This window comes from Eptesicus fuscus, chromosome 7, assembly GCF_027574615.1.
Source record: "Eptesicus fuscus isolate TK198812 chromosome 7, DD_ASM_mEF_20220401, whole genome shotgun sequence".
NCBI classification, from domain to species: Eukaryota; Metazoa; Chordata; class Mammalia; order Chiroptera; family Vespertilionidae; genus Eptesicus; species Eptesicus fuscus.
The window spans coordinates 101,020,510-101,157,236 of NC_072479.1; the positions used below are offsets into that span (position 1 = coordinate 101,020,510).

Below are 136,727 nucleotides of genomic sequence, written 5' to 3' on the forward strand. Positions count from 1 at the left end.
ATGGCAGCCAAGAGAAACAGGCTGCTGCTCGCCTGGGGAACCTGCCCTGCTGTCCTGGTGCCCCTGCCCCCAGCCGCCGTGGGCCTCCTGGCCAGGGCACAGGCGAACCAGGCAGGTGACAGGGGCCAGCCCTAGGCCTGGCGCCAAACTAGACCTGAGCATGCAACCTCTCCCTTAGTCCTCATAGCTGCCCTGTGAAATGGGAAACTGAGGCTCAGGGAATGAATAAAGGCCACCTGTCGTCATGTACTTCATTTAGCACATCCTCCAGGGACATTGGTGTCCCCATTTAGAGCCTACACACCTCTGTCAGCTGCTGTCCTCTGCGGCTGGGGTGAAGGTGCAGGCTCTCTCGGGCCATCAAGGTTGTGCTGGAGGCCTTGTGCCCCAGCCCCACCCCAGCGTTTCCTGGGAAGTCCTTTCAACTGGAGCAGGAGGCGAGGACGTTTTTGGAGCCCCAGCAATCATACCACATGCCTCGCTGCTCCGGGTGGAAGCCTCCACTCGGAGGGCAGCACTGATATGCCAAACAAGCCATATGGCGAAGTGTCTAAAACGAGAGATGCTTGCTCAGTCCTGCGGCCCCACAGCTGACCCCTGCTACCACCACTGCACTGCCCCAGCCACTCGCCTCCCTGCCCACATCCTGCCCTAGCTTCACAGCAGACACTTCCCAGGCTGTCACACCTCAGCCTGTACTGAGGCCCCTGGGCTCAAAGCAGCCACGGGGATTCCGGTGGCGGCAGGGACCAGCATTTCTGGGTCTTCAGGCGGTGCCCTCTGGCACAGCAGGAGAGCGCATGGGGGCTTTGGAGAGCTGGTGTCAGGTCTGCTTTCTAACTTGGTCTCTGCCACTTAACCAACTAGGAACCTCGGGACAAGAACCTCAGTCGGCTCACCTGTAAAATGGGGGCAATACCAACCTCACTGGAGGATGGGCTAAAGTACATGACAGTAAGTGCCATTGTCCCAAGGCAGCAGGACACATTTAGGGGGCAACTGAGGCAGGTAAAGGTCTTTGCATTCCTGACTTTGCAGGCTGAATGAGAAAGGGCCAGGCACTGTCCTAAGCACTTTACATATTAACTCTTTCCATCCTCAGCAGGTAGCTGCTATTATAAGTCCCACTTTACCGAGGACACTGAGGCTCAGAGAGGTGAACTACCTCACCCAAGGTCACCCTGCTAGTGAGAGGCCGAGCCCAGCCAACTGGCTCCATCCACACCCTTAAGTTCACGCCCTTGTTGTCTTTTGGGTTGGAAATAAGTTCATTGATGCAGGATCTTCATTTGTGATTTGAGTCAGCTGTGTGTTTTTGTTTTGTTTTTTTTAATATATATTTTATTGATTTTTTACAGAGAGAAAGGGAGAGGGATAGAGAGTTAGAAACATCGATGAGAGAGAAACATCGATCAGCCGCCTCCTGCACACCCCCCACCGGGGATGCGCCCGCAACCAAGGTACATGCCCCTGACTGGAATCGAACCCGGGACCCTTCAGTCCGCAGGCCAACGCTCTATCCACTGAGCCAAACCAGTTTCGGCTCAGCTGTGTTTTTGAGCACATTGCGGAGGCTTCAGCATGAGCCCGACAGGACTCGGGCCCTCCTGGAGAGGAGACCCAGCAAGGTCAACAAACCCCTGCAGCCCTAGCTGGTTTGGCTCAGTGGATAGAGCATTGGCCCGAGGACTGAAAGGTACAGGGTTTGATTCGGGTCAAGGACACATACCGTAGTTGCAAGCTGATCCCCGGCCTTGGTCGGGGCATGTGCGGGAGGCAACCAATCTGTGTCCTCTCACATCAATGTTTCTCTCTCTGCCTCTCCCCCTCCCTTCCACTCTCTAAAAGTCAATGGAAAAATATCCTCAGGTGAGGATTAACAGAAACCCTTGCAGTGCAATGTGAAGGTCTGGTGATTGGAATAAGGGTTGGCTGGTGACCTCCAAGGTCCCCTTCTGCATCTGCAGTTCTAAAACTACAACTTCAACACCCACTGATGGAAACTTCTGAGTCCCAAAATCTCTGGTTACAACATCCTTTGAAGGAACAGCCTATGATCCTTCAACTTGTGGGGCTGCCAAGCTTTTATGATTCAACATCCAAGTGTGCTTGAACTTAAATATACCCTAAAATGTACCCCTCGCCTAGCCAAAAGGCACGGCACCCCACCCAGGCTGCGCAGAAGAGCCAAGTGCCTTTCCTGTGGAGCCTGGGTGGGAGGGAAGCCTGGAGCGCACGTGGCCTGATTATACACGGCTCAGGGTGTTTCCCCAGCAGCTGCTGCTACAGCCCATGGCCTGGCTGCTCCCCAGGCTGGAGCTGGGGCTCAGGCCGGGGCAGGTCTAGGAGGGACAGAAGTAGAAGCCAGGCCTTCTCCTCAGGGACCCCAGTGTGGTCCAGGCTGCAGGTGGGGCTGAAACAGGGTGGGGACGCCAGGTAGCCTGTAGATCTGCCACATGGCAGGACAGTGGTAACCTGGTGTCAAGCTGGCTCGGGAGTCCGTTTGCTAATTCTGCACACAGTAGGTTGTGCCTGCTGCAGAGACAGGGGAAACTGAGCCACCACAAAGTTCCGGTTCTGGCCAGTGAGGAAGGTGGAGAGGACAGGACTAGAACCCAGACATTGCAACCCAGCCCCACATTTTAAGAAGCCAGGTCTACACTGGACTCGTGTCTCCCTTCATGGAGGCATTCTTCAAGCCCTGCTCCCTTTCCAGGATCCCCTCCAGGGGCTTCCAGTTGGGGCAGGGCAGGTGGGATCTCCTCATCCTGGCCTGAGCCTTTGACCCAGGGGCCTCCAGCTTCTCCCACTCAGGTGGGAGCCTCTGGTTCAAGCAGCAACAGCTGAGGGTTCCCCTCTCCACCCCCCTGGGGCCTGCCTGGCTCTCCCTCTGAGGACTGGAGAGGCAGCCAGAGTCCAGCAAGTGCCCACTGTGAGCCAGGCCCCGTGCTGGCACTGAAACACTGAGATGCCTGAGGCCGAGGTCCTGCCCTAGAGAAGTGCCCAGTCTGCCCACTCGCACAAGTAGGTGCTCAAGTAATCCTCAAACTGAACTGAAACTCCAGCAAATCACCGTGCAGGGCTCTCCCCTGCGCCTTTCCCCCTGCCCCACCCGGGGCTCCTGGTGTCTAAGGGGTGCAGGGGCTCTGAGGAAGGAGGGCCCCGTTTCCCAAAGGCTCTCATCTTGTATTAGAGGTATCTTGTCTGCTCTTTGAGCCAGACAGGGCCAGGACAGCTGGCTCATCAGGCCACCAGAGACATCAAGGCCAGTGTTCCAGGGACTTATCCAAGGGCACGCAGCAGCAGGATGACCCCAACCAATTGCCCGGCAGGGAAGCATCGCTGGTCGTCGGATGAGGGGAGGGGCAGTCAGGGCCACAGATCCTGGGGGAGGGGAGGAGACAGTCCTGGTGCTGGGAGGTCCTTGGGGAGGGAGTCCAGGGCAGCAGCATCCTTCGGCAGGTCCAGCCACACCAGAGGTCCGAGAGGCCTGTCCCTGGCCTCTGTCTCCCAAGCATGGAACCCTTTTTCCCTTTGAGTGGGGTGCAAAGGTTATTTAACCCAAGGCGGGCAGGCCGGTGGGTGGGGCAGGAACCTGGGGCAGGCGCGGTGGCAGGAGCGGGTTTACCTGCTTCCCGCCACCGGGACTGGGTGAGGCGGACGAGGAGGAGCCGCGCACACACCTGTGGACGCCCGGGCGGACGGCCGACCGACACTCTCCGGGACGGCCAGGGGCCGTGGGGAGCCCGGAAGACGGGGAGAGCGAGAACCCAAACTTGCAGAGAGGAGTGACCTGGGGGCCGAGGGCGGAGCCGCGAGCGGGGAGGCGGGAGCGAGCGGAGCGGGAGCGCGCTGGCCCAGGAAGCGGAGAGCGCCGCCCACCCAGCCCGGCGAGAGCGCTGCGGGCACAGGCAGCTGGGCCGGGGGCTGCCGGCCCTCGACCCCCACAGTGACCCCGCCGCCGCCAGCCCGCCCCCAAGATGATGAAGAGGCAGCTGCACCGCATGCGGCAGCTGGCCCACACGGGCAGTTTGGGACGGTGAGTGCCCACCCTTCCCCTCCAGCCCCGCGCTCACCCCCGCTTGACCCAAGGGGAGGTGGAGGAGCGGGGGAGGCAGCTGGACCTCTGAGTAACCAGAGCCCTCCACTCCCCCGCCCCTCTGAACTCACCCACCGCCCAGCTAGAGCGAGAGGGAAAGGCGCTGGCTTTTGAGGGAAGGAGCACCCTATCAGCCCCCCCCCCCCATTAGAGAGGGGTGCAGGGAGGATCGAAGATGCTGAGTCTCCTCTGCTTCCATGGGCCTCAGAGTGAACGCTCCTCCCTGGTCTCACTTGTCCCCTCTGTGCAATGGGGACAGCCATCGTTGGTTGTCTGGTGGGGGAGGGGCGGTCAGGGCCCCAGACCTTGGGGGAGGGGAGGAGACTGGGCCCTGGCTGGTGGGAAGAGCCTGTTCCTGTCCCGCTGTGTGCCCCACTCCCCCAGCCCGGAGGCCCGCTTCTCTGTCCTGCTTCTGCTTCCCCAGCCTCAGGTGGAAACAGCGCCGGCCTCCCTGTTCCCACCCCAGCCCCCGAGCTGGTGGAGTGGAGGCCGGAAGTTTGGGGAGCTCCCCTGGCCTGTCTTCTCTCCTCTTCCCCCTGCATTGGGTGTTTCTCATCTCTGGGCCCAGGGGAGGGGACGGGTGCCCAGAGACCTGGTTCCAGTCTCACACAACACAGATGCCTGTGTGGCCTGGGCAGCCAGGCCACCTGGTGCTGGGCCTGTGTCCCCGCGTGTCCCGGGCAGGGGCCCAGGGCCTGCCCACCACTACAGTCCAGAGTCCTGTGTGACTGACAGCCCAAGAGCCCGCGCTCACACACTTCCCGTTCTTGGGGCCGGCCCAGGCCTCCTCTCCTCAGGTCAGCAGAAGAGAGAGGCTGGGCTCTGGGTGGCTCCCCAGTCTCCCCTTTGGTTTCATCCGCCCTCTCTCGGGACTCAGCCCTGGGCGGAGGAGGAAAAGCCATGTATCCTATTGCTATCCCCATGGAATGTGCTCTGACTGGGATAAGGCAGGCGGGCCACCCAGGGCGGGCCCCAACTGGGAGGGGTACTGGAAGCACCTGGGGTTCAGGTGCTCTGTTGGGGGGCCAGGGGGGTCCTAATCTGGGCCAGCTCAGCAGAAGCTCTTTACCACCCCACCCCCCCCCCGCCCCGCTCCATCAGCACCCCGGAGACGGAGACTGCCGAGTTCCTGGGTGAGGACCTCCAGCAGGTACATGCCTGGGCCAGCTGCGGGTGGCAAGGCAGGTCCATGCAGGCTGTCAACAGAGGGCTGGGCAGGGACACCAGTTGGGGGCCTCGGTTGAGTCATTCCCCAAGCTGTGGGCCATAGGGTCCCCAGGAGGAGGGAAGAGGAAAGTGGTTCCTGCTCTGGGAAAGAACAGGGCAGTGGGGAGGGGGGCAGTAACCTCCCAGGATCCATAACCCCCGTGCCCCTCCCAGGTGGAGCAGCGGCTGGAGCCAGCCAAGCGAGCGGCCCACAATGTCCACAAGCGACTGCAGGCCTGTCTGCAGGGCCAGAGCGGGTCGGATATGGACAAGCGGGTGGTGAGTGGGGGTCTCAGGGAGGAGGGGGCCTCGTTGAGACACCTCTGTCCAATGGGGGAGTGATGTTGGGGCTGGGGTCTCCCTGCCAGTCTGAGCCTCTGGCCCCAAGCGGGTGAAGACTGCTCTTTCCCAAGGCCCCGGGGCACCCCACTCATGAGGCCCTATGTCTTCCCCATCCCTTCCTGACCCCGCCCCCCTCTGCACCAATCCCCTGAGCCAGGGCCAGACTTCTGACTGCACCTGAACTTCCTTGTCCAATCAGGCCCTCTCAACTGGGGCAATCTGTGAGGGCTTCCTGAAGGAAGTGGCATTTGAGCTGGATTTTGAGTGATACTCACTGGAATTCATCAACAGCAGCATTTATGGACTGTTTACTGTTAGTGTGTTGCTAAGATGTGTCAGTGCAATGCCTTGCTCAATGCTGACGATGGTAGGTGGAGGCTGCTAACAAAAGCTCTTGTGTAGATGAGGAAATGGAGACTTACAGAGGTAAAGAGGCTCACGCAAGGTCACCCAAGCTAGTAAGTGGCCAAACTAAGGTTTGAACCCTGACCCTCGTGACCAAGGCTGGTGCTGTCTGTAACTCCAGGTGGGAATGGGTCGGGCATGTTTTGGAATCAGTCAACAGTTCAGTGCAGCCAGAGCTCTGGCGAAAGGGGCGCCAGAGGAGCGTGGAGGGTTTGCGCTTCACCGTGGCTGTAGCAGCCGCCTGTGCCCGGGGCAGGGCGAGCCCACTGGGGGCCTGTCCCAGCTCCCCCACTCTCCCTCCCGCTGTGTGACCTTGGCAAACCCATGGCCTCTGCTCTTAGTTTTCTCGTCTGTAATGGGGTTTGGTCCTTCCCTCCACCCCCATCACGTGGCTTCTGAGAATGGGAAAGGGGACCCCATGGGAGAGGAGCTCTTCACATGGTCCCAAGGAGAGGTCACCCCCACCAGGCCTTGTCATCACCCTGTGACTGTGGCCCTCCTGGCTTCCCTCCTCCCACTTCCAAGCCCAGTGCCTCGGTGGGGTTCTGCCCCCCAGGGACACACTGAGGGGGGGAAGGGAGGCCCGGCAGGCAGCACGGGCACGCGTGCTCACAGCGCCCTGCCCCTCCCTGCAGAAGAAGCTTCCCCTCATGGCTCTGTCCACCACGATGGCCGAGAGCTTCAAGGAGCTGGACCCCGATTCCAGCATGGGGTGAGCATGGACAGAGGCCTCAGCTCTCACCTGGAGAGGCCAAGGAGGGATCTGGGCTGGGAGGGGGTCCGGGGCAGGGAGGGCAGCCACAGTGGAAGGATGACTAGGTAGGGGGAGTGTCTGGGCTGAGGACAGAGTCCAGGTCAGTGAGGGCGGCCAGGCCTGGGAGGGTGTTGGACTGAAGGATGAAGAAGAGAGAGAAGGGGCAGGAGGTGATGGGGAGGAAAAGTCCAACTGAGTCTTTCTAGATTGGGGTGGGGGGCTCTGGGAGCCTGGGCCCACTGGGTGCTGTGTCCACAGGAAGGCCTTGGAGATGAGCTGTGCCATTCAGAACCAGCTGGCTCGCATCCTGGCCGAGTTTGAGATGACCTTGGAGAGGGATGTCCTGCAGCCACTCAACAGGCTGAGTGAGGTGACCCCTACCCCTGCCCGCAGCTTCCCCAGTCTCTACCTCCCACCTCCCCAGCCCACTCATCGCTCCCTCCCCATGCCTGCCCTAGGAGGAGCTGCCAGCCATCCTCAAGCACAAGAAAAGCCTGCAGAAGCTGGTGTCCGACTGGAATACCCTCAAGAGCAGGTGGGAGCCACAGCGTCTGGGTGGGGTCCATGCCTAGGTCGGCCCACAGAGGTGGCCACAGGGCTCCGAGGCCCTTCCCATACTAGGAGGACAATACAGGGCCCCTGGGTACAGGGTGTGTACTGGTATACATGTCTGGTCCTAGGAACACATATGTGAGGGTACATGTAAGGGTGTCTCTGTGCATGTGTGTGTGCATGTGCTTATGCCAGCTGCAGTGACCCCAAAGCCCAAGATAGCCATAAACAATCCTCCCGGATCCCTGGATGGCGGACGGGCCCCAACCTTCTACTCTGGAGTTGGATGGTTGTGACCACCAAGCCTACCACCAGGTGGCGCCCCCAAGCACTCATGGCCCAGGCCCAGTGGAGCTCTGGGATTTGTACCTATAAATCCCAAAATCCTGTGGTCACGCACATGAAAGGGACATGCAATGGGGACCGTGACCACTCCACCTTGGGATCATCCCCAGGCTCAGCCAGGCAGCTAAGAACTCAGGCAGCGGTCAGGGCCTGGGTGGAGGCCCAGGCAGTTACAGCCACAACGCCACGGCCAACAAGGTGGAGACGCTGAAGGAGGAGGAGGAGGAGCTGAAGAGGAAGGTGGAGCAGTGCAAGGTGAGGGGGCACTTGCGGTTCCCTGGATGGGTGGGGGTGGCGGGGTGGGCACTGTTCCCATTTCATAGATGAGGAAACAAGCTGGGGTTCACCCAGGTCTTGGTGTATTTGCTAAGTGAGTGAATGAAGGAAGGTGAATGAATGAATGGTGCATGACACAAGGCACTGTGCTAAGTGTATGGGGACTCAGAGGCGAGGACTGGAAGCTGCAAAAGCCCCTCGGGGGTTCAAAGAGTTTTCTGGGGGCTGTCCCCAATGCAGACCTTGGCAGAGAGAGGAGAGCTGGCTGGACCCTCCGCACACAGCTTGAGCAAGTTACTAGCCCCTCTGAGCCCCACCTCACCCCGGGGCCCAGCCTCACTGATAGAAGCCCTCCCCTCTCTGTCTCCAAGGACGAGTACTTGGCCGACCTGTACCACTTTGCCACCAAGGAGGACTCATATGCCAACTACTTCATAAACGTGAGTCCAAGACTGGGCTCCAGCCGCCCAGAGCTCTGGTCGACGCCAGAGCCAGAGGCCACTGAGGCCCCCTGTGAGCCGGTGGGCGAGAAGGGTCTACCCTCGCGGAGGGAGGCTCGGCTTCCCTCACTCTCCCCTGTCCCCACAGCTCATGGAGATTCAGGCCGATTACCATCGCAAGTCTCTGAGCTCGCTGGACACAGCCCTGGCGGAGCTGAAGGAGAACCACAGCCAAGCAGGTGAGGACATAGACAGGCCCTGGCCCCACGCTCCTGACCCCCACGTGCTCAGGCGTGTTCAGAAGCTTGCACTCTATCCCTGAAAGGCAATAGGGAGCCACAGATGGTTCTGAGGAGGGGAGGGCGCGATTCGATTTGTGGTGGAGAGATTGCTGTGCGGAGGGTGGAGGGGGTGGGGCGGTGGAGTGGGGAGCCAGGAGACCTGTTAAGAGGCAGAAGGGAAGTGATGGTGCCTGGACTGGCATGGAAGCAGTGGACGTGGGCAGATTCGAGAGATGTGTTGGATGGTTTCAGGGTGTGTGGCATGGGTGGTTGGGTGGTACCGTTAGCCAAAGCAGCAGTCACTTAAGGATGTGTGGGGGGGTGCTCCTGGCTACCCGTGGGTGGAAGGACCCTGGGCCGCTGATCCATCTTGTCCCCGCAGACCCCTCCCCTTCGATGACGGCCGCCCCCTTCTCCAGGGTGTATGGGGTGTCCCTGGGAGCTCACCTGCAAGAGCTGGGCCGGGACATCGCCCTGCCCATCGAGGCCTGCGTGCTGATGCTGCTCTCTGAGGGCGTGAAGGAAGAGGTGGGACCCCCTGGGGCAGGTGGGGCGGGAGCAGCGGGGCCCCCAGCCTATCCCATGCTGTGCCCGTAATCTGCCCTTAGAGCAGGTCCTGGGAGAAGGCATGGCCTCCTGGTGCTGAAGTGATGCCTCCCGCTTAGTGATGCTCATGTGGTCCAGGCTGTAAGCCTTTTGCACTGAGGGTTCATTATCCCAGTAACCCTTGAAGGAGGCTCAGGGGCTGCATTTTACAAGGGGAGACGGAGATCAAGAGGTGGAGGTGCCCAGTCGCACGTGAGCAGGGGGCAGTGAAGTCCTCGCTGCACATGCCCTCTCCGTCCTTGGCCCTCAGGGTTGCTAGTCCATCAGCTCTTTCCCGAGGACAGACCCTTAGGAGGCGGAACTACTCAAAGACAGGCTTCCGCTCATCCTGCGGGGCCTCCTTGCTCCCTTCCTCCCCTAACCAGACGCCTTGCCCCAGCCCCTCCCAGACTCCCCCTTTGCTCAGAACCCAAGACCTGCGTGCTGAGAGGATCCAAGGACCCTGGTGTCCACTCTGCCTGCCAGACCAGGGGGGACACAGGGCCAGCGAGGGCCAGCCATCTGCCCCAAGCCATGAGTGACGCGGGGCCTTGCAGCCAGGGTGTCCCGTCCACCACCCTCCGTGACCCTAACCTGGTCCCTCTCACACCAGGGCCTCTTCCGTCTCGCCGCTGGGGCCTCGGTGCTGAAGCGCCTCAAGCAGACGATGGCCTCGGACCCCCGCAGCCTGCAGGAGTTCTGCTCTGACCCCCACGCCGTAGCGGGTACCTGCTCCGAGGAGCCCTGGGTGGGCCCGTTCCCCAGACCCCTTCACCACCGCTGCCTGACGTGATCCCACGATAGTTTGCTTTGAGGCCTGATAATCTGCCCAGAAAGCATAGCGGGCCTTAAAGCGGGGTTTGCGATGAACCCCCTGAAGTGTATGTACGCTTTTCTGAGAACAAGATCACTAGCCTTCATCATTTTCTCTAAACGGCCCCAGAAACGATAGACCTAGACATGCTAGTATGAACAAGGACCAGAGGCCCCTAACAGATGGAGAGAGCTGGGTATGGGGTGAAGGTGGAGGCTTGGGCTGCCTCTGAGCTCACACCACCACTTCAGGTGCCCTCAAGTCCTATCTGCGGGAGCTCCCCGAGCCCCTGATGACCTTTGACCTCTATGACGATTGGATGAAGGCAGCCAGGTGAGGTTGGGGGTTGTGGGGAGAGGAGGCTGTAGAGGTGCCACCCCGGGCTGGCTCACCAGGGCTGTTCCCCTCCGCAGCCTGAAGGAGCCCAGAGCCCGGCTGGAGGCCCTTCAGGAGGTGTGCAGCCGCCTGCCCCCAGAGAACTTCAGTAACCTCAGGTGAGCCCACGCCGAGCCCGGCCCCCTCGAAGCCAGGCCCTGCGGGGACTCCGGGGCCTGGGTTTGAGTCCTACCTCCTTGTTCTAAGCAATATTTCTGAAAACACAGCTTAGATGTCCTAGTCATATTTTTATTATTTTATTTCATGTTTTAAATAAGGAACACTTCACGAATTTGCGTGTCATCCTTGCACAGGGGCCATGCTAATCTCTGCACTGTTCCAGTTTTAGCATATGTGCTGTGGAAGCAAGCACTGTACTAGTCATGTTTTTTAAGATATATATATTTTTTTAATTGATTTCAGAGAGGAAGGGAGAGGGAGAGAGGGACAGAAGCATCAATGACGAGAGAGAATCATTGATCACTGCCTTCTACATGCCCCCTACTGGGGATGAGCCCCCAACCGGGGCGCCAGGAATCAGACCGCTGGGGCCTCGGTGCTGAAGTGCCTCAGCAGACGATGGCCTACGACCCCCGCAGCCAGCCTGATTCATAGGTTGGCACTCGGTCACTGAGCAGCACCAGCCGGGCTGCACTAATCGTATTTTTGATACCAGACATTGAACTAAACACATACTTTGAACCTTTGAAGCCACACCCCCTGGCTTCAAGTCCCACCTCTGTGACTGTGTGGCCCTGAGCAGGCAAAACCACCCCATAGATTCCTCAACTTAGCTCAGCGCCTGACACGTAGGTGGCACTCAGTAGGTCAGCTAATTTAACTATCAAAAAGTTTTAAACCAGCCGAAACCGGTTTGGCTCAGTGGATAGAGCGTCGGCCTGCAGACTGAAGGGTCCCAGGTTCAATTCCGGTCAAGGGCATGTACCTTGGTTGCGGGCACATCCCCAGTAGGGGGTGTGCAAGAGGCAGCTGATCGATGTTTCTCTCTCATCGATGTTTCTAACTCTCTATCCCTCTCTCTTCCTCTCTGTAAAAAATCAATAAAATACATTAAAAAAAAAAAAAAGTTTTAAACCAGCCTGTGTGCTGTCCTGGCCACACTCTGGGAACCCCAGGCTCGGAAAGGCTCCCTCTCGGGGGACGTTGATGGGTGTGGGTAGCCCAGGCCCCCGCCCCGGGCCCAAGCCCACCTCCTGTCTCCCCAGGTACCTGATGAAGTTCCTGGCACGTCTGGCCGAGGATCAGGAGGTGAACAAGATGACACCCAGCAACATCGCCATCGTCCTGGGGCCCAACCTGCTGTGGCCCCCCGAGAAGGAAGGGTGAGGGGCCGTGGGAGGGGAAGGTGGCAGTCCCCACCCCAGCTACCTGCTGCCTGGCCTTCCTCCTGGGCCTCGGTTTCCTCCTCCTTGGAATGGGTTGAGCAGCTCTTATTCTCAAGGCTCCATGGAGAGCAGCCCAAAGGGATCCTGGACCCTCGGGGCTTTGGAGATAGCATTCTGGGTAATGGCAGCAATGGGGTGCTGGGAAGGCTGGGAGCCCGAGATCTGGTTCTAGCCCCTCCTCCACCTTCCCGCGATGGGCCTTAGTAAGTCCCTCTCTCGACCTCCATTTCCTCATCAGTATATTAGAAATTACACAAAGTCCGAGGACTTTTGCTGTGGGGACTCAGTGAGGTACTGAGTGGAGGAATGCCGTATAAACTGTAAGTGCTCTTGTGTGAGAGGTCATGACTGGTCACCTGGCCGTGGAGGGGAAAGGGTGCCGCTCATTTGCTGAATGCAGCTCCTTGTCGAGGCTGCCTCGATCCAAGAAGTGCGGAAAGCTGCCGTGACTGAGGCGACGCCTGTCGTGTGTGAAGGACGGGAAGTTGGGTGTGTGAGCGACACGTTTGCCATCCACAGTGTCTGTGAGCTTTTGAGAACAGGGACTGGATGTGACGGATTGGTCCTGTGTTCCCAGTGGCCAGCACAGGCCAGAGTTGGGGCCACTGAGACTTGGCTAAGTGATGGCTCACTTCACCCCCTTTTGTCCCAGGGACCAGGCCCAGCTGGATGCCGCCTCAGTGTCGTCCATCCAGGTGGTGGGCGTGGTGGAAGCTCTGATACAAAACGCAGACACCCTCTTCCCTGGAGGTGAAGCCCCTGCCCGTGTGCACGTGCCCCTTCGTGCCCTCGGTGCCCAACTCGGTGCCCTCCAGACCAGCTCCGGTCCCGGCAGCCCCATGCACTCCCCACGAGGCCTGTAGGAAGTTGCTTCTCCGCTCTGAGCCTCAGTTTCTCATCTGTAAAATGGGGATGATCCCGCCTGCTTCCTAGTGTCGTGAGGCTCCGGTGGGAGTGGGAAGGCGAATCATGGTCCAGACAATCTCCGGGAAAAGGGAACGTGGCCCCGGCACTGGCTGCGCGGGGGAGGCTGGTGGAGACCCTGAAAGCCAAGGCCGGCTCCTTCTGTCTGCAGACATCAACTTCAACGTGTCCGGCCTGTTCCCAGCCCCCACCCCCCAGGACCAGGTCAGCGATAGGCCGGCCTCTGAGGAGCTTCCAGCCATTGCCGTGCCGGCCCCGGCCCCGGCCCCGGCCCCAGCTCCTACCCTGGCCCCAGTGCCTACCAAGGAAAGGTAAGGACTCACAGGTATGAATGGCCCCTGTCCCAAGGCACCATCTCTCATGGCTTCCAGCAGCGTTTTAGGAAATGTCATTGTTGAATTTTTATCCCAGGTGCCAGGTTTCCCGGTTTGGAGTGGGTGGATGGAGGCTCTGAGATAATATTCCTCTCGGCCTCTGACATGTTTCCTTGTTCGTCATATGGCTATTTACTGAGCACCTACTGTGTGCCAGGCACTGTTTCGGGCCATGCGGATGTAGGGAACTAGAGAGCTGGTCCCTGTGGAATGTGCTCTGATCCCCGATATCTGAAAGGCCGCGTGTGCCCCGCTGCCTCCCTGCCCAGCAGGGATCGTGCGGCTGTCAGACTGTTGGGCCCAAACTGTGAATTTCCTCCCGTGAGCAAGACAGACAAAGCTGCCCTTAGAGCTGTGCTCCGGGGGCGGAGAGAAAATCAGCAAGTACACCCGGGAAAGGTCAACAAGGTCAGGCAGGGCTGCGTGCGGCACCGGAGAACAGAGCAGGAGAGGGGACCGAGGGGGAACGGCTGCAGCCCCGGGGTCAGGAAGGGCCTGAGGAGGAGCCGACTGAGCAGAGACCTGGAGGCAGGCAGGAGACCTCCCTTCTGCTCTTGTCCCCTCTCTGGCTCCCAGGGGCCAGAACATCCGAAAGATCAAAAAGAGGCCCAGCTGCCGTGGCTCAGCCACTGAGCCGAACTATGAACCAGGAGGTCACGATTTGATTCCCGGTCAAGGCGCATGCCCAGGTTGCAGGCTCGATCCCCAGTGTGGGGTGTGCAGGAGGCAGCCGGTCAATGATTCTCTCTCATCATTGATGTTTGTATCGCTCCCTCTTCCTTCCTCTTTGAAATCAACAAAAATATAGATTTAAAAATATATCACAAGGAGGCTGAGAGCTGAAGCAGAGGGGAGGCCCTGCTTTATCTCCCGTCCTGGCCCCATAGGGGACCACGGACACGGCGCAGAGTCACCCAGCAGCCAGGGACTCTGGATGCAAACCCTGACCAACGCCAGAAGTGTTTTGGGGCCGGGGGCAGGGGCAGCCTGGGGACAGGTCCCGGCCCTGCCACAGGTGGAGGGCCCAAACTCGACCTGTTGGCTGGGAGTCCCTGAGATTCAGGAGACATCTGGGAAATGGCCCAGCCTGAGCCTGACCTTCCTCTTCCTCACAGGACGGAGTCTGAGGCTCCCCCCAGACCGGCCTCCCCCAAGGTCAGCAGGAGCCCCCCAGAGGCAGCAGCCCCAGCGGAGGACATGGCTCGGAGGAGTGAGTTGGCTGTGGGAGGAGAAGGGATCAGAGGGTGGCCAAGGGTGGGCAATCCAGACCGTCCCATGTTTTCAGGCATCCAGGGGAGGCCAGGTGGCTAAGAGCCAGTCTGTTGCCTAACACGCCGGGGTCAGAGTCCAGCTCGGTGACCTTGAGCAGGTGACTCCAGCTCCCTGCGCCTCAGTGGACAATAACTGCCCCTACCTTGTAGGGCTGTTGGGGGAATTAAATGCTGCTGCCTGGCTCATGCAGTAAATGCTCCATAAAGATCGGCCATCGTGAGCATGGGGGGCAGTGGGGTCCTGGGGAAGCCCAAAGTCACAGAGTGAAGACGGAGAACAGTCTTCAGCGCAGTGAGGAGGGAGGGGTGCTGGTGGGGGAGGAGACCTCCTTCTGAGCCCTTTGGGACATGCACCTGTTGAGTTGGCCGAAAGCCAGGCAGGTGAGGTTCAGGTGCAGAGTCTTGTGAGGCCCTGCCCAGCCCAGGAGGTTCTAGAGTTTTCCACGGGGTACAGTGTAGAGCCGGGAGTAGGTGGAGCAGCTGCAGAGCCTCCAGACCAGCAGGAGCGGCGGGTCACACAGGATCCTCCCTGCAGGAGGCGGGTGTGTGGGCACCCTTCCTGGATGCGGGGCCATGAGACTTGCTCACTGGAGCACAAGCCGAAGGACAGTCAGCATCACTGAGCTGGTCCTCACGTCAGCCCCTGGCTGAGCAATCATCCCATCTTACCGATGAGAAAACTGAGGCCCCAGGGGCAAGTGATTTGTGGGTGGAGGCAGAGCTAGGACCAGAGTCCAGACCTCCTGGCCCATCCAGTCCTGTGACTGCCTTGGGGCGTCAGGCCTGTGCAGTGGGGTCTGTGCGCTGGGTGGGGGAGTTCTGGTGGGCTTCTGAGAGGAGGTGAGCAAGAGCCAAGTGTCGGGGGACAGGCAGCATTTCCTTATTCGACAGGATCGTGCTGGACACCTGCTCTGCCCAGCACTGTGCTAGGCAGCCATACATCAGATGCCGCACGTAGTTTACGTTCTATTGAGGGAAGCAAGCAATATTCAAGTAAAACAAAAAACAGAGTAGAAAGCCCTGTGAAGAAAACAGAACTGGAAAATGTGACGGGGGGCGGGGGGGAGTTCTCTAGCTGAGGGGGTGAAGGGACATGTAGAGAGGCTTGTGATGAGGAGCCAGCATGCACACAGTGTTCCCGCAGAAGGAGCAGCAGATGCAAAGGTCCTGAGGTGGGATCGAGCTTGGGGGTTTTGCCACAGGCGATACAGACACCTTACTGCCCCTTTCCTTCCTCCACAGCCAAACGCCCGGCACCAGCCCGGCCCACCATGCCCCCGCCCCAGGTCTCCAGCAGCCGCTCCTCCCCTCCAGCCCCATCCCTGTCCCCTGCCTCTGGCAGTCCTGTGATCCCCCGGGCTCTGCCTCGCCGTCTGGTTGGCAGCAGCCTCCGGGCCCCCACAGTGCCACCCCCACTGCCCCCCATGCCCCCCCAGCCTGTCCGGCGCCAGAGCCGGCGTTCACCAGCCTCCCCCAGCCAAACCTCCCCAGGTCCAGCCTCCCCCAGCCCGGTCTCTCTGAGCATGCCTGCCCAGGTGGACCTGGGAGAGGCCACAGAGGATGGGGGCGGCCCTGAGGCTGTAGACAGCACCCCCACTCCCACAGCTGTGCCCCCTCAGCCTCGGCCCAGGAGCCTTGCCTCAGAGACCGACTGAATGAGTGGCCCTCCCCAAGAGCCCTCGGTGTCCCCTCTCTTCCAACTTGTCCTCCCAGGACACAGCCCTCACCCCTCCCAAGAGGTGGGGGCCTCTAGCCTTTGCCTACAAGTGCCTCGGTGCCCGCTGGGTCGGCCCCCACGGCAAGGAGGGCTCAGGACAGTCCTCCACTTCCATTCCTTCTCCTCTTGGATCCACCTTGGGCTTGGGGGGCTCATCCCACCCCCCACTCTCTGGCAAGGTCCCAGGGGAGCCACCAGGAGGAAGGAGAGCTTGCCTGCTCCTACTAGGACTTTGATTTTTCTCTTGACAACATATTTTTTTGTAAGGCAGGTAAATAAATTATTTTGGACAAAACTGGAGCAGCTGCCCAAAAGATAGCTTTATTTTCTGTACTCGCAATAAAGAAGCCACTTTCATAACGGGGAAAATTCAGCTATTCTTTGCCTCCTCTCCTTCTTCCTGTCTGAAAGGCTCGCAGCCGGAGCTTTGCGGCACTTACTCTGGGCTGCACACTGCTTTTCTGTGCATGATTTCCATTTAACCCTCTCCCTGGACAGTAGACCCCATGACCTCTTACAGGTGAGGAGACAGGCTGAGAACATGACCTGCCGAGTTCACACGGTGCGTGAGGCATGGACCTGGGATTAGGACCCAGGTCTGACTGATTCCAGAGCCTGGACCTGCCCCTCACATCCTGGGCAACGTACTTAATTTCTCAGTTTTCGTCTGGGAAACGGGTGACAGCTCCCACCGCAGAAGTGTTGTGTCGGTGATTAAATGAGAGACTCCTGTAAAGACCTAAGCACCACCTTCCCCTTGATGCCGGGTCCCCCAATCTCCAGTGTCCCTAGGGAAGGCAGGAGAGGTTTCCTCCAGGAGCAGGGATGGATCTGTCTGCCAGCCTTCCCACAGGCTGCCCTGCCAGACCTGGGCGAGGTCCCTGACACGGCCCTGGTTGCTCCTGGGAACAGACAGGCAGAACTGATGACTAGAATCAAGTGTTATGACACTGGAGCCCACATTGGCCTAATTGGGCACAAGCCATCTAACCCGGACCAGTGTGTGTCTGCAGGGTGGGAGGTCACGGAAAGCTTCCTAGAGGAAGTGATATCCAAGGGGAGTCTTTCAAGGGCTGGCCAGGTGGAAAAGCCAGGGAAGAAGGAAGAACATTCCAAGCCATGGAGACCACCTATGCACCTGTGACCAAGGCCAGGACATTGGGGAGCAGGAAATACCTGGTTAGGTTATAGGATGTGGCTTTTCCCAGGTCTTTGGAGCGCCCCTTGTTCCTGGAGGTGAAACAGGTCTTCAGAGCCTTCCCAGACATCCCTCCCCAAGGGAGGCCTAGGCAGCTGGGTCACCCCATCACTGCCCTGGGCCACTGGCCACTGCTGCTCTGGCTCCTTCCCCTCCTTGGACTGCTTGGTGGCAGCCTGTCTCTAGCCCAGAGCCTCTTCACGCTGGCCCCACAGTAGAATCCTTGATAATTAAAACAGAAAACAAAAATGCCAGGCTACCACCCCCCCCCCCAAACAATTAAAGCAGACTCTTTGGCGTCCTACCACGTATTGCTCCAGGGGTCTCTACAGTATAGCCAGCCTAGAGAATCACGTGTAGGCCAAGGGCCCCAGCGCTCAAGAAGACACCAGGCGTCTCCCCATCAGACCCACACGCCCGGACCCGGAGCATCCACAGTTCAGAGGGCAAGGAGATTTGACCCAAAGGTATCAGCTCCTTTAGCATCTGTTTTCCTCTTAGCAACCAGCTCTCCTAAGCTTCTGATTGGCTGAGGGGCGCAGGGCCTATTCGCGCCACATTTTCTACTTCTAACTCGTTATTGGCCAAGAAGAGCGTCAGTCTCCCACCCCTTGGTGCCAATCGCGATTCCGCCCTTCTCTCCAAGCCCTGTTTGCTCGCAACCTGGCTCCTTAACTTTCGCCTCTATTGGCCGCGGGCCAGGCCGTAACCCCACCCCCCGGCCCTTCCTGAGCGCCTATTGGCAGGTGCGAGGGACTAGCGGGATGCGGGCGAGCGCACCGTGCCCGCGGAGAGAAAGCGGCGCGGCGCGGGCGTGCGGGCAGCCAGCTGGCTGCATGGCGCGCTGCGAGCGGCTGTGCGGCGCGGCCCTGCGCGACGTGCTGGGCCGGGCGCAGGGGGTCCTGTTCGACTGCGACGGGGTGCTCTGGAACGGCGAGCGCGTTGTGCCGGGCGCCCCGGAGCTGGTGGAGCGGCTGGCGCAGGCCGGCAAGGCGGCGCTGTTCGTGAGCAACAACAGCCGGCGCGCGCGGCCGGAGCTGGCCCTCCGCTTCGCGCGCCTCGGCTTCGGTGGGCTGCACGCCGAGCAGCTCTTCAGCTCCGCGCTGTGCGCTGCGCGCTTGCTGTGCCAGCGCCTGGACGCGCCTGGCTCCGTGTTCGTGCTGGGTGGCGAGGGGCTGCGCTCCGAGCTGCGCGCTGCGGGGCTGCGCTTGGCCGGGGACCCCGGCGAAGACCCGGGCGCGGCCCCGCGCGTACGTGCCGTGCTCGTGGGCTACGACGAGCACTTTTCCTTCGCCAAGCTGAGCGAGGCGTGCGCGCACCTGCGCGACCCCGACTGTCTGCTCGTGGCCACCGATCGCGACCCGTGGCACCCGCTCAGCGACGGCAGCCGGACTCCTGGTGAGCGCGAGGGTGGGTGGACGACCTGGGCTTTCACCTCCCTGCCTGGAGGTGAGGGGCGGGGAAGGGGCGTCTCCAGGTGACAGGGAGGGGACTGGAGGATTGCTAGCGCAGCTACAACCCAGAAAGAGCCCACGGTGCTTTCGTGTCGTGTCGAGGTCTGGTCATTCTTGCAGCTGCCACACGGTGAGGGTCAGCAGGGGTGTCCTCGTTTGACAGATACCCTTACCCCCAAGCTCTATCCTTCCTGAACCAGCCCTAAGGAATCCTGTCATTTTGTCTCACCCGCTATTGGGGTGAGGTCGGAGATGTGAGGACAAAACCCGGAAGGATCGTCTTGCTGTGGGAGAGCTGGGACACCATGTCCAGCGGCAGGTGTGCAGGAGCACAGGAGGTGGCTGGAGTTTGACCTGAGTCCAGCTCCAGCTCCAGGGCTCTGTAATCTTGTCGGGTTACATAACCTCAGAGTGTCTCTCCTGGCTGTGAGGTGGGAATGCTAACCATGCCAGTGTCATCGGCGTGAAGAAGGATCTGTGCCCAAAGGTGCTCAGATGATGTAAGTTGTGTCCAGAGCTGTCATGTCACAGCATCCCGCTATCTGTTCTTATTTACTTTCCAGATTATTCTGGAGATGGGGGTTATTGTCCCATTTCTCACTTAAAGGAACCGAGGCGCAGAGAGGGGGAGTGAGCTGCCCAGGAGTTCAGGGAACTAGAACTTGGATCTTGTGGCCCCTCAGCTCCCACCCCCTCCATCCACGGCACTCTCCACTGCTGTCATCTGGGTATTCAGACCCGCAGAGGAGGCGGGAGCAGGCGGAGGGTCCTGCATCTTGGAAGGGTCCAGTTAGATAAGAGCAGATGGTAGCGGAGGCTAGCAGAGCAGTGAGTGTGTGGACACGTCAGTGCCCCAGTCAGTCAGTAGGCTGAGGGCAGGGACCACTCTCCCCTCACCTCCTGCTTGCTGGTGACTGACCCAGGCAGGTGATACCCAGTCCTGGCGGGGCAGGGTGGGACTCATTGAGGGTTTGTATTACGATGGGGTGGCAGGGAGGGCCTCGAGCTTAGCGGGTCTGGAAAGGCTTCCCGGAGGAGACATCTTGCAGAACAGGGCGCTAGGGGAGGAAACATGGGATAGGGCTTGGGCCACGGCAGAACCAGTTCCAAGCTGGGGATCTGTAGTTCTAGACCTGTCCTGTCTTTTTTGCACACCTACTTGCTGCATGGCCCCTTCAGCCTCAATTTTCCCATAAACGCAAGGTGAGCCTCCCTCTTCCCCCCACCCCCTCCCCCAGCAGCTCCTGCCTGCCGTAGGCCAGGCTATGAAAAGTGAATCTCTCTCCCTGGAGGCCTCAAAGCTCAGGTTAAGGCTGTGGGGTTAGAGGCCCCCAGGACTCAGGAAAGGTGGCGTGGAAGAGCTGGGAAGAGACCAGGCCCTGCCCGTGCCTGCCACTTCCGTCTCAGCACCCACTTGGCCGTGCCTTGCTGGTCATTCCCACAGCCTAGAGGGGGAGGCAGAGGCTTAACAAAGACGAGAAATACCGCGCTGCTGTCACGTTTGTTCACTGCAGGATGCAGCTTTGAGACCGCGGTATATAAATATTAACAAAGGCCTCTTAACGCATAAAATCTGAAATAATGCCAATCTCTCACCTCAATTTTTCCTCCCCCTGCACGTCTCCTTGTAACCCTGTGGCAGCCGCTCCAGCTGCCAATAGAAAAGCCTGCTGTTTTAGGACTACGTCACCACCCACACATGTGACAGTCCTGGGTTATAGGATGTTGAGAGAAGAGGATCATGGTGGCCTGAGGACAGAGTTAAGTTCATAGACTCCCCAGCGAGGAAGCCCACTCCCCCAGGCTAGGGCTCTTGGTTGTGTCCACTGCTCTGTCCCAGTGCCTAGCACGGTGCCTGGTATGTAGTTGGGCTCAGTAAGTGTTAGCTGAGTGGGTGAAACGGGACATGGGGACCAAGGGTGATCAGCTCTGTCCTGGTAGAAGAGGAAGAAGCCGGCAGCTGAGAACTTTCTTGAGCTGAGAGACAGAGTTTGGGGTGACTCAGCTGAGCCGTTCCCATCCGAGAAGGAATCTCTCGCCCAGGGGGCAAATGGCTTTTCTTCCCTCCCCACATCTTATGAAAACAAGTAGGCGAGTTCTCAGTCAGATGGCAGGGAGCACCTCCCCTGTCCTGTGACACTGGGGAAGTTCCTCCTCCTCATCTGGGGCCACTTGACCCTTCTGAGCCTGTGGCTTCTCTGTGAGCAGGGGGGTAGGAGGCCAGAGCCCTGCGGTCAGACCAACTGATAAATGTGTAGTAAATTGGAGCGCCCTGATTTATGCCACTTGCCAGGGTCCATGGTGTGAGTACTCCCACCATGGCAGACTTTCAAGCTCCCGATGTGAAGTCACTGAACACGGAATTGGGAAGATGTGTGCACACCATTACATAGTATTTCTATTGGAACAGCTATAAATCATGTTAGGAGCATAGATCATGGTAAAATCATTAGGAAGTGATGAGTTTTGAGAATTACCTTTGTTTTAAACATAATTCATGTTATTGTAACTTTATATAAGTGGACTTTAGACAGTGGCTTTGTTTAACCACCAGCTGACAGAATTCCTGAAAATGAAACCGTCGGGACTGCCAAATGTGTAGAAGCTGGCCCAGCACATGAGTGGGTCGTACCCACCTGAATGCAATTTATCGGCCACTTTTTAAGCTGTGCAGCCCTGGACAAGTCACTTAACATCACTGAGCCTCAGCTTTCTCATCTGTAAAATGGGCTTCCGTGAGCACCAGCCCAGCCCCGGGCACTTTAAAATGTGCTCAGTAAGTTGTAATTACTGTCATCATCATCATCGTTTGTTCAGGGACATGAGTGTGAAGGCAGAACATTCTGGCACCAAGATGTGCCTGTGGGACGGGCACAGTGGACTCCTTGTGTGGGGCAGATGGCCAGGAGTCGGGCTGTCCTTTTCTAAACAGGCCCCTATTGTTCAGCACCTGGGCGTGGTCCGCGGTTTGGGGTATTAGAGTGCCTGTGGCCACAGACATCTTCAAGCATGTAGCCTTTTGTCTCCGGTCTGAATTCTCTTCTTGTGACCGCTGTCCCGGCGGAGGCCGACTGGGTCAGAGGTGCGAACGGTTCTGTGCCCTGCTGTGTTCCAGAAGGGCCGCGCCCGTTCCCGATGCCAGGAGTGCGCATTCTCGTAGCCATAACCACAGCTGCTGTGTGGGAAGTGCTTTTCCATTTCCAGAGCCCTTGCCCCGGGAGGCCTACATGAGCGCCTCTTTGAAGGGAGGCATTGCGTGGCTCTTCCTTTCCCAGCAGGTCCAAGGAACTCAGGAGGTGGACGGCTCGCCCGAAGGCACCCCGCTGCCAGGGTAAAACAGTGAACCTCAGTTACATGCAGTGCTCGTTCACGCCTTACAATACCCCCATGAGATGAGTGCCATGTTAGGGAAGGGGAAACTGAGGCACAGGTGAAACAGCCGGCCTGAGAAAGGTGGAGATTCTGGTTGCAGAGCCTGGCCTCTTCACCTCTACAGTGAGATTGGAAGCAGGACTTCTGACTCTGGTGCCTAATTTTTTTTTTTAATATATATTTTATTGATATTTTACAGAGAGGAAGGGAGAGGGATCGAGAGTTAGAAACATCGATGAGAGAAACATCGATCAGCTGCCTTCTGCACACCCCCCACTGGGGATGTGCCTGCAACCAAGGTACATGCCCTTGACTGGAATCGAACCTGGGACCCTTCAGTCCTCAGGCCGATGCTCTATCCACTGAGCCATACCAGTTAGGCCCTAATTTTTTTTTTTTAATTTATTTTAGAAAGAAAGAAACATCGATTTGTTCCACTAATTTATGCATTCATTGGTTGATTCTTATACATGCCCTGACCAGAAATCAAACCTGCAACCTTGGCGTATCGGGACGACACTCGAACCAACTGAGCCCCTAACCGGGGCTCCAGCGCCTCACTGGACCCCCACGCCATGCGGCCTCCCTGCGGAGTCCAGTTTCCGGGCCTGGATTCCTTCCCCGCAGCCTCCCCACACTGACCGCGTCTCCGTCTCCTTGCAGGCACGGGGAGCCTGGCTGCCGCGGTGGAGACGGCCTCGGGACGCCAGGCCCTGGTGGTGGGCAAGCCCAGCCCTTACATGTTCGAGTGCATCACGGAGCACTTCAGCCTGGACCCCGCCCGCATGCTCATGGTGGGCGACCGCCTGGAGACCGACATCCTCTTTGGCCACCGCTGTGGCATGACCACCGTGCTCACACTCACGGGCGTGTCGCGCTTGGAGGAGGCCCAGGCCTACCTGGCGGCCAGCCAGCATGACCTGGTGCCCCATTACTATGTGGAGAGCATCGCAGACCTAATGGAAGGGCTGGAGGGCTGAGCCCACCTGACCTGTCACCGCAGCCCCGCCCCCGCCCCGCCCTGATCCCATAGGTGGAGGTGACGGGCCAGGAGCTGCGTTCATTGCCACTGGCTCTCCGGCCCCAGTGTCCACACCCTGGTAGGGCTGGGACCCAGGGAAGGTTTTAGGACCCTCGTACCCCCAGGGGTGGCTGAGCACACTTGCTGCTGCCCTTGCCGCCCTGGTTTGCCCTGGCATGACCCAGCCAAGGTGGCCTTATTTCCTGCCCTGTGACTTCCCCTTGTTGAACTCTGGGCCCTGATGCCCACGGAAGATTTCCCCCAACCCTGAGCTCTTAACGTGCTCACCTCTCCCTGCGGCCTCCAGAGCTCTACCTGCTCCCCGTGTCCTGGCCTTGGGTTCCTGTTGACCAATCAGAGGTCGAGGTAACCACAAACCGTATCGTCCTGAGCCCTGAGTGGACCAATCAGAAGGCTAAGTCATAGTGATTCATTGATGTTGGGTCCTGAGTAGACCAGTTGGGAGCCTGAGTAACAAGGACCCTTGGATGTCCTGGAGCCTGACGGGACCAATCAGAAGGCTAAATGATAATGGCCCTTTCATGGCCTAGATCCTGGGTAGACCAGTAGTACAGGTGATAATGACCCATGGGTCCTTGAGGTCCTGCATGGAACAGAAGTTGGAGACAGTGGTCTCCTGACAATCTTGGTCTGACTGGATGAGCCAGGGGTCCAGGTTTCTGTCGATAGGAGGTCCACGTACTAAAGACACCCCCCCCCCCCAATCAAGACTGCTAACCGGGGGCCACTCAGTGGCTCTGCGGGCTTCTGTAGCCCAGAGCCCGCCCTCCCCTGATCATGGTCCAGTGTTAATGGTGGCCACCACTCGAGTGGGGACGTCTGTGTCCCTCCCTGTGCCGTCAGTGTTTGCTGTGCCACTTCTCCCCTGTGCCCGCCTAGTTGTTTGTTTATTTATTATCATGTGCCGGTGATGGTGGGGGTGGGGGCTGGGCCTTCCCTGCCATCTCCACCCCCGTTGTGACTAGTCCTCCCGGACTTAATAAAGTGCGAGTGGGAGCGTCTCTGTGGGTTCACGTCTGTTCAAGGCGGACCGGGAGGCAGAGCCCCTGGCTGAGCCTCATCTCCCCAAAACTGCCCCCCCCCCCCCCGGCCTTCCCCCCGGGAAGTGGGCCGTCCCAGCTCCAGGGTGTCCTCTGCAGTAGGGCCTAAGCAGTGGGGCTTATCCCTGGCTGAGTCCTTATGTAGCGATGTGTTTCAGTCCCTCAGAAACCCAGCAAGTTTGTATCACTCGTCCCCTCCTCAAAGGTCTTGGGGATGCAGGTTGGAAATGCAACGCTAACTTTCACAAGAGCGCACATCTAGAAGGAGATCAGCTGAGGCAGGATTTGAATTTGTGGCTGACTCCAGGAGGCTGCAGCCCCCTCTCAGTACAGACTGAGGGTCCCCACCCTCTGGGTGCTCGGGTGAGATACTGGGGCACCCCCCTCCGGGCATCCTTCCCCCCTGGGTGCTGCTGTGCCTGTGCCCAGCTACCCTGAGCTCCTGCAGGCCTCGCAGCGCCTCCTGCAGAGCGGCTGCCCAGCTGTGAGCTGGCCACAGAGCAGCCCAAACGGCCTACAGACGCCAAGCTGGGGAGATGCCGTGTCTGTTCCAGGCCAGGCAGTCACCGACATAGTCAGCAGATTGCACTTGCGGAGACTTCGGGCTGTGACAGAAACGGCTCACCCGGGCTAAGGCGTGAGGGAGTTTATGGCCTCCCCCATGAGGCGATCCAGCACTCCCCAGGTGCATGCCTCGGCTGTGCTGCCTCCCAGACAGTGGTACCTCTCCCGACCAACACCCCAGGGCGGACTCATTGGCCTGGCTTGGGTCCCTTGCCCGTCTCAGCCTGTGCACAAAAGGATGGGGCACAGATGCTGACCAGCCTGAGTCATGTGCCCCCCTGGGGAGGGCAGTACCTACCTCCCTGGCCTCACTCGGGACCTAGAGCCACCCCCCACCTTCCTTGCTGACGGAATCCTGGTTTCCCTCAGGGGAGCACTTGGTGGCATGGGAGTCAGAGGGGGTGGGCATCCCCGTCCCAGATAGTGAGTGCATCTCTGGTGTTTAAAGCTTGAGTCTAAGCCAGTCATGGTTACTCGGTTTCCCCTAGCCCAGTGGTCGGCAAACTGCGGCTTGTGAGCCACCTCGGTTTGCTGCTCTGTTGACTAATGAGTTTGCCGACCACTGCCCTAGCCAGTGATTGAGTTAGCTGTGGACCTGTGCTGCACTTCTTTTTTTAAAAAAATATATATTTTATTGATTTTTTACAGAGAGTAAGGGAGAGGGATAGAGAGTTAGAAACATCGATGAGAAAGAAACATCGATCAGCTGCCTCCTGCACACCCCCCACCAGGGACATGCCTGCAACCAAGGTACATGCCCTTGACTGGAATCAAACCCGGGACCCTTCAGTCCGCAGGCCGACGCTCTATCCACTGAGCCAAACCGGTTAGGGCAGTGATGCACTTCTTGGTTGTTTTTGTTTTGTTCGTCGTCTTTGTGTGTGTGTGTGTGTGTGTGTGTGTGTGTGTGGTGTACTTCTGACCAATAAGACACGAGGGGAGATTCTAGAAATGTTTGCCTCACTTTTCAAGAAGGACATGAAGCAGCGACTCGCTCTTCTGGCTTTGGGTATAGACGCTATTGCAGCCATTCTGTGCTCGTGAGGTGCGACCCAACATATTTCTCTCCTTTGGGACAGTGGAGCAAAAAGATGGAAAGAACTTCCTGGGGTTGTTCAGCCTTTAATTTAAAAAAGTTCCAGATCAGCAGAAAAAGCGCAAGAATGGCACAAGAAGCACGCTTCACTTGGGTTCCCAGTTGTTACTGTTTCAGGAAGCTGGGGGCATCAGTTCGCAAAGTGAACCCTTCAGGCTGCACCCCTGGTTTCCATCGTTTCCTGGTTCTGCCTCCCATCCCCCTGCAACTGACTACTTTCTTGGGGACCAGATGCCTTAGAGCAGGGGTGGGGAAGGTCCCGCCCACGGGCCTTGGGAAGTCATGTGGTCTGGCCCTGCCGTGGCATAGGGGTGAGTTAATGCAGCGTTCGACCAAATATAGCTAGTTTTTAAGGTGGTCATTTTGTATGGCCCACAAATATTGTTATAAATATCCAAATGGCCCCTGGCAGGAAAAAGGTTCCCCACCCCTGCCCTAGAGGTACTTTCTGTTGTCCCTGGGTAATTTTTCCCTTTGGGGGTGACTTTGAGGCTAGGGGCCCAAGCTCAGATTCTGAAATCAAGATGCCACCCACCACTCTCTCAATTTCATTTTAGCTGTTACCAATAACCATAACCAAGGGACTATATAGTTTGTTTGTTTGTGTTGTTTGGTGGTTTTTTTTTTTTCTATTTCCGTAAGCATCCCGTAAACCGGCTCCCCAAGAGTTAAGAGGCATCTCTAAATGCCGCTGGTAACTTTCACAGTCGCTGGCGCACGGCTCCCGGTCCCCACCACGGTGACTGACGACGTGGACCCAGGAGTCAAGGGTTCCTCGTGCCCTTTCTTCCTTTCCCTTCCCAAACCACACGTTTCCATGAGCCAGGGCCGTTCCAGCAACTCCCACTTCTCTGACGCCACCTTGAAAGGGAAAACGGTTCCCTCTTCCACAGAATACTTCTGTCACCACATGTGGGTTTTCCACGTCCAGCAATTCTCCAGTTTTCTGCCGACACCAACGGGGTGTCCTACGGTTTAATTCAATTCCGACACAACCAGAGTGTGTGCAGAACCCATGGGCTAAGGGGTCAGTCCCTCAAGACTTCCCACTTCCAATGCCAGTCCCAAGTCCCAAGTTGTCACCTGTCCTTCTGACCAACTGGCTATAAATCGGGGGTTCCCACAATCCCTTTCTCAGGTTGGATATTGTGCCGTAATGGTTTGGAGAACTCAGGGTAACACGTTTGCCGGTTTATTATGTGATGAAGGATATGATGAAGGGCACAGATGAACAGCTAGATGAAGAGATCCTCAGGGCGAGGCCCAGGGGCCGCCACCCTCAAGCATGTAGTGTGTCCACCAACCCAGAAGCTCTCCACACCCTGGACTTTGGGGAGTTTTGTGGAGGCTTCATCAAGTAGTCGAGGTTGATTGCTAACTCAATCTCCAGCCCCTCTCCCCTCCCCGGAGGGTAGGGGTGGGGGTGGGGGGCTGAGAGTCCCAAGCTTCTAATTATGGCTTGGTATTTCTGGTGACCAGCCCTGAAGCCATCCTGGAGCCCACCCAGAGTCACCTCATTAGAACAAAAGATATTCCTGTCCTGGCTGGTGTGGCTCTGTTAAAGCCTCGTCCCGTGCACCGGGAAGTCATGGGTTCGATTCCAGGTCAGGGCACATACCCATAGGAGGCAACCCAGCGAGGTATCTCTCTCTCCCCCTTTCCCTTCCTCCCTCTCTAAAAGAAAAACAAACCAAAAAAGATATTCCTATCACCCAGGAAATTCCAAGGGATTTAGGGGCTCCCTGTCAGGAATTTGGGTCATAGACCAAATATTAAAACAAAAGATGCTTTCCGCATCTCTATTGCTTAGGAAATTACAAGGGTTTTAGGAACTCGGCCACTAACTGGTCAGAGACCAATTATACATTTATTATCTCACACTCTCCAACTTTCATTTTAGAAAAATTTCAAACCAGCAGGAAAGGTGTAAGAACAGCAAATGGACGTCCATATGCCCTTCACCTAGATGCCCCTTTGTTGATATTTGCCCAATTTGCTGAATCATCCTTTACACTTACCCTTTTAACTGATTCATCTGAGAGTACACTGCAGATGTTAAAAGACAGCTCACCCCAAGTCTTTCAGCTCGTCTCTCCTAAGAGCGAGGACTGTCTACACAGCTGCGATCCATGGTCAGACAAGAACCCAGATCTTTGATGATGTCACTGATCCCCTGAATTAATTTGCCATGGAAGCCTCCTAGCTCCAGACCTCTTGTTACCTGAGCGTTTCCCTTCACTTCAAAGCCATTTCCGATGTTTTGCAGCCAAAAACTCTCCTGATACACAGGCCCAGGCCCATCATAGAAAACATTAAAAATCACCCACATCCCATATTGTATACATGTGGAATGTGTTTTTTTTTCTATACGTTTTTCAATGTATTTTAATACTTTCATTTCAGACGTTATTTGGCTATGGGGATCTCATTTAGGAGTGGCCAACTTCTAGGAAGACTTGGGCCCACTTTTGAAGTAAGAAAATTCACCCTACACAATTGTTTTAAAATATAACACAATTTTTATAACGATCGCCCTCTAAGTTTGAACACAGTAAACATTTATTCATTCCAGCTTTGCAGTTTCAGGATTTGGGAGCCAATACTTTTTTTTTCTTCTTCCTTCAGGTCTCAAATATTTTCTAAGCTCTTAAAAAGCCCTTAGCTCCCTGTAAGTCTATAATTAGGACCAAAAAAATGTTTAAAAAAAAAAAAAAAACCTGAAAAAGACTGGCGCCTGAGCCCCGGAGGGCTAATGAATCCAGCCGGACCTCACGGGAGAAGAGGGACCGTTCACTAAAGACGAGTCAGGGCCTGTGCTCAGAGGGGGGTTGGGGGGGGGGGGGGACAGACAGCAGGTGGGAAGGCAGAGTGACAGGCCTCTGCTGTGTGTGGGGAGGTGGCTGGGTGGGAGGGACCCCACAAGCAAAGGCAAGGATGAGCAAGGTACGTTGGGGGTTGGGAGGCAGGCTCCTGCACAGACCAGTAGGAAAAGTGCCTGAAGTGTGTGTGTGTGGGGGGGGGGGGGGGAAGGGGAGGGCGCAGAGGGTGTCAGGCATTCTCCACCCCCACACTAGTTCTTTCTTCCCTTCATGGAACAGGATCCAAAGAAGATCATTGTCTGAGGTTCAGATACGCCAGGCCCACAGCGTTCTTTCCTTGGCTCAGCAGATAAAGGCCTCAGTCAGCCCCAGCTTCCTGTGTGACCTCGGTCAAGTGGCCACCGTGGCAGGTGGTTGCTATGTCATCAAATGAGGGAGTGGTATGTGGGGGTCCCTCCCTGCTCTGACTTCCAGGACTCCTGGCTCCGACCACCACACCTCCCACCTGGCCAACCAGGGGGGCAGCGGGTGCGGCTGTGTCTCAGTGGGCCCAGCAGCCCTCTCCACCACTGCCAGCTGGAGGAGGCACAGCCTTCGCAGGGCAGGGCAGGCTGGGGCAGGGCCGCACAGCGCTGGACCCCCTGTCCGAGCAAGCCGAGCTCCTCTCATGCAGCAGCCAAGGTGCAGCCTATAGGACAGGCCTGGAGGATGGAGGACTTCAGAGAGCCCACTGCCTCCATTGCAGACTGGTGAGGGGGAGAGGGCCCTGGGGGAGGGCGTTGGCCTGGGGAGGTGCAGAGAAGAACGCTGAGTCCCTCACACATCATCCTGTAATCCTCCAGCCAGCTGGTGCCTGGGGACAGTCCCACTTCCCAGGCCCGGAAGCAGGTTCAGAGAGGTCAAGGACTTGGCTCAGTCACAGCCAGGCAGCCCCAAGCCTTTCTTCCTTTCTTTCTTTTTTTAAAAATATATTTTTATTGATTTCAGAGAGGAAGAGAGAGGGAGAGAGATAGAAACATCACTGATGAGAGGGAATCATTGATAGGCTGCCTCCTGCAGGCCCCCTAATGGGGATCGAGCCGCAGCCCCAAGCATGTGCCCTTGACCGGAATCGAACCTGGGACCCTTCAGTCTGCAGGCCGACACTCTATCCACTGAGCCAAACCGGCTAAGGCAGCACTTGCCTTTCTTCTCCCGTTTCTACCATCAGCTTCACTTCAGGGCCCAGAAACGCTTCCCTGTGCACTTCAGCCCAGTACGCAGACAAGAAGAGGTGAGGAGGAGATGAAATGAGATAATGTATGAAAGCGAGGCGCCGGGCACAGGGCCTGGCCGATAAGTAGGCGCCACCACACAATCCACCCTGTCCCTGTTCCTCCCCCCAGGAAAACCACGGGCCCTGGAGACTCCTGCCCCCTGCCTCGGCAGGAGACTGATGGGGATGAGGGGGGGTGGAGGGACCTCGCAGAGGGGTTGACCCCTGGAGGTAAACAGCCTGGGGAAAGAAGCTAAGACCTTCTGAGACTATGAAAAACACACACCATCCATTTAGACCAGAACTCCATCTTGGGCTAACCTTGTACAGAACAGGTTTCACCTCCCCATAGTACAGATGGGGAGACTGAGGCAAGCAGGGAGAAGGGACTTACCAGGATGCCTTGGGGAGGGCATGGCAGGGCTACGACCAACACCCAAGTCTCCAAACTCCCGAAGGGGCCTTTCCGGGGCCTATTCTCCGTGCCACACGGTGTCTCTCTCTCTCTCTGCCAGCCCGCGGCCAGCCAGATGCTGAAGAGGAGCAGGCAGCCCCTTGTCCGACGGCAAACCCTCCGGGTGTGGGCAGTCTTCCAGGGGGAGGGATGGAGAATTAGCTCTGGGTCCTGAGAGCCTAACTACTGGGCTGGAACGCCGGCCTGGCCCACCTGGCCCAGCTGGGCAAGGACTGGGCCCGAAGCACCTCTGTCCTTGGCCTGGGCCTCCTCCCGAAACGCCCTGACTCGTGATCAGGCAGAGAGGGTGCCTGTGGCCCTTGGAGGAGAAGCACAGAGGAGAGGCAGTGGAGCTGCCCCCCCCTCCTCACCCCCTCCCTAGGCTGAGGTTTGGGAAAGGCCCTGGAGGAAAAAGCGCAGCTGCTGTGGTTGAGTTCTGAGGCCGCAGGCTCGGTCTGGGAGGAGCGGGAAGGGGCTCACAGCGGGTATGGCTCAGCCTCCCCTCTGGGCCTGCCTTGCGATCCCATGTACTCCCCATCTTCCTGGTCCTCCCGTGCAGGGTGGGCTTCAGTCCTTGGAGGAAGGTGGCCCGTGGGGTGTGGGACAGTGGAGGCTGGACTGGGGAGGTAATGGGGGGCAGGGTGGATTTGCTGGCCTGACCTCCAGATGTGAGTCACTCCTGGTCCACATCTTCTTTCCTTTTGGGCGCTGCCAATTGCAGGAGGAGGACGGTGATGTGGAGAAGCAAGTTGTCCCGTTGACAACCTCCCTAGTAGCTTCCCACCTTGCCCAGTGCTCCCCACACCCTCTCTCCACCTGGTTCCTGAGTGTGACATGAGCACCCCTCCAACTCACCCCAACTCTGCTGCTGCAGTGATCCTCCCTGAAGCCCAAATCTGGCCTCAATACTCACCCTCCCCATAACCTCCTGTGGCTCCCCAGCACCCTCAGATAAAAGCACGTCCAAGCCCCTCAGTGAGGCCTTTCATCATCCAGGTACTGTTGGCCTCCCAGCCTCATGCTCCATGTTTCCACAAGACACCCTAAACTCCAGCCGTGGCCAGATGCTCACTGCTCCCCAAGCCTGTGCTTTCTCATTTCGGGTCCTCTGCCCAGGCTGGAATGCCAGCCCTCCTCCTGCACGCATCCTTCAAGGCCACCCTCACATTCTGGACAACCTCCATCCCACCAAGGTGCTTACTCGTGACTTGTCTTAGAGCTGACATCATGCTATTCCTTCATTGGGTTCATGGCCAGATTCCGCCCTAACAGTGGGCTACCTGGGAGCAGGGACTGGGAGGGTTCCATTCTTTGAATCCTTTCAGACCAGCTCAGGGCCAGGCACATAATAGATGTTCAGTAAAATATCTGCTAACCAGATGGGAAAGGTAAGGCTGTGCCTGGCCTTGGAGGGAGAGATGTGAGGAGGGTGGACGGGGTGCACAGAGCAGGGACCCTAACCCCGCAAGGCTTGGGTCAGCAGCTGCCTCCCCTCCTCCCTCCTCCCCCGCCCCCCCACCTGACCCTCTGAGACAGGCCAGAGGCTGTCAAGCAGGGGCTCTTGGAGGATCCCCTGCAGGCGCCTCAGGAGGGCCGAGGCCTGAGCCCTGAACCCTGGCAGCTGCCTCAGACTTGGCATCCGGCCCAGCCTTTCTTTAGCATTAGTGACAAGCACGCGCAACTGCAGCCACAATCCCTGCTTCCGGGGGAGGCCCGGGGTAGGGCCGGGCCTTGTGGTTAATGGGTCCTGGGCCCTCTGCATAGGCCTACAGAATGGGTCACACCCTGGCCGTGCCAGGGTGCAGCCTCAGGAACCCCAGGTCTAATTCCCCGAAGGACCCTGCACCCCCTCCGCGGTCTTCCCTGGGTACCCCCTAGCTCAGCCTGCTGGCCCTAGGCCCCTTCCCGCCAACTCCTGGGCCTAGCTCATCCTCAAACTATTTTCCGTTGGCTTCCCCCAATCCCTGCCACAGCACAATTTTTTCCTGGGGGCTGGGGAGGGATGAGGGAGAATGAGAGGAGGAGCCTGGGCCCTGGGGGCGTGGCTACGGAGGCATGGAACGGGGGGTCACCATTCTGATTGGTCAGCTCTGCTCCAGAACTGGCTACAAAAGTCCATTGACTCCGCCTCCACTGGCCCCTATCCCTGTCCTGACTTACAATTGGCTGAGCTTCCAGGGGGCGGGACTCACCGGGGTCTGGTCCAGTTAAAAGGGTGGGAGCAGCTCAGGGCCCATCTCTCGGGTGGAGTCTTCAGACAGCTGGTGCTGCAGTTCCCAAGACCATTTTTCTGTCCTCAGTCATGGCTTGTGTGAGTGCGGGGACCCCGCCCCAAGGCTCGGGGTGGCGTGGGGGCAGACAGCTGGGAGAGTGGGGGCAGTCAGGGTTGTAGGCCCCACGGTGTGGCCACGAGCAAGTATCTTCTCTTTTCTGGGCCCTTAGTGGTCCCATCTGTAAGATGGGGGTGGGCACCAGGGTCTCCCATGACCTTCTCAGGCTTAAGAATTTTCTGGATTCCTCCAGGGTCTGACAGCACAGTTATTTCTGCCAAGGTCCGACATTCAGCAGCTCTCTGATAAGTAGGAGTAGAAAGGGTGTGGCCAGCTTGGGGGGGGGGCGGGGGTAGGCCCTTTGATGGCACCCAGGCCACTGTCCCTTCCCCCTCCTCCACCCCAAAAAGCCACCCCGCTGCAGCTGTTCCCAGTCACCCGGCCAGGGCCGTCACCCTCTGCTCCAGAGAGCCTGAAAAGGCGCCAGGACCCGAGATGGCTGCCCGGGAAAGGGGCCTCCCCGGGTTAGTGGGTGGAAGGGGCTCTGTCCAGGCTGGTCAGGTGGGGGCTGGGGGAGAGAAGGAGGCGGGGATCTTCCCCAGGCCCTGAGGGAAACCGTTCAAGTTTCTGGCAGAAGGAACCACTCACTGGCAGTTAATCTGTGCGTTCAATCTTGTTAACCCCCAGCCAGCCAGACTGCCAGCTCGGACCAGGTCTCTCCTCCTAAAGGAGCCTGGCCCTGCTCCGTGGGGCCTCCTCTCCACCGCCCTCCTCTCTGCAGAGGGGCTGGTGGGGGGTCTCCCAGCCCCAGGCCCTTCTTCTCCAGCAGAGGGGCAGGCCCCGCCATCCACCCTCCTTTGCACCGGCTCCCTCCCTCACAAAGAGTCTGATTCTCTCCGTCTGTTCCACGAGGCACTAGAGCACCCTGAATCCAAAATCTCCGCGCTGAACCGCAGAAACTTCTAGACCTTGGATTCTAGAACCTCAGTCATGTTACAGAGAGGAAACTGACCCGGTTGGGAGCAGGGAATCAGGGAATCGCCCAGGGCCACAGAGAGAGAGAGGAAAGCTAGAACTTGCACCTGATTTCCCAGCTGACCAGGTCAGAGGACCCCAACCCCAGGGACACTGCATCCTCTAACCGGTCTGGGTGGGGTCTTGCCTGCAGAATTTGGTCGTCAGCAACCTGAGTCTCAAACCTGGGCAGCGCCTCCGAGTGCAGGGCGAGATAGCCCCCGAAGCCAAGAGGTGAGGGGGCGAAGGCGGGAGTGGCGGGAGGCAGTGGCCGGGTCTGGGCGCCGGAGGGTCCAGCACAGGTCAGGTAGGGGCGTGGCCAGCCAGGCCTGACTCTGCCCTCCCTTCTGGCGGCGGGAGGCCGAGGCTGGGTTTTCTGGATGAGTCACTTCCTCCGCGGGATCTGGGTGCCTCCACCATGGTCGCCCCCTCCCCTCCCTGCTCTTAAACTAAACCAGCTGCGGCTCCATCGCCTACCTCGGCCTCCTCCAGGCTCTGGGCGGGACCTGAGGCTGCCGGGCGGGAGCAGGGCGGGGAGAGGGAAATGGGAGGGGTGTCCCGCCCTATGCTCTCCCTCTGAGGTCCCTCCTGCGTTCTTCACCCGCAGCCCAGCGCTCAACCTTTCATTCCTTCAGTCCTTCCTTCACTCATCATTCGGCCAGCTGGTCTATTTTCTCAGCAGCCAAGTGACCGACCTTGGACTAGTCAACCAACTGCATTGAGCCTCAGTCTGTTAATCAGTAACCAAAACAAGGGGTCTGTGGTTGTGTGGAGGATGTGAGATGCCGGATCTCGCAGTGAGGAGGAGATGATCAGCTGACATGATCAGAGCCGCATGCATTATTCATTTCATTCTTACCAAACCTCAGGGGCCAGGATTGCTATTACCTCCACTTAGCAAATGTGTTATGATTTGTTCATTCGCCCCACAGCTATTGAGTGCCTATTGCACCAAGGATACAAAGACAGACGGGACACTTACACTCCCTGAGGTCTTCTGGAGCGAGTCTCCGACCTTGGCCAAAGGGCTGGGCCGCACACTACAGTCTGCAAGTGTCTTGGCTGTCAGCACAGCAAGACCCACAGAGATCCTTCTGGTGTGGTCCTCATTGTGCAGATGAGGAAACTGAGACCCAGAGAGTAGCAGGGCCTTGTTCAAGGTCACACATCAAGGTGGCGGCCAGGCCAAGAGATAGAATCAGGTTTCTCACCTCCGGGCTCAATGCATTCTCCCAGCTCTCTATGCATTGAATGCCAGAGAATGGTTGGTCTGAGGGGGCTGCCTTGGCCTTGGAGACCTCAATCCCTCCCACCTGTTACCCCCTAGCTTCTCGCTGAACCTGGGCAAAGATGACAACAATATGTGCCTGCACTTCAACCCTCGCTTCAATATGCATGGAGACATCAACACCATTGTGTGTAACAGCAAGGATGGCGGGGCCTGGGGGGCTGAGCAGCGGGAGTCTGCCTTCCCCTTCCAGCCTGGAAGTGTTGCAGAGGTGGGCTGGGGCCTGGGGCTGGGTGGACTGGGGCAGAGCTGGGTTTAGTGGCTAGAGACCTAGGCCCCACCTTGCCCTTCCTGCCCACCCCCTTCTCTCCCTCCCTCACCTGCTGTGTCATCCCCCTCTCCCAAGCTCAGCGGACTCACCCGTGAGGTAGGGCTGTCAGGGCTACGGGAGGAAAGGGCTCTGGGAGGGCCCGTGGCCTTCGGGCCATGGCTGTAGCTACACCCAGACTCGCACTGGGGACACTGCTCACTGCCCTTTTCCTCTCCCAAGGTGTGCATCTCCTTCGACCAGGCCGACCTGACCATCCAGCTGCCAGATGGACACTCATTCAAGTTCCCCAACCGCCTCAACCTGGAGGCCATCAATTACCTGACAGCTGAAGGTGACTTCATGATCAAGTGTGTGGCCTTTGATTGAAGCCAGCCAAACCATAGCACCCAATAAAGGCAGCTGCCTCTTCCCCCTGAACCGGCCTCGTGTGTGTGTGTGTGTGTGTGTGTGTGTGTGTGTGTGTGAGAGAGGGCATGTTCCACTAACCCCCCCAGGCTCTGCCCCTTTCTTCCATCCACTGCCTTGATGCACACCTGCTAAGTGCCAGGGACATCTGAGTCCCCTGGGCCGAGAAGAGAGCTTCGTACATAGTAGGAGACTTGGTGACACACAGCTCCCAACCCTAGTGGGCCCCAGCACACAGTAGGTGCTCAAAAGATGAATAAATGAAACCAGGGGGAAAGAGGCAAGGACAGACTGATTCATGCCATGGTGTCTGGGGCAGCACAGAGAAGGGTAACTGGGCCCCTCATTTGTTCTCATGAGCTCGAAAGAGCTGGTTCAGACAGTGGTGAGGGCGACAGCTGTGTGGCCTTGTGTGCATTAACTGACCTGAGCCTTGGTTAATCATGTATGTGTGTGTGTGTGGGGGGGGGGGGGCGGTTAGCACATAACCAGTTGTGAGGATTAAGAGAAATGTGTGAAAGAGGTGAAGATTAGTGCAAGGCCCATGGTAAACAGTGGATTCTCACCCCCACTGCACTCAAGGCTCTGAGTGGCAATGTGATGCCCTGGTCTGTACCACACCCAGCTGAGCTTGGCAAATCTCACTCCCCAGAACAGCCAGCAGCAGCTGTGGGGCCCTGGGTAGGTCTTGTCTGTCTCCAGCCTTCGTTTCCTCACCTATAAAATGGGGGTTATTACTCACACCTGGGCCCTTTTGGGTGGAAGATTCCCACCTCGGCGGGTCCCCTAGGAAGCACATTTCTATGAGAGGGCCAGGAAGGAAGGAGCGCACATGCTGGGCCTCCTAAGAGCCACACCCAATCTCCAGGCTCTCCTGAGTCACCCAAGTGGCCACCCAGAAACAGCTTTGGAAATCTGGTTATGGGAGGGCGCCCTCTGCTGGACATTGGAGAAAGTGTCCCCTCAACTGCCTTTCTCTGGTCCTGAGAGTTCACTCCCATTGATTCTCCCTAAACTGGCTGAACACCCACAATACACCAGAACTGGGACTACATGGAGCCAGAGGAAAGCCCTGGGACAGGTAAGCAGAGAGACCACTACCTATGAAGGAAGGAAACTGGGCTGGGGTCTAACCTGTGTTCAAACCCCAGCTCCATCACCGTTTGCCCTCAGATCAGTTACTGAACGTCTCTGAACCTGTTTCCTCATCTATCAAATTGCATTGATACTAGTATCTGCCCTATGGGGTTGTTGCAAGGATTTGCTGAGATAAGGTACAGAATGTATGGGGTGTGGCACATAGTAAGGACTCTGTAAATGTTGGTTTCCTTCACCTCTTTTTTTTTTTAAATAAATTTTATTGATTTTTTACAGAGAGGAAGGGAGAGGGATAGAGAATTAGAAACATCGATGAGAGAGAAACATCAATCAGCTGCCTCCTGCATACCCCCCACTGGAGATGTGCCCACAACCAAGGTACATGCTCTTGACCGGAATCGAACCTGGGACCTTTCAGTCCACAGGCTGATGCTCTATCCACTGAGCCAAACCGGTTTCGGTCACCTCTTTTTAAAAAAAATATATTTGTATGGATTTCAGAGAGGAAGGGAGAGGGAGAGAGATAGAAACATCAATGATGAGAGAGAATCATTGATTGGCTGCCTCCTGCATGCCCCTTGCTGGGGATCAAGCCCGCAACCCGGGCATGTGCCCCTGACTGGATTCACCTCTTTTAAGACTCATTGTGCATCAAGAGCCTATGAAACTCGGTCCAGAAAAATTAAGAACTCTGCCCTTAGACCACCTGGGCGCCACCCTCGGCACTTGATCTTCTTGCCTTGGGCAAGTGACTGTACCTCTCTGGGCCTCACTAAAATGAGGCTCATGCCTCAAAAGAGATAATTGTGTAAGGAGCTAAATAAATAGCAAAATTCCTTTTGCTCATTATCTTCATCAGCACTTCTACTGAGAGAATGTGCCATCTCTTGCTATGCCTGGCACACAATAGGTGTTCAAGAAACATCAAAATATCAAAAATAATCCCCAGAAGGTGGTGGGTGTTTTAGACTGTGAGCTGCAGTAAAAGGCTCTCAAGTTTTTGGAATCTGGATGGGATTGCCAGTCCCTCGTTTCCTTAGCTCGGGCAAGAGGGCCTGAAGCTCCCTAGGAAGAGTTTGGAGCAAAAGCACCTGCCAGAGATGGCGGACTTCACTCTGCATTGGGAGCTTTGGTGGCTGAGGCCTTGCTGAGCCCCACGTGGGCCAGCAGCTCAGGCTGGGTGGGCTGCAAAGGCCAACTGCACAGTTCCCCACACGAGGTCCCGCACAGAGTAGCAGTGTAACCCCGGACAAGTCACTTCCCTCTCTGAGATAATACTGTAGTATCGTTCCTTTCTCTCTCTCTTTTTAAAAATGTTTTTTATTGATTTCAGAGAGGAAGGGAGAGGGAGAGAGAGAGAGAAACATCAATGATGAGAGAGAATCATTGATCAGTTGCCTCCTGCACGGCCCACACTGGGGATTGAGCCGCAACCTGGGCATGTGCCCTGACTGGGGGGAATTGAACTGTGACCTTCTGGTTCATAGGTCGACGCTCAACCACTGAGCCAAGCTGGCCGGGCTCGTTCCCTTCTCTGTGTGCCTGGCATTCAACCGGCACTCAGAGTGCTTACTTGCTCTCTGGGATCCATTCACTTATCAAAGGAGAGGGATGGGTCCTAAGAGTCTTTTTTTTTTTAAGAGTCATCTTTTATATATATATATATATATACATATATATATATATATTATATATTTTTTACAGAGAGGAGAGAGAGGGATAGTGAGTTAGAAACATCGATGAGAGAGAAACATCGATCAGCTGCCTCTTGCACACCCCCTACTGGGGATGTGCCCGCAACCAAGGTACATGCCCTTGACTGGAATCGAACCTGGGACCTTTCAGTCCGAAGGCCGCCGCTCTATCCACTGAGCCAAACCGGTTACGGCCTAAGAGTCTTTTAATGCTTCTTATATCCCCAGTCTCAGCTGTTCTGGGGTCACCACCTCTGGGAAGCACTCCACAACGGAGGAGCCAACCGTGAACTCCTGCAGTCTGTAGGACCACCCAGCACAGATGCCTTGAGAATGGAGTGCTACCCTAAGAATTAAAGGGGCCCTTCAAAGTAAGAGGTCAAGCCGAAACCGGTATGGCTCAGTGGATAGAGCGTCGTCCTGCGGACTGAAAGGTCTCAGGTTCGATTCCGGTCAAGGGCATGTACCTTGGTTGCGGGCACATCCCCAGTAGGGGGTGTGTAGGAGGCAGCTGATCGATGTTTCTCTCTCATCGATGTTTCTAACTCTCTATCCCTCTCCCTTCCTCTCTGTAAAAAATTAATAAAATATATTTTTTAAAAAAACACAAAGTGAGAGGCCAACAAGCATTTACTTGAGACCAGTAAGGATAGTTATTAAGGAATCATTAATGCAGACAAAAGCCCAAACAATCACTCTGATTAGGAGACAAAGGCAAGTGGTATTTATGAGACAGGGAAGGGGGACAATCATATCATAGAAGGAAGGCATTTCTATCGGTGCAGATAACAACATAGTGATGTGAATGCTAAACAATGTTTTAAATTTTCCGTCCAGTAGTCATCATTCCATTAGTCACCATATCTGCTTTCTTATTATCTCTGCAAACAGTTCTTAGGGAAACAAGGTGGCTGAGGCCCTGTCTAGAGGTTCCTTTGCCCTGTTTTTTACTTTCCAAAGATTTGAGGCATAATCTGGGATGGCGGCTCTGGCTCCATTTTAAAGTGGCTCCATTTATATTATTGTTTACAGGGAGATTCAGGCATGTAATCCCAGTTACTAAAATTCCCCTTCAGGTGTTGTTTTAGTGAATTGCTTTAACCACCGTGCCTTCATTTCCAGTAGAGGGTTAGTTATGACACCCGTACTCCATACTTGGAGAAACTGAGGCATAGAGAGGGGAGACGGCTTGTATAGTAAACGTGTGGCATGATTATGTTATACACGTGTTACATAACTCATTTAGTCCTCACAATCATGTTCTCAAAGTTTGGTACGTGGACCAGCAACATCAGCTGGTGAAGTGTTAGAAATGCAAATTCTGGGGGTCACTCCTGACCTGCTGAATCAGAAACTCTGGAGTGGGGCCAAGGGATCTGGGTTTCAGCAACCCCCACTCCCACCCCAGGAGATTCTGGTGCACACCAAAGTTGGAAAACCACTGCCTTACAGTAACACTACAAAGTTCGCTATAATTATCCCCATTTTACAAACGGCAGTTCAGGCACAGCAAAGGCAACTGGTCCAGCACCCACAGTTGTAATTGGGATACCAGGTTTCTAATCCAGGTAGTTTACGTCCAGAAACGTGATCTTGGAGAGCACCCGCAAGTGAACATCAGAATCAAAAGCAAGATCAGGCCCGTCTGGTGTGGCTCAGTGGCTGAGCATTCACCCATGAACCAGGTTTGATTCTTGGTCAGGGCACATGTCTGGGTTGCGGCTCTATCCCCAGTAGGGAGCGTTTAGTTCTCCCCTTCTCCCTTCCTCTCTGAAATCAATAAGCCCTAGCGAGTTTGGCTCAGTGGATAGAGCGTAAGCCTAAGGACTGAAGGGTCCCAGGTTCGATTCCGGTCAGGGGCACATGCCTGGGTTGGGGGGCTCGATCCCCAGTAGGGGGTGTGCAGGAGGCAGCCGATCATGATTCTCTCTCATCATTGATATTTCCATCTCTCTCTCCCTCTCCCTTCCTCTCTGAAATCAATAAAAAAATATAAAAATAAATAAAAACACTAAAAGCAAAAAAAAAAAGGATCAGCAATCTTTGGTCATTCACTAATAACTCCATATTGAGGACCTACTCCGCGTCAGGTACCGTGCTTGTCTAGAAGGAATGGGGCTGGGAGTCGCCGGGCAGATTTCTGCTAGTTACACGCAGAAGGGAGGAGTGGGGAGACCGGCTGGGGCGGTCCCTTTAAGAGACAAGCTCTGGTGAATGGAACCGCGGAGCGTCGTTGCGAGGCGCGCCCGGAAGGCTGAGGACGCTACACCGGAAGTGTCTTAGGGAGCGGGAGCCGCACGCCCAGGCCTCACAGTTATGGGCCGCAACAAGAAGAAGAAGCGAGACGGCGACAACCGGCGGCCGCGGCTCGTTCTCAGCTTCGACGAGGAGAAGCGGCGGTGAGTGCTAAGCGGTCCGCATCCCCTCCGGCTGCCGGGCAAGGCCTACGCCATCCCCGCGCCGCGCACGCTCACGCCCAGGGCCCTTCCGGCCCCGCCCTCGCGGCGTGCTCCGCGGCTCCCCGGGGACGCTCTACAGCGGAATGGAAGCGGCCGCTCTCGGCCCCCGGCCTGAGGAATGGAACCGCTCGCCCCGCCCTCCCTTCGCTCTCCTCCGCGCCCCAAACCACTGAGCTTCTTTTGTGTGCGGAGGGAGGGGGGTTCCGAGAGCCGAGAGTTCGGGTTTCAAAGCAATGGCTTCGACCTCCCTAGCCCAGCCGGCCGCCCCGTATGCAGTGCTCTCAAATGTTGAAGATAAACGATAAACGAATGAAACGAGTGGCTTAAGTTCATTTTATTCTCTCACCAGACATGTACTCCTACATGTGTGTGCCACCTTAGCGTAGGGTAGTGTGTCATCGAAAAACCTAGTGTTGGGGCCCGGAATAGATGGGAATGGTGCAGTCAGTACTACAGAGGCGAGGAGGGGCTGAGGTCGGATAGATGGAGGGAGAGAAACGCTGGGGCACCCACAGGCCCTACACAGATGGATGGGTCCAAGGAACAACTGCCCTGGAAATGCGGTGTTGGTCCAGCAGAAAGTGTAGAGGTCTGAGTAAGGGTGGCCTTGAAAGTCCTGCTAGAAGTGGTTTGATTCACTGGGGAATGGGATTTGGCAGTATAGACGGGGCCCCACCTGTTTAGGTTCAAAGGCCCACAACCTACGCCCATCACCTGTCTCTTGAAGCTGAAAGCCCTGGAGGGTAGTGGGTAGGAAGAGGCACCATCTCCTTCTTTTTCATACCTTACACTCTGTGACCTTGGGCAAGTAACCCTGTCTCTCTGTGCCTCAATGACCCCATCTGTAAAACAGGGATTGGTACCCACTACACAGGTAGTTGTGAGGATTACATGAGTTGACAGGTACATTTTTGGGATGGTGCCATTTCGCTGTTTTTGGAGTGAGCCTCTCTTCCTTGTGGCTCCTGATTCTCCCCGGCCTCTTTCCTGTAGGGAGTACCTGACAGGCTTCCACAAGCGGAAGGTGGAGCGAAAGAAGGCAGCCATAGAGGAGATCAAGCAGCGGCTCAAGAAGGAGCAGAAGAAGCTCCGGGAGGAGGTGCAGAGGGGAGGGCGGGAGAGTCTCTCACCCCAGGGGACCCGCAGCCTTGGATGGCCTGAATGGGGCATCTACAGGGATGAGGGGAGGTGTGAGCAGGCCTGGGAAGCAGTTTGTACAGGTAGAGACACCGTGGGCCCAGGTCTGGGGAAGGTTTAGGATGGATTCTCCCGGTCTTTCACTCACCCTGGAGGTGAGCAATGCCCCTGCCTGAGGTGGGGCTGAACAGCCATCATACTCACTGTGTCCCCCTCCCTTTTGGTTTCAGCGCCACCAAGAATACCTGAAAATGCTGGCAGAGAGAGAGGAGGCACTGGGTAAGGCCCACCCTTGGCCTGACCTGGAGAATAGCCAACAGGCCCGGGTTTATTAATCCCTTGATGGGTGGGAGGTTAGGGGTGTAAGGCTGCACAGAAGCTGACTTCCTTAACTCTGAGGGTCTTGGTGATGACCCCGGGGACAGGAGTGGTCCTTGGGTACCTCAATATCTGAGTGGCTCAGAGACAAGGAGGAGACCCAACCTCTTGGTAAACCGATTCTGAGCCGACAGCCCAGTGTCTGAGGCCTGGAGGGACTGGGGATAGAGGGAAAGGACAGCAGCAGCTCCTGGTGTCACACTGGGCTTGTCTTAGGTGGGAACCATGTGGTCTGGGGGTTTCCTGGAACACAAAAGGAGGAGTTGGATAACTTATAGCATTTGTTGGCAGGCCAGGCTCTGGAGCCAGTGACCTCCCAGACACTCTCCCATAGAGTAGAGGGGGCCATTGCACTCCAGGACTGGGCGGGGCTGGGGCCTGGTTACTTATGCCCTCGTGTTGAGGCCCAGTTCTGTGCTCACCCTGAACAGAGGAGGCGGACGAACTGGACCGGCTGGTGACGGCAAAGACAGAGTCAGTGCAGTATGACCACCCCAACCACACAGTCACCGTGACCACCATCAGTGACCTGGACCTCTCAGGGGCCCGGCTGCTCGGATTGCCCCCGCCTGATGTGAGTGTCACTCCCAGCCCTGGTCCATGTCATGGAGATTCCAGTGCAAAGGGTTCTTTCCCTTCTGGGCCTAGACACAGTCCTGGAGTCGGGGGCTTCAGAGGCTAAGTCCACCCCTGAGTGGCTTCGGGAGCTTGGGCTTCTCTTTGCTTTGCCTCTTCCTTTCATCAGTAAATTGAGGTTCGCTAATGGTAGCACCTGCCTTGTGGGACTTCTGTGAGGTTAAAAGTGGTGAACCCACGAGAAGCACTTAAGATAGCTGTTTACTGTGGTCACTCGCATTGCATGGTAAGCAGCAATAATAACACGGCACATCTGTGTGCACTGACAGTGAGTTTTCAACCTTTGGGGTGTGAGTTATTAGCAGGTTTCTAATAGCACTAAGAGAGAGAGAGAGAGAGAGAAGCGGGGGGCGGGGAGAGAAAGAAGTAGCCCTGGCCGGGGTAGCTCAGTTGGTTGCGGCGTTGTCCCATACACCAGAAGGTTGCCGATTTGATTCCAGGTCAAGGCACAGACCTAGGCTGCACGTTTGTTCTCAGTCGGGCAACTGTTGATGTTTCTCACATTGATGATGTCTCTCTCTTTCTTTCCCATCCTCTCTCTCTAAAATCAATAAACACATCCTTGGGTGAGGATTTAAAAAAAAAAAGAAAGAAATAGAATAGAATTATCATTGAATATCAGAAAGCATCTCAGTAAGTTAGTTGCAGTTAGAGTCTGTCTGTCCGGGTTGTGTAGGAATTTGTATACACGTATATACAGTCACAAGGTAAACCACATTTTCTATCATGGGTTACAGTGTGCTTAAGTCCTGGAGCCACTGCCTTACCACGTGTTATTATCCACCTTCTATTTTGTGCTCCACCTTCTGAAAGGTCCAATGCAAAGACAAGTTTTGTCCCCGTTTTAGAGTTCTTCCATCTGTGAGTGTTGCGTGCCCACTGGAAACTGAGGCAGCAGAGGACTCTGAAATACAGCTCTCCCTTGCGTGATTCCCGCTCCAGGGCATACAGAGCCTTCCCTGAGTCCCAGCCCAGGCCTGGGATGTGGCGAATCGTGCCCCCACTCGATAGAGCCATGGTTGCCTGGCCTTCCAGTCCACTGCTCTCTGTGACAATCTTTGTCCTATGCTTCTTTAGCCAGGGGCCGGGCCTGGGTCTGAGGAGGAGGTGTCATCGATGGAGAAGCCGACCAAAGCCTTACCCAGGAAGTCCAGAGAGCCCCTGCTGTCCCAGCGGTGAGCCTGGCCTGTCCTCCCCTATGAGCCTGCTCTGCATGGCTGCCCTGGTGACCTGGCCTGCAGAGCCACCTCCCGCTGGCTTGCGGGGAGTGCTGTGGGTGGGGCAGGTATGGGGTCTCATGTGGTCCTCAGCTTCTCCTCATTGTCCCCCACCCCACCCAAAGAACGGCCGACCCTGGAAGCCCTTCGTACCTGGGGTAAAGACCTTTCTCTCTCTGAGCTAAGGAGCTGGCTGGCCCTTTGCGGTCAGAGCAGGCTGCCTTAGGAATGGATTTGGTTTGGTACTCCTGATATTGTGGTCTTGTCCTCACTTCCCCTTCATGAGCTGGGCTGTCAGTCAACCTCAACACAACCTTTCACTTACGCCCTGTTCCCCAAAGTAAACACAACCTTTCACTTATGCCCTGTTCCCCTAGCCTCACTAGCATCCCACTCTCCCACAGGATCTCCTCTCTCACGGCATCACTGCATGCACACAATCGCAAAAAAGTCAAGAAGAAACATCCGCGACGAGCCCAGGACTCCACCAAGAAGCCCCCGAGTGCCACTCGGACCAGCAAGACCCAGCGCCGCCGGCTGACCGGCAAAGCCCGGCACAGTGGAGAGTGAGCCCGAGAACCAGGCCAGGCCCCAGCCTGGGCTGCAAGGATCGGTCCCGCCTCTGCTTGGCTGTCCCCGTAACCCAGCCTGCACTGACACCGGGGGCTTTTACCCCAGAAGAAGCAGGCAGCTGAGAGCTGGCCTCCCTCAGGAGGAACCTTCTGAGCCACATTTGGAGCATCTTCCTAAATGTATACAGCACTGGGCCTTCCTCAGGTTTTTGAAACTAAGTGCACTGTGGTTTGTCCTTGGCCCCAATGCCATGCACCAAGGGTAGGCTTCTGGGTTGGTGGGCGTGGTCAGAGTTGGGTCCATCCTCACCCTCCAGCACTTTCCCCTGTGGGTGTGAAGAGGCAGCGTCAGGTCTAGGCCCCCTAAGCAGGGGTGCAGACCAGCATAACCACTGGTGGAATCCGGAGTCCACCTGCTGCCCTGAAGAGCGGGCAGCTGGGTGGGTGAGCAGTTCCAGGCTTGCCCTTTACTAGCTGAGACTTGCAGTCTGTCCCTTCTTGGTCTTCGTCTCCGAAGTAGAAATTGAAATGGTGGAAGCAGATGACTCTTGGAGCATCCCCCACCCCCAAACAGGCAGCTTCTCAGGTGCTAGGAGTGAATAACCTTTTTAATGAAAATGCATCTTGTCTGAAAGTGTGTCCCTTTCCGAGCAGACCCCTCGGGAGTCCAGCTGGTGTGGTGCGGGTCTTCACACTCCTTCCAGGCCTTCAGATTTGGCTTCCCAGCTGCTGAACACCACCCTTGTCCCTGCTTGTTAGTGACCCCTCACTTACTCTGCTGTTCCCTGACCAAGAAGGTGGAGCACAACCAGAGCACTGTTCTGGAGCATCATTGACTCCCCCCTTGCCACTTACTGGTTCCTATGATTCTGAGCGGGGCACAGGGATTTTGAGTTTACCCTGGTCAGGGCCCTAACACTAGGACTGAAAGGGAGTAGATGTGCTCTCATCCCCAGTGAAGTTCATGACTAGTGAGAGATGGTCACGGTGACAGGAGAGTGCCCTGATGGGAGCACAGCTGCAGTGTCTGTGAAGTCTGTGGGGCAGGCCATCCCCCCCACTCATCCCAGGGAAGGCGTTCCAGGCGCAGCCCCACCCCACCATTGGGCAGGCTCAGGAACAGTGGCTCTGTTAGGCTGCACCTGGGGGTGGGCAGGTGCTTTCCCATGCCGCCATCAACACCTATCTGGTGATATCTGATGCAGTTCTGAAGGCCACACCTGGGCATGGGAACGCACAGCTCAGGGCTTCTGGCCAGGAGGCCTCGTGACCTGCTGCTCAGCTCCTTCCACCTGCTCCTCTTGTTGCCTTCTGGTTGTCCCCTCCTGTGCTTGGGTCAGGTGACTCAATCCCATTTGGTTGCCTCCGTCCAGGGCAGAGCCTGCTACCAGGCTCAAGTCTGTTCTGGTGCTCAACCCAAGATAGCCGAATGTGACCCCAGCCCTCACAGGCCCTGTGAGCAGGAACAGCGAGGCCTGGGGTGTCTGCACGCAGAGTGTGGATTTGAATCTGGGCCCTGCCACTTGACCACTGTCTGAGCTCCTCACTCTGCTAACCTCCCTGGGTCTGTTCCCCTGTAGGAAGATATGAGACACCTACCTCCTAGTGCTGCCCCTAAGGCTAAAATGAGACCCTGCGTATGAACCGGTTCTCTTAGCACAGCGTTCTCCGGTGCGCCTGCAGTGCGTGTGCAGTTCTGACTGCTGAGACATCTGACCTGGGTCTCTTCCCATCCCCAGTGACATGGGGTCGTGTATAACTTATATCTACAATTTGTAAAGTTGGTTAGTATTCTCATCGCTCTTATGTGTGCCACTAGTTCTTCCAGCAGACCAAGGACACTGAGGCATGTGGCTTTGCTAGTCCTAGTATCAGCTGTGGTGCAATCAGAACCCTCTGGAGAACTTGTCTTATTTCGGGAGCTCCTCTCTCCATGCTTACCTTTGGTTCTTTACCCCCATCTCTTGGGCCCTGTGGGTAGAAGCCTCTAGCAGCTTTATCAAGTCATGAGTCTCTAAAGGGGTCAGTAAAAGCAAGACTGGCCGCTTTGGATCACTACTGTGCAAGGTAACCACGGGCTGGAGCCAGCCCTGATGACCCTTTTAGAGACTCGTGCCTTCCTGTCCCTGCTCCATTGGGCCACACTCCCCTGCATCTCTGTCTTGCCTGCCAAGAGCATGTGATTCTCCACCAGGCCTGTGGGCAAGGAGAGCTGGGATGACCATTTCCACTTGACGGAGAGGAAGCTGAGGCTCAGTGGGGTATAGTGGGAACAGAACCTACCCTGCTTCCCCAGATCTCTGAAGAGGGGTGTCCCAGCCACATGAAATGGCATGAGCAAAGGTGGAGCTAAGCAGAATTCAGAGAGTAGAAAGGGGGATGTGAGGCTGGGAATAAACGGTGACGCTTCCTTGACTGCCACCACTACACCCTTAGCCCTGAGCCATTCCACAGAGGGGGCAACCAGGCAGCTCCAGAACTAGGAAGAATGCTCAGGACGGCCCACCAACCTGCCCCTGACTCTCCTCTCTCCTTTCCACCCCAACCTCTGCGTCTGTCCTCGCAGCTGAAAACTTGCCCAGGTCCTGCGTGCTCACTGCCCCATCTTCTCCAGGTCTTTGCTCAAATGTCACCTCTCTCAGTGGGGCCTTCCCTGACCGTACCAGCCACTTCCACCCTCTCCCTCTTCATTTTTCTCCCTTGTGCTCATCACCAGCCAACACACTCCATATATGCTTATTTATCTAGTTTGTGGTCTGTTTGTCTTCACTGAAGTATAAGCATTACAAAAGCAGGAGATTTGATCTTTTGTTCACTGATCTCTCCTCAGTACACACACTGACAAAAGTAGGGGCTTCATAAGTATTTAATGAATTTGTCAGGAGGGCCACTGTGAGTTGTCTTCAAGTTTTACTGATGGGTGGGAGCTAGAGGGCTGACATCATATCCTGAGCTTCAAACTCGAACTGAGTGCCTACCCTACTCCCACCGTAGGCTCAGAGAGGTCAAGGAACTTTCTCAAGATCACACAGCCAGGGAGTGCTAGAGCCAGATATTGAACACAAGTCTCACTATTTCCTGTTTTGCTTATAGTAATTGGGACCAAGCAGAAAGCTTATTATTCTTGTTATGAAGCTGTATCTTCACCTGTTCCATCCTGGGCCAGAATGACCTGTTCAGAGTCTGTCTCTCCCACTGGTCAGTGGGCTCCTCATCTCAGAAGGAGCCACATTCTATTTATGTTACCATCTCCCCAGTACCCAGCTCAGCATGCTATGCCGGTACATGTGAATGTCTGACTGGATTGTGAGGATGCTCTGTGGACGAAGGTAGAGGCAGACATCCAGGGTTTTAGTCGTGCCTCTGCCTTTTACTAGCTGTGTAACACTGGAAAGTTAGTTAATTTCTCTGATCCTCAGTTGCTATGAAATGAAGATCTTTGTACTTAGTCCTTCACATGATTATGTCTTCATAATTGTGGAGATTTGGACCAGGAGCTGCCACATAGTGCAGAATAAATGTTAGCCTTTTACTAGTAAAAAACGTTTTTATTAATTTTAGAGATAGAGGAAGGGAGAGAGAGACACCTTTCGGACCAACTGAGCCACACTGGCTAGAGCAAAATGTTAGACTTTTTATTTTGTTAAATGTATTCTGTTGATTTCAGAGAGGAAGGGAGAGAGAGATAGAAACATCAATGATGAGAGAGGATCACTGATTGGCTGCAGGGGCAATCCAGCCCACAACCCGAGCCTGTGCCCTGGACGGGAATCAAACCCAGGACCCTTCAGTCCGCAGGCTGATGCCTTAACTGCTGAGCCAAACTAGGTAGGGCGAAGATGTTAGACTTTTTAAAAGGGGAGAGCTGTGCATTGGAGTGAACGTCGCATTAGTGGAAATGTGCATATCGAGGTTGAAAACCCTTGGGTATTTAATTTTATCTTCACAGATAATATTACTACCCATATTTTATAAATTAGAAAACTGAGGCACAGAGAAGTTAAGACTCTAGCCCAAGGTCTAGGCAGAAACCAGGTTAGCGGACTGTGACGGGAATGAACCAAAGGGAAAGAGAGCAGAAGGAGCCATGGAGGATCCAGACCTGGTTGCTCAGGCTTAACGTGCAGTGGGTCCCGCGCTCAGAGGCATCTGGGCACCGCCCGCCTCCGCCCCGCCCCTTGCCCTCGGATTGTCCAATCGCACAGTCTTCATGTAAATAAAGAACCTAGAGAGAGCCTATGAGAGAGCGGCAGAGGCGTGGTCTTCATCCTCCTCCCGGGCAATGTTCTGATTCATTGTTAAAATAAAGAGGCTGTGACCTCCCTACCCAACCCTGGCACCCCCTTGTGCGTGGAAACTCGAGCCGAGGTTAGTTCTGCGCATTGGAAAGGGTGTGGGGGAGGGGGATAAGCGGGAAAAGGTAGAGGAGTGAGGGATATGGGGAGGGACTGGCTGAATGGAGAGAGGTCTAGGGTCCATTCTCAGGGTGGGGCATCCGTGTCCTGGGCAAGTTTTTCCTTGTTATATCCGCATCTAAACTGCATTTCAGAGAAGAATTCTGCCAATTGGTTGCGGGTGGGGAGGAGGAAGCGGGAGCAGTGAGGGGGACATGGAGTAGAGTGCTCTACATCCGCCCCCAGGGAAATGAGCAGCGGTCTCCATCCCAGAAGATACTCCTTTATGTGGTCAAACTGGGAAAGAACTGCGCAGGCTGGGCGGGACCAATTCACTCCTGGTCTACCGCGGGAGCTGGGAGCAGTGATGCTGGGAGAAGAACCCAGAGAGGATCTGAGACCCCACCGAGGGGTCAGTGGGTGCCCCCTCCCCCAAGACTGTGCCCTGCTGCCTCCCAGGTCTGATGATGGAGGAGCCAAGAACCTTCGCCCTGGCTGCCCCTGCGGAGGACATGAAATTCCCCAGCTCTGGGGTGAGATTGGCAAGGAAGGCCTGATCCCCTGGGATGCTGTGGAGGAAATTCTCCAGGTGAGGAAAGGTACGGGCAGTGACTTGAGGTACCGTAAGGGGCAGGTGTGTTTGGGAATATGGATTCCTCTCGCCCTCCCCCCCTCCTGGGGCTCTGTGTGGGTTAGGAGGGCATCTTCAAGTCACTCTTCTGTTGGGGCTCCCCCACCCCTCCCCGCAGGGCATGACAATGGAGCTGTCAGTGGCACAGAAGGGACAGCCATAGGCACAAGTCAGAACACTAGGGTTTCTCTCTGGCCAGGCTGCCACAAACTTGCTGTGTGACTTCAGGTTGTTCACAACTTTGTCCTCAACTCTGAAAAGACCTGGCTGGCCTTTTGCCTCCCAGTATTTCCCAAAGGACCTGTGTGAGTTGGCAGTGTGATCCAGAGTCCCTCACTTCCACCGCCTTGTGTGTGTGTTTGGAGGGAGCGGGGAGGAGGAGGTACACAGACCTGGTTTTGAATCCAGTTCAGCCACTGGGGCCTTGCAAGTTATGGAACCTCGGTTAGCCTTCCTTGCTTCATCTGAAACTGACATTAATTTTATCCACAATGCAGGATAATTGTAAGGCAAGGGCACTCCAACTTTGGGGTGCATGAGCGCCCTAGGAGACTTGTTTAAAATGCACACCCCTAGCCTCACCTCCAGAGAGATTCTGAGTAGGCAGATCTGGGGAGGGAACTGGGAATATGCATTTTATAAACAGCTCTACTGAGTCTAGCAGGGTCCTCGGAACACACTTGGAGCAACACTGCAGTAATGACTAGGAAGTACATGTCAAGTGTTTGGCAGAGTGCCTGGTGCTTAGTAGGTGCTTAATGAGTGTTTGTTGAGTGAATAAATGAACAGATGAATACATAGATGAATAACCTTATTTCTTTGGTCTTTGTCCAGGGGCAAGCTGGGCCTGGGGTCCAGGTACTACTAGCCAGTCACCTGGTTCTCGCCTCCCTGCTCCATTCTTCCCGGGCCCACCAGTGGATTGCAGGAGCTGCCCTGGCCTGACTCACCCAGTATGGAAGGGGAGGCTGGGAATGCCCCCTGCGAACACTGTGAGGCCAATGTGCTTGCCCAGAGCTGCTGTCAAAACTGCTTCCACCCTGAGGAGGCCTACAGAGCAAGGCACCAGGTGGGCTGGCGTTCCTGAGTGGTCGGGTGGGGCAGTCCGTGATGGACGGGCTGGGGCCTGACTGAGACACTCACTTGCCATTGAACCCAGACACCGGCTTTCCTCCTGGGCAGAGCCTCAGTTTTTCCATCTGTTCAATGAAGTAGTGGGACCATGTGAATGTTTCCCAAATGCCAGTCATTCTCCCGACTTTATGGGTTTGTGTGTTGTTGTTGTTTTGCCATTGCCTCATGTAATCTATTACATACCTTATTCTTTAAACCAACTCCCTTTTTCCACTTACACTAAAGCCGAACTTTCACCACCAGATAGAAAACTAGGATCATATCCTTTATATAAAAGGTTAAAAAGAAGGGAAGAGAAAGAGAAAAAACAGAAGTGTCGTTAAATTCTAACTAGAGAATTTGTTGGCCGAAGGTTCTGAACCTGAGTCCTGCTGTCTGTTAAAAAGGGAGGTTGGGGGAAAAGGGGGAGATTGGCAGGTGTTAGAGAGATGTTACAGATACCCCAGCAGCCACTGCAAAGTTCTCCTTGAAGGTGTTGAAGGAGTGAAGCATTTTCTCACTTTGGGATCCATATGGTCTTGGGCCAAGTCTCTGTACACATAACCCCAGAGCTCCTGGTACACACGCTGTGAGAAGTGTGGGACCGTGACTCTCCCTGGGCCCTTCAGCTTTGGTCCATCATGGCCCTGTCATTCCCAGAGGGTCCCGAGGCTCCTCGTAAGCCTGGCAGCCAGCACCATGCAGGGGGTTAGGCTCCAAAGTGACCCCTATCAGTGAGTCATTGTTCCGCTCTGGAGCCACACAGCCAGCCTTCCAGTGCCAGGTTTGCATTTCCCCGCCGTGTGACCTTGGGTCATTTACCCTCTGGCTTCACTCTCCTAAAGAGTAAAGGCAACAAGGCTTCTCACTCAGGGCATCTGGCACTGCTTAGCCTCAGTCACATGTGGCTAATTCAATACGCCTTAGTTTCCTCTCCCGCCTTCCTGATCAGGCAGACAAACCTGGGAGATTCCTTTTTGCTCGTCCTGATACCTGTAATAACAGCTTCCTTCCCCCCAAGTTCAGGGAGCATATGCCTGAAAGCTCAGTGAGTCCATCTCCCATGCAAATCACCTCTCCCAATGGGTGGAGAGATGGCAAGTCGGGAACAGAAGACATTTTGATTCAGACAGGCTTGGGTTCTAGTGTTAGTCCCACCACTTCCAGGCTGAGATGGGCCAGTTCACATGTTCACACATATTGAATGGGTGCAAACATGTGCCAGGCATTATGCTAGATGTTGGGGAAACAGTGATTAACACAGACACTGTCCCTGGTTCATGGGGCTTGATAACTAGCAAGAGAAATGAAAACTAACTAATCATGCAAAGAATTATGGTTGTTGTAAAGGTTGTAAGGAATAGCAAGTGGCATGAGGATCAATGGTTGGTTTCTCCAAGGAAATGATATTTCAGCTGCTTGGTAAAGGCTATGTGGGGACATTGGCCAGTGAAGTTGGGGGAAGAGGAGAGGGAGGGAACAGTAGGTGCAAAGGCCCTGAGGCAGAAAGGAGGAGGCACATTGGAGGATGGAGAGAGGCCACCAAAACGGGGAGGCACAGGAACTCCAGGGCAGTGCTGGAAAATGAGGTGGGGGCTGGTGTCCCCGGGCTTCCTGGCTCCTTATAGACATGCTGACTTTCAACTTTTTCCTGAGAGGCATGGGAGCCACTGAAGATTTTAAATGGGAGTGATGTGATCAGATTTGCATTTTCCAAAGTCACTTTGACTGCAGGACAGAGAATGGAGTGCAAGGAGTGAGAGTAAATCAAGGTGACCCTTGAGGAAAAGGTGTTACTCCTGCCAAAGATGATGGAGACTTTGAGATGGAGAGAAATAGACACATTTCAGAACTAATTGAACAGAGGAATCTAAAGGATTTGGTACCTGAGGAACATGGAGGGGTGAAACATGGCTGACTTCTAAGTTATTTCCTGAGGCAGGTACTTGGGATAGGAAATCCATCGGGAGTGGTTTGGGGTGGTGAGTGAGAGTTGCCTGTGGCCACACTGTAGATGAGGGAAGGTACTGAGTTATGGAGCTGAGGAGCCAGGCCTCAATGGGAGATAAAGGCTCTCGAATCATCAGGATCTGACACTGATGAAAGTCTTGCTCATGGATAAGTGGTTCAAACATGTAGAGTCACAAAATCTGTGTTTAAGAAGCATCCCCAAGCCTGGATGGGATTGTGTGGGGCCCAGCTGGAGCCTTAGTTGACCTGGGCTCCAACTCTTCCCTGGGGCCTGGAAAGATATCTCTTGGGGGTGGAACTAGTTCTGACATCTTTACCGCCTTGGAATATGCAGGAATGGCCAGGTCCCTCCCCAAAGCTTGTGCTGGCTCCCCTGGGATCCCAGCTCTGGATATGCCTCTACTCTGTTCTCAGCTGAGTCCCACAGGCCAGGGGAGGGCTTATCCCTGGAAATCACACGGCCTTGACTAGGTCATGGCCAGGTTCTGGAGGGAGGGAGGGAGCCTCGGTGGGAGGGTCGTGCTGTGTGCCAGGTACTGCACATCCCTTTTTAATGTATTTGTTCCCATGTGTGTTTAACATTCTATCGATTCAACACTAATAAAATTCTATTTCATCTTTATACGTTACCTATTATATTTAAGATGTACAGACTAGACACTGTTCTAAGCCCCTTACAAATATTAACTCCTTTCATTCTCATAACACCCCTAGGAGGTGGGTCTTCTCATTATCCTGGTTTTATAGATGAGAAAACCAGGCTCAGAGAGGGGAAGCCACAGGGCTGAGGTCACTAGCTGGGAAGTGGAGGTGCCAGGATTGGGCTTGATGTCTGTCTGAGGCCAGAGCCTGTGCTGACCCGCCAGACAGGAAATCAGAGCCAGGGACTGGAGCTGGGCTGCTCAAGTGGGTGATGGGTATGATGGGGGCTGGGGGTGAGAGCAGGAAGGAGGTGCCATGACTGGCTGGGGTCTTATTGGGCTCAGCTGGGCTGGGACCCCTTGGCAATGCCCAGCAAGCTGCTCCCGCCTCATTCATGCTGCGAGGTCCCTGGGGTGGCCCAGGCGCCAGGCCGGGCTGTGGATCTGACACCTCCCGCTACGAGCTCTGATCAGAATCTGGCTCCAAGGCAGGGGGCGAAACTGAACCCAGACGGGCTCCTCTGGCTTGGATGGCATGGCAGACACCCTCGCCCCACTCCTTGGCCTTGCCTAGGACCTGCCAGGGGCCACCTTCTTGGAACCCAGAGAGTCTGTGCCCACCTCGGGGTTGTGTCCAAGCTGTGGCCTCAGCCCTGAGCTCTGGGCTCCAGGGTCCCCAGGGAGCCCATGCCCAGGCCCCCGCCCTGCCAGCTCTCAGGTGAGCTGTGGGGATCAGGTTCCTGTGGTTTCATGTCCTGCATTGTTCTTGGCTGGGCCCCGGCTTATGAAACAGTAATGAGGGGCCCCTGCTCCCGCAGTCGGCCCCTCTAAGGTTTCTGCTGCCTCGGCCGCCGCCGCCACGGCCCAGAGTCGGGGCCTGGGAGGGCCGCAGCGTGGGGGCCTGAGCCGGAGCCCCCCGGGGACGAGGGTGCTGACAGCCGACAGCCGCCACCGCCGGAGCCCGCCGTCCAGGTAACCCGAGAGGAGGCGGGGTGCAGGGTGCTGTGGCCGCTGTCTCCCACCACCAGGGGAGGGCCCTGCCACCCCAGGAGGTGGGGAGGAATGGGGGGGCCTTCCCAGAGGTGAGCAGCCGTTCCCCCTGGGTGAGCCCAACGCCAGCCATCACAGGTGTGGCTCAGTGAGGGCGGAGGGAGCGAGAAGCCAGCAGTCAGCTCAGGGCCTCGCCTCCACCCCAGGGCCCCCTGCCCTCCTTCAGTGGGGCACATCTCTCCTCTGAGGCCTTCTTCCCCATCTCCTCCCTCAGACAGCCTCTTCCTCCCTCCCGCTGCAGGCTAGCTTAACCCTTTCTCCTCACCCTCCTTCCTCCTCCTGTTCTGGCTACAGAACGCTTTGGTTCCTTCTGTGCACTTCATGTCCTCAGGCACACACACCTACATATGTGCCAACACATGTAAAGGAACTTGCATGCACTTATGCAAACATGCACTAGTGTACCCCCCGGCCTTGCATACACATGCACGCACGTGTGCACAGTTGCACACACACAGGCCTCTAAACGCCCACATACCTGTACATACGTGTGCATACACACACTGTACCTCGGCCTGCCCTCAGCCTGGATCCCCAGGGGCGCTTCCAGCCTGATGGACAGCTCTCCTGGGAAGTCTGAGATCCTAGGAGGAGATGCCTGGAGACTTCCACAACGCCTGGTGGGGGGAGGGGCCGCGCAGGGGGAGGGGAGCCCCCACGTGGGCCATGAGGTGCCTCCTCTCTGCAACTCTGTCTCAGGAGCCCGGGAGCCCTCCAGGTGCAGAGGCACCCTACTGCGACCTGCCCTGCCGCCCGGCTGCATCTGAGGACCCGCACAGAGCCTCAGCCTCTGGGTGCCAGTCTGTGGTGGGCCTCGGCCTTGAGCCAGAGTCCGAGAGGTGGGTAGAGCTCCAGGGCCTAGGGAGGGGCTCCCTGGGGTAGCCTTCACTTACCCCACCCCACACCCCTTCACAATGGCAGCGTCTGTCTATGATGGCTGCTGGCGTGGGTCACATGGTCACTCCATAAACAGCTGGGCACACGGGCATGTTCCTGGGGCCCTAGCTCAGTTTTGATCCAGGGTGCAGAGCACCCCCGCACCCACCCTGCCGTGGGCATGGCTCACAGCCGCTCACATTTCCTTGTTCCCTTTGCACAGCTTTAAACAATTAAATAGGCTTACCACCCACCTGCCTGACTGTGCACGGCTCCAGGCTCTGGGATTCCCTCCACCACCACCCCCGACCCCCCCCCCCCCACTCCCACCCCTGTCCTGAGCTGCACTAAAGTCCCTTTGGGGCTGAGGGGCTTTGGGAGGGCATGGCTGAGGGTCTAGAAACCTGGGGTCCTGTTTCAGCTTCATCCCTGTTGGGCTGTGGGACCTTGGGCAAGTTACTCCCTCATTCTGTGCCTCAGTTTCCCCATTTGAAAAATAAGAAGAATTGAATTAAATCAGCATTGCTTTGGGATCATGTGTTCCTCACAGGCAGACATTTAAAAAAACCCAAAAAACTCTGCCATCAAATAGTTTCAGAAAGTCTGGGATCCACAGAGTTGGAAGTCTTTCTTGCAGGACTTGTCAAAGCCTTTAGTTTGCAGGGTGCATTGTATTTCTGAAGCAGGAGGTAGACGTGTGTAGTATGTCCCAAAGGTATTTGACTGCAGGCCTCTTTCTTGGGGGTCAGCACCCCTTTCCATCTTGTAGGCTAATCCGTGGGCCACTCTTTGGGGATGCTGCCAGCTCTAAGCCTGCTGAGGCCCGTGGCCACCCTCGCTGGCTTCCCCAAAGCAGGGCTTTCTCTGCAGCACCCTCCCTTGGCATCCAGACCGGTGCCCCTGTCACTGCCCCGGAGTTCTGCTACTGCTCAGAGCCCCCCATTAGCTCAGCACAGTTATGTCTGGGCTTCCTGAGCTTGGGTCCCCACTGCTGCTCCAGTGACAGGGTAGGGGCTGGCACCACAGCCCTGGTTCACAGTACAGCTCTTCCCTTTGCTAGTTCTGTGACCTTGGCCAGTCCCTTGGCCACTCTGAGCCTCAGTTTCTTCATCTGTAAAATGGGAATCATTACACTCCTTTTAAGGAGAGGCTGTTGTAGCTAAACCAGGCAGACATAGAGAGCCTTCAGTGTCAGCTCCCTCTTCCCCTGTAATGTGAGGTGTGTGTGTACCTGGGTGGGGGTGTCACTTCTTAATTCCCATTACTTTGGGGAAAAGTCCTGTGTCTGTCTCCTCTCTCAGGGGCCCATCGGCAGGGCTCCCTGCAGAGGGCCCCTCAGCCACCCCCAGGAGAAGGAGCTGGGACTCGGAGGCAGTGCCCTATCTGGAGGGCCCGGCCTCCTCCCTGTGGAGCTTCGACGAGGGCCCCGACTCTGGCACCAGCTCCAGCCCTGACTGCGACGCCCCTGATGATACCAGCAACTCGTCCTCTGTGGTGAGCTGGGGGCGGGAGGCTGAGGGCACAAGCAGATCACCCCTCCGTGCCAGCCCCAAACTCCCAGAGGAGAGCTGGGCCTCACACCAAGGACCTGGGCCAAGGGCCCCTGAAGGCCTAGTGGGCACCTCAGGCTGCCCAGACCACCCCACCTGGGAGAGGTAGGGGCCGGTGCGGGAGGGCCGGGCTCTGCCTGTGAAATAATGGAGGAAGGAGTTTCGGTTGATTGGCGCTCCATGTGAATCACCAATGGGCTCAGGTTGCCAAAAACTCTCAGGTCACAGGTCACAGAGGGCCAGGAGGTTGGGTATTTTGTCCAGAGCAAGGATGGGATTGGTCCTGGCCCTGCCTTGGTTACACACCACTGCACCCTATGACCAGCCCTGGCGGAGGACAGTGGGAAGGGAGCAGGCTGGGGGCGGAGGGGTGGGAGGGGACACCTGGGCAGGGGCAGAGCTGGGCCGTTTCGCTGAGAGAAGAAGGGAATCAGGAACTTCCTGGGCATTCACCCCTCAAAGGGCCGCCCCAGGGTAGAAGAGGCAGACCGCCTGTGAGACCTCCAGGAGGAAGTGACAGGGAAGTGATGAGGCGGCCAGCATGGGCTCAGGAAGGCTCACCGCCCTGCTTGATGGCCCTGTTTGGGGGCAAGAAAACTGAGACTCAGAGAAGGGAAGCAATTTAGTGGAAGCCATACATCCGGGAAATGGTAGGGCAAGGCTTTGAAAGTACTTCTCTCTGGATCATGGGTTGTCTCTGGGGCGGGGGACTGCTATGCCAAGGCCCTCCTACCACATGGTGTTCCCTGGGTTCAAGTCCCCTCCCACGTGAACCATTTCCCAGCTGTGTGATTTCGGGCAAGTTCTTGGCTCCACAGACTGCCTGCCTCAGGAGTTGATTGAAGATTAGTTGAGTTGACACCTGCAAAGAGCCCAGCATAGTGCTGGGTATACAGTAGGTGCCCTTTCAATGCCAGGTCCTTTCCCTTCCTTCTATACCCATCTCCTGCTGGGCGTCTCTCTTCTTAATCTCCAAGCACGCTTCCTCCTCTCCCTCCCTGGCAGGACTGGGACGTTGTCAAAAGGCGGGAGGAGGCCCCCGGCGGGGACAACAACACCGAGATGATCCCTCGGAAGCTGCAGGAGGGGTCAAGAGCTGACAGTACCCAAAGGGCTCCGTCTGTCCTCGTCCGGTCCCCTGTGGGAGGAGACACTGCGAGCCCAAGAAAGGAGGGTGAGTCCTTCTGCCTGACCAGGTTGGTTCCTGTGACTGTGGATGGAGTGATTGCTAGGGGCCATCTGGGTCCCTGGGGATGTCTCACTTTGCTGGCTCAAGTCTTAATAATAGTAACAGTCTCATATAATTATGGAGCAGGCATGATGTCCATGCAACCTGCTTGACATACATTCTCCCACAATTGGTGGGTTAGGATCTTCAGGTTGCAAGCAACAAATTAGTTGAGTAAAAAGTCTATGGGGAGCCTGACCGGCATGGCTCAGTGATTGAGTGTTGACCTACGAATCAGGAAGTCATATTTCAAGCCCCTGGTTTTAGGCTTGATCCCCAATGTGGGGCATGCAGGAGGCAGCCGATCAATGATTCTCTCTCATCATTGATGTTTCTATCTCTCTCTCCCTCTCCCTTTCTCTCTAAAATCAATAAAAACATATATGTATATTTTTAAAAAGTCTAAGGGGAGATGACTTCAGGCATAGCTGGATCCAGGTGCAAACAGTATCAGAAATCAGGCCTCTGCTCTGCTTTCTTCTGTGGGGGCTTCATTCTCAGCCAGACCCGCCCCCATAGTGACATGATGAGCAGCAGCAGTGTCAGGCTGTATCCTACTTGCTTATCAACTTCCACAAAGAGAAGGTACAATCTTCCCAACAGATGTAGCTAAAGTCCTAGGAAGGCTTCTCCAGGGGACCCAGCTTGGGTCATGTGCCCAATCAGGTGACCAGGGATAGGGTCAGCCGCCTGCCCAAACCGCATGGCTTGAGAGTGGGGAAGAGGAGACGGCCCAAAGGAGATCAGGGTGGTGTTCCCCAGGGAAGGGGAAAGACTGCTGGTCAGGCCAAGCCCAGAGATGCACATGACGCTGGCTCCCACAGCGTGGGCCCTCCCATCACTACTGCACTGTGTTGCTCCTGATCTGCGTTTCCAGCATCGTCAGGGTTTGGGGATATGGCCAGAGCATGCAGGTCCTACCCGGGTGGGCAGGCCTGGCTTCCTATGGCTCCTGTAGCATTCAATCACCAAGCATGCCAGTCCCTGCCCAGACAGCTCATCCCCCAATACAGCAGCACAGGACGGAGGAGGAGCAGAAGCGCGTGCCCTGCTGTGAGCCAAGGGCTGTGTGGGAAGTGGGGGCAGAGGACAAAGAGCTTCTTTCCAGCCAGGGAGGGACTCACAGAGGAGTGGCTCCTGGACATGGTGCTCTGGCTGAGGAAACAGCCTGCAGAGGCGTGGAGGTGTGAAGGGGAGTACTCTGGAATGTGCAGCTGGGGCATGTTGGTCAGACCACACTGGGCCAAGGAGTTTGGACTCACTTCTCTAAGTCGTCGGGAGCCATGGTAGGTTTTGGAGGAGAGGAGCGATATGATTGGACCTGTGCCTAAAGAAATTCACCAGGGCTAAGTGTGAAGGATGGAGTGGAGCAGGACGGGGCTGAGAAACCAGGTAAGGGACTGTTGCAGCCACTGTAGTGATAACTGATTCAGGCAGGAATCACCGGCTGATGCTAAATTCCTGGGTGAAAGGTTGTTGGGGAACAGGATATTCACACGATCTCAAAGTATCACCCCTCAGATTACACATCGATTACAGAGGGAAAAGGCACCTTTAGGATGGGAAGATCTGGCAGATCTTCCGTAACCAAGTGGCCGCTCAGCATCCCAGCGGGGGCAAAGTGGCGTCAGGTGCCCCCATGTGATGCACAGGCTGGGGACACAGCATCCTTTCCAAGTCTTCTGGCTAAAAATGCACCACCTGCATCTGTTCCCACCAAAATATCAGAGAAACCCAAATTGATGGACTGTTTGCAAAATAACTGTCAGGACTCTTTTTTAAAAAAAAAATTTTTTTTTAATTGATTGATCTTAGAGAGAGAGAGAGAAAGAGAAACTTCATCAGTTGCCTCCCATATGCTCCCCGACCAATAGAACTTGAAACCTTTTGGTGCATGAGGCGACACTTCAACCAGCTGAGCCACCCGGCCAGGACTCTATGGAAGACGAAAAAGGTCTGGGGAACTATTCTCAAATAAAAGAGCTTACAGAGACAGAGAAGCAAAATGCCATGTGGGATCCTGGATTGGAGCAAGGATAGGAAAAGTTATAACTATGGGAGACATTATTGTGACAGCCAGGAAACTTGAATATGAAGTGTATGTTCGATAACGGTTTCAGATCCACGCTGTATTTCCTGAGTGTGGTGATGGAAGGAGATGGTCCTTCTTCATAGGAGATGCATTAGGAGAGCATTAGGGGTGAAGTGTCATGAGGTCTTCAACTCTCACATGATTCAACAAGATAGATGATAGGAAGATAGAGAGATAGACACAGGTAGATGACAGGTAGGTAGGTAGGCAGATGGGTGAATAAAGCAGATGAGACAAACTGTTAACAGCTGGTCACTCTGGGTGAAGAATTGCTCTGTGGGTGATGGACGCACCACTCCTGTAGCCCTTCTGGAGTCCGTTGTAATTGTCCAGGGGAGAGATGGAGAAACCTGAATTAGGGCAGTGGCTGTGGGTGAGGAGGGGACAGGGACGGAGAGAGGTTTAGGAGGTGGCCTTGATGGGACGGTCCCGGATGCTGGTCTGGGTGTCTGTGTGGCTGGCGATGCCTGCTTTCAGTGACCATGGAGAACTGGGGAGGGCCAAGGTGGATCTAGAGCCCGGGAAGAGGTGTAGATTCGGGGAAGAGGTGTAGAGCCGGCTGCTCGGTGATGGGTCAGGACCATTCTCTGGCTACTCCTTTGCTGATGCCTCTTCTTCCACTTGACCCTCAAATATGGATGCCCCAAAGCCCGGTCCTGGGCTCCCTTCTCTCCTCTCTCTGACAACTTGACAACACCTGGCTTTCAATACTATCTGGAAAGATCGACATCTCCTGGGTTCACACCTCTGGCCTTGATTTCTCCCCTGACCTCTATCTAGTTCATTGTACAACTGACCTCTTCACTGGGGTGTAGGATGGCTCCTCACACTCAACACAGCTTCTTCATTTCACTCATCCGCTAAGTATTTATCAAGCACCTACTGTGTGCCAGGCCCCGTCCTAGTGCTAGAGAGCCAGAGGGGAGAAGACAGACAAGACCCAGCCCCTGGAGCTGGCCCTCCAGTGGAGAGAAGCTGACAGAAAACAGAAAGCCAGATCAGAGAGCGGCAACTGCTTTTGGGAGAATTAAGACAGGAGACAGTGAGAGCGACTGGCCAGGTGGACAGGGAGGGCCTAGTGGGAGGGGGACAGTGGCATGTGGCTGAGGTCTGAGTTCACAAGCAGAAGGAACAACCAGTGCAGAGGCCCGAAGGAGTGGACAGAGGCGCTGGGTTCGAGGAGCAGAGGAAAATGGGTGGAGAGGAGGCTGGTGTGGGGCCACCAGCCACCTAACTCTCCCTCCAAACCTGTTTCTCCTGCAGTCTGTTCTGTGTCACCACCCGCCCACAGTTAGGCCCCAAATCCTGATTCCTTTCTTTCTTCACCCTTTCTATCATCAGGAGCTCTGCTCAGCGCTGCCTTCAAAACACACCTCCAATCTGTCCCCGTCTTGCTGCCTCTACCATTACCCCCTGGCCAAGCCACCATTATTGCCAGAGCCCCTCAAGCTCTCCCGTTCCTGCTGGCCTCTTCAGTCCATTCCCCCACCCCCAACCCCCGCCCAGCAGCTGGAGCCATTTTTCAAAACATTAATCAGATCTTGTCACCTCACCGCCCCATCCCACTGCCCTGTCCCCTCAGGCCCCGGGGAGACTGTGGTGAGAATAACACACGGAGACCAAAAGCCTCCCTGGTGTGAATGGGTGATAGGCACCCGCTTTCTTGCTCTTAAACACGTGAGCAGTGGGTGGGGGGAGCCTCACTCTGTGACCTGCTGATCAAAGGCAGTCACCTCCTCTGTCCACCTGGTGGCAGGGACCCAAATTGCAGGCAGGGTGCCAAGGCCCAGGAGGAATTAGCCAAATCCAAGATGCTAGAAACTCCTTGACACCCCTCTTGGGGCATCTCTCAGTTTGCAAAGCACACTCTCCCCTCACCTTGAATCGCCTCTTCTCTCTTAGATACTGGTGGCGGGAGCCGAAGCGCCGGGCAGCACTGGGCGAAGCTCCGGGGAGAAAGTGGGTCCTTCTTGGAGCGGCACCGGGCTTCCTCTGCGACACCACAGAGCGGACCTCGAAGTACCACCCCCCAGGCTTCCCCTCTCCATCGCGCTGCCCAAAGGGACGCTGCCCAGACTGATCCCCCCCGAGCTTCCTCTCCCTCCCAACCAGCCCAACGGGACCACCCCAGAACCTCATCCACCCAGCAGGACACGCACAGGGCTTCTTCCGCACAGCAGAGCACTCCCAGGACGGCCTCTCCCTCAAGAACCGCCCAACGAGACCACTCCAGGACCTCATCCACCCAACGGAGCAACCCTCGAGTTTCCTCTTCCCCCAGAGCCGCCCAACAGGACAACTCCAGAACCTCTTCTACCCAACAGGACAACCCGCAGACTTCTTTTTCTGCCTGTACTTCTCCACAGGAAAACTCCAGAACATCCTGTGCCCAGAGGGACCACCCCAGAGGCCCCTCCCCCAACCGGACCACCCAGCGGGAAAACTCCAGAACTTCCTGTGCCCAGAGGGACCACCCCAGAGGCCCCTCCCCCAACCGGACCACCCAGCGGGAAAACTCCAGAACTTCCTGTGCCCAGAGGGACCACCCCAGAGGCCCCTCCCCCAACCGGACCACCCAGCGGGAAAACTCCAGAACTTCCTGTTCCCAGAGAGACAACCCCAGAGGCCCCTCCCCCAACCGGACCACCCAGCGGGAAAACTCCAGAACTTCCTGTGTCCAGAGGGACAACCCCAGAGGCCCCTCTCCCAACCGGACCACCCAGCGGGAAAGCTCCAGAACTTCCTGTGCCCAGAGGGACCACCCCAGAGGCCCCTCCCCCAACCGGACCACCCAGCGGGAAAGCTCCAGAACTTCCTGTGTCCAGAAGGACAACCCCAGAGGCCCGTCTCCCAACCGGACCACCCAGCGGGAAAGCTCCAGAACTTCCTGTGCCCAGAAGGACCACCCCAGAGGCCCCTCCCCCAACCGGACCACCCAGCGGGAAAGCTCCAGAACTTCCTGTGCTCAGCAGAACACCCCCAGAACCTCTTCTACCCAACGGAACAACCCACAGTCCTCTTCCTTCCGGCGGGACAACCCCGGGAGCTCCTCCCCTCAGTGCTGCACCCCAAAGAACAATCCTGGGCCATCATCTCCCCATCGCTCCACTCAACGGAACAACCCCAGGAATTCTTCTCCCCATCGTACTAACAAAGACATCCCCTGGGCCTCCTTCCCCCTCCGGCCCACCCAGAGTGATGGCCCCCGAACCTCCTCCCCATCCCGCTCCAAGCAAAGTGAGGTTCCCTGGGCATCTATCGCCCTCCGGCCAACCCAAGCTGACAGGCCTCAGACCTCGTCTCCCACCAAACCAGCTCAGCGTGACTCCCCCCAGTCCTCCTCGGGCCCTCCCCAGCACAACTCACCAGCCCGGGCCTCTTCTTCCTCGCACAACCCCGGTCCCCACAGTGCCCCCCGGACTTCCACGCCTTTGTACCTCACCCGAGGGGCATCCCAGACCTCTTTCGAGTCCTCCCAGCCTCCATGTGCTGTGTGCATTGGGCACCGGGATGCCCCCCGAGCCTCTTCGCCTCCTCGCTATTTGCAATATGACCCGTTTCCCTTCTTCCCAGACCCCCATGCCTCTGAGAGTGAATCAACTCACCATGAGCCTCCCTATATCCCCCCAGCCGTGTGCATTGGACACCGGGATGCTCCCCGGGCCTCCTCACCCCCTCGCCACACCCAGTTTGACCCCTTCCCCTTCCTCCCAGACACATCAGATGCTGAGAACCTGTCGCCCCAGCACGACCCTCCCCAGTTCCCCCCACCGGTGTGTATCGGATACCGCGATGCACCCCGGGCCTCCTCCCCTCCGCGCCAGGCCCCTGAGCCCTCCCTCTTGTTCCAGGATTTCCCCAGGGCCAGCACCGAGAGCCTTGTCCCCTCCACAGACTCCCTGCACGAGCCCCCCCACATCCCCACCCCTGTGTGCATTGGGCACCGAGATGCACCATCCTTCTCATCCCCCCCACGCCAGGCCCCTGAGCCCTCCCTCTTCTTTCAGGACCCCCCTGGGACTAGTATGGAGAGCCTGGCCCCCTCCACTGATTCTCTGCATGGCTCCCCAATGCTGCCCCCCCAAGTGTGCATTGGGCACCGGGATGCACCTCGAGCCTCCTCCCCACCCCGCCACCCACCCAGTGACTTAGCCCTCCTGGCACCCTCACCTCCTCCAGGCAGCTCAGGGGGCTCCCGGGGCTCAGCACCCCCTGGGGAGACCAGGCACAACTTGGAGAGGGAGGAGTACACCGTGCTGGCTGACGTGCCCCCACCCAGGAGGCTGGCACAGAGGGAGCCAGGGCCCCAGGGCAGCAACGGGGGCCGAACCCGCAGCCCTGGCCGCGCAGAGGTGGAGCGCCTCTTCGGGCAAGAGCGCAGGTGAGCCCAGGGTGGGGTCAGCCAGGTGGGCTGGGGAGGAGCCTCGGCAGCAGGACAGGTGGAAGTTTCAAGGCTTAGGTTGCCAGATGGAAAGGGTTGTCCCCTGCGCTGCCACTTACTGGCTGTGTGACCTTGGGCAAGTCACTTCATCTCTCTTTCCCTAAGTTAAGAGTTTTTTTTGACGATGAAGTGATATTGTGCATAACCTGGTGGTTAAGAGCAAAGACCAGGGTCAGGCAAGCTGGGTTCAATCCTGGGTCAAAGCCACTCCCCATCTTTGTGACCTGGTAAAGTTATTGCCTGAAATTTCCTCATCTGTAAAATTTGAACGTTCTACATTAATTGAAATGCGGTTAAGCTCTCAAACCCTTAATTTGCTCCATAGTCACAGGTTTGTTTATTTCCCCCCCTCCTTACGTGAGGGAAGAGTGCCCATGATTTTCTTCTGCCTTAACAAAGAAAACTCATGGCTACCCATGCCTCTTGGAAAAGAGATGTCAGTTTAAAATATATAGCCAGAGCATTGTTGTAATTAAGAGAACTCAGAATCACAGACTTCTTAGAGGTTAAAGGTTACTTTCCTGGGATGTGGTGAGCAGCCTAAGTCCAGGTATCCTGCGAGTGCTCCGTGCTCCGTCCTGGGGCCGTTCACACAGCCTGGGGGCGGGGGAACAGTGAGTGCCCCCGCTCTGGCTGAGATCTCTCTCCAGCAGTCCCAGCCTCAGGAGTTCTCAGGACCAGGTTTGGAATTCCATTAGTCAGGGTTGAAAGAACAGCAAACAGTAGGTCTGGAAGTCTCGACGCTTTCAGTGTATAATGAATTATAGTGTATCTTCCAAGACCCAGTTGTACAACCATCACCACCACCCAAATTTAGAACATTTCCATCACCCTAAATAGCAGGTAATATTTTGCATGCAGAATTCCTCTCTCTGTTGTCCCTGAGGCAACATTTTATCTTAGATTGAATTTGTGTTTGAAATCTTATCTTTTATTCTTCAGATTTCCTTTTCTTTCTTGTTTTTGTTTTTGTTTTGTTAATCCTCACCTGAGGATATTTCCCCATTGATTTTTAGAGATAGTGGAAGGGAGGGGAGAAGACAGAAAGAGAAAAAGGGCATTGTGGGAGACACCATTGACTGATTGGCTGCCTCCTAGGGACTGAGCGACCCTTCGGTCCTAAGGCTCAGCTAGGGCTCACATTTCCTTTTACAGTAACTTCAGTCCGTTTACTATCCAGATGACAACCTTTAAGGTCTCCAGCATTAATATAATTATTTCTTTGGTCTTTTTTAAATTAAAAATATACTAATTTTTAAAGCAGTTTTGGGTTCACAGCAAAATTGAGAGGAAAGTACAGAGAATTCCCATACATCCCATTTCCCCCACACATGCCTGGACTCAGCTCACTATCAGCAGCCCCGACCAGAGGGTGCATTTGCTACAAACCATGAACCGATACTGACACGTCATGAGCATCCAAAGTCCATAGTTTACATTGGGTTCACTCCTGGTGCTGTACATGCTGTGGGTTTGGACAAATATACAATGACATGGATCCACTATTATGGTATCATACGGAATAGTTTCACTGCCCTAAAAACCCCTTTGTCTTTGCCTCTTTACGACTACTATTTTTAGTCAGACGTCAGTTTGTGTACTTTAACTTTTATCTGATAACTCAGTAGGAACACTAAAGTCTTTAAATCAAAGTTTAATTTTCTTTTTTTCCTACTAGGGTAACTTTTAGAAGGATAAAGGTTTATAATAAAAGTCCAGAATATGTTTATACTTTTATTAATCATTTAATTGTTTTTACGCATATACTTTTATTCATTTTATTTTATTCTTTGAAATAGATTATTTACCTTTTTTAGCTTTATTGAAGTATAGTTGATATATAAAAATTGCATATGCTTAAGTATATATTTTGGAGAAATAGATGACTTAACTTTTTAACCAAGGTTTTATAACTCTACTGAGTAATTAAATTTTCTCCTGTTGTATGGCACTTTTTGCAAGTAGAAAACCATTCGTAATCTGAAAATGAAATTTAAAAACCTATTTAAGTATCTGGAAGACTGAAATTTATGAGTGGGTGACTATAGACAGTACGTTTATTATTTTCTCCTATTTCATTTAACATGTATTTATTGAGCATCTACTCTGTCCAAGCATTGTACTAACTAAGCCTGGAAATTTTTCCTTAACGGCTCTCACATTAAAGCATTAGGAATTTTGGCTTGATATCTTCATTTTCTTTTCCCCTGGATGCCTTTGGAATCTCTTATCTTACAATCACATAAGCACTTCCTAGTCTCTTAAATTCAACACAGAGCCTTCATGGAATTTGCTGGACTTGACAGCTTTGTCCTTTCAACTTTGTGGAGGTGGAAGAGCTCATCCCAGCTTCCAAAGGAAGTGCATTTCCTTTATCAGCCCTGTGCAGCCACATCAGCCTCAGGAACAGGTGGCCCGAGGGCCCTATTGCTGCCCAGATTCTACCTGAGTCTTCACTCCTATCTCTCAATTCCTCATGGAGCCGGGGCTCCTCAGGAGGAACTGACAAGCTGGAGTTTATATGGAAAATGCACTCACTTGGAGAGAACACACACGTGCCTGGCTACCCCACACGGAGTATTCTCCATCGCTGTCACAGTCACATTTCGGGCTTTTGCTTCACAGAGGCTCCTGCACCCTGGTTCTGGCAGAAAACCCCCTAAGGCCTCAGATCTCTCAGAGCAAGGAACCTCTCTTGCTTCAAATTAGGTTAAAAATGGAACCTGATCAGGTAGCCCTCAAACTTAGAAACATTTAGTCCAGTGGGAAGCTTTGGTTCCCTGTGAGTCAACTGCTAAAAACTCTAGTTACTTTATGGATTTGATTTTAGTGACATTGGTAAAAGCCATAAGACAACAACAGACCCCAAGCCCATGATTTGTTTTCGCTCCGAAGCCTCTCTCGGGTTCCAGCATGGCTCCCAAGCTGGGGGCAGACTCCAAGCCCGGTCCCCTCCCAGACCCAAGTGGAGGTTCCTCTTACTTTCCTCTTTGCTGGCTCTGTCAAGGCTCAGCACCAGGTCATCTATTTCAGGCTACTCCCAGGCCACCAGAGATACAGCTCCATTTGTCCATGTAGATGGAGCCAGACTCAAACCCTGTTGGACTAGATACCCAGTGGAGCCGCCCGGTCTTTTGTTTTGACCCCTTACATGTGGGAGTGGAGAGACGGGCCCAGAATCTGTTTGGTATTCCTACGTGCAATACCAGAGATGTCAGTTAAGTATTAATAGCCATGGCTACCAATGACTAAGTAAGACAGCTAAGTGGAACTAAGGACTTTTACCAGCTTAGAGCTTATCTTTGACAGACGTGGCAACAACGCCTGAAGCCTAGGTGTCTTGGAAACGACCTTTTATGCTGGCCTTCCTGGAGTTGTGTAGGAAGAGGGAACATTTCTTCTTTCTGATCTTGCTAAGAGCTCTGTTACCAATAGCTAGGATGGCCCAGAGTTTTCCAGGCCAAGTGCAGGAATCTTGTCAGTACTGAGGAGGAAAAGGGTGGGCCTGGGAAGTCAAAAACTTACCATGTAGACTGAAGGATGGCAGAGAGAATGGAATATGAGGGCGTGAACATTCTGCAGCTCCCGTCCCCGCCTCACGGGGTGCGTGGGATGAGATGAGGTGGTACAAGTGCTTGGCACCTGGAACACAACAAGTGCTCAATAAATGTTTGCCGTTACAATCATGTGTACACAGTGCCTGGTGACCAGTAGGTGCTCAATAAACCTTAATTCCCACAAAGACCAGTCTAACCTTTGTTTGGGTTGAGAGATGGGCGTTGGCTGGGTGGCAGTCAGAAACAGGAGGTACTGAGAGAGACAGGAGGCAGTCAAGGCCAAGGCTGAGCCCCCACCTTTGCTCATCCCTTTTCCCATTTAATCTCCACAACAGCCCCGTGAGGCAGGTAGAGCAGTGTCGCCCATTTTTCAGAAGGGGATACTGAGGCCCTGAGAGGCTCAGACCTCCCTTAGGGCTCTTCAGCTGTGCGTCTCCTATATCTCCTCCCGTTGGGGGTGGGAGTAGAGGCGGTGGGTGCTGGGAGTGGGACAGCCCCAAGGGCCCTCAGAGGGGCGGCTGCATTTGCTCATAGGAAGTCCGAGGCACCAGGGACCTTCCAGGCCCGGGACGAGGGGCGGTCGCAGCGGCCCGGCCAAGGTCAGAGCCAGCTTCTCCGGAGACAGTCCAGCCCTGCCCTCAGCAGGGAGGTGAGCACTGCCAGCCTGCCCTGGGCCCCTGCACCCCAAGGGGCGAGCCACTGCTTTCCCCCTCCCCCAGGTGCCAGGCTGGGTCCTGGGAAGGGAGGTCCTTTATGAAAGTGTCAGAGCCCCAATCACGGGTGTCCAGCTTTCCCCTCTCCCAAAGAGCCAGCAGCTCTTGGCAAAATTGAGAAGGACACAAGTTAGTCCTTTGAAGACGGCCCTTCCTTGTTGTTTCCTTTCTTCATTAGGTAGCTGCTATCTTGAGTTTTCAGGGAAAGCCTCGGACTCAATAGTCCGCCTCTAAGGGCTATCCCTTCCAGGGTGGGGATTTATATATATTTATATATTTTTAAAAATATATATATATTTTTGCCGAAACCGGTTTGGCTCAGTGGATAGAACATCGGCCTGCGGACTGAAGGGTCCCAGGTTCGATTCCGGTCAAAGGCACATACCTTGGTTGTGGGCACATTCCCAGTGGGGTGTGTGCAGGAGGCAGCTGATCGATGTCTCTCTCTCATCGATGTTTCTAACTCTCTATCCCTCTCCCTTCCTCAGTAAAAAATCAATCGAATATATTAAAAAATATATATATATACACACACACATATATATATATATATATATATATATATATATATATATATATTGATTTCAGAGAGGAAGGGAGAGACAGAAACATCAATGATGAGAGAGAATCATTGATTAGCTGCCTCCTGCACGCCCCCCACTGGGGAACAAGCCCACAACCTGGGAATTGGACTGTGATCTCCTGGTTCCTAGGTCGATGCTCAACCACTGAACCATGCCGGCTGAGCGGGATTTATATTTTTAAAGAAACTCTTAGAGGGCAAGGCCTGAGCCAGTGGAAGGGAGTGTTGGTGTGGAAATTCGTGCACCTGATAGCCCTGGTTGGAATCAATATCGTGGGGGAGGGGGAAGCCGGGACAGTGAGCAGCTCTTTGCAGATCTCTTTCTGGAACTGCGGAAAGTGGGTGAGAGGGAAGAGCAGACACCCCCCGGGAGGGAGCGTAGAGACTGTAGGTGCTTTTTGACCTGCTTTAATCCAAGCTGCTGTGAGGACACAGCCTGCCTCTCCCTGTGGCCTGGCCAAGAGCCCAGTGTCCTGAGCTCCTCGACAGAGTCCACCTGGTCAGGGTCCTGGAGCCTCACCCACCCCTCACCTCATCCTCAGGTAACCACACCCCTTGCGAAGCAGGCAGAACCAGCCCGGAGGAGCCGTGCAGAGCCCCCTCCTCCCAGGAGACCTGAGGGGGACCTGCGGCTCCAGGGGTCCTCGCCGCCCCCAAGAACATCAGCCAGGACTTCTGAGAGGGAGCGGCGAACAGAGAAACCTCCAGAGAGAGGCCGAGCAGGCCCAAGACAGCCTCTGGGTGGGTGGCAGAGTCAGGAGGAGCTGCCTGGGGCCCGGGGTCCTCACAGACACTTGGAAAGAGGCTGGAGCAGCCAGGAGGAGGGCCCAGGCCTGGGGGGCTGGCAAGGACTTGGGGAGCCCAGCGGGGGCACTACCAGAGCCTTGGAGGGAACATGGAGGGGCCCTCTCAGGGAGTCTGAGGAGAGCTGGGGGCAGTCAGAGGCCTGGGAGAAGCCCCCCAGTAACGGGCTGCAGAAGCCCCCTGACAGGCCAGCTCAAAGGGGCCGGGGCGCCCTGCAGGAGCTGTTCGGTCCTCCCCAGCCTATGAGCCTCCCAGAGAACACCCGGGAAGGCCCAGCAGAGTTCTCGAATTCCTGGAGGCCTGAGACAGTCACTGCTATGGGCCGGGGAACTGAGGGCGCATGCCCACACCTGCATGGCCCTGAGAGGCGCCTCGAGCTTGACTGGAGGGACCTGCTGAGCCTTCTTGGGATGCCCAGAGAGGGGGCCTGGGCCCGCACAGAGGAGCCAATGCCTGCTGCCCGTCTTCCAAGGCTGGACTGGGAAGGCCTCCTGGAGCTCCTGCAGGCCCAGCTGCCCCGAAAGGACCCAGCTGGACATTGGGGTGGCCCAGTCACAGCTCCAGGGCCAGAGCCGGGTTCCCCAGGCACAAAGGATGCCCTTGAACGAGAGCAACAAAGCCAGCCTGCCAGCTGGGCAGAAACCACCCTAGTCAATGGACACAGCCCCGAGCAGTGGCCCCAGAGCTTGGACCAGCTGCCCAGCCCTGCCTGCATCTCCACCCAGTGGCCAAAGACCAAAGTAACGGGTGGACCAGAGACCTCAACTATGGCTGGTCTGGAGACGAGCCAGCTGGGGAGTAGGAGCCCTGCAGAAGGCCCCAGCTCAGCAGACTGGGAGGTAAGTCAGTCTCAAAGCTCGGCCCTAATCCTCCCTCCTGACCAAAACCTTTCCCAGTCACCAAAATGGCCATTGGTGATAATGGCCAACCCTCCAGTGAGAATTTACTGTGTGCTACGCCCTGGTGTGAATGACCTACGGGTATTTTCCTCATTTAATTTCCATAGCAACCTCATGAGAAAGCCACTGTTCATTTACAAATAAGGAAACTGAGATAGAGAGGTCAAGCCACTTGCCCAAAACCACACAGCGGGTAAGGGCTGGGGCAGGGGTGAACCACAGGTCTGCTCAGTGCAGATCACCTGAGGCCTCAAGCAAGATGCTCTGTCCAGGGCCTTCTCCCCTCCCGGCCCCACAACACCTGGTTTGTGTTGTCCTGGTGGCTCTTAGCTGACTTTGGCCGGCATTGTAGCCAGTGCGGTCATGTCCCCTCCCCTTGCTGTATTCCAGGTTCCTCACAGTCCAGAACAGCCTCACTTACCCCTCTCTGGTCCTTACAGCTCCTTTCAGGCACAGTGAAGAGGTTGTATCTGCTCACTGAGTGAGTCGGCTGCTGAGACAGGTTGCTTAAATGAGGACCCATGTGCAAAGTAAGCTCAATGCCTGGCACATAGTAGGTGCGCACCAAGTCCCTTCCCTGCCTTCTTGGCCCAGGGCAGGGTCACAGAGTCAGTGGTACTCTGGTGCTGCCTGGAGCACTTATCTGGAGGTGATGGGCTGGGAGGGTTCTGGAGGCCAGAGCCCTGCAGCCTGCCTCAGCTCCCTGGAACATAGCACATGGTTTGGGACTCCTAGCCCATCTTGGCCCCAGTCTTCCCCTACAAAATAGGACCAAATCCTTCCCTGACAGGTACCACTGGGATGATTTTCAATGTGCAAAGATGATGGTGGGGTTTGTGGTGTGCCGGGCCCTGGGCTGGGCACTTTACATGCTCTGCCATGTACAAGGTTCAGACCCATTAGGCATTTGCCAGGAGTCACACCTGTATAAGTCCACGGCAGGACTAGGGAGTCCCTCCCCCGTATTTCTGGCTTTTATCCATTTGTCCTCTAATCAATTCAATGCATAGACACCAGAGAGGCCAGGATAAGCCAATGTGGTTCTGCCCTCAGGACAAAGGAGGAATTTGGGGTCCCCACACAGGAATTTGCTGTCAGGCTTCCTGGGGAGGCAGGTGGACCACTCGTAGCTCAGGGAGGGTGCCATGCTGTGTCCCAGTGAATGCTGGGATGCCGGATCAAAGAGAAGAGGGAGACCAGGGAGATTCTTCAGCTAGAGTTACTCCGCAGTGAGGCTCAGGGGTCCCGGGGAGGTTAGGAGATGGTGACTGGGGAGGGCCAGGAACACCACATGCTTAAGGGCATTTCTACGCACACTCGCGCGCGTGTGTGTGCGCGCACACACACACACACACACACACACACATGCGCGCGTGCACATGCACACACACACACACACACACACACATGCACACGCATTTCCACAGATGACATCAGGCATTCACTAGGTCCTGCTGGGGCTCCAGCTGCTCACCTCTATGAAAATCCTTGGCACGGCATTCAAGGCCTCCGGGCCTTCCTTTCACCCAGGTTTGCGCTCTGGTTGTGCTGAGCTGGCTGCAGGGCCCTGTGAGCACATCTCCCTGCCTTTGTGCATGCTATTCCCATTGCCCAGGATGCTCTTTCTCTCCCTCTTCACTGAACGCCGACCACTGTGCAAGTCAGATCAGGTGCCCTGCTCTGAGCCACTTTCCCCAGGTTGGTGATGTCTTCCTTCTGGGCTTGGTAGTTCTCCCTTCATCTGGTCATGCTCAGTTGTCATTTCCCCATAAGAAACATGAGCTCTGTAGGGCAGCTGTGCCTTTTTTCTCTCTGTATCCCTGGCTCCTGGCCCAGGGCCTGACACAGTGGAAGAGGTCAGCTCAGTGGATGGTTGACCAGTGAATACAGGGATGCTTAAGTGCATGCAAGCCCTGGCTGGTGTTGCTAAGTGGTTCGAGCATTCGCCCACGTACTGAAGGGTTGTGGGTTTGATTCCTGGTCAAGGGCATGTACCTAGTTTCAGGTCTGATCCCTGGCCCTGGCTGGGGCATGTGCAGGAGCCAACCAATTGATGTGTCTCTCCCACATTGATGTTTCTCTCTCTCTCTCTCCTCCCTCCCTCTCTCACTTCCACTCTCTCTAAAAATCAATGGAAAAAATATCCTTGGATGAAATTAACCAAAAAAAGAAAAAAAAAAGATAGAATATGGGGGGGAGTGGGTAGACGGTAGATAAATAATTGAAAATGGGTATCTGAATGGACGATGGAAAGGACATATATGCTGGACAAATAATAAATAGATGCTGCATGGATGATAGATGGGTAGATAAATATATAGATAGATGGGTGATGAATGGAATAGATAATAGATATTAGATGGATGGATGTTGCTTAGATGATGGATGGGGTGATGAATGGATGGATGGATGGATGTTGGGTAGAATATGGATGGATAGATGGATGGATGTTGCATGGATGGGTAAATGTGGAATATGGATGATGGATGGTGAATGAATGTTAGAAGGATAGGTAGACGGACTGAGGAAGGATACATGGATGTAGGATGGATGGATAGATGATGAATAGAGGATGGATGTATAAATGGGAAAATGGATGTTGGATAGAGGAGAAGGTGGATAATGTAGGGTGTATGTTGGATGGTTGGATGGGTACATAGATCTATGGATGTTGGATCCAGATGGATGTTGGATGATGAATGGATAGATAAGAAGGTGGATAGACGGGTGGAAACTGGGGAATAACTTGGACTAAGCGGTGTTCTTTCTTATCTCCAGTTCCAATCAAAGGAGCCTGAGGAGTCAGAACCGAGAGGAGACTCATTGACTGACCAGAAGCGGGCAGACTCGGTAGTTGGGTCTTGGGTGTGGACACCTGGGGAGGGGAGTGGAAGGGATGGGAAATCAGATTGGAGATGGGTTCATCCAGACCAAGGCGGATCTGTGCATGACGGGGCCTTGAGAAGAGGGGCTCTGGTGGAGCTGGGTGACAGAGCCACCTTCTGGCTTGGGGATCGGGGGAGGACTTGAGCCCAGGGCTCTGCTTTTAACTTGCTAGAATGCCCTAAAAGGTAAGCTAAAACGCCCCCCACCCCCCACCCCACTCGGACAAATAGCAGTTTGGCTGCAATGGTCTCTGAAGGCAAGGTCCTTCTGGCTCTGGAGGGCTGCCAGGCTGGGAGAAAGGGTAGAGCTTCTAGGAGCTGGAGCAAGAGAAGCGTTGAAGGGGGCTGAGGAAATGCCACACTCAGCCAGGTCTGGAGCATCTCCAGGATCCTGGGGCAGGACAGATGTGTGCAGGGGTGGGACCCACTGAGGCTGCTCTGAGGCCTGGCTGCAGCTGTAGTGCATTGCTTTGTCCCGCCCCTCCCCCTGACCTGCCAAACAGACTGTTCTCCTCACCCTCAGCCTCCAGAGAGGTGAGGTCAGAGCTCAGGGCCTGGGGCCGAGGGAGGGAGGCAGGGAGGAGACAGGCTGTTTGGGGTTGTGCTTTCCTTATCCTGCTGCTCTCTGTCCCACATGCCGCCTGATTGGGGTGTCTGACTGGCAGCCTGGAGCCCGGACTCTGGCCCTGCTGCTTGTCAGAGCTGGGGGGATTCTGCCCAGCCCCTCACTGTGCAGATGAGAAAACAGGGGCAGGGGTGTTGTCCCAGGTCATACAGTTGGTGGCTGAACTCAAAGTAGAACCGGGGCTTGGAACCTCCACCCAGCTCTCTCTCTGCGCCCCGCAAGCCGCTTCCTGGTCCTGCCCTGATTCCCTGCATGGCCTTGCACAGCAGCAGCAATGTCCCATGTGTTTGGTGGGCCAGTCTTCCCGACAGGTGGCTGTAGGAGTTTGTGAAATGAGAGGGGACAGGGGACTGGTCACTAAAGGCACTTCTAGCTCTCACAGGGGCTCCGGCAACTTTGCACTTCCTCTTTTTGGGTTATTTCTTCATACTTCCTGGGGCCAGGGTTTCGTGAACAAAGAGGAAATAGCAATACAGGGGTCCCTCTAGTCTCCACAAAACGGGCCCATCCCAGCAACACGGAAAGCCTCTCAATCACCCCCAGGCAGCCAGGGCTACACAGAATTGATAGCAGCCTCATTCATTCATTCACTCATTCATTCACCTTCACTTAGTGAGCACCATCTGCATGCCTGGGTGTGGGCGGAGTGACTCAGGGGGCCAGCATGGAGCGCACGGTCTAGGGGCCAGCACTGTGATGGGACGTGGTGGCAGGGGGGCCGTCCTTCCCCAAAGCCCTCCTGCACCTCTGCTTTCATGCTTCATGTTCTGCCTCCAGTGAATCTCCGGATCCGGAGGTTGGGACACCTGGGCTCTGTCTTCCTTCCACCTGCTCTGTGACTTGGGGCAAATGCTTTTGCTTCGCTGGGCCTGTTCCTCCAAAGGGGGCTCACTTGGGGGTCCTACCAGGATGGGAGGACAGGTGACCGTGGGAGTCTGTGATCCATTCCTTTCACCAAGGTGAGGAGAGTAGGCAGGTGGAGGGCTTGGGGCTAGAGGGGCCTTGTGTGACCCCTTGGCCCCAGGTGGCTGTGCCAGGGGGAAGAGGGTCCAGAGTTCCCACATCTGTAGATATTTTAGGAGAGGTTAGAAATATGTAATTATATGTTAACTCTCTGGATTATTTAACACTGGAACCTGAGGCAGAAAACCCCTCCTGCCGGCCACATGGGGTGCGACATGGGGTTAGAGCCCTGTCAAGCAGACACCATGTAGCATGAAACAGGTACCAAGCTCTGTTCTCACAGCTCTGTGAGAGGAGAACAGGGGAACCCTGGGCCTTTAGGTGGGCCCGGCAGGAGGGGCAGGGGAGGCTGTAGCCAGGGACTTTCCCATCCCACCAAAGGGACCTGGGGGCCAACACTGGACCCTGTTTGACAGGCAGACAAGAGGCCAGCGGAGGGCAAGTCTGGGAGCCCACTCAAGGGCCGACTGGTGACCTCATGGCGGATGCCCGGGGACCGGCCCACGCTGTTCAATCCGTTCCTGCTCTCCCTGGGGGTCCTCAGGTGGCAAAGGGTAGGCTGGCTCCAGTGGGGTGGGAGGGGTGAGGGTGGGGAGCGGGGGAGGAGAGGGAGGAGGTTGGTGTTAGTCAAAGAGGAGAGAGTGGAGGCTGGGAGGGCAGGATTTGGGGGCCCACATGAGAAAGGAGGGAAAAGCAGAGTCCTGAGCCCTCATGGCCTCTGCGAGTGAGTGGGTTGCCCACTCCAGGGTGAGGGGTGACTGAATGAGCTTCAGAGCTGAAAGCTCCCAGTCAGCAACCGGCCAGAGAGCCAGGTTGGGGGGAGGGGGAGGGGGAGGGGGGGAGGAGGGCCCTGTGAGGGGCTCTGGGATTGCAAAGTGTGTCTCAGTCCTGGGCCTGAGCCAGTTTCACAAACATCTGGCATTACGTAACCCATCCCCTGCCCAGCGAGGGCTGTAAACACTCAGGCCTCTGGTTTGGGGTTTCCTCAAGGGCAGGAGGGGAGGCAGCTGTGACTTGCTCCCTCCGGCCCCTTCACAGCCAGAGAGAAAGGGGCTGGCTCATGCGGCCTCTTCTCTCAGTGACAGGCTGACTGTCACCCTCTGGCTGGCACTGGGCCCAGCCCTGGGCTGGGCACGTTAAAGACATACACCCATTTTACAAAGGAAGGGACTAAGTCTCAGGGAGGTGAGTTGACTTGCCTGAGGTCAAAAAGCTGGGGTTTAGAGGAGCCAGCTTCTCGGTGACTTTCCTCATTCCGAGATGAGAGAATGGCTGCAGCTGAACTCACTGAGCCTTGGTTGCCACATCTGTCTAAGGGGGCAGGGACTCTATGGAGACACTCAGGGCTGCAGGGAGGGCCTGGGAGATCAGGATGCACAGAGGTGTGATGGGGGCAGGCTGGCCAAATACCAACTTCCCCATCCACTTCATAATTTCCTCTCTGCTGCCTTTTGGGAATTAGTAAGAGGGTATTGAGAACATGTTACCTGGGCAGGGTGGTACTTTCAAGCCATGGACAGGAATTACCTTATGAGACTACCTTATCAACGGGAAGTGGGTCTGGCAGGTGAAGTCCCGAGTGAAGAGAAATGGGGAAAGGACTCTGGGATAAGGATGCTGCTGCTGATCACTAGCATTTATTGTGCACCTACTATGTGCTCAGCTGTGTTCAATGCCTGGCATGCCTTACCACCAGGCATACCAGGTACGGTTTATATTGTCCATGTTACAGACAAGAAAATGAGGCTCAGAGAAGACAAAAAATCACTGTTGTAGATCCCACTTGGGGCAGGGTGGAGATTTAAACCCTACTCTGGTTGCCCTCATGCCCCCCCCCCCCGCCTCCCCGCCACAACTGTGCATCTGGATCTCCCTGCCTTCTTGCAGGCTCAAGAGTCCTCATTAGACAGGTGTGGCAGCTGAGGCTTGGTGAGTTTGCAGTGGTTCTTGCATCGGGGAACGAGGAGAATCAGGAGGTGAGGGATAGACTGCCAGTGGAGCCGCCCAGACAGTTACTTAGAGTAGTTGCAAACTTCTCCTGAGCTAGGTAGTGACATTAGTCCAAGCTTAAGAACCAGGAAGCCTGGGCTTGAATTCTGTCTCTGCGCTAACTTGTGTGGCTTTGGGCCATTGTCTCCCTTTTCTGAGCCTCCCATTGCTATTCTTGACAGAGTACTAGTTTAAGACGGAATCACCCCAAAGTTGGGTGGCCCTGTGTAATAACTCTCTCCTGGGTCCCTGAGCCTGTGCTCTCTCTCTCCTGCGAGGGCAGGTTGTGGTAAGGTAGTCATTTCTCCATTTGTGCATTCATTCATTTAACCCATGTTTGCTAAGGACCTGTTGTGGGCTGGAGCTCTGAGACAGAGACAAAAAAACACTTCATCCCTGCCCACAAGGAGCTCATGGTCTGGTGAGAACACTGACATGTATGTGGTTAGAACACTGTGGTTATCACGTTATGGGGGAGTGTACAGATGTAGGGAGCACTGGGTGGGAAGGTGACGCAGCGAGCATCAGACAAGGAGATTGTAACTGTGCTGGGGCACTTGGGTTTCCTCTGCACCAAGACGTGAAGAGTGAGGAGGTGTTTTCCAGGCAAACAAACAGTTGGAGGGAGAGGCGGGAGAGAGGGGGAGTGGATGTGTGCGCTCTGGGGTGCGGGGAGTGAGGGTACAGAGAACAGGAAAGGAAGTGTTTCAGACGCAGGAGAGAACAACGTGTGCAGTCCCACCAAGGTACAGAGGGCCTGCTCATTCTGGGAATTCTCAGTAGTCCAGCACTGTGGACCCTAGCATGTAAAATGTGTGTGTGTGATGACGGAGGACAGCAGGCAGGGGCAGGCTTTAGGATGGATGCAGACTGCTTGGAACAAGAATGTAGAGTTGATCTCTTAGCACCGGGGAAGTGTCGCAGAACCTTGAGCAGGGGAGTGATCTGATCACTGGATCGAGGGAACTAGAAGTGGAGTCCCAGAGGCCAGGAAACCTGTAAGGAGGCTGTGAGGTGCCCAGGCCACAGGGCAAGGCACTGGTGGTAGGTGAGGTCTTTTTGTCCACTCACTCTCCCAAGGATGGCATGCCTGAGTCAGGTACAGGGGTAGGGTAGGAAAACGGCATGGGGATGCCAAAAGGCCAGTGACTAGAGGAAGATGGGCTTATCTGTGACCTCATTTCTAGTGTGGAGGAGAGAATCCCAGTGGGAAATACTGAGAGAGAACTTCAGCTCCCTGAGCCTCCGTTTCTTTTTAAAATATATATATATATTTATATATATATTTATTTTTTTTACAGAGAGGAAGGGAGCGGGAGAGAGAGTTAGAAACATCGATGAGAGAAACATCGATGAGAGAAACATCGATCAGCTGCCTCCTACACACCTCCTACTGGGGATGTGCACACAACCAAGGTACATGCCCTTGACCGGAATCAAACCTGGGACCCTTGAGTCCGCAGGCTGACGCTCTATCCACTGAGCCAAACCAGTTAGGGTGAGCCTCCATTTCTTTATCTGTGAAATGGGGACAGTAATTATGATAGTAATAGTTTTTGATCCCCAAACTAAGATGGCAGAATAATTGAAATGGCAATTATTCCAAACCCCCTGCCCTTCTACGGAAGGATAGCTAACTAGGGATAAATGGTGTGTTCTGGGTACTTTACTTAACAATCCTTATAGCAACCCCATGAGACAACAGCATTATCCCATTTACCAGAGGGTGAAGTTGAGGCACAGAGAGGTTAAGTACCTTGCTTAGGTAACACAGTGTTTGAATCACAATGCCACACAAGCTACTACATGCATTGAGCCACAAATTCCACCAAAGGTCCCTCCTCTACTTCAGGGCTCAGATGAACTCCTGCCGGCAAAAGGGCTCCTAAAAACTGCCAAGTGCTCTGGGAACGTGAGCCACGGGTGCACACCCACACCCAAGAACCCCAAACCAGGTTCTTAAGTCAGAAAGACCCATTTACAGAGGAGGGCATCTAGGGGGCACATGCTAGGAGTGCCACCTCTTCTTACTGTGTGGCCTTGAGCAAGTCGGCTATCCTCTCCGCGCCTCTATTTTCTCATCAGTAAAATGGGGACAAGGGCACCGTCCTGTCAAGCCTGTAGTGAGGATGAAAGTGGATTTCGTTGGTGAGAAGCGGGGCTCCGGGAGTGGGACGCTGAATTGTTAGTATTGGGTGCTTTGCCCACGTGCCCAGCAAACCCGGGGGTCGGGCGGCTCGCGGCTGGGGCGGGGAGCGGTAGCCGAGGCGACGTGGGGCCACACCCCGCACCGCCGCGCGGTAGCCGGCGAAGTCACCTGCTGGCTGGACGGCTCCTTCCGCCCCGCGCACCCGCGGCCGAGCGCGGCCCGCCCTCCCATCTCCCCGCCCCCATCCGTCCGCGGCCGCCCCGCCCCCGCGCGCCCGTCCCGTCGCGCAGGCCCCGCCCCCGGCCCGTCCCACGCTCCCATTGGTTGGCCTGCGGCCCCAGCCGCTGTTTGTCCCGGCTTCCCCGCCGCCCATTGGCGAGCCCGGGTCCTCCCAGGAAGTTTGAAAAAAAAAAAAAAAGTTTTATGGGCGGATGGAAGGGGCCGGGGCCGCGCGGGCGAAGGGAAGGGCCGGAGGAGCGGCTCTGGGCGGCCGAGAGGGGCGGCGGCAGCGGGATTCCCGCGCCGCGGAGCCCGGCCTGAGAGCCCTGTACACCGTCCTGCCTCCTGCCCCCGCCGCCCCCGGGCGCCGCCATGACGGTGAGTGCCCCCCAGGCGCCCCTCCGCGCCGAGGCGAGTGAGCGACTGCCCGAGCCAGCCGTCCTCCCGGGCAAGCCCCCTCCGCACGCCCGGTGGCCGGAGGAGTCTCCGCCGGAGACCGGGCGACCCCAGCGCAGGGCCGGCCTCACCTTCCCCAGCCTCCGCCTCACCTTTCCAGGCCTGGAGCCCGGGCGAACCCGAGGAGCTGGGAACGTCCCGTCACGGGCACCCGCCTCCTCACTTTTGCGGGACGAGTCACCGACCGATTCGGGGTGGTCCTTTACCACCGCCGTCCCACTCCCTTAGCGAAGACCTGACCAGATTCCCCCAAACTGTGAGATCCGCAGGGGCTCCCCGGGCTCCGGGCCAGGGCTGGGGTCTCGCCCGGGGCTGGAGAGAGGGTCCCCCTGGCTCGGATGGGTCTCGTTGGCCCGGGCCTGGGAAGACTGCCCACCCGTGGGGGCCGGCGGAGGTTGGGTGGGTGAGAAGGGGTCCCACCCTGCCGGAGCCCATCCTAGGATTGAAGCGGCCAAGACCACGTTCTCCCGGGCTTGCTCCTTCGCAGCGGGGCCTTGGGTGGAGCAGCGCCGCGAGTGGGGTGGAGGACGCGATGGCTGGGATTTGTCTTTCTCTTGGGGTGAGCCCTACCCTAGTTCCATCAATACCTGTGCCTTAATAGTAGGCCTCGCAGCTGAGTGCACCATTATCCCCATTTCACAGTCCGACAGACTGAGGCTTGGGGGAGAGGCCTTGGTGAGTTGCCCGAGGTTACCCTGAGCGTAAGGGAAGGAGCAGCCCCTTTCCAGGTCAGCCTGCCCCGTGGCGTTCTGGAAGGGAAGGGCAGAGCTGCTTTTGGTTTCTGATTAGTGTCTTAGGGAGGCTCTGACAGCTGGTGAGGAGAGGGGTGTGAGGCAGGGTGTGTATGTGCATGTGCCTGTCCCCTTTCCACCGCCAGTGAAGTGGGCTGGGCTGCTGGGGAGCGGGGTGGTGGTTGGGGAGAGGGGCCCCTGCCCCCCCCCCCCACCCCCCTGTGAGTGTGATGACCTGGCCACTGCCTGGACTTCCTCAGCCTCCACACATCCTGCCACCTCCCTGCTGGCCCTTCCTGTCTGTCGTCAGCAGCCTCCCCTGTCCTGTCAGAGAGCAAAGAGGGATGTGGGGGAGGAGCTGAGTCAGTGTCCTGCCCGTCCCCCCCAGGCCAGGGGAGGGTAGTCACTTTGCCCACTGGTTGCCTGCCAGGCCCTGAACTGGCTGCTTTCACGTTACCAGAATTGATCCTCTAAGGTTGATGGCAACGGCCCGTCTGACAGGTGAGGACATCGAGGTGTAGAGAGGTGACCCAGGGGCCCTGGCTGAGGCGGATTGGAATGGAGGGCTATCCTGGCTTTCTCTCTGGCGAGATAAGAAATGTACACAGTTGCCTCCTGGAGAAGCACATGCTCAGCAGGGCCAGGCTGCTGGGAGCAGCATGTGGGCCGCGGGAGGAGGGCCGGCCTGCCCTGCGGTGGGAGAAGCCTTCCTGCGATTGTAGGACTCAGGTCAGGTGGAGATGGACAGGGGAGGGAACACTGGACAAAGGCTGGTGGTCACATCTGGGGAATGGCGGGAACGTGGGAAAGGGGTCCGGAAGAAGAGGGTCCCAAAGGCCGGGAAACGTAGCGTAGGCTTTTGGTCAGGGCTCCTGAGGAGCCATGAAAGGTTTTGAGGCCCCTAGGGAGGAGGAGGGGGGTCACCACTGACGGTGTTGACTGGTGTCATCCCAGCTGCCTGCGGACCTGAGCCTGCTCCAGGCGGGTGTCCTTTCTGTACCGTCCCTTCCTTCTCCGCTGGGCCCATCTCCCTGCCCCCGGGGACCTGTATGGACCAAGTGGCAAAGGTGCAGCGAATGGGTAAATGCTTAGTGGCTGGACGCCGGGCCTGGAGTCAGGATTTGCTCCGCCTCCTTCTGCCTCCGCCGTGCGCAGCCTTGCCCTGGAGCCTCCTTCCCCAGCCACTGCCTGGCATCAAATTATATACCTGTTCCCTTGTTTATTGTCTGTCTCCTGACTTCCACCAAGTCCGGGGCCACATCTTTCACTCGCAGCTGACTTCCTGGTCCAGAACAGGGCATGATAGTTAAAAAAAGAAAAAGGAAGATTCCACAAACATTCCCTGGGTCCTGGGGGTGTGAATGCGCATGTCCCTGCCTGTGAGTGGAGTCTGAGGGACAAGTAAATGTCTTCAAGATAATCATGGGCAACAGAGGCTGTGGGAGGGCCGCAGGGGGTGTGTGTGGCGTGTGCTGAGGTGGCCTTGGGGGAGGAGGTTAAGCTGTGTCTTAAGGCATGAGGAGGGGTTTGCTTTGGTGTTCAAGCAGAGGACACAGGCCTGTGGAGGACCTGAAGTCCTGGTGTGTTGGGGATCAGTGAGGATGTGTGGAGACATTAACACGGGGCCCCCAACGCAGGGGGAAGGCTGGGGCTGACGCTCTTGTGCCATCCTAAGGCAGCTGGGTTTTGTTTTTATTATTTATTTTTTTCCATTTTTAAATCATTTTTATTTTTCAATTACAGTTGGCATACATTATTATATTAGCTTCAGGTGTACTGGACTTTGTTTTGAAGCCATCCCTGGAGGCTCTGAGCAGACTTGTAACACTGGGCCTTTTTGAGTGAGTCCCTCTGCCAGAGTGCATCTAGAGGGAGGAGGCCATGTCGAAGGTCCTGACGGTCCCGGAGGGCGGGGAGAGTGCAGACCTGTGGCCAAAGGGGGGAGGGTGGCTGGGCTGGGAGCACTGCTGGTGCTCCTTAAGGGAGAAGGAGAAAGTGAGCTTCCTGCAGGTGGAGGAGAGGTGGCCGGGGCTGAAGAGCCACGTGTGAAGATGCAGTGAGATATTTAGGTTATCAGACCTTTTGACCCTGGGTGGGGGGTGGGAGTTCCCAACTGACCATAGGACCTCCCCTGCCAGCAGTTTAAGATCTCCCATTGGTGGCCTCCTCTCCCCACGGTCACTGTGCCAGCCCATGCCTGAGGTGGCGTGCGACGTGTTAGTACCGGCTTCCAGAGGGTCACTGGGCTTTTCCATGGGTGGCACGTTCAGTCCTCATAAAACTTGAGGGAGGTCAGGACTCACCCCGTCATTTACCACATTGGGCAACTGGACTCAGAGAGGGTATGCGACTTAGGAAGGTCACTGTGACCCCACTTCCCAGGCAGCCCTTGGGGTCCCAGCCTGTCATTGCTGCTAGGAGCCCTTCCTCAGCTTCTGGAAGTCGAGGCTGATCTCCTATGGGCCATCCCAGGAAGCCTAACTCCTCAGGGCCAGGGAGTGGGGGTGGGGCCTGTCTCCAGAGCACAGAAATTTAGATGGGGTAGAGGAGGGTGGATATTTATTCAGCAGGTTTTCCCGGGTTCTGGCCACAGCACGCCTAGTCCTGGGGCCACGGGAGGTCCAGACTGAATGCAGGTGAACCCAAGCGACCCGGTGGTCTTGAGCGGGGCTACCAGTCTTCATTCGGTCTCGGTTTGGGACGCCTTACATTTGGGGAAGAGGGTGGGAGAAATGGAGAGCAGATGGCATGAACACCACCCAGAGTTTCTCAGGTCTGAGCAGAGCCTGTGTCCCTTCCCTCTGACAGGTATGCAGGGAGGGGCTGCAGCGCAGGGGTGGGGCTGCCAGCCTGCTGAGACGGGGCCCTGGTCCCACGGCCATGGCTGTGGGTGTCTTGGAATGTCCAGGCTGCTGCCCCAACCTCCTCTCGGGCCACTTCTTCCAGCTGAGGAAGAGGAGAAGGGGGCTCCCTAGGAGGAAGGCAGGTCAGGGGAGGTGGCCAGGTCAGGTGGCTCTGGTTTCCAGGTTTCCAGCTGCCATCCTCGCCGCCCACCCCACTGATCCATGCCACCCGCTCCCTTCACGCAACCAGACACCTTGGCCTGGTGAGGTTCGATGCAGGCGCTGATAGGTGGGCTCAGAGCCATGGCAACAGGTGGACGCCTCTTCCCTGCCCGCCAGCCTGGCCCGCCCTGCTCTCCCAGTGGGCAGGAGCTGAGACTGCAGAGGGACTGGGACTTAGACAAGAGAGGTCTCCCCAACAGGCAGGAGGGTCTGGAATTGGGCACCCACCAGATGGACCTGACCAGAGAAAATGCAAGAATGAGCAGCTTCGTTGTCTAGGCCTCGGTGGGGGCTCATAGCTCACAGGCCCCTGGGGAGCATGCTGCAGCTGGGGGCCCCCAGGCCCCGGGGCCGTGTCCCCCTGAGCAGCACCCGGCAGGTAGGGCTTGCCAGGACCGGCCCATCCAGAGATCTAGAGGGAACCAGAGGATCTCTGATCCCAGCCTGTGCTTGGTTCCATCTTTCAGGATCTCCAGGAGACGAGGGCAGGGCAGGGCTGGTTGGACCACAGGAGGTCAGTGGGTTGGGGGCAGGTGGCAGCAATAAGGCATTTTCCTGGTGGGCCACCTGGGCCTTGTCAGAGAGGAACTGGACAGCTCACTCGCCCTGCTGGTCTGGCTTGTTCTCTACAGGATCTCTACAGGCAGCGTTCTCTTGGCCCCCCTCGCCCACTCTTGGGTGAGGAAGTAGGCTAGTGGGAGGGAAGCTTGAACATCTTTGGTGGATGTCCCAGTCGCCTGGTCCACCCTCTTGGCAATCAGAGATTACTGGATGTTATGGAAAGGGGCCAAGACTGCATTGGTGGCTGGGGAGTCTGCCTCGATTTGGGGTGTTACCTGGGCCCTCAGCCCTCTCTCCTGGCTTCTCAGGCCCTTAGTCTTACAGGATTCAAGGCCTAGAGGTACAGCACCCCCTCCTCCCCAGCCCCATTGGCTTCTCCACTGGGCCTGACTCATCTGCTTCCTCATCTCCCCATAGCCCGATCTGCTCAACTTCAAGAAGGGATGGATGTCAATCTTGGACGAGCCTGGAGAGGTAGGAGGGCTGAAGTGGAGAGGAGGGGGGTGGCTGGGGGCAGCCCAGGAGGCTGAGCTGCTTCCCTCGCCTGTCCAGCCTTCTAGAGACCATGGCTTCCAGGTGGAGGGGGTCCAGGGTCGGGGCCAGAAGTGGGAACTCTGAGGGCAGGGTGTTTCTCGTCCAGCCTTGGACTATGGGGGTGGGAGGGCGGAGGCCGCCTGGAGCAGTCTGCAGTGTGTAAGAGTCACCATGGAGGGAGGCCTCCTAGCCCCTCAGGCTCTGTACCCCATCCCCTCCTCTCACCAAGAACCTCTTGGTCCTCCCACCTCTTGATGACCTCCTGGGTATCAGAGGGTCTGGGGTGGAAGGGCTCTCAGAGATCATTGGGCCTGAGAAGCACAGATTTGTAACAACTCAGTCGCGTAACAGCCCCTCCTCCCCCACCCTGCGGATGATGCTCAGAGCACATCTGAAGTCTCACCAACCTGGGGCCCCATTGGTCACATCACAGCTTTCCCTGGCTTCAGTGGCCACATCTGTGCTAGGGGCATAGTGGATGATGACGATTCCTTCCAGGGTGGGTAACAGGCACAGATGTCAAGCAGGTAAAGGGTCTCACATAGCCCCCAGGATCTGCTAGGGCCTCAGTAATAACCCTTCCCTTTCTCTAATGTGTCTGTCCTTAGACCCAGAAGGGACAGTGGCCTCTTACGGGTTCTGCCCTTTCGGCTGCCATGCTGGAGCTGGATCTGGCTTTCTGCCCACCCACCTTGGGAGGGAACGTCTCCCCGCCCCTGCCCTGCATGCGCTCGTGGCTTTGGTGTGTGTGCAGCCCGCATGCCGGGAGGGCTGGGAGCCAAAGGGAATTGCATTGTGTTTCCTACCCACATGCTTTATCCCCTCTAACCCACAACCTTCCGTACCCGCTGCCTGCTCGCCGGTCCTCTGGTGGCTGCGCTCCAGCCTCACACAAGGCCTGGCACCTTGCCAGTGACCCGTCCTGGCCTCCCACCCAGGGTCTCTGGAGGGCAGAGATTATGGGCTCCACCCAGCACTGGCCATTACTCATTCTCTTTCACGAAGTTTTGGAATGTCCGAGCTGGAAGGGCCCTGGGAGTTCAGCCAGCACAGCCCCTTGGTGCACAGACAGGAGACAGGCCCACAAGGGCTTCGATCTCTTCCAGGCCTAGCAGGACCTTGGCTAGACACAGGCCAGGAACTCGGGGCACCGGCGGCCCACAGAGCTCCATCTAGTCCCCATCTTAGACAGTCACAGACTGGGCCAAGGACATCATTTGGCACAGAACCCTTGCCCCACTTTACAAAGGGACAGTCGAGGTCTTGAGCTGCAATTCAGGCCACTCAGTAAGAGCAGGTAGTTCTAAGAGGGCCAGCCTTTTAGAGCAATCCCCAACAATGTGCTGCCCACCCTGGGCCAGATGCCCGGAGAGACACACAAGGGCGGGTTAGGAACTTCTAACCTTACAAGAAGGCTTAGGGATTTCTTATTAGCCCTGCTTTACAAATCTGAAGACTGAAGCCCAGAGACATAAAGATACTTAACTAAAGACACACAGCTAGGAAGGGATAAAATAGTTGTCTCTTGAATGCTAAGGAGAGGCAGTGTGGAAAGAAGTAGAAAATGTCATTCTGGCACATCCTTGAAAATGCACCATCTTCTTAAGGGAAAAAAAACAACCCTAAGTACTTGAAATAGCAAACAGTGTGGATAGGACTTGGTGATGTGTGGGATCCAAGGAGATGCTGGGGACTGCACTGACCCTGGCAGTGGGTGGACCTGATCTAGCATTCCAGCAAATGGCCAGAAGCCAGAGAAGGGCCAAGCTTGGCACCTTTAATATCAGGCTGTACCCCTTTCCTTTCTGATGTGTTCTGCTAACCTAACCCCAGCTGGAGCAGAGAGAAAGGCGCTGCAGAAAGGTGCCCAAATCCTAAATGTTCAGATAATGCATCTCACAAGGTGAACACACATGTAACCAGCACCCAGATCAAGAAACAGAATACGACCAGATGCCTCCCCCTGGGCCACCTTCCAGTCCTGCTCTCTGGGAGTCCTGTCCCTGGCGACAGGAGATCCAGGGGGGCATATGCAAAATAACTGGGGAAGTTCTGGTCTCCGGCTTGCTAGGCAGATGACCTTACACAGGTCACAACCCCTCCCTGGTCTGCCCTGGGGGATTTGCTTGTAGGCGCCTCAGCGATCTTGGTAGAAAGGATCGAGATGGGTATGGAAGTGTTCACAAAGCAGAGAAGGGCTCCCAGAAGGAAAGGGAGGGTGTGGCTCGGACGAGAAGTCAACCCATTTTATAGATGCTACCCCTGCAGCTCAGAGAGGAAAAGGAGGGCCAGGCATCAAATGTGGATTTTCTGACTGCCCTGTCCCCTGCCCCTACCCCTCAGCAGGGTGGATGAGGGTGCTAGGCCCCTACTTGAGCAGAATGGTTGACCTGGCAGCACCCAGGGTGCCAGCAAAGTGGCACACGCATATTCTTCCATTCCACACTGGCCCCCCTTACCACCACCTCTCCTTCACAGTGGAAGAAGCATTGGTTTGTGCTGACTGATTCAAGCCTCAAGTATTACAGGGACTCCACCGCTGAGGAGGTGAGACATCAGGTGCTGGGGGCCCCTGGAAGGGGCTTGGGGGGCTTGGGGGGGGTCACTGGAGTATATGGACCATCGTCTTCCTGCTGTAGGCAGATGAGCTGGATGGTGAGATTGACCTGCGTTCCTGCACTGACGTCACCGAGTATGCAGTACAGCGCAACTACGGCTTCCAGATTCACGTGAGACTGTGTGCATCTGGGGGGTGGCATGACTGGAGAGCCCCCAGAGGAGATGTTGGTGTGGAGCATGGCTGGCTCTTGTCACCCATTTACCCAGAGACCCTGTCCTCAGAGCCAGTCAGAAGCTCTACTGCCAACACAGCATATCTGGGGAGACCCCAGATATCATTGTCAGGGGTAATTCAAATGTTGGGGAGACCTTGGAGCCACTGGGACTCTTCCAAGACTAGGCTAGTGAAGGGGAGTATTGCACCCTCTGCTCAACTCCAGGCTCAAGACCCTAGACTCTCTCTTGGGAGGGAAGGGCCACCTCCCTGGGGTCCATAGTGGGGAGGGAGCAGTGGTGCTGGCCACGTGGCAACCTACCTGTGGGGTGGACTTGCAGACCAAGGATGCTGTCTATACCTTGTCGGCCATGACCTCAGGCATCCGGAGGAACTGGATCGAGGCTCTGAGGAAGACTGTGCGTCCCACCTCAGCCCCAGATGTCACCAAGTACGTGCTGGGTTGGACCGGGGCTTTGGGGAGGCACTTCCCCTGTATCCCTGAGTGCTGTTCTGGCACTCACCTGGGAGCCTCTGGCTGTACCTTCTGGGCCTCAGTTTCTCTATCAACAAAATAGAGGAGAGGTCAGTGCGCATTCTTGGCAGTCCTCCAGAAATACAATGAGGATTTGGAGTGTGACCGCTGTCCCTCTACGTCCCCCACATCCTGAAAAGGTGGGGAGAGGCCTTAGCTCTTCGGAGAAGATGGCAGTGAGTCAAAGGCCCCTCTAGGTGGCTGATTGTGCTGTGTGGGCTGTGTCTCATCCTGTGTTAAGGAGAGGGGATGGCGAGGCGGTCTGGGAGGGGAACTCATTCCCTCTGGAGGTCACTGTGGGTAGAGTAGTGGGAGGGCTCAGTTACCTGGTGGTAGGGCTCCCACACAGTATAAACCCAGACGCCTATGGGGGGCTAGGACTTGTGGCTGCTGGGCAGCAGGAATGGAAACATGACATTGAGGGGTGTCAAGCGTGAGTCCCTCTGTCTGACCACAGCCTGGCTGTTCAACCTCAGTCCAGTCACCTTCTTGTCTGAGTTTCAGACACTTCATTTGTCAGACTGTCACGAGAATATGCATAGAAGCCCTTTGTGAACTGAAGCACAGTGCAGCTGGATTCTTACTTAGTATATAGGCTTGGCTGCTGTAACAGAGAAGCCCCAAACACACTGACTTTAAGCGGGAGAGGTTTATTTCTTCAGAGCAGTCCAGTGGTATGTAGTCCAGACCAGCTCTGTGGCCCTCAACTCATAGCTTTGCCTCTGACTCAGGAAACTGCTTACATTCTCCTGGAGTGCCAGACAGGAGCCAGGCCAGGGCACACCCAGTCCTTTAAAGGGTGCCACCTCTCACTTCCACTGGGTAGAATGTAGGTACATGGCCCTACATAGCTGCAAGGGATGCTGGGAAGTGTAGTTTTGGGATGGGTGATCATATACCCTGCTATTGTTATAGAAGAAGAGTACTGCCACAGTTGTTAAGTCTCCACAATTAGTGCCTCTGCACCCAGAGGTCACTGTTCACCTGCTCGGCAGTGACCATGGGCATCTCCCCTATTCCACTGTGAGTCTTTTGAACCCAGGATCTTATCTCAAACCATACTTTTAATAATAACGCTTTGATCACCATTCTTAATGGGCTTCCTGGTTGCTTCACACATTCGCCCACCTAGTCCTCATATTCATCCTTTGAGAAGAATTGTTGTCCCATATTACAGATGAGTGACGGAGCTCAGAGGGAAGCCAGATATTCTGGCCCCTCTGCTGGTAAGTGGTGGAGTTGGGATGGCTCCCAGGGTGTGTTGATGATGAAGCGCTAGTTCTGACCTCTGGGCTCAGCTGCTTCCTCTGCTGGGGTTCATCCCCAGGCTCCGGCACGTGGTGACACTCCAGAAGTGCTTGTTGGGGGACAGAGTGGGCAAGATCCTGCCTGATGTGGCTGTGCTGGCACCCTAGGCTCTCGGACTGCAATAAAGAGAACACACTGCACAGCTACAGCACCCAGAAGGGCTCCCTGAAGGTGGGGGAGCAGCGTGCGGGCTCTGAGGTCATCAGTCGGGGCAGCCCTCGGAAGGCAGATGGACAGCGGCCATCCCTGGACTACGTGGAGCTCTCCCCACTGTCTCAGGGCTCCCCACAGCGGGCCCGCACCCCAGCTCGCACTCTTGACCGCCCAGCCAAGCAGGAGGAGTTGGAACGGGACCTGGCCCATCGCTCTGAGGAGCGACGCAAGTGGTTTGAGGCCGTGGACAGCAGGGCCACAGAGACACCTGCTGGCGAGGGGCCACGCCGGGGCCTCGGTGCCCCCCTGACCGAGGACCAGCAGAGTCGGCTCAGCGAGGAGATCGAGAAGAAGTGGCAGGAGCTGGAGAAACTGCCCCTGCGGGAGAACAAGCGGGTGCCTCTCACCGCCCTGCTCAACCAAAGCCGTGGGGAGCGCCGGGGGCCCCCTAGTGACAGCCATGAGGCACTGGAGAAGGAGGTAGACATGGCTGGCCTCTGGGAACCCCCTTACCCCACCAACACCCCTCCTGTCCCTATAGTCATGCTATAGCATTTATCATGCAAACCTACAGTCATGGGGAGCTCGCCCCTGATTCACTGTCTGACACCTCAGACTCCTCTGTGAACTGGAATCTTCTTTTCTAGACCTTGGGGTTTTTATTGTTTTTAAAAAGCATTTTTATTGATTTTTAGAGAGAGAGGAAGGGAGGGAGGGAGAGAGAGAGAAACATCGATGTGAAAGCAGAATATCAATCGACTGCCTCTTGCACACCCTTCACTGGGGATCAAGCCTGCAACCTGGCTTGTGCCCTGGCCAGTAATCAAGCTGGCAACCTCTCGGTGCACAGGACAGTGTCCAACCAAATGAGCCACACAGGCCAGGGCTGTTTTTTTTATATTTTTGCCTCTTGTTCTGTCCTCCGCAATCACACAGAAGGGAATAGAGAAGAAAAAGGGGAGACCATTTACTGAGCATCTTGCCCTTGGCCCTCTTTGCAAACAGGCTCATATATGTTCACAGCAGTCTCATGGCCCCATAGGGCATATCTCATCACAGTTTTACTGATGGGAAGCTGAGGCTCAAAGACATTTCCCCTGCCACCTACATACTGTGAATGTCTGACCACAGTGTTCTGTTCCCAGCCCTGTCCAGTCTTTGGGCCGGAGCTCTTCTGGCTCATTGGCCCTGCCATCCAGACCCAGCTGGAATGTCCCCCTTGCCTACACATTCCCACCAGGGCCACGTCTCCTCAAACCCACAGCTCCGCCCTGCCTCCGCCAGCCCGCCCTCTGCTTTCAGGCCCCCACTGACCTCATCTCCCTTCACAGGTCCTGTCTCTTCGTGCCCAGCTGGAGGCATGGCGTCTTCAGGGGGAGGCTCCCCAGGGTGCGCCCAGGTCCCAGGAGGATGGTCACATCCCCCCAGGCTACATCTCACAGGTGAGGCTGAAGAGCTGCTTTGTGGGGGACGGGGGCAAGTTTCTGGTTGCCATGTTTTCAGAAAAGAGCTAATATTTTGGGAGCCCTTCCTGTGTACCAGAACATGGGAGGCATTTGACATGCATTGTCTCATTTAATCTCTCCAGCGGGTGGACATGAGCCTTGTGCCCGTTTTATAGACAGGGCCACTGAGCTGTGAGAGCTTATGGGACTTGCCCAAGGTCAGCCGGCCTGCAGCTGTCAGAGGTGGGATTTAAGCTCAGGTCCGACTGACAGCCCTCGTGTGACCCTCTGCACTCGGACCACTTTCCTCACACCACCCTGGGGACCTGGGGAGCCAATGAGGAGTGGGAGCTCCAATGGGCCGGCCCCTGGGAGGTGCTCCCTAACAGGGAAATCCTGCCTGTGCCTGCCAGGCCGAGGCCCTCACAAGATGGTCTTTGGGACTTGGGAGTTCCCAATGGCCCCCAGGGAAACATGCAGTCTACTGAGGACAGCACTTCTCAACCAAGACCACTTTTGTTCCCCTGGGGCAGTGGTCGGCAAACTGCGGCTCGCGAGCCACATGCGGCTCTTTGGCCCCTTAATGTGGCTCTTCCACAAAATACCATGGCCTGGGCGAGTCTATTTTGAAGAAGTGGCGTTAGAAGAAGTTTAAGTTTAAAAAATTTGGCTCTCAAAAGAAATTTCAATCGTCGTACTGTTGATATTTGGCTCTGTTGACTAATGAGTTTGCTGACCACTGCCCTGGGGACATTTGGCCATGTCTGGGGACAACTAGCTTTCCAGAAAAAATACATCTGTGTGTACACACATGCACACTTATATATGGTATATCCTATATAATAAAAGGCTAATATGCAAATCAACCGAGGCGGAATGATTGGTCACGATGACGTGCACTGACCACCAGGGGGCAGATGCTCAACACAGGAGGTGCCCCCTGGTGGTCAGTGCGCTCCCACAGGGGGAGTGTTGCTCGGGCTCATGGCTGAGGAGCGCAGCGGCAGTGGCGGGAGTCTCTCCTGCCTCTGCAGCAGCACTAAGGACCCCTGGTGGGGGAGCAGCGGGGGGGGGGGGGATGTCCAACTGTCAGCTTAGGCCCACTCCCCACAGGCCAAGCTGAGGGACCCCCACCCCCCAGCCCCCTGCACGAATGTCGTGCACTGGGCCTCTAGTATATATATATATATATTACTGATACAAAGGATGTTTAGTATACAACTTACAAATAAAAAATAAGTAATACTTTTTATTGTAATTCTATATAGCAAATTGATTTTCTCATAATACTTTCATTGGTTTTTCCGAATGCTTGTATCCACAGCTAACTGACAAACGAGTGTCATTCTAACATGAATGTTGGCTGACATTTTTATTTATGTGGATGAGTAAGACGAGAAACATATTGAAACTTTACTTGGTCAATGTCATGAGCAATTTTTTGGTTGAATTGGGTAATAGTTCTCTATTGAGAATATTTTCTTAAGAGTGTTCCCTCAGGTTTTTGTTCTACTTACAGTGTAATGGTCATAGGTATGGCACACTTTTAAATTTAATCTGCATTACTAGCATTTTCTCATCCTTGCTTAAGTCTAGACCAGGGGTCCTCAAACTTTTTAAACAGGGGGCCAGTTCACTGTCCCTCAGACCGTTGGAGGGCCGGACTATAGTTGAAAAAAAACTATGAACAAATTCCTATGCACACTGCACATATCTTATTTTGAAGTAAAAAAAACAAAACGGCAAAAACACCCTCATGTGGCCCGCGGGCCGTAGTTTGAGGACGCCTGGTCTAGACTATCAAAAAATAAATCGAGTCCTGATTGTAATGTTTACCAATGTCCATGGTGTAAATACTCCCACTGTGGCTGAGGACCTGAGCACGGAGTTGGGAAGATATGTCACACCCACTATAGAGCATTTCCACACAGACACAGAAGAGAAGTAACCGCGGGAGCATAGACAATAATAAAATGCAGTGAGATCATTAAGAAGAAATGTTTGGAGTATCAGCTTTGTTTTTAATGTAATTAACTATAAGCTTATATAATTTTAAATAATGGCCTGCTAACTGTGTCACAAAATTCCTAAAAATTTGATAACCAGCTGCCTCTAGTCAGCACATCATTGCCTGAAGCAGAAAAGAATGCTGGGATCCCAGGCTCTGAGCAGAGGGACCTTCCAGAAGTTCCAGGCGGGAGGTTGCTGTGCGGGGCTCTCGGGAAGCCTTCCTGGGGGCGGGCACGGAGCTGAGCACTGGGGTGGGGCAGGGGCATGGGCTGTGGTGGAAGGCTGGTGGGTGCCTACTCTGGAGACCTCCGCTGCCAGGCCAGGAGTTTGGATCTTGTCCCACACACCTGAGGAGGTTTGGGGTGATGCCGGGAAGGTGGTGGTGGAGTGGAAGGGGCTTGGGAGGGGCCAAGGCCATGGCAGGAGCTGGGATGATGACTGAGGGTGAGCAGGATATAGGAGGGTGTAGAGGGGGGGCAGTTTAGGACTGGGTGACTGGGCCCAAGGAAGGCAGAGGGGAGCCCCCAAGGGGCCCTACGGCTGGGGTTGCTGTCAAGGCATGGGGGCCCATCTGGGGCCGTGTGGAGTTGGGGCTTGACATGAAGGGCTAGCTTGGGGGTCACTTGATATGTGGAAGGGGGAGAGGGTAGGGACCAGTGTTGTCAAAGCCTCCCTTGAGGCAAGAGGAAGGGGTTGCCTGAGACAGCTGGCGTCACCTCAGGACCCCCACAAGCTGTGCTCTGTGGAGCTGTGGTCTCCCAGGGACCGCTTTTCTGGGTGGGTCCATCCACATCCACATCCACGGGTAATCAGAGCAGCTCTGCCTTTGTGCACTTTACTATTCGAACCTGCACTAGATTTCCTTTGGAAAAAGGTTTCTGTTGCTAAAATTAAATTTGAAAAGCACTTCTCTGACTTCTCAGCATACAGATGGGGAAACTGAGGCCAGAGAGGAGGCTAGAACTTTGACCTGGAGTCAGACGAGTGCTGCAGTCCAAGCCTCCTGGGCTGTGGGCATTTTGTCATGGGAGGTTGGGGGGGTGGGGTAGGTGGGCAGGCAGAACTGAGGGGCGTTGAGAAGGGAATAAAGGGGAAATGGAGGCAGAAGACGGGAGTGGAGGAGTGGCTCAGGACGCCGAGGGCGCAGAGAAGAGGAGCTGAGCCACCTGTGTCCCCCTCAGGCACTGGAGGAAGCGGCTGGAAATTCAGTGGACCCTGGAGAGGTGACAGCTGGGGAGGGATCCCCCAACCTGATATCTCAGACCGAGTGGGTGCCCCTCTTTTAGCCGGTGGGGCTTGCCACCACAGGACAGCAGCTGGGGGGTCTGGGACTTCACGGGCTGTAGTGCCTCTAGCAAAGGGGACCCTTCCATCCTAGTGCAGTGGGATCACGGGCATCTCTTTGTCCACTTTGGTCCACGTCAGGGGTGGCAGCTGACACCTTGGGCCCACAGGAAGGCAGGTCAGAGAGCAGCACCTGACCTAGGAGCCCCTCATCCTGGGCTGGCTCCCACCGCCTGACACCAGCCTCCTGACCCCTATTAGCTTCTGGCTCTGCCTGCCTGATCTGACCCTTTGAGAACAGATCCCCACCCCCCTATTTTTCTGATCTCTGCAGGTGGGTGATCTCTGGGTGGGCGCTAGCTTACCTTAGGGACACTCAGCAGTTGGTCTTATGAGGCCTGTTTTACAGATAAGGAGACCGAGGCTCAGAGAGGGAAGAGGCTTAAGTTCATTCCACAGTACAGCCAGGATTAGGACTCCAAAGCAAGGTCTATTGTCCTAACTAGAGGGACCTACAGAGGACATGCGCAGAGTCCCAGAGAGACAGGTACCCCTGCTCACTGCCTAGAACACCTGGCCCCAGGTGGCCTGGCCCTTGCCCTTCCCCCAAAGTGGCCTCCAAGGTGTGGCTGTGGCTGCTGGAGAGGTGGGGTTGCCCCCACCACTGAGATGCCCTGTGCCATGGAGAATACAATTTTTTTTTTAAATATATATGTGATTTTTAGGGAGAGAGAGAGATAGAAACATCAATCAGCTGCATCCTGCATGCCCCCTACTGGAGATCAAGCCCGTAACTTGGCATGTGCCCTGAGGGGGAATCGAACCCGTGACCTCTTGGTACATGGGACAACGATCAATCCACTGAGCCACACCGGCCAGGCAAGAATACAACCTCTTAACTGGCCCTCTGTGCCTTGGTTCTTCCCTAGCTCTTCTCCTTCCCTTTTCAGTTATCTTATTTTTTTTATTCCCACCCAGGGCTATGGTTTTTTAAATTGATTTTACAGTGAGAGGAAGGGAGAGAGAGACAGAAAAACATCGATGTGAAAGAGAAACCGGTTGATCAGTTGCCTGCTGTACACGCCCTGACCTGGAATTGAACCTGCAACCTTTTTGATGTACAGAATGACGCTCCAACCAGCTGAGCCACCCAGCCAGGGCCTTAAATACTTTTTAATTATATAAAAAATAGGTTTACATTTTCATAAATAATTCAAACAAATTAAAAGGTTAGAAATAAACACATGAACTCTCCTTCCCCTGCCTGCTCCCCGGTGCCCCAGAGCACATCTGTGTAGTTTTCTGTATCACCTCGGTTTTGGAGGGTAGAAGTCTAGCTTGGGTCTCGCCAGGCTAAAAGCCAGGCGCCCGCAGAACTGTGTCTCCTGTGAGCTCTGGATGCGATCCGGTTTCTCGCCTTTTCCAGCATCTGGTGGCTGCCCACCTTCCGTGGCTCACGGCCATTCCTTCATCTTTAAAGAGAGCAAAGGAGTCAAGTCCTCACTTCACGTCACTCTACCTCCTTCCACAGCCACTCCTCCCCCGCTCTCTGCTCTCCTGCCTCTTCTGCGTCTGCGGACCCCGATCCCGGGGCGTCATGGCCAGTCCGTAATCTAGGAGAGATAGCTCCTTATTTAAGGCCATCTAGCAGCTCAGTTCCCCTCCGCCGCAGTATAAGGTGATATTCACAGGTTCCGGAGCGGGACGCGGACATCTCTGGGGCCCAGTCCTCTGCCTTCTAGCGTCCTTCCTTACCTTCTCTGTGACTTTGCGTCCATGTACCCAGATGTCCAGCTCCATGGGTTTTGTTTCTGTGAGTGGGATCACCCCATGTACGTTGTCAGAAACCAGCTTTTATCACCTAACTTTGCACACTCCTTCCCCCAGCTGTCCATGTGCACAGCTCTGCCTTCTACCAGCCGCCTGGGTCCTTTGTAAGGCTCGATCTCATGATTTATTTAAGGGTTGTTTATTTAGATTGTTTCCAGTTCTTGTCTGTTGCCAATCTGTACACGTGTGACTTTCTGTGGGGTCATTCTTACAAGTGGACCCGCTAGGTCAAGGGATAGGGTCATTAAAAATGCATCGATGCTATCAAACTGCCCTCCACGAACCCCATCACAGCGACTCTCCCAGCAGTGGTATTATCAGGCTTTTAAATGCTGGCCAGTCTGTCCTAGCCGGTTTGGCTCAGTGAATAGAGTGTCAGCCTGTGAACTGAAGGGTCCCAGGTTCGATTCCGGTCAAGGGCATATGCCCGGGTTGTGAGCTTGATCCCCAGTGTGGAGCATGCAGGAGGCAGCTGATCAATGATTTTCTCTCATCATTGATGTTTCTATCTCTCCCTTTCTGAAATCAATAAAAAATATGTATATTAAAAAAAATACTGGCCAGTCTGATCCACAAGGCCCTGTTCTGTGATGTCATCAATTTCAGCTCCCTTCCCCAGCACCTGCCACACGTCAGGCCCTGTCCTGGGCCCCGTGTCCTCGGGGGACTTACATCTGGCAGATGCAAGGCCTTTGGCGGCAGGGGAGAGGTTGTCCAGAGACAGAGCTAGGAGGGTATTTAGCTGGGCTGCAGGTGAAGTGAATTAATTACCCAGGAAAAGAAAGATGTAAAAGAACGTTCCAGGCAGTGGAAAGAGCATGAGCTAAAGCTCAGGTGTGAACACACTGAATTGTTTTTTATAACGAGGGGGTTTCTTGGTGGGGTAAGGGCCAGGGATGAGGCTACAAGGGTCAGGCATGGAACAGGGACTTGAGCCGGCAGGTGGGGGCCTCAGAAGGGTTTGAAGCAGAAGAATGACAGCATGAGGTTTGTAGATGGAGGAGAGAGGAGGTGCTGGGTACAGGCTGGTGGTGCTGGGGTCCAGAGGGAGCCTGGACCAGGGTAGGCCTGCCTACCTCAGGCTGGAGAAGGACCACTGTCCCAGGCAATGGGAGCAGCCCGTGACCCCTGGCCCTGCCTGCAGGAGGCCTGGGAGCGCAGCCTGGCCGAGATGGAGTCCTCCCACCAGCAGGTGATGGAAGAGCTGCAGCGGCACCACGAGCGGGAGCTGCAGAGGCTGCAGCAGGAGAAGGAGTGGCTCCTGGCCGAGGAGACAGCCGCCACGGCCTCAGGTGAGGACCCCGGGAAGGAGTGGCACAGCGGGGCTTGGGCTCACGGACCTCTAAGCAGAGGCCTCCTCACTGGATTTGGGAGGCTCTTAAATAAGAGGCTGGGGTCTTGGTGCTAGACTTAGGGTAAGGGATCAAGAGGCGTTGGAAGCCCCCAGAATTGACCTCTGAACCTACTTAAAAAGAGGAAAGTTGTGGCAATAAAAAGACACCCTCCCCTCGGGACCTGCAGGCACTAGAGGGCCCACTGTGATCCAGGCCTATGCCCGAGCCGGTGCCATGTCCTGGCGGAGAGGCTGCTTAGCCTCAGACCCAGTTTTTATAGCGGGGCCATCTTACTGGGCACACAGGCCGGACCCAGGGAGAGCAGGGAGGGGTGTGAACAGTCCTGGTCCTTGCAGTGCCCAGGAGAGGGACCCATTTCACAGATGAGGAAACTGGCTCAAAGGTTAGTGATCTGTCCCAAATGGCACAGCTTAGAGGTGGCAGAAGCTAGAGTTGGAGCCCAGAGCACACTGACTGCAAAGCCATGCTCTGAACCCACCCTCTGCTTTCCCAAGCCAGAAACGGGAATGCCCGACCGAGGTGTGGGACACCCTCCCTCTCCCCGGCAGCTGCACACCTGCTCTGTGTGCCTGGCACATCTCACGCACCTCCAGGGCGCTTTAGAATAATGGAAATGATGAGGAGATCGCATGATCTAGAACTTACACCTGCTAAGTGCTTGACACACTCAAGCCCATGGCCCCTCATCCCAAACCCTGGGCCATGTGTTTTGCTTTTAGGAAGATAACCTGGTGCACATAGTAGGTGTCTCGGCAGGATTTGGGCGCCATCCTGAAGTCTAGCACTAAGTGATTTGCAGTGAAATTTCTCAAGGTCACCCTTAAGTGGGACCTCAGATAGCCTCATGTCCACGTAGGCCGGGGATTGTTACCAAAAGAGTTAGGAAAAACTCCCAGTGTTCAGAGCTTTTGGATTTTGGAATTACAGATAAGACAATGGTTGAGGACTTGTTTAATCCTCACAGCAACCCCATGTAAGTGTGAAAAGAGACTCAGTCCTTGGGAGCTCACAGTCTGAAAAATAAATCAAAAGCTAATGTCTGTGCTGTGCATTGTTTGAAATGCTCTTCACACATCTCCCAGTAACTCATGAAGGAAGGTGCTATTGCTAACCCCACTTTCCGGATAAGGGCCTGAGGCACAGAGGGGTTAAGTCCCCTGAGCAAAGTCACCTAGATCTGTACCGACTGAGCCTGTACTCTTGACCACTAAGCTGGGCAAGACAGATGGGTCTTGTTAAAGGACCCTCCGGGCTGTGCAGGGACAGTGGACTGTGTGGGCTCTACCCAGCATCACTAGCAAAAGGTACCAGTGCTCAGACACCAGGTGTCTCCCCAGCAGGGTCCCTCAGACAGAGATTGTGATCCTCTCTTGCTAGACAGGCTCAGGAAGGCCGAGCAACTTACCCAAAGCCACTTAGTTCACGACACAGCCTGGTCCAGGGCTCTCTGCATGCCACTGCCTGCTCCTGTGTCCACGGTACATGTGGCGTCTCAGAGGAGGTGAAGTTGGTGCTGCTGACCCCTCCCCAACCTCCTTGCTTCTGCTCTGTTTCCAGCCATCGAAGCCATGAAGAAGGCCTATCAGGAGGAGCTGAGCCGGGAGCTGAACAAGACACGGAGCCTCCAGCAGGGCCCAGACGGCCTCCGGAAGCAGCACCAGTGAGATAGCACTTGGGTCCTGGGGTCTGTGGGCTGGGCCGCCTCCTGAGCCTGGGACCCAGCTGCACACACTGGCGGTTATGAGTCGGGGACCCGTGCTGACGTCCCTGGGCAAAGAATATGTCAGTTTGCCCCCAACTGAGACCCCCCACTGTCATTATTGTGGCACCTGAACAGAAGCAGCAGGGCCTTCGTCAGACCTCCATGCCACCCACATAGACAGTTCTTCAGGCCACAGTTCTTCTGCCCCTTCTTATCAGGCTGGTCTCGGCCTCCGCACTCCTGTCCCCTCGTTAGTGTCCCCTAGAGCTGGGCTGCAGTGTCACCCTCGGCCAGTCCCTGTCCTGCCACAGAGCACAGTTCTGGAGGCTGCAGAGGCTTTAGAGATGGGCTCCTCCAACCCACCCCCTCACAGGAGGCACCTGTAGCCACGAGAGGATGTCACCAGTTCAAAGCCCCACAGTTGGGCTCAAAACAGAACTAGGGTGGGAACTCAGGAGCTGCTTTGAGTTTGCCATGACTTGACTCTGAGCTTGGCAGAGGGAAAGCGAGCCCACATCCATCATTGTTCCCCTCCTCCGCCCTGGCAGGTCAGACATGGAGGCGCTGAAGCGGGAGCTGCAGGTGCTGTCAGAGCAGTACTCACAGAAGTGCCTGGAGATCGGCACCCTGACGCGGCAGGCCGAGGAGCGCGAGCACACGCTGCGCTGCTGCCAGCAGGAGGGCCAGGAGCTGCTGCGCCACAACCAGGTGGGCCTGGCCCCGGCCCCCGTGGGTGGGGACAGGGGCGCCCCAGCAGCCCTGCGCTGACCATCCCACCCCCCACCCCCAGGAGCTGCACGCCCGCCTGTCTGAGGAGATTGACCGGCTGCGCGGCTTCATTGCCTCACAGGGCACTGGCAGCGGCTGTGGGCGCAATGAGCGGAGCTCCTGTGAGCTGGAGGTAAGTGCCCACCGGCACACCCAGCTGGTCCTCAGGGCCTCGGCCTGGGGAGGGCGCCTGGGGCCGGGCCCCAGCAAGGAGACGCCAGCACAGCTGGGAAGGACCTGCTGTGTGCGCTGCACTACTGCAGCCAGAGTCCAGCCCTCCCACCTCCCTGCTGTGCGATCAGGACCGGTTGCCTCGCCTTTCTAAGTCCCAGGAGCTCATCTGTAAAATGGGGCTAGCACACCTTCCTTACTGGGAGAAGCTGCAGTGAGAAAATGTGGGCATGATCCCAGGATCACCCTGGTATTTTATTTTACAAACATTTATACACGGTTTTACTCTGTGCCTGGAACTTCTGTAAGCCCAAGTTCTTAACTCACCGAGTCTTCCTAACAGTCCTGTGAGGTACATGCTGTTACTATCCCCATTTTACAGGTAAGAAAACAGACACAAGAAGGTCAAGTACCTTGCCCAAGGTCACACAGATAGTTGGTGTGGGAACTGGGATTTCAACCCAGCAGTCTGGTTCCAGAGTCTAAGCTTTTAAGTCTCGCCAGTCTGGCTGAACTGTCTCCTCCTTAGTTAAGTCAGGACAGCAACACCTGCCCCTCAGGGTTTGGGGAGGGGTTAATGAGGTGGTCTGCAGAGAGTCCCAGCCTCTCTGGTTCAGATAGGGCCATACTATGGCTTCCTTTCTCTTCTTTGCCCTCAAGTTGCGGGCCTGGTGCTGTGGTGTGGATGGGTGAGAGAGGACTTCCTGGGGGAGAGTGCCCAGGGTGTAGTGGGTCTCCGTGCAGGTTGGGAGCTGCATTCTAGGGGCCTGAGGCAAGGAGAAGGCCGGCTGCGGTGCTCTGGGCTGGGCAGCTCTGGCCTCTGGCCCTGGGTTAGCTTGCACCTGTGACCCCAGGTGCTGCTGCGAGTGAAGGAGAACGAACTTCAGTACCTGAAGAAGGAGGTGCAGTGCCTCCGGGACGAGCTCCAGATGATGCAGAAGGTAGGTCCTGGCTGAAAAGGGTGTCAGCGGGGAGAGGGGGAGGGACCTCAGGATCCAGCTGGATGCCCATCCTGTGAGCACCTGCTCTGTGCCAGGCACTCCTCGTGCCTCTCCCCCGGAGGTGTCATCATCCTCATTTACAAAGAAACTGAGGCTAAGAAAGGGTGACTTGCTCAAGGCCACACTTGCTTTTTTTTATTCAGCAAATATTTATTGAGCACCTACTATGTACCAGGCATGGTGCTAGGTGCTGGGGAGACACCTGTGAACAAAAAGGCCAACATCCCTGCCTGTGCAGAGCGTGCATTTCAGGGAACAAGCCATGTTGCCGGAGGCGGGCGGGGGGTGCGGGGGGGAGTACTGGGATTCAGGACCAGGTCTGTGAGTGTGTGGCTTGCCTGGTGCCATGTCCCTGTGTGTTTGACATCCTCTGTGGGGCAGGGCTCTGAGAGTGTGTATGGGTCAGACTCATGGAACGGGCCCAAGTATTGGGCCACGCCGCCCTGGTTCTCCTCCCGGCCACTGGTTGCAGTGTGGTCTTGGGCAAAAGCTTCACCTGCCTGAGCCTCCGCTCTCACATCGAGCAGGTTGCAAATGGTGCTGAAACCTGTGGTGCCGGGAGAGGTTTGTCCAGGGCTGGGCCGCCAGGGGGCCTCCTGGAGGGAGAAGGCCCTGGGGACTGCAGAGAGGCCTGGCTGCTCTGTGCTGGCCATAGGGAGCACGGTGGGCACGTGCCAAGTGGGCAGGGCCAGGGAGGGAGGGCCCTGCCCTTATAGCCCCTGCCCGCCCCCAGGACAAGCGCTTCACCTCAGGAAAGTACCAGGACGTGTACGTGGAGCTAAACCACATCAAGACACGGTCGGAGCGGGAGATCGAGCAGCTGAAGGAGCACCTGCGCCTCGCCATGGCTGCCCTGCAGGAGAAGGAGGCGATGCGCAACAGCGTGGCCGAGTAGAGGTGTGCCAGGGGTCGGGCCTCGCCGGCAGGGCGCCCAGCCTGGAGGTGTGCGCTCAGGGCTGTGCCACCTGCCCAGGGCACTTCCTTTTCCCGGCCTCTGCTTCCCTTCCTACCAGTAGGGACAGACGCACCTCTTCACGCTGTGCCTCAGCCACAGCTCATCAGTCCTGCCCTCCTCAGGGCTGACAGCGCGGCTGATCTGCCGAGGCTTGGGTGGCAAATGCAGTGCCTGCCCCCCTCAGGCCTGGCAGCAGGGCACACGTCACTAATAGTCTTCCTTCCACCGAGCTCTGCGCTCGGACATCACTGACGGGGGCAGCTCCCTCTTTCTGACAAGTCCTGGGGACGTCTGAGCACTCGGGAGAGGCCACCCTGTGGCCCGCTGTGTGGGGAGAAGCCTGGAGGAGCAGATCTGGCCCAGCCTTTGGGGCCAAGAGGTGTTGGGAGGACCTGCTGGCCACCCTTGCCTAAGCCGCGCTGGGGCCCAGGACCAAGGCTGGGGCTTCCCCAGCCCTCACCAGCCCCACTCTCATCTTCCAGGTCCTGTGGTTCGGCCCAGCTGCAGACTCCCAGCCCAAGGGGACCAGTTGCCCTCCTTCCCTGCTGGATGGAAGTCAGAAGCCAAGCTTTCTCCCCACCCTCTGTGGGCTACACATGCACTCACAACTATCACACACATGCACAGACACAGGCACACATACACTCTGCACAGGCATGCACACCGCATAGGCACACACACACCACACACACACACACACACGCTGCACAGGCACACACACCACACACATACACCACACAGACACACACACACGCTGCACAGGTACACACACACTGCACAGGTACACACACACTGCACAGGCACACACACACGAGCATACACATAGGCACTGCATAGACACACACAGGCACCACAAGGCATACACACACAGACACACACACTCAGGAGCACACATGCACAGGCATGCACATGTACACCACACACATGCACAGGCGCACGCACACACACACACTGCGTATCTGAGCGTGCCCCTCGCACTGGGTCTTCTTACCTTGCACCTTCTTCAGGATTTTATATGTGAAGAGATTTTTATATATAGACTTTTTCCTTTTTTTTTTTTTTCCAAAACACGTTGTACTTTTTAAAAAGCAATTCCTGGTGGCCGCGTGCCTCCAGCACTGGCTCCCCTGTCTCCAGCCTCCTGCTTGGGCTCCTGGGCCGTGGCCCTGTCCTGGGGTCTGGCAGCGGCCCTGGCAGAGTTGACTCTGGTGGGAGAGGCAAGGAGCCAGCCACCCTCCTCCCACCCTACCTCCCGCTAATTACTTCCTGCCCTGGAGGATCCTGCACCCTGGGACTCTGGACAGAGGGACAGACGGACAGAGGGAGCCGGCCTCTGTCTCCATGGCCCCACCTCCCCCTCAGGGTGCTGGGCATGGAACCGCTGGAGCTGCCCGTGAAGGCGTTTTCTCCTGCTCCATCGCCTTCTTAACTTAATAAAGTGTTCCTGCAGCTCTGGTGTCCGGGATGGCTGGGCAGGGCGGTGATGGAGGTGGGGGGTTCCCACCCCTCTGCCCCAGCACTGCACCCTCCTGCAGGTGGCCTGTGGGCTTCTGAGGGCGGAGCTGAGGATCTCGCTCCTCCTCCAGGCGATGCTCTGCAGCTCCGCTTGGGTTACAGACCAGCACCGGCACCCCCACCAGGGAGCTGGTTACAAACACCAAGTCCAGGTCCCACCCGACTACGGACTCGGCGTCTGCACTGCATCACAGTCCCAGTGGCTCGTGCACCTCTGGAAGCCCTGGGGCGGGCGCTGGGCCCAGCTGGACCTGAGGCTGCCCCTGTCTGACCGCGGCAAGTCACATCCCCTCTCTGAGCCTCTCCATCAAATGGGTGCCTTTTAGCCCCGGCCACTGAGGCTGTGAGAGGTCATGCTCAGCCCTGGACAGAGTCGGGTGGGAGGCCTCGTCATGGCTGACTGGGTGTGCTGATCATGGTCATGTGTGGGTTGGAACAGAGCTGCCCCGGGCCCAGGCCGGCTGTCCAATTAGCAGGGCTGTGGCTAAGATGATGAAGACATAAGGACAACTTGAGCCAGCTTCACCCTCAGGGCTGTTCCCATCAATGCTCGGGCATCTCAGGCCAGGCGCCGGGTGCACAGAGATGAACAAGAACTGGCCTGGCCCCACTGAAGCCACATTGGGTTGGGTCCTAGAAGGCTGTGGGAACCTGGAGGAGGCAAGTGAGGGGGCAGCACCAGCAAATGCCTATGAACATCCTGGTGTTCAGGGAGAGACCCGCAGGGAGCATCCTGATGGGGGATGGGGACATGGGCCAGTTCCCTTGCCAGCGATGGATTAGGAGTGGGCACGGGGTGCAGTTCCAGCCACTGAGATGCAGGAAGTCTTGGTTGGAGGTGGAGGGTCAGAGGGGTTATCTGGGGGGGTTTTGCTCTTAAAAAGGGTCCCAAAGCCGTGGCTGGTGTGGCTCGGTTGGAACGTTGTCTGTGCACTGAAGGGTCTCAGGTTCGATTCCCTGTCAGGACTCGTGCCCAGGTTATGGGTTTGATCCCTGGTCAGGGTGCATGCAGAGGCAACCAATTGATGTGTTGCACATCGATGTTTCTCTCTGTCTCCCTCTCTCTTCCACTTTCTCTAAAAGATCAATGGAAAAATATCCTGGGGTGAAGATTACCAAATAATAAAAATTAAAAAAAAACTAAACATCCTCGGGTAAGGATTTAAAAATGGGGGGAGGGGGTTCATAAGGAAGGAAGGAGACTTCTCTCTCCCGGCCTTTGGACAGAGTTGGGTGAAGTCCTGACATTGCCACCATCTTGCCTCATCAATGTGTTAATAGTGGCTGAGCAGAAAGAATCAGGATCCTGAGCCATCAAATCACCCTGCCTCTGGACTTCCTGTCGCACGACATAAGGAGCATCCCAGAGCCACTCGGAGATGGAGTGTCTGCACCGGCAGCTCAGTATCCAGATAGTTGAGTCCAGATCCCCGCCCATCCTCCCTGTGCTCTGTTACCTCTCACCAGTCCTTGGACATCCCTCAATTCCATCCTCTGCCCCATGACTCCCTCAGCCAACTCGGCTTCCCAGCGTGCACCTGGGCTGAGGCACCACCCTCCTCCGGGCCACCTGGGCCAGCTAAAACAATCAGGCCAGCGTATGAAAAGGTGATCCACTTGGAGATGTCACTCCACCTACGAGAACGGCTCAAACTGAAGGCCTGACCGTCTCCAGTGTCTGCGAGGATGTGGGGACCTGGGTTCTCCCCCTTGATGCCACCACTGTGGCCAAGAGCTTGGCAGATTCTTAGAGACACACATCTCCCCTATGACCTAGATTTCCACTCCTGCATATGCTCCCAAGAGCCATGTGCGCAGGGCCACAGAATGACTAGGACAATAATGTTCATATCAGCCTTATCGTAGCAGCCCAAATCTGAGCACAATATCTATGTCCATCAACAGAATGAATAAATAAAGGATGTCTTATTCATACTTTAGACATACTATATGGCAATGAGAAAAGAATTACTGCTACACACAACATCATGATGAATCTCCAGACTTAATGCTGAGAGAAAGAAGCCAGCCACAAAGGGCGCATGCTGTACAATTCCACGTGTGTGAAGTTCAAGGACAGGCAAAACCGTCACTATGGTGATGGCCATGGACCTCTGGGCTGGGCGGGGGGCTCCTACGGACTAGCAGTGGGCACAAAGGAACTCTCCGAGTGAGAGAAATATCCCATACCTTGATCGGGGTAGTGGTCACATGGGTGTGTACACACCTAAAAATGTACCACGCTGTACACTTGTGCATTTGACTGTGAATCATGTCTCCAAAAAAACCTCGGTGCCAGCAGGTGCCCAGGTGAGCCGCCTGGGGAAAGCCCCGTGACCTGCCACACAGGGACTTCGGCCAAAACCACACGGCGTGGCTGCCAGGCATGTCCTATGGAAAGAGCGTGGGCTGGGGATCACGCAAACCTGCCTGAGTTCAAACCCCAGCCGCCGCCTCCAGCTGGCTACATGCACCTCACAGGTTACACCCCTCTCTGGGCTTTATTTCCCCATCTGTTGTTTGTATTGTTTTTAATCCTCACCCAAGGACATGCTTAGAGAGAGGAAGCGGCGGGGGGCCGGGCGGGGAGAGAGGGAGAAACATCAGTGTGTGAGAGAAACATTAATTGGTTACTGACCGGGGATGGAACCCGAAACCCAGGTATGTGCCCTAACTGGGGATCGAACTGGCAACCCTTCAGGGCACAGGATGACGCTCCACCCAGCGGAGCTGCTCTGGCAGGTTATTCCCCATCTGTGAAATGGGACCTTCATGTTTACCACCGAGGGCTGTGTGGGCATTACATCACCAGCTCTTCCAACTGCCACAGCCTCAGTGCTCAGCACGCAGGCCCTGTGACTGCGCTCACACCGCAGTTTTCTGGGCGTTTTTTCGGCGGTGGCTGTTGCGCGGTGGCTGGGCTGGAGCCACCTGAAGGCTCAGCCGGGTTGAATGTCCAAAGCGGCTTCTTCCCTCGTCTGGTACCTCCGCTGGGGTGACATGACAGGGGCCCTGGACACGCTCCGTGCGGCCTCTGCACGAGCCTGGCTTGGCTTCCTCACTGCACGGCAGGCCCCGGGGCGTCTGCAGTGACTTCTTACTCGGTGGTTGACCTCCCAGAGAAAGAGACCCAGCTGGAGTGACAAGCTTCTGATGACTTAGCTGGGCAGTGCTGTGGGGTCGCTTTCATCACATTAGTCAGGACCGACCGGGTAGGGTGGGGACAGACCGGGTCAGAGGGCGGGGACAGACCGGGTCAGAGGGCGGGGACAGACCGGGTCAGAGGGCGGGGACAGACCGGGTCACAGACCAGACCAAGGGCAGGGACCCCTGCAGGGCCCGATGCGGGGTGGTTCCCGGGAGCCATCCTCCTCTGGCTCCCTCTCCTCCTCCTCAGGCCACAGCGGCTGGGAGCCCTGTAGGGTTTGGGCTGGGGGCGGACAGAGCTTTGTCACTTCCTTATCACCACTGAGTCAGATGTCACTCCACCTCCCTTTACTAAGGTCCAGAGCTCCAGTCTCCCCAGCCCCACCCCATCCAGGGGCTCCACGACCACCCATCCCTCTCAGCCCCAGGGACCTGCAGTGCCTCTGGGTGGGTAGGGGACAATGTCACCCATAGCGGCTCACCCTCAGAAAGCACTAATGATGCAGACCCCACCCTCCTTTTCCTCCCAAATGCCCCTGTTTATACCCCTGCCCCTGCTCTAACCCTGGACACCCCTCCCTCACCTGGCGGGGGGGCAGGATGAGGAAGGAGTAGGAGCTCAGGGCTGGGGGCAGACAGCTCTTCATCTGTATCCTTGTACTAGCTCTGCAAATTTGGGCAAGTTATGTAGCTTCTCTGTGCCTCAGTTTCCTCTTCTGTAAAATGGGGATAGTAGTGCATAAATTGCAGAAGTGTTATGAACATAAAAAATGAGCTAATAGCCTGGTCAGCATAGCTCAGTGGTTGAGTGTTGACCTATGAACCAGGAGGTCACGGTTCGATTCCTGGTCAGGGCACATGCCCGGGTTTTGGTATCAATCCCCTGTTGGGGCCCGTGAAAGAGACAACAGATGTATGTTTCTCTTACATCGATGTCTCTCTCTCTCTCTCTCTCCAATAAAATGAGCTCACCCTAGTTGGTTTGGCTCAGTGGATAGAGCGTCGGCCCTCAGACTAAAGGGTCCCGAGTTCGAGTCTGGTCAAGGGCACGTACCTCAGTTGCAGGCTCAATCACCAGCCCTGGTGGGGGTGCGTGCGGGAAACAACCAATCGATGTGTCTCTCTTAGATCAATGTTTCTCTCTCTCTGTCTCTCCCTCTCCTTTCCACTCTCTAAAAATCAGTGGAAAAATATCCTCGAGTGAGGATTAGCAAAACAGAACAGAAGAGCTAATAGATGTCAAATGCCGAGGAGAGTGCCTGGGACCTAGTAAGTGATTACAAATGTTACCGTTATGGTTGTGGTGGTTGTTATGGGGCAGTTATGACGATGAAATGAGATTACGGAAGTAAAATGCCTGGCACAGGCCGGAGTACAGGAGCTAGGATTTTGTCATTCGTCAGCGGTTAGCTGGATCCCCTGCCCCCCATCATCCGTAGGAGATCTGGTTAAACTTGGTCCAAACCCCAATGCCATGGCCTGGGAGAATCCAGACCGCTCCTTCCACTGCGGCAGGTTCCCACCCACCTGTCACTTTTCCTGAGACTTCCTTCGCTTGGGGGGCAGCGGGCAGCATCTCCAGGCACAAAGCCAGACCGTCAGTGGTTCTACAATAAATGCTCTCAAAAAGCGTGTCCTGTGAGGGGGCTCCCAACACCTCGCCCCCTGGCTGATGGCGGGCGCCAGGCAGTCTTGGAAGAGTCCAGCCTGGCCACTGGGTACGGCCCAACTCCTGCTCCGCACCCAGCCCTGGCCAGCTACCCTTTCCTGCTCTCGGATGCAGCTGCTTACCCTGGTACCCTTGACCGTGGCCTCCGTCAGCCTCTTCCCTGGTCCTCACAGCGGTGGCCTGGATCAGCCTCCCCTCGGTCCCCAGCCTTTGGCTTTTCCCTTTCTGTCCAATCTGCACATCACCAGTGGGAACTTGCTGAACCCGAGAGCTGGTCCTGGGCAGTTTGGCTCAGTGGATAGAGCGTTGGCCTGCGGACTGAAAGGGTCCCAGGTTCGATTCTGGTCAAGGGCACATGCCTGGGTACATGCCTGGGTTGTGGGCTTGAGCTCCAGTGGGGGAGGGGGGGCATGCAGGAGGTAGCCAATCAATGACTCTCTCTCATCATTGATGTTTCTGTCTCTCTCTCCCTTTCCCTTCCTCTCTGAAATCAATAAAAGTATATTTTTAAAAAATAAAATAAATAAAACTGAGAGCTGGCAGTTATTTCCCTTCGTGAAGCCCTGCCTGCCCCCTCCTGCCGTTAGTCATGGCGAATAAACCCCTCAGCCTGCCCAGCCCCTTCTCCCTGCCCCTCAGGCTCCCTGGGCTCCAGGCTTCCACACGAAGCCACCTGCAGCTCCTGAGGGCACCAGCCATGAACTCACCTGTCCTCACTGCTCTCCTCCAGGCACCTGCCCACCCTCTGCCCCTCACCTGATGGTGTCAGGACTCAGCTCAGTCATCATCTGCCGCCTCCAGGCAGCCCTCCTAGACCCCCCAGATGGGGCTAGATGACTGTTCTGACTTCCACAGCCCCTCCACTTGACATGTTTTCCCCACATAGTTCTCTGCACCGTCCCCCGCCCCCCCCCCCCCCTCCCCCCCCCCCCCACTGACGCCAGACCAGTTCTGATTCACTTCTGTTCCCCTAGGCCCAGCACAGAGCACAGGGAGTCTCAGTGGGACAAGCATTTGTTGATTGACTAACTGACCTAGTAACAGGAAGTAAATGACTACCCAGCCACAGCTTCAGCCCCACCCGTGCGCCCAATGACAAAGGGCTGGGTTTCCCCATAAACTGGCTGGGAAGCCCAGCAGCCAGCCTGGGAGGCTGGGAGCTAAAGGTAGTTTCCAGGACATGAAAGGGCCAGGCTGTGACTGTGAGTCAACCTGTCATCCCAGCGTCCCATCTGGACTTTACAAGGGCCCTGCGGGCTCTCAGGCCCGGGAGGGAGGAGCTTGCTTTGATGGAGCTTCTGCCGTGAGCAGACTTTACAGACGCCATCCCTGTTAATGCCCACAATCACCCTTTGAAGTACCCATTGCTGTGTCTGTTTACAGAGGAGGAAACTGAGGCTCAGCGCGAGGACATGACCCACCAAGGTCGATCATTTAGTGACTCACATCTCGGCACATCTGACTAGAGCCCAAATCTCTGTCCTCAGGCCGCCTGCCCTAACAGTAAAAATGCTCACCTTTTGCTGAGCACGTACTGTGTCCACGCCTGCAGTAAGCATTCACCTTCATCATCTCCTTTAACCCCAGAACAGGCCAGTGAGGGGGGTGCGAGTGAACCACGTTGTAGGTGAGGGGCCGGTACTCAGAGCAGCCACCAGCTGGAGCCCAGGTCCTGGGTCTCACTGCGCAGGTGGCTTCCTGAGCTGACCCGGCTGCTCTCTGTGGAGACCAGGAGCGCGGGTCCCCACTTGTGCTGTCGGTGTGGGGAGAAATCTGGGTGCATCTCGCAGGGCTAACTCAGATGAGCCATCACCACACTCCTGCCTCCGCTTCCCTACTAAATAGAACAAAACCTTCCTCTTAAGGGAGCCAGGAAGGCTGGAGGCCCCTCGCTAGGGCAGGAGGGTGTCAGGGGTGCCCGCATCATCGGCTGCGCCCCTGCACCGTCCTTTAGTTCCAGACCCCCCGTGCATCATGGGGGTGCCTACCACACCGTCTTCTCAAAGCGCCTCAGGGTTGCTCCCTGCCCAGCCCTCTATCCCCACTCCCTCACTCCTGGCGACCCCCCGGCTCTGGCCACCCTAGACCCAGCCGGCCACACTCTCCACGCTCCCTTGCAGCTCCCTGAGGCCATGGCTCCACGAGGCCAGTGGTCACCCCTGTGACTCCATCTCCCCAGGGAGTGCAGGTGAGGAGCCTGCAGCCCAGAGATTGTCACCTCGGCCTGAGCCCTGGTGTGGCCGCCCACTGGCCCCGTGACCTCAGCTAAGGTATCTCCAGGTGCGTCTGAAAGGGGACGCCTGGTGGACACGCTTCGCCAGCAGCGCGGCCTCACTGCGTGGAGCAGAGGAGCCGAGGGCTCTGCCGAGACCTGCACGTGGATGGCAGCTGTGACCGTGTGGACTCCCGCAGATCCTCACGCTCCTGCTTCCTGAGAAGACAGAGTTGCAGTGTCTCCAGCCCCACACCCAGGCGCCCGCATAACCCAGGGCCCAGCCTCAGGCACTCTCTCACCTCTTCACTCATTCACTCACTGAGCCATTCATCCAGCGAAAGTCCATGTCGAGCCCAGCCTGTGTGGTTCAGTGGTTGAGTGTCAACCCATGCACCGAGAGGTCGCTGGTTCAATTCCCCATCAGGGCACGTGGCCAGGCTGCGGGCACCATCTCCGTAGTCATAGACTTACTTAAATATGTAAACATATTTAAAATGAAGAAAGTCTATGACTGTACAATAGCACACACACGAAGCATCGGAAGTAGGAGTGTTTAAGGAAATTCAGCACCGCCGTGCCAGGCACCTACTGAAAGCAGTGAGGACATTATCTATGCCGATGCGGAGAGATCGCCAAGATGTACTGTGGAGTAAACAGCGCAAGGTGCGGAAACAGGTGTGGGATGTGGCTCTATTGGCGCAAAAGTGGGAAATGTGGCGGGTACAGATGGGCATGTGTGTGTATATGCGCCGAACCTCTCTGGAAGGGTTTGCACACACACATGCACGTGCACACACACACACACACACACACACACACACCAGTGGGAAGGGGGCCCTGGCCATGCAAGAACCTGGAACAGCCCTAGGTGTTTTGGTGTTTTGGCTCAGTGGATAGAGCATCGGGCTGAAGGGTGGTGGGTTCGTTTCCTGTCAAGGGCACCTGCCCAGGTTTCGGGCTCGATCCCCACTAGGGGGCGTGCAGGAGGTTGTTTTTTCTCTCCCTCCCTCTCCTTCTTCTCTGAAATCAATAAAAATACATTTTTACAAAAGAAAAGAAAAGAAAAGAACCTGGAACAGCAGTGGCCTCCAACAGGGGATGGGAAGGCTGGGGACAGGGTGGAGGGACACTTATGTTGACATTAAACTCTTTCACACAGCCTGAAGTATTTCCCGGGTGTGTGTGGTCTCTGTTCCAAAAGAAATAAAACTCTGAGATAGCCCCAGAGGAACCTGCTGCAGAGACAGCAGAGCGGGAGCTTGGGGTTCCCCGCCGGTTCTGCCGCCCTCCGGCTCCGGTCAGTCACCCGAGGCGTCTCCTCCTCCCGGAGATTAATAAGTGGGATCACAGCGAGGTCAGGAGGGTGCCGCTCCCGCACACGCCGCCGCGGCAGCCGCGCCCACCGTGGCAGCTGCTAGCATCCCTGCTAATGTCCTGGTCAGGCCTGTTCCAGGCACCCGGTGACACAGATGTGAAGGGACACACCTCTACCCCCCCCCCCCCCAGGACAGCAGCAACCAGGGAAGACTGATGACGCCGGCCAGGCAGGCTGCCAGCGGGGTGACCACATCCCGCCGAGTCTTCAAAGATAAGTCGGGGAGTCAGGCGGGGAGGGGAGGAAGGGCGCTCCAGGCAGGAGGCCAGGCTGGACACATAAACAGAGCTGTAGACACACGCGATGAGGAACACCTGTGTGCACGCCTGCCCCGCCCTTCACCAGCTCACCGACTCACCCAGACCCCCGTGCTTGTACACACCCTAGGTCAGTGGTCGGCAAACTCATTAGTCAACAGAGCCGCAGTTTGCCGACCACTGCCCTAGGTGCTCGCAGGCGGGTTGAGCACGCAGGGCAAGGGGCTTGGGGGTTAGGAGTGCCGGCTGGGATAGACTGCTGGCTCCTGTGTGACCCCAGGCAAGCCACTTAACCTCTCTGCGCTTCAGTTCCCTGAGGATAACAGTGCAGAACACATAGGGAGGTGGTGAAAATTACACGAGGCAGTTTCTTTTTTAAAAACATATTTTTATTGATTTCAGAGAGGAGGGAGAGGGAGAGAGAAATAGAAACATCAATGATGAGAGAGAATCATTGATCGGCTGCCTCCTGCACGCCCCCTACTGGGGATCAAGCCCACAACCTGGGCATGTGCCCTGACGGGGAATCGAACCGTGACCTCCTGGTTCATAGGTCGATGCCCAACCACTTGGCCACACCGCAGGGCCATGAGGCAGCTCCTGTGCAGTACTGAGAAGGCTGGGTGATCGTTTTCATTGTTACGCTAGAGCCACGGGTCAGAGGCCAGCTGCTCTGGGCAGAGAGAAGGCCCCAGGCTCACGGTGTGTTCTTAGCCTGCAGGCCCCTGGAAGGCCAGCTGCCAGTGTCCCCTGTGCCCCCTGCACCCAGCACGGTGGGCGCCTGGTGTCAGGCAGGAGGCCTGGCTCCTGGCAGGAGCTGACTGACAGGGTGAACAAGTGGCTGCCTGTTGTATGGAGTTGAAAATACTAGCAGAGTTGTCTTGGATTGTCTATCTCACTTTCATCTCCCCTCTGGACTTGGAGTTTCATGAACGTAGGGCTCATATCGGTTCTGGCACCAGATTCTGGCAAAGAGTGGTCATCAGTGAGAGAATTAGGAGATATTTGGCTGTAAGTGGCAATAGCAATAGCTTAAATAAATGTGTTTATTTATCTTATCCAGAAAAATCTGGAGGGAGGGATCCCAGGCTGAGCCACAGTGTCTGGGATCCAGACTCCTGATATCTTTCTGTCTAGGACCTAGACTCCATCACCCACAGCCTCCATTCATAAATGCACCTCATGGTCCAAGGTGGCTGCTCTAGTTCCAGTCAACACATCTTCATCCCAGCCAGCAGGGAGGAGAAGTGAAGTGAGGAAAAGGCACAGAGCCTATGCCAGCTCTTTATTAAGGAAGCTCTGGCCCGCCCTGGCCAGTTTCGCTCAGTGGATAGAGCGTTGGCCTGTGGACTCAAGGGTCCCGGGTTTGATTCCAGTCAAGGGCACATGCCCAGGTTGCAGGCTCGATCCCCAGTAGGGGGCGTGCAGGAGGCAGCCAATCAATGATTCTCTCTCATCATTGATGTGTCTTTCTCAATCTCCCTCTCCCTTCCTCTCTGAAATCAATAAAAATATAGTTTTTTAAAAAAAAAAAAAAGAAAGAAAGCTCTGCCCAGCTGGTGTGGCTCAGTGGTTGAGCGTCAACCTATGAACCAGGAGGTCATGGTTCCATTCCTGGTCAGGGCACATGCCAAGTTGTGGGCTCGATCCCCACTAGGGGGCGCGCAGGAGGGAGCTAATCAATGATTCTCATCATTGATGTTTCTATCACTAATATATATATATAAAGAGAATCATATATATATATATATATATATATATATATATATATATAAAAGAGAATCATCGATAGGCTTAAACGGAATTCATTTGTTGACTGTGCTGTCGGACTTTTGTAATCCTGCATATACACATAGCTATGCATGCTTATATCCTTCTTTTAATGTACAATGTATATACTTTTCATGGGATCACACTACACGTAGGCTACTTGAAAACCTCAAAATGCTAAAAACGATCTTGTTGAAAAATAACTTTCCCACCGCTTCCCATACCAACACCTCTAGTATTGGTGCTGGTTTCATAAGACCCAGATGTACTCCACTGGGGCTCTGTTTCACATACAGTTTTCTGGGATTAAAAGTAATGCCGCGGTGAGCATCCTTGTACACCAATATTGGTGTGAATTTCTGGTTATCTGCCTAGGCTAGACTCCGACCAGTGGGCCTCTGCTATGTTCTAAAACTTTTGGCCCCAAACGAGCCAGGAATAAGAGATTCCCGCATTTTAAAAAATTAAGCAAAGCCATATGGAACTCCCAGTCAAAGCTGTGGATCAGCAGGAGAAAACCCACTGTTCCCACACTGAACTGACATAAACCGTAGCCAAAAGTAAAGACGCTTCACACATTTGTGAGTCTCTGCTGCCTTGTTGTGGGCAAACACATCATTTCTGTCCCGGAGTCTGACATACCAACAGTGATGACAGCAGCTATTAGTTAAACTGCACTGATGATGTGTCAGACTCTCATGTATGTATTATGTACATATCACATACACCTATATTTATGTACGTATATGCACATTCAGTCTTCATGAACACTCTATCAGGTAGGTGCCATCATTACCCCCAGTTCACAGCAGTGTGTGTGTGTGTGGGGGGGGGGCGGGAATTGAGGCACAGAATGGCCAGTTGCCAAGCGTCTCATACCCACGAGGGGTGGGGCTGGGATTTAAACCCGGACCCCATGGATCTGTGGAGCTTGGACCTGGCCACTATGCTAGACTTTGTCGACTTCTAGTGGGTTGATGAGGTCCAGCCAAACCCTGAGTTTATAGCAGAGAGTTCATGGGCCCAGAGAGGGTTAGCAAACAACTTTGGGGCACACAGCAGATTTAGGTGCTCCTCACCCCTACATGACCTTCTAAGGTGTGTTTAAAGGGATCGAGACCTTTCTGAAGCGGCCGCGGTGACGCAGAGTTTATGCCCACTCCTCTCTGGGAGCCGCTCTTGGCTCCCAGCCAGCACTAAAGCGTGTTTTGAACACCTGCAGGCAGTGATGCCAGCTGCGTTTGGGCCCAGGTGGGCATGGCCCTTGCCAGATAGCAGCCAGGCCTGGTGTGTGGGCCTCCTCGCCGTCCCAGGCATCCCGGCCTCCGCTCCAGGGCCATTGGCTGCTGGTACTGGTCAGGGCACCAGCGAGTGCATGTGCGAGTGTGGTGCATGGAGGAGAAAAAGACTGGAGTACTTGCCTCAGCACTTTCCAGCCGCAAGAGATTGTGACTCTAATATCTTCTATTTTACAAGGCTAACCTAGGTGAGAATCCTCAGCTTGCATTTGATTATCCTGAATTCTTTGAGTCTAGAAATCTTTGTCCTTTATTCCCAAACGCTGGGGCCAAGGAAGGCCCTGCTCCTGGGCAGCCAGGAAGTGGGCTGCCTGGGGGCCCTCAGTGTTGGCGGGCTGCTGGGTTAGGTCTCTCGGAGGGAAGGGGCCGCAACCTCTGTACATTGCCCTCTTTCCCTGGAACCCCTTGGTCTTGTTTTATGTTGTGTGTTGCTCCCAGGATGTCCTAGTCTTCCCGCCCGGGGACCCTCCTTATCTCCTCCTCCAGGCGGGCTGTTGCTCACGTGAGGGGCCCCAAGGTCAAGCTCAGCTGACGGCTCCAGTAGCAGAGTACGTGTCCCGAGGTTAGGAAATGAGCTTGTGCTGACGTTGGGTGTGCCGCGCCAGCACAGCCAAGGGTTCGGCGAGCCTGAGCAGGGGCGACGAAGGATGGAGAAATGATAGACAAAGAGAAAAAGCTGGGTCTAGGTGGATCTTCTGGGCCTTGCTGAGGCCACAGAACAGATCCAGACTGCAAAGCTGAGGCTTTATTTATCATCAGGGACAAACAAGGTAATCTACAATGTTGTTGTAAGTTTCACTTGTTTTGGCAGCACTTGCTGCCCCTCCCACAGCCCACTAGCTACCCAGGAAAGATCTAGGGAGCAGTCACAGGATCAAGCTTAATTATGCTTAGAGGACTGTGCCCTCCAAGCTGGGACTTGTTTGCGACTTTGCCAGCAGGTCAGTCCGAGGCTTAACCCTATAACCGCTCCCTACAGTTGGGTGTTATTGCTTTTTGGAAAAAGAAACACAAGCACCCCCTCCATGCGCCCTGGGCTTCAGGGTCTCGAATGAGGATGGGGTGCTCCAGGGCCTCTCCTGGGAGTCCCCCATCTCCGGGGACTCCTGACCTTCTTGGCTGGAGCTGCCCGCCCAGCTGGAGCCCATGGCTGGAAAAGACAAACTCTGAGTGTTCGGGATGATGGATGGCACGTCTAGGGAGAAAATGGTCCCAGAGTAGGGCCAGCAGGGACACGGGTAGAACCAGCACCGGGACTCAGCCTCCCTGGCACAGCCCCGGTGTGAGCGCCAAGTCTGGGACCAGGGGAGGTTCTGGCCTCATCCTGGGCCTGATGTGGGATGAGGGGTTGAGTGGAAAAGACTGGCTCAGGGCTCAGGGGCCTGGAGTGGGACCAGAGTCGGGGAGGCGGCATGTGGGGGGGGGGGGGGGGGCTACACAGCCTGTAAAGGGTCTCCAGGCTGGAGGCGCTGAGGGCTCTGAGGACAGGGCCAGAGCCAGGGTCAGCCTCACCGGCTGGCACGCCTGCCTCTCAGGTGCAGACCTGAGAATGGCCTTGAATACCTTCCCGCCAACTTACTCTGCCATTTAAAATCTACTGACGAGCCCTAACCGGTTTGGCTCAGTGGATAGAGCGTCGGCCTTCGGACTGAAGGGTCTCGGGTTCGATTCCGGTCAAGGGCATGTACCTTGGTTGCAGGCACATCCCCAGTAGGGGGTGTGCAGGAGGCAGCTGGTAGATGTTTCTCTCTCATCGATGTTTCTAACTCTCTATCTCTCTCCCTTCCTCTCTATAAAAAAACAATAAAATATATTTTTAAAAAAATTAAAAAAAAATAAAAAATAAATAAAACCTACCGACGAGCGGCAAGAATATAGGACAATAAGCACCCGCACGTCCTCTGCCCGGGCTCCCCGATGGTTGTCATTCTGCCACCTTTGCTCTCTCTCTGGTGCTACCGTCCTCCATGTCTACACACACAGACCTGTCAGCTCTCTCTGTCTGAACACATATGTTATACGTTTTGCCGAATGTTGTGTTGCAGACATCCTGACACTCTCCATCCTCCAGTATCCATCTCTTAAAAGGACACCCACCCACATGACCCATGAGCACCCTCAGGAAATGGAACACTGGCACAATATTATCTAATTTCCAATCCGCATTCAAATGTCCTCAATTGTTTCAATAATGTCTTTTAAATTCAAGGTCCAGCCCTAGCTGGTTTGGCTCAGTGGATAGAGTGTTGGCCTATGGACTGAAGGGTCCCTGGTTGGATTCCGGTCAAGGGCACATACCCAGGTTGCAGGCTTGGTCCCCAGTGGGGGGCGTGCAGGAGGCAGCCAATCAATGAGTCTCTCTCACCATTGATATTTCTATCTCTCTTGCCCTCTCCCTTCCTTGCTGAAATCAATAAATATATATTTAAAAAAATAAATACATAAATTTGAGGTCCAATCAAGGGTCACATATTGCATTCAGTTGTCGGGTCTATTTGTCCCTGTCATCTGGAACTTTTTAGTCTTTCGTGACTTCAACGTTTTTGAAGGGTTCAGGTCCATCATCTTGGAAAACGTTCCTCAGTTTTGGTTTGCCCAGTTCTCTTCTCATGATTAGATCCAATCGGAGGCTCTTGATCCCTAGAGGCAAACTGTTATCCAAACATGTTGATCTCCCCCAAGAAATCCAATAAAAAGGCAAAAAAAATTATTAAAAAACAACAACAACAAAACATGTTGCTCTCATGCCCTGTGCATTTGTGATCGGGTAAGGGAGTGCCCAGCTCATTCCCAGCACTCTTCTCATTTCTAAAAGCCTCAGGTAACGTGAGAGGTGACAGCCGCGGCATGGCTATCGTTTCAAGCCACACGGTTTTGCTTCCCTAAAAGATCAAAGTGGCTACTGGTATTTACTTGTCCGTAAGTTATCTTTTTATGAGTTTTATCCCATCAGGGTTACCATTTTCCTCGTAAGGATTTGTAAAGATACTTACCAGCCCCAGCCAGTTTGGCTCAGTGGATAGAGCTTGGCCTGTGGACGGAAGGGTCCCGAGGTCAATTCCAGCCAAGGGCACATGCCTGGGTTGCGAGCTTGATCCCCAGTAGGGGGTGTGCAGGAGGCAGCCGATCAATGATATTCTCATCATGATGATTCTATCTCTCTCTCCCTCTCCTTTCCTCTCTTAAATCAATAAAAATATATATTTACCATTCATCATATTTACTCTGAAGGTTTTTTGTTTTTTATTTTTTGCCTTTCCTCATATGTATGTTTTTGACATTATAAAGGTTCTTTCTTTATTGCAAAAGGAAGAACCCTGGCTGGGTGGCTCAGTTTGTTGGAGTGTCGTCCCGTATACCAAAAGGTTGCAGGTTCAATCCCCTGTCCAGGGGCAGATGGGAGGCAAACAATTGATGTTTTTCTCTCTCTTTCCCTTCCTCTCTCTCTAAAAACATTTTTTAAAATTAAAACTGGTATATCAATTAAAACTAGTGCGTAATGAAATTATACTGGTATGTAAAATTAAAACACTTTTAGGCAGTGATTTTCAACCTTTTTCCTCTCGTGGCACACATAAACTAATAACTAAAATTCGGAGACACGCTAAAAAATATACTTTTTGCTGATCTGACCAAAGAATAGGTATAATTTCCATTCACTCACACCGGACGGCTGCTGTGCTGGCTGTTGTCGTGTTTTTATTTGACAATCCCAGGGAAAAGAGGTCAGTGCCCCTGACTAGTCAGGTACTGCATGTTTTAGAAATTCTTGCAGCTCCCCGGTTGAAAATGACTGCTTTTAGGGTCTAAAATAAAAAACAAAGGCCTGCCGTGACCCACTTCCACGTCTCACAGAAAGCTGTGAGTAATAATGTGGTGCGGACCCACGCCCACTCACGGCCCATTTGCCCGGCTCGGCTCGGAGCTCACTGTGCCCGGTGCTTGTGTACTTAACCAGTCTCTCCTGCGCCCATGAAGTCATTGGTACGAAGCCCAGCATCTCCCTCTTGAGGTCTCTTCCAGAACAGTCTGAAATCCCAGGGGCTCCCTGGTCAAAGGAGGCCACAAGGGCCAGGCCTCCTGCACGCCACCAGCTCGGTCCTTGCTCTGAAGCGGGAATGATGTCAGCATGGGTGGGTCCAGCAAAACTTCCAGCCCAGGCCACTCCTGGCGTCTGCCCCCCACAATGCCCGGCCTCTGGCTCTGAGCGTGGCTCACCTGCCCACACCAGCACCGGGTCAGGCACATAGTAAGATCAGGAAATGTGAACTGTTGTTACATACCCTGTGGACGGAAGGGTCCCGAGGTCAAGCGTGGAGGGGGCGCTTGGATTTCCCTATTTTATAAAATGGGATCCTCCACACATATTTTCCATAGGTTGCTTTCCTCAGCATCCCCTAGGCCCGTGGTCGGCAAACTGCGGCTCGCGAGCCGCATGCGGCTCTTTGGCCCCTGGAGTGTGGCTCTTCCACAAAATACCACGGCCTGGGCGAGTCTGTTTTGAAGAAGTGGCGTTAGAAGAAGTTTAAGTTTAAAAAATTTGGCTCTCAAAAGAAATTTAAAAAAAAAAAAATTTCAATCGTTGTCCTGTTGATATTTGGCTCTGTTGACTGATGAGTTTGCCGACCACTGGGCTAGACATTTGGAGATTAAACTATGGCTAAGGATCAAAACCTTCCGTCTTTGTCTCGGTGATGTGTTCTGTTGCTTTAAATCTTAGGAGTGAGTTAAAGTTCAGTTCAGTTAAACTAGTTAAAGTTTAACTGTGAAAGCTGTCACCTGCGTGTTCATTCCTTTGTCCCGGGAGTGTGTTTGTCCATCATTTGATTCTCAGCCCATGAAGGGTTTCAGGGAGAGGTCAGCTTCCTCAGCATGAGGCGGAGAAGGACCAGGAGAGCTGCGGTAAGGGCAGGGGAGCAGAAGGCCCATCGAGCAAGGGTCCCGGAGCCAGGCTCCCTGGCCATCACCACCTCGGGGTCCCACCCCTTCCTTGCTTCTGCTCCAGGAACTTGGGAGTCTTTCTGGTTCCTCCCGAAACCCCCAACCATGAAGCCTTCAGCAGGTCCTGTGGACTTGTTCCCCCAAATATTCCTCACACCTGCCCCCTTCTTCCCACCTCCACTGCCCGCTCCTTAGTTCAGTATCTGCGTAGCTGAGATGGCCCCTCCTGGTCTTGCCACCCTCATTCTGCCCTTCCCTAATCCATCACCCACAGGGCGGGCTGTGAAAAGCACAGGCAGGACGTGGTAAAGCGGGAGCCACGCCTTCTGCAGCTCCCCGCTGTTTGCACCAGGACCCGCACAGCAGAAAACTCACAGCAACACTGGAGAGCAAGAGACTGGAAACCACCCAAGTGTCCGACCAGCGTGGCAGTGTATGAGCTTCCTAAGGCTGCTGTAACAAAGCGTCCCAAACGTGGTGGCTTACAACACAGATTCACTACCTTATGGTGCCGGAGGCCAGTAGTCCAAATGGGTCTCCCGGGCTAACTCACGGTGCTGGAAGGGTGTGCTTCTCCTGAGGCTCCAGGGGGCACATCTGTTATTTGCCTTTTCCAGTTTCCAGAGGCCACCTGCATTCCTTCTCCCTTAAAAGCCAGAGATGGTGGGTCAAGTCTCTCATGCTGCCATCTCTCTGGGTCTGATTCTTCCCCTTCCTCTTTCCCGATTTAAGGACTTTTGTGAACCCTAACCTGTTTGGCTCAGTGGATAGAGCGTCGGCCTGCAGACTGAAAGGTCCCAGGTTCGATTCCGGTCAAGGGCATGTACCTTGATTTAGGGCACATCCCCAGTAGGAGGTGTGCAGGAGGCAGCTGATGGATATTTCTCTCATCGATGTTTCTAACTCTCTATCCCTCTCCCTTCCTCTCTATAAAAAAATCAATAAAATATATTTTAAAAAAAGGACTTTTGTGATTATGTTGAGCCACCTGGATAATCCAGGATAGTCTCCTATCTCCAGCTCAGCAACCTTGACCCCATCTGCTACCGTAATTCCTCCTTGTCAGGTAACAACATATTCACAGGCTCCAGGAATCAGGGCATCTTGGGGAGCCATCCTATCACAGGTAGAATGGAGACGAACTGTGGCCTCTTCCTATAGTGGAACCACATTCTAGGACAGATTCGCTGTGAAGTTGATCTCACTGAAGTTTTAGGGTCCTTCCCTTGCCCAAACCCCTTGCAAGGCCCTGAGAGGAACCCTCAAGTCCCCTGTAAGGCTCTGTGAGGGACCCTCGTCACGAGGATCAGACAGTAATTAGTAAGAATAATATATTTCTGGATTTCGTGATGCTTGTGATCTTTACCAGTTTTTTAAAAAAATCTACAACTTGTGAGTTCTCTTCTCCTTCTAAATATAAATTCAGCTTTTACCTAATATTTTATTAAATTTTACATATTTTTTAGAAGGACCCCCAAAATTGTAGAAACTTTAGGCCCTACAAAAGCAGTGAAAACAAATGAGCCTCAGCTGCTTGCACCAATGTGATGACCCTCAAAAACATGACGCTGAGCGAAAGAAGCAGGTCACAGAGGAAACACGCGCACTAGGGTGCCATCGGTGTGTGGTCCCACGCCAGGCAACATGAGGCTGTATCGTGTACGGGAAGAAGTCCATGTATGGGAAAACTATAAAGGAAAACGAGAGAATTGTTTACGTAACGTGAGGATAAAGGTCAGAGATTTGGTCAGGGAGAGACACAGAGCAGGCGCCTCCGGGACTGGTGATGTTTATTATGGTCACGTGGGCGATGGGCGCGCAGTCGTTTCCATGTTAGTTTTAGAATCACAAATACGCTGCACATTCTCTAGCATGAATGATATTGGTTATCATTTAAATTTTTATCTTAAAACAACTGGATTAATTTTGTAAAAGAAACTTAAAATTTTGAGCTTCAAATTCTGCAGTGGCCTCTCGGTGCGCGTAGAACGAAATTCACACCCCTTGCTGCGGCTAAAGTCCCCGTGTGCTCCCTCGGTGGAGCCCGTCTCTGATGGCACCTCATGCACACTCCCTTCCCTGTCCCCGTCGAGCCACACAGCCTACCTGGCACCTGATCCACAGGAGCCTGCCTGTCACCCCCCCTCACAGCCCCCCGTTGCTTTCCTTCTTGAAATGCAGACAATCACAATTTGCCATGACATCGCGGAGGCCCAGTGCCTGGTCTGTCCGTTACCCACCTGAGCCTCCCCCGCTTCTGCAGGGCTTGGACTCCTACAGTTGGAGTTGAGGCTCACATCCTGTGAGGGGGACGAGGCAGATGGGGGAAGGAGGTGGACGGGAGAACAGCGGCTCCAGAGGGAAATGGGGCAAGACCTAGAGATGGAGGGATGGGGGATGGGAGAGGAGAGGCCAGCAGAGTACACCCCTGGCTACTCAGGAGTGCTGGCCGCCATGCCCTGGAGGGCTGGGTCCCCTCCTCTCAACAAGCTTCTGTGGTTACTCTTTTGAGTAGGTGTAACTTAGACTCTTTAAATTGAACAGTGACGGGCAGCCCTGGCCACTTTTCCTCAGTGGTTAGAGCATTGGCCCTCAGACCTCAGGGTCCCGGGTTTGATTCCTGGCCAAGGTCATGTACCTCGGTTGCAGGTCTGATCCCTGGCCCCAGTCACGGCATGTGCGGGAGGCAACCAGTCAATGTGTCTCTCTCACATGGATGTTTCTCTCTCTCCCCCTCCTCCTTCCCTCCCGCTCTCTCTCTAAAGGTCATTGGAAGAAATATCCTTGGGTGAGGACTGAAAAGAAGAAGTGATGGGCATTTAGGGACATGAGGAATCTGACAGAGTCCAGCCAGAGGGTTCCTGCAGTCTCCCTCCTTCCTACCAGTCACACTGCTGCAAGGTGACGGAAAAGTGCCCGCCCTCCTCCAGCTCTCTGCCCAACCAGGGTTTGCAGAACGGGAACAGCCCTGGATGCGAGCTGAGCCCCACGCGGTGCCACAGTGGGTGTGGAGGGAGGCTGCTCACACCCCCCAGCCCCTGCCCACGTAGGCATGTGGATAGGATAGCTGCGTGTGGGAAGGAGAATAATGGCGCCCCAAAGATGTTTTCGTGCTGACCCCTGGAACCTGGGAATATGTTATGTCTCATGAGAAGGGAGAGTTAAGGTTGTTAATTGATTGACCTTGAGATGGAGACTACCCTGGGTTATCCAAGTAGCCCAATGGAATCTCAAAGGTCCTTAAATGAGGGAAGAAGAAGGTGGGCGAGTCAGAACCAGAGAGATGGCAGCATGAAAAACAATCAACTGCTGATAGCTTTTGTGATGGGAAGGTCCACAAGCCAGGGAATGCAGGCTGCCGCTGGGCTTGGAAAAAGGCAGCAAATGGGTCTTCCCCCCAGAGCTTCCAGAAGAAACGTACCCGTCGACTCTTTGATTTTAGCCCAAGGAGACCCATTTTGGACTACTGACCTCTGGAACTGTAAGCCACCAAGTTTGGGGTGATTGTTACAGCAGCAGCAGGAGACTATACACCGGGTAATTTATTCTTTTCCTCTCCTCGGGGTAAAAAGCAGAGCCCCAAGGACAGCCAGCCATAACTCTCTGACCTCATCCGGGCACTGGGAGGCAAAATTTTCTCTACTCTTAAAAGAAGCCTGAATACCGTCATGCGCCGTATAACAACACTCCAGTCATCACAGGACCACACGTATGACAGCCATCCCACCCTAGGAATGTGTCAAGTATTACACAAATACTTACCATTGTGTTACATTGCCTGCAGTATTCAGTCCAGTAACACGCTGCACAGGCGTATAACCTAGGAGCTGCAGGGGAACAGACTCTGTCACCCCAACACAGTTCTCTTTGGTATAAGGATTATTTCAGGTTGGTTAATTTTAAGAGGTCCTACCAATCCCAGTGACTGACACACGTCAAGTGAATTCCTTAAGGTTCCAAAGCCCAGAGGAAGTGCCCTCTTACAGGATCTCAGGAGACCACAGCGGTGCAGCGGGAAAGTCATTGGCTTGGGGGTCCGTCAGCAGTCACCCTCCGGGGTCACCCTCCCTCACGCTGCCTCCCCGCCCCCCCCCCCCCCTTGGACACGTCCTTTAGCCATTCTAGACCTCCTGCCTGAAAAATGAAGATGTGATGGGTCAAGGCTCAATAAACGTGGCGCATGCACATTAGTGAAAACATGACTCCTGGAATTCTAATGCGATCTCCACTCTTCCGTACAGGATTTCCTTTCACCCTCACACCAACCCCACAGCGAGCTGGAGCCCCCTTTTTAACAGGTTGAAAAAAACAGCAGGGAGGCCGGGGCGTTCTCTCCGCGCCCGACCGGGCGGACGTCTGACCTTCCCCCCGCGCCCTGGGCGCCCGGCTGTCCCCAGGCTCTCCGGGTCCCGGGCAGGGGGCGCAGTGCGGGGCTCGGCGCCCGCCGGAGACTACATTTCCCAGGAGGAGTTGCCCGCATCTCTGCGGCTCCGGGATTTTAAAGGGCTCGCGTTCAAGGGGGAGGAGGGAGTTCCGCCGTCTGCCGGGAGCAGCCTTCCCCGGCCCGGGTGGGGCCCTGCAGAGGCCAAGTGCGGCCAAGCTCATCTAGGGGCAGCCTTTCCTCACCTTGCCGCCCTCGGTCTCGGACTCTGCGCCCAACTCTGGGGCAACCCCTGCCGAACCCGCCCCTCCTCTCAAATCTCCCCAACAGGGGAGGTGGGCTGTCCGCCGGCGGAAAGCCCCCGCGACCCTCCCCTCCATTTCTGGCTCCAGTTCCGGGAGAGAATTTGCAGGTCGCTGGGATGGACAGGGATGGGGATGGGACAGCTACAAAATCAAACCCAAGCCTGGGGTCGCAGGGAGCTGAACCTAACCGTGCGCCCCCCCACCCACCCGAAGGAGTCCCTCGGCCGCCGCGGAAAAAAGAGGGGTGATAGGGGGAGTGATCACGTTGCATGCCTCCCCAGGCTGGAGGCGCAAAGGACCAAAAAACGGGTGGAGAGCACTTTGCAAATTGTAATGCGCCGTGAAAATAAAATTATTTCGTCATTACGGCATTGGATTCATCCAGTGCTGATTCTAAGAGGTGCACGGATTTGGGGGTGCAGGATGTTGGTGGAACATCTCCGACCTGGGGGGTGTCTTTATTTGGATACCTGTTTCCTTCCCCATCCAGATCTTCGGAGCCAGGAGAATTGGCTTTGAAAACAGCCAAAACAAACCCACCGGAACGTTGTGTTTTCCAATCAGGGAACTTCGGGGTCATTGACATAAACCGAATAAGAACTTAGCCTTCTTCACGAACCGGCCCTTCGTCACTTCCCTTCCCCACCTGTGCCACCCAGATCAGCCCGGGCCAGGCGTCGGAATCGGCTCTGGCCTCCTCCCTCCCCCAATCATTTGGATTAATCCATCCCTTGGTGTGGGGGGAACCCACTAATTTCCCTGGCCTCCGAGTCCTGAACGAGCCTTTCCCCCTCCCCCGCATCCTGGCTAAGACCCCGTCCCGCGTCTAAGCCCTCCAACCCTCCCCTCCCGGCTCCACAGCCGGGGTCTGCGAACCGCTCCCGGGCCGCGCCGCAGACCCGTTCTTCTCGGGGACCAGCTACCCCCCCCCCCGCCCAGGGCATTGTTTGGGGTGAAGAGTGCTGGGCCTCTGCTTAGGGAAGGAAGGCGGGTCTGGTGCGGGAGGTGGCTCAGGGACCGGGCATCCCAGGATCTCAAACCAGGGCCCCTGCCAAGCAGGACCCTGCATGTGAGTGGGATGTCCGTCGCAAACCAGGGGCTCTGTCCCAGGCGTTCTGAGGTCCCTTCTGCTGGCCTCTGAGCCCTTAAATCTTCTCAGAGCCCCTCCAGGCCCTCTAAAGCCGATGGCACCCCTTGCTTGCCTCGTCTGTACCTGCCAAAGACGGGGAAAGATGTGTACATTTTAACAAAGACATTGCATCCTCCCAGCAAAATGGCGGTGGTCCCGGCCCCGGCTCCCCGAACGACCGCACACTTTCCGAGGAGGAGTCAGTACCGGGAGCCGACCCCCTCCTCGACCTCTGCCCAGAGCCCCGCTTTCCCGCGCCCCGAGGCACGCAGCGCCTTGTCTCTCCAGGCGCCCCCAGCACCGGCTCTGGTTAGAGCCTGAGGGGCAGCTCCTGGGTCGTGGTCCTTCCGCCCCGAGACCCCCCGCCTTGGAGGGTCCTGGGGAGGGGGACTGCACCCCCAGGCTGGGCCCCAGGGGTGTGGGCAGCGGGCTCTGCCTCTGACACCCCAAAACTGGGCTGAGGGAGGCATATAAATGAATTCCCGGTTAAGATATATGGGAAGTGTGGGGGCCTTTGAGGGGAGTAGGCGACTCGGAAGACCCCTCCTCACTGTCTCAGGGGGCCCCGGGAGCACTGGGGGTTCGGCCTCAGGAGAGAACCCCCACCGCAGAGGTCAGGGGGCCCGCTGGGGGAGAGCCGATGGAGGAGGGGGAAGGGACAAAGTTTGAAAGTGCCCTTCCAACTCTCCCAGAGAAAGTTTGCTTAGGGGCCCAATGGACAGAGATGGGGGAGAGGTGCGGGGGGCCCGGTCGCGGGATGACCCCCGAGAGGTGACCGGACCCCGGGGGAGCGACCCCTCCCCCCTGTCCCGGCTCGGCCCGGCTGGGAGTCGCCCGGCTCGGGGCCGCGTGTGTTAGTTGGGGTCGCTTTCCGGCCACACCGCCGGGCTGCGGGACCCCGCAGCGGGCCGGGAGCGGGATCCCCGGGAACCCCAGGGTGGGAGCTTTGCTACGGGGGGTTTCCCGCATCGGGGCTCCCCGGCTCCGCAGAGCCAGCCCCCCGCAAAGGGGAAATGTGCCGGCGCAGCAGCGGTCCTCGGCGCCGTTTGGGGCGCCTTGCGGGCTCGGGGGGCGGCGGCCAGGCCGGCGAGCCGCCTGGCGGGGGAGCCCAGGGAGCCGGGCAGCGACCCCGGGCGGCGGCGGGGAGCGGGAAGGCCCGGGGCGAGGGGAAAGGTCGGATTTGCTCGGCGGAAGAAACACAGATGGCGGCGGCGCAGCGCCATTCCGGGCCCGGAGCAGGCAGCCAGCAGCCCTGTCCTCACCGCGGTCCGCCCGCCGCCGCTAAATACCCGGATGCGCCGCCCGAGCGCCAGACGCGGAGCTGGGAAAAGAGAGGCAGCGGAGGCGGCGGCAGAACCAGAACCGCAGCCGCCGCACGCAGAGGCAGACCGACCGGCTGGCGGGGCTGAGCCACGCAGAACCCGCGCAGCGAGCTCTGCCTCCACCCGAGCCCGGTCCCAGGGAGCCAGGGGTGCGAAAGCCGATCTTGCAGCTCCCCTCGGCCTCCGACGGGGGCCGGCCCTTTTGAAGGCGCATTCTTCCACAGCAGGACCAGGCGGCCCACCATGACCGAAAACTCCACGTCGGCCCCTGCGGCCAAGCCCAAGCGGGCCAAGGCTTCCAAGAAGTCCACGGACCACCCCAAGTACTCGGACATGATCGTGGCCGCCATCCAGGCGGAGAAGAACCGCGCCGGCTCCTCGCGCCAGTCCATCCAGAAGTACATCAAGAGCCACTACAAGGTGGGCGAGAACGCCGACTCGCAGATCAAGTTGTCCATCAAGCGCCTGGTGACCACCGGGGTCCTCAAGCAGACCAAGGGAGTGGGCGCCTCGGGCTCCTTCCGGCTGGCCAAGAGCGACGAGCCTAAGAGGTCGGTGGCCTTCAAGAAGACGAAGAAGGAAGTCAAGAAGGTGGCCACGCCAAAGAAGACCGCCAAGCCCAAGAAGGCGGCCTCCAAAGCCCCCAGCAAGAAGCCCAAAGCCGCCCCGGTCAAGAAGGCCAAGAAGAAGGCGGCTGCCACGCCCAAGAAAACCAAAAAACCCAAGACTGTCAAAGCCAAGCCCGTCAAGGCATCCAAGCCTAAGAAGGCCAAACCGGTGAAGCCCAAAGCCAAGTCCAGTGCCAAGCGGGCCGGCAAGAAGAAGTGACAAGGGAGCTTTTCTTGTGGACACTCCTGCCTGTCTCCTATTTTCTGTAAATACTTTTCTCCTTTCTTCTCTCTTACTCCTCATCTGCAGCCCCCTTGCCCCTTTCTATTCTGACTTGATGTGAGACAGAATTTGGATTCCTTAGAAATTAGGGAATAGTTCATTTTTCCTTAACCAGTCGTGCAAGGACAGCAAAAGAAAAAAAAAAAAACTATCTCATCTCCGTAATGATGAGAATGTACTTATATTTTGTTCTGTTAATTTGTTATTAATCTACTTAGGGTTCGGGGTGGGTTTGTGTGTTTTGTTTAGGTGGATGGCTTGTTCGCTATGAAGGTAAATGGAGGATGGGGGGGCGGGGATTGTTTGGGCTAGTTGAGAGGGAGCCCAGGAATTGTAAGATTTGTAGGAATATCTTTGAGACAAGTGAGTTTTCCTTTAAGTTGAGCAGCCCTTGGGAGTTTCAGGACCTTGTTGGGGAGGAGAGGGGTGGCAGCCGCTGGACACCAAGTTAGGGCGGTGGAGTAAGCCCTCTCGGGGCCAGACTTCACCTCCCAGTGGTGAGCCGTCGGGGGTCCAAGTCCAGTTTCCTCCTCACTTCTGCGAGTCTGTCCCGTGGCTTCCTATTGTCCTAAAGGGGGGAGGGGGGTGACAGCTGGTCTGAGGAGCTGTGGCTTCTCTCAGCTGGAAACTAGCCATTGGGGGGGGGGGGGGTGTCTTTGTGGCTTCGGAAAGTCTCCTGTTGTGGGAGTGGAAACTTTGGGGTAAGGGTGGGGAAGTCAGTCAGCCAAGTGCCTCAGTGTGCCCTGTTGAAACTTGGGTTTTTCCACACCATTGGGTTGTATTCCCCTGGTTTTTGGGTTCCTCCTGTACAAGAGGTGGCTTTGGTGGTCTGGTGAGTCTCCAGCCCTGCCAGCGCCGCCTGAACACGTCCCGACCTCTGTATTTCCGAGTCTTTTCTAAGTAGTGGTAGGTGGGGGCGGGCGGGGAGTGGACAGTAAGACATACTGCAGTCGACTTTGAATTGCTAAGTAGTTTACAGCTAGGTCCGTGTCTGTGCGTGTAAATGTGTACATACCTACTTAGAGCTAGCACTTAGTTTCACACCCGGGAGCTGGGAGAAAAAACCTGTACAGTCTTTCTCATAACGTAGGAAAAGGCGCAGTTCGCGTCGTATTCCGCCTCCCCCCCCCCCTTTTGTAAAAAAACCCCACAAGTGTTATTTGTGCCGGGAAGAATTGCTGTCTTTGTAATTTTGAAACTTTAAAATAAAAATTTGAAAAAGGACAAAACCTGGGCGGTGTTTTTCCTCACTTATAACACTGGAGAAGGCAGAGCAATTGGGCGGGGGAGTCGTGGGGAGAAATCTGGGGGCCTTCGCACCTGAGAAAGGAGGGAGGGTCCCAAGAGCTCACAAAAACGGGAACCTCAGGGCTGGAGGGGCCCGGACGTGCCTCTGGCCGCGGCCTTTGGGGTCCAGAGCAATCCCTCCCAGAGGTGGGTGTGTAGGCGGGCGTTGGGATGGGGTCTGGTGGGCTGGGCCCCGGCGCGTTGCCTCCCCCTTCACCAACCGCTCGGGTCTCAACTTACAGAGCAATCCACTCTTCGCCCTCTGCGCCTCCCGCCTGGCTCCGCCCACCTGCCCCTGGGCCCGCCTTCCTGCCCCTTCGAGGGAGCTCTTCCCGCTCCGATTGGCTGTCAGGGTCCGGCCCCCGGCCACGTAACGCGGCCACGGTGTGCTGGGCTCCCGACCGGCGGGCGCGCTCGCGCGGGGTAGGCGAAGCGAGTGCGATGTGGGCCGTCTCCGTGCTCGGCGCCGCGCTCTCCCGGGCCCCCGGCCGCCGCGCGCACTCGGCGCTGGCCCAGCTGCGTGGCATCCTGGAGGAGGAGCTGGAAGGGATCCGCGGGGCTGGCACCTGGAAGAGCGAGCGGGTCATCACGTCGCGTCAGGGGCCGCGCATCCGCGTCGACGGCGTCTCCGGAGGTAACTCCCCCTCCCGGGAGTCGTTGGACTTGGGCGGCTGTTGAGAGGGCCGTTCCGAGGCTTGCGCTGAATGGAGGTCCTGCGCTCGTAGCCACGGGTCCCTTTTCCAGCCATCAGACCTACGTTACTCGGTGTTTAATCTGGTTAAACCTGTTTCCACGAAGGGAGGTGATTTGCCCTTGAGCACTTGTTTGACTAAGAGGGCAGAGGGGGCCAGCCCCAGCCCTGGGAGAAGGTGAGAAAAAAGAGACATGCCCAGCTGGGTCCCCAGCTGCTACGAGGAAGGGTGATGGGAAGGTGAAACAAGAAACCGGCATTTCTGGAGCGGCTGCTTTGTGCAGGCCTGAGCTGCACGTGGACTTCTGTAAACTTCTCCGCTTTACCCATAAAAAAGCCCACAAGTGAGCTGCCCCAAAGCCCCCAGCGAGCTGCAGGCAGAGCTGGGCTCAGTCCAGGTCCTCTGGTGCAGTGGAGCTGGAAGGTCAGCTAATGGGCCAGAGAGGCCAACTTCCTGGCCAGTCTCAGCGAGCAAGGGGCGCATGGGCTGCTGCAGGAGTCACACCAGGAGATGGACCACCGGTCTCCCTCTGTCTGTGCCAGGTCCCAAGTGGGTACTGGTTATAAAGGCTGCCCTCTGCCCAGGAAGTAGGCGTGGAATCCTTGGTGCTTTTGCACTCATTTGTAAAATGGCGGTCCCAGGAAATCCCTGCCTCCCCCTCCCCAGGGAAGCTTGGAGCAGGTCAAAAGATGGGAAATTAGGAGACCCCAGATGCTCATCCCTTTTTGCCTCTCCCAGGCTGAGTGAACCTTCCTCAAACCTCCCTTTCCTCCTCGGGTACAATTCAAGGTCCAGGTCTCAGAGGCACCCCTTTTTGCCCTGTGATTCTGTATCTGGCAGCAAAGTAAGTGAAGTTTGAGAACCACAGTGAGCATCTGACCAAACCCTGTTCATTTACCCATGAGGTAACCAAGACTCAGATGAGGGGTTGCTGGTGTCCTCAGGGACAGGAGGAGCCTGTGAGTTCCTCCTGGGGGGGGGGGGGGGGGGGGGGGTTGGAATGTGATTCAGAGCCAGAGTTTAAATTTCTCATCTTTCAAGATGCCACTCAGACCCATTCCTGACCCTTCCTCTCCTGTAGCTGGTGGATTCAGTGCCTCCTAGGGGCCCCCAGCTCCCCATCCTGGCCTCTGCCCCAGAATGGATCATACTGTGTGGTTGGTGCCTCCTCAAGGGTGAATCCAGACTCATTTACTGCCTGGGTCCCCAGGGCCTAGCACTGACACCTTCCAAGGCCTTTCCTTAGGGCCTTGAGCTGCTGTCTGTTCTCTGTCCCCCACTTCAGAAATCCTTAACTTCTGTGCCAACAACTACCTGGGCCTGAGCAGCCACCCCGAGGTGATCCAGGCAGGTTTGCAGACCCTGAAGGAGTTTGGAGCTGGCCTTAGTTCTGTCCGCTTCATCTGTGGGACCCAGGTATACGGTGGCTGATGTGGAGAAGGGGGCGGGTAGAGTGGGGCCTTGTCCCTGGCATTGGGCACTGACCCCAGCTGTCTGCTTCCCACAGTCAGCAGGGCTGGTTTAGCCAGCTCAGCTCATCCCATCCCAGGGCTGTGGGCCACTCTCGGCCCCAGAGCTGTCCGATAGAAAGATTGGGTTCAGGCTTCTGTTTTGCTGTGAAGCCTTGGGCAAGAAACCCCCTCTTCCAGCATCTATTTTCCCACCTGCAGAACAGAGTCCACCTGTCCTACAGGGAAGGAAGAATAGAAGGCAGGGATTGAGGTAGAGGGTTCTGGAGCAATTCGGCCTAAGCCCAATTCCCAGCACCACTTTTTTTTTTTTTTTTAATCCTCACCTGAGGATATGTTTACTGATTTTAGAGAGAGAAGGGAGGGAGAGAGAGACTTGGATGTGAGAGAGAAACATCGTTTGTTGCCTCCCATACACACCCCAATAGGGAGCTGAACCCGCAACCTAGTTATGTGCCCTGACTGGGAATCGAACGCAAAACTTTTTCGTGTATGGGACGACACTCCAACTAATTGAATCACCCGGCCAGGGCCCAGCACCACCTTTTATTGACTGTGTTACTCTGGGCAAGTGACTTAACCTCTCTGTGTCTCAATCCTTTTATTGATAAAATGGGGATAATAGTACTTAATAGAATCTTTACAAATTAAAGAGTTAATACAATTAAAAATGCTTAGAACAGTGCTTGACACACAGCAGTGCTCAATGAATGTTGGTTATTTTATTTTGTAGTGTTTTAAAATAAACTTACGTAAACATGAAACTTACTGTGCTTACTATGGTCAGGTACTGTTTTAAGAACATTACAAATATTACCTCATTAATGCTCAGAACTATCCTAGGTGGTAAGTGTTGTTTTTGTCCCTGTTAAAGAGGACACTGAGGCCCAGAGAAGTGAAGTGACTTACTTAAGGGCACACAGGCTTTCACAGGATTTGAACCCAGATGGCCTGGCTCAGGAGTCCATGCTCCTGACTGCTTGTGATTATTACCTGTCCTCTCAGGGCACTTTCCAACCAAATCCTCACCCAGACTGGACAGCTCTCAAATCTAAGAATTCAAGATCCAAATGAACTTAGAGTTACTTATGTAATTCTCTTCTTTGCCATAAAGCAACCAAAAAAAGACACTCAGTTTGATATTAGCAAGACACATCTTTTTTTGCCATCAGTGCCCATAATTTCACTGTCCAGCCCTCATTACAAAAAGAAGAGCCGACCGGGAAGGGACACCAAGCATCTGCCAGATTCCTGTTGGCTCTGAGGAACCCTTGTGAAGAAAGAAGGGAAAGGCCAAGGCTGTAGGCCTTCTAGGCTGGGTGTGTTTATGACCTAAGCCTCTGTCCCCAGGACTTGTGCCATGTGACCCTGCAGGCATTAACACCTGTCGCACTCGCTTTCTTCAGAGCATCCACAAGGATCTAGAAGCAAAGATAGCCCACTTCCACCAGCGCGAGGATGCCATTCTTTATCCCAGCTGTTTTGATGCCAATGCTGGCCTCTTTGAGGTGTGTAGGGGCCATGGGTGGGAGTTGGTGAGGCCTGGGAGGCTGTAGAAGGAGTGGGCAGTCAGGAGAACCTGGCAGGGTGCCAGTGCCATGGCTAGAGGCTCCAGTGATCATTTCTTAGGGAGTTCAGAGTAGGCCAGTAGGTGCTCCAGAAAGAATCCTGAGGCTTGCAAGGAGGCCATCTTTCAGGGTATTTGGGGGATAACCTACATCAGCTGGATGGCTGGGGGTGGCAGGGGCCCCAGAGAGAGGCAGAGGGCTCCTGCCCAAAGAAATGCCCTGGCTGGCAGTGAAATTTGGACTCGGGGGAATCATAGGAGAGGGGGAACACCAGGTGGCTGGGTGATGGCTCTACTCCAACTGCCTTCTTCCAGGCCCTGCTGACCCCGGAGGACGCAGTCCTGTCGGATGAGCTGAACCATGCCTCCATCATCGACGGCATTCGTCTTTGCAAGGCCCACAAGTTCCGCTACCGCCACCTGGACATGGCCGATCTAGAGGCCAAGCTGCAGGAGGCTCAGGTGCGGCAAGGCCCGGGGCTTCCAGGGCCTAGGGCCGGGCTTATCTTCAAGCCCCACTCCACACTCACAGACAGCCCGCACAATTTGAAACAGCCCGAATCTGAACCCACGTCCCTCAGACCCAGAGCTCTTTTCCATTGCATCCTGCCACCTTGGGTACCTTATGTGTGGCAGGCTCTTAGGCAGGGGTCCTCAAACTTTTTAAACAGGGGCCAGTTCACTGTCCCTCAGACCGTTGGAGGGCCGGACTATAGTTTAAAAAAAACTATGAACAAATTCCTATGCACACTGCACATATCTTATTTTGAAGTAAAAAACAAAACGGCAAAAACACCCGCATGTGGCCCGCGGGCCGTAGTTTGAGGACGCCTGCTCTTAGGCATAGTGGTGGGATGAACTTATGGGAAGAACTGGCCCCACCCCACGCTGCCCTCTGAAGGGGACACAGAGCATTCTCACTCTCAGGGCCAAGTGTGCTCCAGACTGCCCTGGAAGGGGTGGGTACGGCTCAGAGAGGCAGGGATGAGGGAGATGTTCCAGTCCCAATACTAGAGTGCTTATGTGCCCACCTCTGTGTGGGGCACTGGGCAAAATGAGCTCTTAGAGCCCCAAGTAGCTCAGAAGGTGGGTGGTTTCACCCAGCTCGTGACACCAGCCGCTGCCTGTCCTTGCCTTCCCCTGCAGAAGCATCGACTCCGCCTGGTGGCCACTGATGGCGCCTTCTCCATGGACGGCGACATTGCGCCCCTGCAGGAGATCTGCCGCCTCGCCTCTCGATACGATGCCCTGGTCTTCGTGGACGAATGCCATGCCACTGGCTTCCTGGGGGCCACAGGACGGTGGGAGCATGTGGCACCTGAGGCCTTGGGTCGGGCTTCGGAGGGTGGGTGGGAAACCAGGAGGCCAGCCTCCAGCTCCCCCCATGATTGCTGAGGGCTCAGGCGGCCAATAGGGGCAGTGGCAGCTTTCCTTGCAGGGGCACGGATGAGCTGCTGGGCGTGAAGGACCAGGTCACCATCATCAACTCCACCCTGGGGAAGGCGCTGGGCGGAGCATCAGGTGCCTACAGGGTTGTGCCCTGGGGTCCCCTGATCCACATGCAGGGCCCTAGAGGAGTCTCGGAAGGTGGGGAGGGGACACCTGGGACTGCGGACAAGAGGGCAGCATGGACTCTCCTCTCGGGAGGGGCTTAGTGTAGGCTCTGGCTACCCCCCACCTCTGCCCTTGTTTCTCAGGGGGCTACACGACGGGGCCTGGGCCCCTGGTGTCCCTGCTCCGGCAGCGTGCCCGGCCCTACCTCTTCTCCAATAGCCTGCCGCCTGCTGTCGTCGGCTGTGCCTCCAAGGCCTTGGACATGCTCATGGAAGACAACGCCATTGTCCAGTCTATGGCAGCCAAGACCCAGCGGTGCAGTCCCTGGCGGGGTGGGGAGGGCTGGGGGGGGAGCTGCTGAGGCTGCCCTGGGTGCTTGCCCAGCCCCTGCCTACAGGTGCTGCCTCTGCTCACACCCCCTCCCCCGCCGGGTTCACCGGGACGCAGCTTGGCCTCTTCCTCCCATTTCCCTGCAGATGACCCTGGGTCTGCCCATCTTATGTAGTTCTGTCTTTCACTCTTTTCGGTCTGTTTCTTCCTCTGCCTGGCTCCCCGTTTGACCTTCTGACTCTGCACCTCTGTCTTGTTGGTCTCTGCAGACTCAGGCACAGATCTTGGATCCTGTGCCCATCAGGAGTGGGTGTGAATGATCCACAGCCCCCCAGTGGACCTGTGACGCCCTGCTTGTGCCCACAGGTTCCGCAGTAAGATGAAGGCTGCTGGCTTCACCATCTCGGGAGTCAATCACCCCATCTGCCCGGTGATGTTGGGTGATGCCCGGCTGGCCTCTTGCATGGCGGACGACATGCTAAAGAGAGGTGAGGAGACCAGGACGAAAGGACTGGCTGTGGGTCCTGAGAGAAAAGAGGGAGGAACGAACCCCTAGACTGTGATATTCCCCTTTGTCCCCACCCTACTCCCCTTTTTGACCAGCTGTCCAAATGTGGGAAACCCCGGCCCCGGGGCAATCCATGTCGAAGAGACCATGGACTGCCGCCTTGCCCTCTGCGATCCTTAGGAAAGTAGGAGCTGTA

At 55.7% G+C, this 136,727-nt stretch overlaps 7 protein-coding genes and 1 non-coding gene across 9 annotated transcripts in view; 7 read left to right on the plus strand and 1 right to left on the minus strand.

The window, feature by feature from the left end:
- Nucleotides 1-3,699: 3,699 nt before the first annotated feature.
- Nucleotides 3,700-16,545, plus strand: SH3BP1 (SH3 domain binding protein 1). Its single transcript, XM_008144650.2, has 18 exons — nt 3,700-4,039; nt 5,201-5,249; nt 5,480-5,584; nt 6,688-6,764; nt 7,065-7,176; nt 7,265-7,341; nt 7,814-7,958; nt 8,351-8,419; nt 8,568-8,658; nt 9,083-9,228; nt 9,899-10,010; nt 10,351-10,432; nt 10,513-10,593; nt 11,701-11,817; nt 12,533-12,630; nt 12,956-13,115; nt 14,294-14,388; nt 15,692-16,545. Exons 1-18 carry the CDS (start codon nt 3,981-3,983, stop codon nt 16,102-16,104), a joined length of 2,088 nt encoding a protein of 695 aa, XP_008142872.2. The 5' UTR covers nt 3,700-3,980; the 3' UTR covers nt 16,105-16,545.
- Nucleotides 10,744-10,847, minus strand: LOC114232708 (U6 spliceosomal RNA). The gene has a single exon (XR_003618800.2). It is a non-coding gene; the product is annotated as a U6 spliceosomal RNA (small nuclear RNA).
- Nucleotides 16,546-18,169: 1,624 nt separating the features above from the next.
- PDXP (pyridoxal phosphatase) lies at nt 18,170-24,233 on the plus strand. Its single transcript, XM_008144649.3, has 2 exons — nt 18,170-18,762; nt 22,854-24,233. Exons 1-2 carry the CDS (start codon nt 18,201-18,203, stop codon nt 23,168-23,170), a joined length of 879 nt encoding a protein of 292 aa, XP_008142871.3. The 5' UTR covers nt 18,170-18,200; the 3' UTR covers nt 23,171-24,233.
- Nucleotides 24,234-32,680: 8,447 nt separating this feature from the next.
- On the plus strand, nt 32,681-35,720 carry LGALS1 (galectin 1). Its single transcript, XM_008144648.3, has 4 exons — nt 32,681-32,771; nt 33,899-33,978; nt 35,072-35,243; nt 35,523-35,720. Exons 1-4 carry the CDS (start codon nt 32,763-32,765, stop codon nt 35,667-35,669), a joined length of 408 nt encoding a protein of 135 aa, XP_008142870.1. The 5' UTR covers nt 32,681-32,762; the 3' UTR covers nt 35,670-35,720.
- A 5,027-nt stretch (nt 35,721-40,747) lies between these two features.
- On the plus strand, nt 40,748-45,148 carry NOL12 (nucleolar protein 12). Its single transcript, XM_008144647.3, has 6 exons — nt 40,748-40,899; nt 41,953-42,058; nt 42,327-42,375; nt 42,906-43,048; nt 44,188-44,285; nt 44,732-45,148. The coding sequence occupies exons 1-6, from the start codon at nt 40,817-40,819 to the stop codon at nt 44,895-44,897; spliced, it is 645 nt and encodes a 214-aa protein (XP_008142869.2). The 5' UTR covers nt 40,748-40,816; the 3' UTR covers nt 44,898-45,148.
- A 5,708-nt stretch (nt 45,149-50,856) lies between these two features.
- On the plus strand, nt 50,857-104,358 carry TRIOBP (TRIO and F-actin binding protein). Its single transcript, XM_054719501.1, has 22 exons — nt 50,857-50,993; nt 55,399-55,538; nt 56,877-57,069; nt 58,131-58,299; nt 62,348-64,826; nt 68,978-69,092; nt 70,282-71,382; nt 74,221-74,292; nt 76,332-76,469; nt 85,503-85,559; nt 88,098-88,166; nt 88,259-88,348; nt 88,734-88,843; nt 90,343-90,868; nt 91,720-91,830; nt 98,102-98,249; nt 99,870-99,972; nt 100,563-100,722; nt 100,805-100,915; nt 101,808-101,894; nt 102,688-102,851; nt 103,392-104,358. Exons 1-21 carry the CDS (start codon nt 50,880-50,882, stop codon nt 102,847-102,849), a joined length of 6,255 nt encoding a protein of 2,084 aa, XP_054575476.1. The 5' UTR covers nt 50,857-50,879; the 3' UTR covers nt 102,850-102,851; nt 103,392-104,358.
- Nucleotides 104,359-128,204: 23,846 nt separating this feature from the next.
- Nucleotides 128,205-129,768, plus strand: LOC103288880 (histone H1.0). The gene has a single exon (XM_008144645.3). The coding sequence runs from the start codon at nt 128,477-128,479 to the stop codon at nt 129,059-129,061; it is 585 nt and encodes a 194-aa protein (XP_008142867.1). The 5' UTR covers nt 128,205-128,476; the 3' UTR covers nt 129,062-129,768.
- Nucleotides 129,769-130,807: 1,039 nt separating this feature from the next.
- Nucleotides 130,808-136,727, plus strand: part of GCAT (glycine C-acetyltransferase) — a 6,278-nt gene continuing 358 nt past the window's right edge. Inside the window, exons 1-8 of one of the 2 annotated variants that reach the window (XM_054718560.1) lie at nt 130,808-131,045; nt 132,389-132,519; nt 133,979-134,080; nt 134,455-134,601; nt 135,286-135,440; nt 135,566-135,660; nt 135,837-136,008; nt 136,390-136,511. In XM_054718560.1, the coding sequence (XP_054574535.1) occupies nt 130,853-131,045; nt 132,389-132,519; nt 133,979-134,080; nt 134,455-134,601; nt 135,286-135,440; nt 135,566-135,660; nt 135,837-136,008; nt 136,390-136,511 (1,117 nt within the window). In that variant the 5' untranslated portion in view covers nt 130,808-130,852. The remainder of the gene's footprint in view (nt 131,046-132,388; nt 132,520-133,978; nt 134,081-134,454; nt 134,602-135,285; nt 135,441-135,565; nt 135,661-135,836; nt 136,009-136,389; nt 136,512-136,727) is intronic. The other variant, XM_008144643.3, reaches the window with a different exon arrangement.

Excerpts from the sequence above, each read along its gene's own strand:
- LOC103288880 (XM_008144645.3), top strand. The coding sequence starts at position 128,477 with ATGACCGAAAACTCCACGTCGGCCCCTGCGGCCAAGCCCAAGCGGGCC.
- TRIOBP (XM_054719501.1), top strand. The coding sequence starts at position 50,880 with ATGGAAGGGGAGGCTGGGAATGCCCCCTGCGAACACTGTGAGGCCAAT. Across the intron at positions 69,093-70,281 it reads GCCCTGCCCTCAGCAGGGAG|GTAACCACACCCCTTGCGAA; the intron begins GTGAGCACTGCC and ends CCTCATCCTCAG. Across the intron at positions 88,167-88,258 it reads GGGACTCCACCGCTGAGGAG|GCAGATGAGCTGGATGGTGA; the intron begins GTGAGACATCAG and ends TTCCTGCTGTAG.
- NOL12 (XM_008144647.3), top strand. The coding sequence starts at position 40,817 with ATGGGCCGCAACAAGAAGAAGAAGCGAGACGGCGACAACCGGCGGCCG. Across the intron at positions 40,900-41,952 it reads TTCGACGAGGAGAAGCGGCG|GGAGTACCTGACAGGCTTCC; the intron begins GTGAGTGCTAAG and ends TCTTTCCTGTAG. Across the intron at positions 42,376-42,905 it reads AGAGAGAGAGGAGGCACTGG|AGGAGGCGGACGAACTGGAC; the intron begins GTAAGGCCCACC and ends CACCCTGAACAG.
- LGALS1 (XM_008144648.3), top strand. Across the intron at positions 33,979-35,071 it reads ATAGCCCCCGAAGCCAAGAG|CTTCTCGCTGAACCTGGGCA; the intron begins GTGAGGGGGCGA and ends GTTACCCCCTAG. Across the intron at positions 35,244-35,522 it reads AGCCTGGAAGTGTTGCAGAG|GTGTGCATCTCCTTCGACCA; the intron begins GTGGGCTGGGGC and ends TCCTCTCCCAAG.
- SH3BP1 (XM_008144650.2), top strand. The coding sequence starts at position 3,981 with ATGATGAAGAGGCAGCTGCACCGCATGCGGCAGCTGGCCCACACGGGC. Across the intron at positions 6,765-7,064 it reads GACCCCGATTCCAGCATGGG|GAAGGCCTTGGAGATGAGCT; the intron begins GTGAGCATGGAC and ends CTGTGTCCACAG. Across the intron at positions 10,011-10,350 it reads TGACCCCCACGCCGTAGCGG|GTGCCCTCAAGTCCTATCTG; the intron begins GTACCTGCTCCG and ends CCACCACTTCAG.
- PDXP (XM_008144649.3), top strand. The coding sequence starts at position 18,201 with ATGGCGCGCTGCGAGCGGCTGTGCGGCGCGGCCCTGCGCGACGTGCTG. Across the intron at positions 18,763-22,853 it reads CGACGGCAGCCGGACTCCTG|GCACGGGGAGCCTGGCTGCC; the intron begins GTGAGCGCGAGG and ends GTCTCCTTGCAG.